At 36.3% G+C, this 139,283-nt stretch overlaps 5 protein-coding genes across 5 annotated transcripts in view; all 5 read right to left on the bottom strand.

Annotated features, from left to right (window-relative positions):
- Positions 1-3,487: 3,487 nt before the first annotated feature.
- LOC135155217 (uncharacterized) lies at positions 3,488-11,358 on the bottom strand. Its single transcript, XM_064104118.1, has 7 exons — positions 11,013-11,358; positions 10,356-10,433; positions 9,978-10,205; positions 9,215-9,415; positions 8,100-8,369; positions 6,603-6,863; positions 3,488-6,077 (listed from the first exon to the last, which is right to left on the bottom strand). The coding sequence occupies exons 1-7, from the start codon at positions 11,356-11,358 to the stop codon at positions 5,575-5,577; spliced, it is 1,887 nt and encodes a 628-aa protein (XP_063960188.1). The 3' UTR covers positions 3,488-5,574.
- Positions 11,359-41,605: 30,247 nt separating this feature from the next.
- On the bottom strand, positions 41,606-54,408 carry LOC135155216 (uncharacterized). The gene is made up of 4 exons (XM_064104117.1): positions 54,250-54,408; positions 52,802-53,152; positions 41,841-42,254; positions 41,606-41,625 (listed from the first exon to the last, which is right to left on the bottom strand). Exons 1-4 carry the CDS (start codon positions 54,317-54,319, stop codon positions 41,606-41,608), a joined length of 855 nt encoding a protein of 284 aa, XP_063960187.1. The 5' UTR covers positions 54,320-54,408.
- A 19,522-nt stretch (positions 54,409-73,930) lies between these two features.
- Positions 73,931-88,991, bottom strand: LOC129267154 (uncharacterized). Its single transcript, XM_064104116.1, has 12 exons — positions 88,940-88,991; positions 87,511-87,864; positions 86,262-86,675; positions 83,490-83,540; positions 82,581-82,823; positions 81,260-81,538; positions 80,887-80,964; positions 79,227-79,454; positions 78,209-78,409; positions 76,311-76,580; positions 75,405-75,665; positions 73,931-74,510 (listed from the first exon to the last, which is right to left on the bottom strand). Exons 1-12 carry the CDS (start codon positions 88,989-88,991, stop codon positions 74,014-74,016), a joined length of 2,928 nt encoding a protein of 975 aa, XP_063960186.1. The 3' UTR covers positions 73,931-74,013.
- An 18,055-nt stretch (positions 88,992-107,046) lies between these two features.
- Positions 107,047-117,362, bottom strand: LOC129267146 (uncharacterized). Its single transcript, XM_064103612.1, has 7 exons — positions 117,080-117,362; positions 116,675-116,752; positions 116,297-116,524; positions 115,540-115,740; positions 114,443-114,712; positions 112,492-112,752; positions 107,047-112,008 (listed from the first exon to the last, which is right to left on the bottom strand). The coding sequence occupies exons 1-7, from the start codon at positions 117,177-117,179 to the stop codon at positions 111,500-111,502; spliced, it is 1,647 nt and encodes a 548-aa protein (XP_063959682.1). The 5' UTR covers positions 117,180-117,362; the 3' UTR covers positions 107,047-111,499.
- A 16,519-nt stretch (positions 117,363-133,881) lies between these two features.
- The window catches only part of LOC129267152 (uncharacterized), an 18,093-nt gene continuing 12,691 nt past the window's right edge, over positions 133,882-139,283 (bottom strand). Inside the window, exons 6-7 of the mRNA XM_064104115.1 lie at positions 134,820-135,062; positions 133,882-134,332 (exon numbers count right to left, since the gene is read on the bottom strand). Of these exons, the coding sequence (XP_063960185.1) occupies positions 134,019-134,332; positions 134,820-135,062 (557 nt within the window). The 3' untranslated portion in view covers positions 133,882-134,018. The remainder of the gene's footprint in view (positions 134,333-134,819; positions 135,063-139,283) is intronic.

Raw genomic sequence — 139,283 nt, 5'->3', positions numbered from 1 at the left:
CGGGGGGGGGGGGAGATATCTCGTAAAAGAAATGAGAGCACGATGCGTTAATTGAATATTTTTGATATATTTACCTGAGTTACAATTCTATATATTTATTTTTCTTTGTGTTATTTCTTTCGACAAACTGTAATTGAAGTATTGAAGAGTATATAGGCTGTTATGCCTGCTGATCATGATAGAATGTGGATTATTTTGCTGATTCATTAGATCTTAACATGTGTTCTTTAAATTTGGTAATTTGGGTACATGTTAGAAACACAGGCATTGTGCATTCAGATGCACATTGTGGAAATGAGCTTCAGTATTCCTTGCAGCTAAGAAAGGTTTTGAATATGACACTACTCTCAATTACATGTATAGTTGCGAGTGTGTGAAAATGAAGGTGTTTGCAGTCATTTAAGTGTAGTTTTGGTTGGAAAACGTTAATTAAACTGTCGAGAACGTACAGTCTTCATGATTTCATTTATCTCATGTTCTGATCAGTAAATCGAATAAAAAAATGATAATGACAAGAACTTGTTAAGTTTATCCTTCTATTTCAATCCCATGAATAAACAGAAGTCGCGATATTCAGAAATAATAAGTCATACACCTCCCTTTTTTCCTCAAGCTCTCACTCACTCCCCCTCTTTCTCTCTCTCTCTCTCTCTCTCTTTCCCTCCATAACCCTTTTCACAATAATTTTTGTTTGATTTCCGCATAAGCAAAACGACGACGACAATGATATAATGATGGTGATGATGAAGATGCTGATAATGATGCTGATGATGATAATGGTGGTACAATGATAATGATAATAAGTACATGAACACACGTTTTCTTCTCATATAGTTCATTCTTGGAAAATACATAGGCGGCCTTATACATATGAAGGTATATCATTTATCATGTTTATATATAGAAGAAAATCTTGTTTGATTGATTTTTTTTATTTTTTGAAACTACGTGTAAAGTTATCCCCCATCAACAAATTGTTACTTACATTATAACATCATAATGAATATAATTCGACTATTGGCGGACCACTTTTAGATTTAGATTAAGATTTATTCATTTTCCGTTCACAAAGCACAACAAAATCAAAGTAACAATACATAGTCAAATTTAAAGTACAATATCAATCGGAATAATGCATAAGAATTAGAACGTATAAACAATGAGAACTAATGCGAACTAAAGTAACCTTGACTAATAACTATATAAAACAGAACATATGGATTTTATTTTTGGATTATTAAAAAAAAATTAATTATCCTTTTTCTATCAGTGAAGAAAACAATCATGATCAACATAAAACAAAAAAGCAACTCACTATTATATACAGTATTATCATAATCTAAAAACCTACGGTGTGTATGACATGATGTGGATGTGGAGACCAGACTGAGAGCACTGTGTGTACGAGAGGATATGGAAACCAGGGTGGAGGGGTGTGCCGAGAACAATTAAGGTGACACAACATGTAGCCTTTCACAAGTTGGTATTTTCTTGAATATTAATTTTTACTTACTGAATGTCTTGGTCATGTTTGTGTGGCACAAAATTTGCCGACAGTAAACATTTTGCGTGACTACAGTACAGGTTTTCGACAAAATAAGGTGGGGTATACCGTTGAATTTCACCTGGAGCAAATGTCTCCACTTCGGAGCATATTTCGCCAGTCTGAGCGATTTTGACACTAAGAATGGGGTATGTCTAATCTGTTTCTACTGTTATAACATGGAGCTATATGGTTATAATAATTACATGAAAACGCGTTTTTTTTCTTCATTTTAATCGCCAGGCACGCAATAAAACTTACACAAATGCTCCCCCCACAATGAATAAGCATTAAGAATATCTATCCCTCCTTTGTGCTTACCCCTTTTTTTTCTATTTCTTTCTATATGCATGTATCAGGGGCCGCGGAGCCGGGGGGCTTTAGCCCCCCAATTTTCCAAATCCGTGTACAAAAAACGTAAGAATGACCATATGATTGTGATTTTTAGCATAAACAGCCCCCCACTTTTGACTCAGCCCTCACTTTGAAAACCGTTCCGCGGCCCCTGTGTAAGACATGTAATATATCATGCAAGCATAGTTTAAGTTTACTTTGTAAATTCATGGAGCTATGCTCCATGGTAAATTGACGCCTACAGCCTGTGCTACAATTGTTATGCGTATGAAAGTACGAATAAAAAAATAAATAAATAATTGTCGCATTATCGGAGCAATTTACGGCGGAGCAGATGTCGGCGGAGCAATTATCGGCGGAGCAATTGTCGTATAATCGGAGCAGATGTCGGCGGAGCAAATATCGGCGGAGCAATTGTCGCGGAGCAATTGTCGTATAATCGGAGCAATTTTCGGCGGAGCAAATATCGGCGGAGCAATTTTCGGCGGAGCAATTTTCGGCGGAGCAGATGTCGGCGGAGCAGATGTCGGCGGAGCAACTATCGGCGGAGCAAATATCGGCGGAGCAAGTGTCGACGGAGCACATATCGGCGGAGCAAGTGTCGACGGAGCAACTGTCGGCGGAGCAACTGTCCGGAGCAATTGTCGGCGGAGCAGTTGTCGCATTTTGCGTAGCAATTGTCGGCGGAGCAAATGTCGGCGGAGCAATTGTCATGGAACCACTTGATTAACCTTATGTCCAAGTTTCATGAACTAGGTTCATACATTTTGTAAGTTATGATGACATTTCAAAAACTTAACCTTAGGTTAAGATTTTGATGTTGATTCCCCAAACATGGTCTAAGTTCATTGACCCTAAATGACCTTTGACTTTGGTCATGTGACATAAAACTCAGGCAGGATGTTCAGTAATACTTGATTAACCTTATGGCCAAGTTTCATGAACTAGGTCCATATACTTTTTAAGTTATGCTGTCATTTCAAAAACTTAACCTTAGGTTAAGATTTGGTGTTGACGCCCCCGCCGCCGTCGCCGCCGCCGTCGGAAAAGCGGCGCCTATAGTCTCACTCTGCTATGCAGGTGAGAAAAAAAACGGGAGGATGGCCCTACTCAGCAGCATCAATCATGGTGCTGCTGGTCTACCGAGGGCTCCTCATATAGCATAAAAGAAAATTACACAAAAGTAAATTATACACAATATAAAAATAACATACCAAAACAATAAGAAATAAAACTAATCGTTTATGACATCTAGCCCCCCACCCCCTACGTTAACACACCCTACAATTCAATGCATATGAATTGAGCAACAGGGAATAATGTACAGTCAGACCCAATATAAGATGTGGTTATCAACTACGTTATAAAATGAACTATAAGAAACAGAACATTTAGCATCACGTGGTAATTCATTAAAATATGTCGTACCCCTGTATGAAAACATTCTTCTACAGTATTCAGTCCGTGGTTTAGGAAGAAAAATATTTTTATCAGAACGGAGAGAATATTTATGAGTAGAAAACTGAAATATATTATTCAAGTAAGGCGCACTAAGACCATTCAGACTCTTATACACCATTAAAAGGGTATGCTTTATACGCCTTGATTTTAATGACTCCCAGTTTAAGAGTTGATGAACAGTATGGTTTGATATATATTTATAGGGATTAATTTTGAGTATTATTCTGCAAGCTCTATTTTGTATTTTGTGCAATTGTTGGGTACATTTCAGATTCGATGAATCAAAGACTACATATGGCAAAATTACTGAACGGTAAATTAATTTCAGACTATCCTCATTTAAAAATGAACGAAGCCGAACAAGGAAATTTACTTATTTTAGCACAAAGTTTATCAATGTGGCAATTCCATTTTAACTCTGGATCAATAAAGACCCCAAAATATTTCACAAATTCTTTAGACTGACTATATTTTCCTGAAATTCTGACATTAAGAGACTTGTGCACAGACAACATATGACTTGACCCAAATAACATACTTTCAGTTTTGTCGATATTAAGACTTAATTTACTTAAACACATCCATTCGTATATACGTTTTAGGTCAGCATTTAAATTGCTTTCAATGAGATTTACGTCATTATCAGAAAAATACAAAACAGAATCATCAGCGTATAGATGAATTTGACAGTGCTTAACTTGTTTAACTATGTCATCTATATATATAGTAAATAAAATAGGGCCCAATATTGAGCCTTGTGGTACTCCATAACTCACAAGCAAAGGATCAGATAACGTAGAGTTAATGAATGTACTGATTTGACGATTACTCAGATAACTTTCGAACCATATGAGACTATCATTAGATATTCCAATTGATTTAAGTTTCTTCAACAAAGTATGATGTTCGACCGTATCGAAAGCCTTTTTCATATCGATAAAAACGGCTCCAGTATATAAACCAGAGTCAGTGGCGCGTAGCCAATCATCCGTAACTCGAATAAGAGACATTATGGTCGAATGTTTTTTGTCCTAACACCAGACTGTTCCATTGAAAGTATATTATTAGTTCTTAGATACTTGGTTAACTGTTTTTGAACTACTTTCTCCATAATTTTGGAAACAGGAGAGAGTATAGCGATTGGACGATAATTTGAAGGGGATGATTTGTCACCCGATTTATGTAAGGGAATTAATTTAGCCTGTTTCCATCTTATTGGTACGACACCATCTGACAATGAGTTGTTTATAAGGTAAGAAAGAGAACGGACAATGATGGGGGCAGATAATTTGAGCATAATCATTGAGATACCATCGATTCCAACAGATTTCTTGTTTTTCAAGCCACATATGATATCAAATACCTCGTCTTCAGTTACAGTATGAAGCGAAAAAAAAAAATCGGTAGAATCACAATGAGAGGAATTATGGGGAACTGTTGGAGGTATATTAGCAGCTAGGTCAGCACCAATGTTTGCAAAATAGCTATTGAATATATTAGCTCTGGGTTTATCTTTCTGGTTGTATCAGTGGATTTCGATACGTGTTTAGGCATCACTGATTTAAGAATAATCCACACATCATTTTGTGTATTTGTCGACGATATTTTATTCAAAAAGAAGGATCGTTTACGTTTCCTAATCTTACTCGTGACCAAGTTCCGCGATTATATCGGGTCCACAGTTCACCGTACTTCCTCTCCAAAAATTTTCTTTGAGATTCCACCGTTTCCTTTAACAAATTATATTTAAGTTTCATAGCTTTTGCTTTACATCTGTCTCTCTCATTTATCAACTTTACAATATCAGGACACATCCAGGGAAGGAATTGTTTTAACACGTCTTTTACGGATTGGCATATGTTTGTTAATAACTTAAAAAACGGGATTCTCCCATACCTCCACAACTTCGCCAATATCATCTTTATCAGAGACAAGTTGCCAGGGTTGTAATTTTAATTTCTCAATATATGCGTTAGGATCAAAGTTTTTCATTTTTCTATACGTTATGGTGAGAGGTGCATAAATATTAATATAGTGCTTCCAAACCAGAAAAAAAATAGAATGGTCAGAAATACCAGAGTGTATAATACCATGAGATGCAACCATATCAAAACAATTAGTCAACATATGATCAATAAGACTGCACGAGTCTTTTGATATCCTTGTATATTCATCGATGTTAAACTGGGATAAAGAATAAATATTATGAATTTGGTTTAAGTGTTTAGTTGCGTATCTTCATTCTCATTGTTGCTTGGTGGGTCTTGACCATTCGTACTTGGGGGAAAAACAGTTGCCTCGTTACATTCCTCGATTGGTGGATTGTTCTTAGATTCATTTTGTTCAGATGCTTCTTGATTTTCACTTTCACAAGGTTCGTCTACAACTTGCTTGATGGGACGCAATCTAGAGACCTCAAGGAGCATTAGTTCTTCAGCAAATCTGACAAATCCTGCCTTGTGGAGATTGTCAATGTATCTTTTACGAGATTTCACCTCGTTTAAACACTTGTCCTTGAGGGATTCGAAAAATGATGAATTGTCAGACTTGCTGAACCATTCTGTTGCCCACTGGATAACAAGAGCTGAAGTTTCGACAGGGTTATCTCCTTTGGCGTTTAATCCAAGGTGTTCCGCAAGTCTTTCCAGTTGATCATGGCCCATTCCGTTGCATATGCTTTTCACCACATCGGGATTAACTGCCACCATGTCATAGCAACCTATCCCCGTCCACACAAAACGAAAGACACGGGAAAAGGAATATATATATCAAGACACATGCAATCAATGTGACACTCTGCTTAACCTTTTTTATGGTTGGAATGAAATGAATCTGAGTAATCCACACTTAGTGATATAGGTTCTATAATATGGACGTTATCTTTTTGCATGTTTAGTATAACATTAAGATATGAAAAATATAATGGCATTATGAGGTAGAAAAGGAATATGCCTACTTAAATGGTGGCCGCAAAGAGTGTGTATGCTGGGTACTGAGGGTGATATTGGTCACATTGTGGTGATTTTCTTTATTTTCTAAGACACTGATAATTTTTTTATCAATATATAGCAAGACCCTTGGATTCAACACGGTTCTTAAACTGGAACTAAGAACCAAATTACCTTTGCCCAATCGATCGCTTTTAAAACATATAACATAACAGAAATAGTAGAAGCAGTTCTTCAATGTAGCAAATCAATAAAAAGATTTTTTTTTTATCATAGTGTATAGTAGTAATGCGTACCTGCAATAATCTTTCTGGCAATCTCGGTTTTTCCAGCAGCACGCAGACCAAATGCTATTTTTAATCTGTAGTGGAATGGTTCTGAACTATGTTGTCTTTTCCAGATCTCCATGAGTCTGACGATGTCGTATTCTCCTGTTGATCCTTTACAGACTGAGAGAGCATCTCTATCTAATTCCAGATTGTCCATCAACTTCACAATTTCGTCTTCCAACAGCCCTGATACTATGTTGCACAGTTCACTAAGGCTTGTGTCATAACCTGTGTATAATCATATGCATCAAACTATTAAAAAAAAAATTACTTTAAGCAGGACGCGCAGTTTTCATTATGTTTGCGAACATTTTGCGAAGATTTTCAAGGACACGAATGTTGAAAAAAGATCAAACATTCGAACTTTATGCAACAGAAGGGCGCAGATTATGCAGAAGCTTTGCCAATAATTGTGCAATCGCTTAAGGTCGCCTTTCGTTCCCGAGTACTTTTAAATTTCTCCTCGAGTATATTTGGGATCACACACTGTAAAAACTGTGGTGTTAAAACTGACACCAATTGGTGTTAATAGAGGACCACACCCTGAGATGTGTAAAATAACACCCTAGATATTGAACATAACACCAAAGAGTGTAAATGTAACAACCATAGGTGTTGTAATAACACCTATAGGTGTAAAACTAATACCACCAATTTAACACCGGTGTAAAATAACTGTTGTGGTCCTCTATGCACATCGGTTAACACCACAGTTTTTGCTGTGCACGACCAGTGGATAGTGTAAAAAATGCACGGTCACCGTGCAATGGAAAATTAAAAAATGCATGCAGTAAAGAATGGACCAAATATTGAACACCTTTCAACCAATCAGATGGCAAGAATCTTCGTTTGAGTTATATAATCTCTGTTATCCTAGATAGATCCTTGTCATTTGATTGGTTGTTCGATATCGATTATTCAGCCCATTTTACAACGACGTCATCAACCGTGCAGTTTTGGATTCATTCATCGTGCAATTTTGGATCCATACGATTTTGTCCATTGCACGCGCGCACCGACGCATGTTGTATGTACGCGATAATCAACAGACCGAGCTCGTACTGCATAAGCATATTTTGCACATTTTGCATCGAAATTAATAAATTTCACATGAAAAGGAATCTATTTTAGGTGTCATGTAAACCAAGTAATTAATGTTCTTTTCATTCGGGCAATAGACAGAAGACTTCATTCGGTGAAAGATGAAATGAATGATGCATTCAACTCGGTTACGCCTGCCTCGTTGAATGGATCATTTCATCTTTCACCTCATGAAATATTCTGTCCATTGCACTCATAAACATTCATTATGTGTATACCAAACGCGACCCCGTAAATGTCACATTTTCCATTAATATGCGTCTGTACACCGTTACTTTGGAGAACAGTATTACTTATTTTCTGATTTTTTTTTCTTCTTTAAATATCGAAAATAGAGGTTTATACACTTTCAATATTCCTTACCAAAATATGCAGATCGTGCAATATCCAGACAGCCTAGGTTTCTAATGGCAATAGAGAAGTCACGACGACGAACTGAGTCAAAATTATGCGATTTCTTTAACAGTTGCAGAAACAATTTAGCAGTTCCTTTCAACTGGGAATCCCGTCTGTTGATATTCATGTTGAGTAAGTTCGCTAGTGGCAGAACGTCAGTTAAAAACATGCTCCAAGCTAATTGTAACATCTCAGGTTGGTAAACGTATTCTGAAGGAAGTTGTTGAACGATGCATCCTAGAAAAAGAAAACGAAAGGCAATTCATGAAAAACGTCTTTGAAATACGTGAAAAATAATAAGGTTTTTAAAATTAAGTGAGGTTTTAATTTTATTTAATCAATCCCTTTTGAATTCTATACATCCTAAAGGCACTGTAATACAACTTTGTAAAATATTAGTCAACTAATATATAGTATTAAGCAGTTACAAAACAATTTGAATTGAAAATGGTTAAACATGTAACTCCATTAAAAAATACCAAGTTAATACTCAAGATTGCAATGATTGCTCTGGTTAAACCATCTCAAACACTTTTTTCTTAATTTTCCCTTACACCTAATATCCATGTTCATTGTTCATTGTATATGCAGGTAAAAATTGGAGACCTGGTGGGTGTTTCATAAAGCTGTTCGTAAGAAACGAATGACTTTACGCACGACTGGTGATCCTTTATTGTGCTATGTGATATCCCTATGTAATTGAGTTATGACCTAAGAACATGTTCCAGTCGTGCGAAAAGTCGTTCGTAGCTTAATTAACGAACAGCTTTATGAAACACCCAACTGGAAAAATTTAAAAGATATCAATTTCTTGCCCCCCCCCCCCCCGCCCAGTATGCAGCCTTGGTGCTTGTAATCTAATAGCCAATATAATTCATACTTCATCCAAGCTTTAAAAAGTAAGGGAGCGAGGAAATAAAAAAAAGTGTAAAGCATTCCTACGAGGAGATCGCTTGAGTCTGCATCTCTAATGATTGTCGTAGTAATTCATTTCTAATAGCAAATACTTAATGCCAAGTAATAATTTCGTGATCAATAATGGCTTTCCTTGCAACATTGTATCTATATTTTGGTTAACAAACCTGATAATTCACTCGAAGTGAGCACTTTCCACAAAATGTCACGACGATTGTACTTCTTAGACCCATCCATCCAGTTTTTGAGGGTTTGTAGTGGTGGCCCCTCTGATTTTATCTTCAGCTTTGAGGCGAGTACTTCCATCTGCTTTGGAGAGGTCATGCTTGCAACTATGTTTTCCAGATCATCATCGTTCAAGGACAATACTTTGAAACAATTTGAAAAATCAAAATATTTTATACACAACTCTTGAAACATATGGTAAAATATATACATGTAATCAGATAATAAATTATCTTTTTATCATCCGGAATAATAATAGTAATGATAATAATAAATGATCTGATAACAGTACTCTTACGCATTTCATGTTGTGTATGTTAGCAAGAGAATTGCGATAAAATAGCATTGACAATTAAATATTCGGCTAAAAGCGAAAGAAGTACATTTTGGATAAAAAATGAATTAAAATGTAGGATATTAATTAATATATCACGCTTTACGTCAAGATTTTATAAGAATTAAAGCCACAAAGAATATCAAATTTTGACGAAACCCAGTGTAATTCTCTTTGGAAATGGGAAAACTATTCTCCTTTGCATTTCCGAGATCGGATTCTAATAGGTGACTATAGAATATTACCCCAAACATGGCATGAAGCAATATCTACTACGCATGATTAATTTCCTAAATTATTTCTTGAAAATAATTTGAACTCTCAGTTAAGACTCGATTCCGTCAGGTTTTACATCAGTTCTGATATAATACCGTAATTGGTATTTGTCTCCAGCAGGGTATCTATAAGGATTGCAGTTATTTCTTGTAGGGAACATCGTTTGGGTTTCCCCATCCTTTGATCTCTCCAGCATCGCAGTTTTTCTCCGACATCGTCGTCTCCTTGTAAAATCCCCAGCTTCTCGAGAAACATTGGTATCGCACCTGTTGGAAGATACCTCAGTAAAGATTCAATATCGTCATCAAAGATACTGTTGCAATCTGTGGATTACATAAGAAGAAAATGATGGAATGGAATAGAGGAATAGCAATTCTGGAAAGCATAGATCTTTTATTTTGCAAATGATTCTTTAATTAGGGGGAAAATCAGTCACCCTATGCAAATCAATACTGTCATGGAATTACACTTACCAAAATAATTTGCATGAGAATGTTCTCTCTTATGATCATCTCCTGATTGGGCTCTGCAGCTCGTTGTCCCAAATGAATCTGGTAGAGACGAAAAAAAAGTATATCTCAGAAAATTATATCCCAGCAATTCTTGCATATCGCTTTCGAAAGGTTTTTACATTGCAATAACGGCGACAAAATCATACAATAATTCAGTGGATCAAAACAGACCAACCAAATCGATTTCCATGCGGCAAAGATTTCAATGAAATTAAAAAGAAAACTGCCATGTATATTGTATTATAAAAGATATGATCCACAGTCGTGTGTAAAGCTATGTGTATCCCACAAACAGGGTGGTCCAGTGGTTAGAGCATTAGACTCATAATCGCAAGGTTGTGAGTTCGAATCCCCACTCTGCCATTGTCTCCACTTTGACAGAAAGACCCAAGAGTAATATCTGTCGTCTGTAATGTCAGCCATTATGTCTGATTAACCAAGACGTAAAAGTTTTCCTAGATAATTGGTTTATATACCGGCTTGGCGTTTACCAGCAAAACGCTGTCCTGCCGAGTTCACACTGGAGTTACCATCAACAGAAACAACAGATCTACGAAATAAAATAGCCCACTGGTTTAAAAAAGTTTTATTACATAAATATTGATGTGAATACGATACCTGTCAAATCATGGCGACCAATCTCAATGATGGCATCATCTAGTTTGCATCTCTTCTCATAGTTGCCGCATTGTTGTCCAATCAACCAATCATTAATCATCTGTTTAACGACCAACAGCGCATCCTTATTTTCATCGATAATGGTGGAGATTTGATTTGCATCCTTTATCTTAACAGCCGTAGCCAACCTCCTAACATGCCTTTCTGCGAGTCTGTAGACACACTTCTGGATCTCATCAGGGCTAATCTCTTGCTGAAGATATTTGGGCACTTCAAGATCTATAAGAAGAGAAGTCAATACACAATTTTCTGTACCACTGAGGATGGGAGGGGGTATATTAAACATACCTGGCAAAGGACAACATGATTGGCACTGACAAAATGGAAGGATAGACATCAAACCGCCTGACGATCGCATCTACGCGTGAACCCAAGGGTAGTGAAGCTTCCAAGCAGGATTGTGACAAAACTTTTTTATTAAAAAAAAAAATCCTTTTTGTCTCACGTGCGAAGCAGAGTGAGACTATAGGCGCCGCTTTTTCGACGGCGGCGGCGGCGTCAACACCAAATCTTAACCGAAGGTTTTTTTCTTATATTTCAATAGTATTTTATTGATACTTTCCAATAAAACATATGATATAGATCAATAAGGATACATTCATACTTTTTGTGTTTACACATAGTAATGCATATAACAATGTAAGTACAGGTTCGTTACATACACTTATTGCTTACGTAATATACAAGGTAAGTATAGAAAAAAGAAGTATAGAAAAAAGAGGTATAGACCTACAAAAAAAAATCAACATCTTTTTTAGCAATAATTGGAAGTAAATAGTGGCATAATACATTTCCACTTTCTTTGATGGAGAAACAACTTTCCCTTCCTTTTTGCGATGTACATTTCTTCTGTGTACGAAGAAAACAACATTCTTTTAAATTAGTCAATGCTTGGCTTATTGTTACCATTTATGCTTGTGTAAATACACCTCTTTGCTATAAGTCAGACATGATTCTTTATTTTAGCATCTTGTTGTTTATGTAAACATCCAACAATTATGGTCTGTTCGTCCAATGTTGAAAAATCCAACATCGGTAAATAAGCTTTAAATTCGTCCCAAAATATGTTTACATAGTTACAATGCCATAGTGCATGTTTGAAGGTTTCATAGTCTTTACAACCCATTTAGAGCATTCTGGTGAATCTTTTATTTTCATTTTATGCAACCTATAGTTAAAAAAACAAAATGTTGTTTAGGACTTTGAACTGAAATTCTCTTGTTTTTGTATCAATGGTCGTATTTATCATTATCTTTCGGCGTCAACACCAAATCCTAACCGAAGGTTAAGTTTTTGAAATGACAGCATAACTTAGAAAGTATATGGACCTACTTCATGAAACTTGGCCATAATGTTAATCAAGTATTACTGAACATCCTGTCTGAGTTTTGAGTCACATGACCAAGGTCAAAGGTCATGTAAGGTCAATGAACTTTGGCCAAGTTTTGGGGGGGTATTCGTTGAATTACCATCATAACTTTGAAAGTTTATTGGTCTAGTTCATAAAACTTGGACATAGAGTAATCAAGTATCACTGAACATCCTGTGCAAATTTCAGGTCACATGACCAACGTCAAAAGTCTATGAACTGGTGCCGGGTAAAAATGGCAGAGGTAATAATGGCAGAGGTAAAAATGGCAGAGGTAATAATGGCAGAGGTAAAAATGGCAGAGGTAAAAATGGCAGAGGTAAAAATGGCAGAGGTAAAAATGGCAGAGGTAAAAATGGCAGAGGTAAATATGGCAGAGGTAAAAATGGCAGAGGTAAAGATCATGATATGCTACATCAACAAGGAAAAAAACGGAACCTTTTCGGTTAATATCAATCATAGTTATTGAACTTGAATGGACTCCTCTCGACGAAAGGAGTATTATGAACTGATTAGATATTATATGGATTTTCTGTCATCATTTTAGGTCTATACTTTATCGTTGATATGATCAAACTCAAACTATTTCATGCCAAAATAATTTCAATTAGTGATTGATTGGCCAGTTCGTATAGTAGAACAGCACTTCATCCCATACATAACCAACAAATTTTAATGTAAAGACCAATGTGCGCTACAATTAACACACTGAAATAGACAAGTTCGGGATTTATTTGAACCACTGGCATAACTTGGATAACAGAAAAATAACAAAACGTTCTGTAATAAAAGCAATTTTCCATATTTCAACATCATAATGGATCAGAATAGATATTGATATGATACGTATATAGTTTAATGTAAATGATATAATGATAGCAACTAGTGTTCAGTTTTTCAGAGCAATACCTCATTGCACCTTGTCCAAGTGGATGTCAGGTTTCTAACCTAGTTTCTATGGTAACGGTTACCGCATTAATTTTGAAATGTGTAGCGAATTTAGGGATTTGAATTTTTAGGTGTTTCTTAGGTACCATTCTATCGACCTGTTTTGAAGGGGAAATTCACCCTGACAAATGGTTTACTGTAAAATTAGCAGAAAAATATATTGGTGAAAGTTTGCGGCAAGCCCATCAAAGATTAAGATAGTTATTAGAAGTTTGAGTTTTTATGATCTGTGACGTCATATACTAGCAACTGCCCCGTAGTTAATGCACCAAAATGTATACTTTTCAATATTTTGATCAGTGGTTCATGATTGCTAAAAAATATTTCAGGTGCGGATGTGAAATGATTTGTATGTTACAATAAAAGCCATTTTCATTTTTTTTTTGAAATTGACATTTCATTGATATTTTTATTACACCATATGCGGGAAAAACTGCTCGCAAATGACGTCACCGTTAAAATGTAAAATTCTAACAGCTTTTTAAATCTTTGATGGATTCCCTAAAACCCCCACCAGTATCATTTTAATTATTTTCTGCTATTTCTACAATAATCTTTATGTCAGTGTGAATTTCCCCTGTAATGAATGAAAGTGTGCTTCAAATTTGAATATTAGAAGAGCGATTTGACATGAGAAGACCGTGCATGTAAGTCCAGGAAAAAATAAGAAATACCAACTCAAGTGTTATCAATTTGTTGCAGAAGATCTACAGCATCATTTGAAAATGTTACCCTTTCCTTTAGTCAAACATTATAATTCCAAATTTCTTCTCAGAACCTTTCATATTTAATCTACTGTACATGGAGGGGCTTTTGGGTTTTTTGGCATGGGGGTTTAAAACTGACCATTTATACCTCTATCATTTTTACCTTTGCCATTATTACCTGTGCCATTTTTTCCTGTGCCATTTTTACCTTTGTCATTTTTTACCTCTGCCATTTTTACCTTTGCCATTTTTACCTCTGCCATTTTTACCTTTGCCATTTTTACCTCTGCCATTTTTACCTTTGCCATTTTCACCTTTGCCATTTTTACCTCTGCCATTTTTACCTTTGCCATTTTTACCTCTGCCATTTTTACACCGAGCTTATGAACTTTGGCCATGTGGGGAGTATCTGTTGAATTACCATCATAACTTTGAAAGTTTATGGATCTGAGTCATCAAACTTGGACATAAGAGTATAAGCAAGTATCACTGAACATCTTGTGCGAGTTTTAGGTCACATGATCAAGGTCAAATGTCAATGAACGTAGTATTGTATCATTATATATGAATGGTGTAGTTTGTGAATAATTATTTAAAAGTAGTTTTCAAAGTCAGCACTGCTGCTATATTGAATCGCGTAATGCAGGTGAGACCGCCAGAGGCATTCCACTTGTTAGACTTTTTCCCAATGAATGATGCAATTAAACTATGCAGTCTGATTTAATCTCTTGATGTTTTAAATACATTTTTGTAGTAATTAAGAGATGACTAAAATTTTTGTCACTGAATTTCCACAGAAAAAGTCATATTTCCCGAAGAATTACTAAATCATGGAAATTGAATGCCTAAATAACCCACTAAAGTTGCTATTTTATAAGTTTATTCCTCATACATGTACATATGCATGTAGTCCCGGGGTATTTTGAGTCTTGTTAATCTAGTGGGAGGGGGCGAGAAGAATTTGCACAATGGAAGAAAATGACATACTGCAATCTATGGGATTTCAAAGCTTAATTTCATTAAAACAAGAAATGCTTTATTTCATTTGAATCAATTATGCCAATTTTTTTAAATCTATAAATAAAGCCCTTGAACTGCTTATTTTCTTTCAATTGAGATATTATGATCAAATGCATATAAGAAAAAAAATCAGTACAAAATTTAGTTTACTTCTTTTTTTTTAATGGAAATTATTGGTAATAATTCTAATCAACAAAAAGTACAAATAATGATACAGATTTTGGAGAGAATTTACAATTGGCTTTATACAAGAAGCACGTTTTTGAGCGATTCGGGGTCTGACATGCACTTGTGTAATATCATAACCGCATACCCATGCATGCATCCCAAAATAGTCTTGAACGACATGGCGTGGCCCTGTCATGTTTATAGATTTATCATACAAATTTTGAGGGGGGGGGGGGGCATTGAGGTCCCCTGAGATTGTTAGAGTTAAGGTTTGCTAGCTGATTATCTTTATATACTGTTTAAAGTACCTTTCTTCATCCTTACAAAGTGCAAAGTTTCACCTGCTTTCGTGTGTAGCTCAAGAGTGCGCTGTCGGTTTTACTATTTGTAAAATATTATTATGCTTGTGCACCACTTCCATTTCATTCAAGTACTACTATGTATTTGAGCTCATTTAAAATAGTGTTTCTTTCCCTGTCCAAAGAGTGAGCACAACACTCAGATATGATTGCTGAAATGAGGATATTCTATTGGATTTATGTGCACAATTGAACTGGGAAGAAAGGAACGTGACAAAGAGATGGAGAAAGGGAAAATAAAGGGGGAAGAGAAAGATGAGAAAAGGGATGGTGCTGAGAAAGAGATTTGATTAGTTAGAAGGAAATAGTACAACATCTCAGAAATAAAAGTATGAAAAAAGAAATTCTTCTAAAATAACTTCCATGCAAATTTACAACACATAAGCCTATGCGGTGTTTTAATTCTAAATAGACTGGGCTATTTCGACGCCTAAGAAGACTGGGGTGGGGGGGGGCTGATTCAGCCCCCCTTCTGATCTCGGCCGTCGACCGCTCGATCGCGACGAGAATTGGCACGCGCGTTACCCATGGCATTATCTGCAAAACTATAACATCAAATTCTGCAAAAATCTCATTGCTCATTAATTATGCTAATTTATGCGTAAAATCATAAGTTTGCTCTAATTAATAAAATAATGCCCCTAAAATGCTAATTTTTGTTTCACATACTCTAGATAGGCATCTAATCAAATTCATTAAAAAAAAAAATTCAACATCACATTTATTTTCTTATGTATTCTATTGTTTTCTTAATTTCTTATGTATTTCTTTGTTTTTCGACTTTTTGTTTTTTTATTGTTTTTTCAATGGAAATTGTTGGGGACTTTATTTTGACCATAAAAAAGATAAAATAATTGATTTTAAGCAGTAAAAGGAAAAATAATGATACATGTATGAATTTCGGCTAAAAACACTATTTGCTTTGGATTTGTACACAAATTCACGTTTTTGAGTAATTTTGGGTCTGCATGCACTTACGAAATGTTGCGTAATTTCGGAACCGCGTACCCGGGGGTCACAATTTTGGTCTCAAAAGTTGCGCGAGACTTGAAAGTAAGAAGTCAGCGAGCGACGCGGTCAAAAAATTTTGCACGGTGGATTTATCGCGAAAAATGTCGAGGGGGGCTGAATCAGCCCCCCCAGTCTTTTTGTTAAAAAAAACCCGGGTGTTTTAAATCGTGTTTTAAAACACACGTTTTAGAACACATCGTTCAAAATGGGCCAACGCTGTTTCTAAGGTATGTTTTTGCATTTTATATATCAGGGGCCTCGGAAGCGGGGGAGGGGGGGGGGGCGATTTTGCTTGAGCCCCCTCACTTTTTCCAAAACCGTGTACAAAAACGTAAAAATTACCATTTGACTGTGATTTTTTGCATGGTCAGTCCCTCCCCCTTCCCTTTGAAAACCGTTTTGCGGCCACTGTATATATACAATGCGTCCCACAAAAAAACCGAACCTGATATTCATTAATGATTTATAACCTAACCCCCGAATAATATATAGGCCTATAAATGACCTATCATTATACAGCTTCGAGTTTCCTCTTTTATCTGAAATAACGTTATTCCTCATTCACGCATGAAATTGAAGAGAAGATACTAAGTACTCAGTTCGTGGAAGGTATCTGAGTTTCAAAAAAGAAAATCACATTTAAAAAAAGTTCAGCTCTACAATTTGACACCTAAATTGTAGAAAAAGGTCAAGAAATAACAAAGTCCTGTTTATTTGAAATGAGGTTTGAATTTCATAATTTCATAAAAATGAAGAAGTTGTACAGGATAGCTTTCACGCTTACTTGACACTCCGTTTTGTTGACGATTAGCCATGCATAAAGTATTTTGTTAACCGTATAATAGCTTTGGTGGAAAACCAATGAAACCATTTGTTTCATGAAATTATGAAAATACAAGCATTGTTTTGAAGAATTGACCTATAAAATTACGGAGCAGATATTGAGGTTTATAGGCATGTGATTTTCTTTCTGAGATTCTGATACCCTCGCCAAATGACTTTTTGATTTTGTTTCTTCATATTGTTTTTACTCACTAATGAATGGAATATCTTGTTTGTTATACCAGCCAAAAGAGAATGTACCAATTGTAGGTAATTTTTCTTTTGTACTTGTGGTTAAGTTATGATAAATCATCGCTATATATCATTTTTTTATGACGCACAGCATATATCAACCCCTCAAAAAAAGTTTGAGTTTGGCCATTAATTTCTCACAAGTTCCAATTTTACACAATGCATATTTGATATCATTCAAAACATCATTTCATTCTCTTTAAAATAATAATAATGGATATTTAGAGGCGCTAAAAACAAAAAATACCATAGCGCGTACAATGTATGAATAATAATTTAACATTTGCAATCTTAACCACAATTATTCAAGATAAAAAGGAAAATTAATTATTGAGGAAAAAGGTATGTCTTAAGTGAAGATTTGAAGCCAAGAATATTGGGAGTATTTCTTATTGGAAGAGGGATGGTATTCCAGGTCTTGGCAGCTGCTACAGCAAAACGTTTTTTGGCAGAGGAGAGTTTCGACAAGGGAATGCAAAGTCTGCATGTGTCAGTGATTGAACGACGATTACGAGAGGGTGTGTTGATGGTATTCAGGTGCCTATTGATTTAGACTTTGGTATAAACAGACTTTAAACTGAATATGTTGGAATAGAGGTAGCCAGTGGAGTTCCTTAAGTAGGGGTGTAGTATGAGTTTGGGATCCAAAGCAAAAAATAATCAAGCAACACGATTCTGAATAACCTAGAGTTTTCCGCTATCTCTAGCTGACAAAACAGTATATAAACTATATATTGCAGTAATCTAACAGAGAAAGAATAAGTGCTTGCACAGCATGGTGATATAAGATCAACGAATCTTCGAATTCTCCACAAATTGCTGAGATGATAATTACGGACAACCTGATTTACTTGAGGAGACAATGTAAACATGTTATCAATGCATACTCCAAGAACAGTAGTGTTAGTGGAGATAGGGATGCATTGACCATTAACATTATAAAGCTGGATATGTTATATTGATTGCAGATGGCGGGCAGAAGAACAGAGAGCTATGAATTCAGTTTTGATATAATTCAGCTGGAGATTAGATGACATCCACATACATGTACTTATTTCCGAAATACAAAGAGAGGTTTTCTCAAGTGTTTCATTGATATTTTCAAAAGAGCGCGGGTCAAAGGAACAATACAGTTGCATATCATCGACATAACAAATATACTGTAGACCATGTTTATTAATAATATTAGATGTGGAAGTGATATACAGACTAAACAGAATCGGCCCGTGAACTCACCAAAACTCAGTGACCCATGGGTCAGACAACTCTCCGGCTATGCTTACCCTAGATGACCAACCAGTCAGGTTAGACAAGACCAATATGGGGAGAACTTGAGTTCAAGGAGCATTTTGGGATAAAAGTTGGGAACCGGTCTATTTCACCTAATTTGAATGTGCTAAATCTGATAAGACCGGTTTCCAAGCCAATTTTTTATGTTTTGACCACCTAATTTGCATAAACAAAATGGCTGCCAAATTGACAATTTATAATCTTATTTCTACAATATTCTTTTATAATATTCGCTTTCACCGATATGGATACTGCAAAATCTTGCATACTTAACATGTACCATTCGGGAAAATTTGTTGTTTCTGTTTACGGCTAATTAATTATGCAAATTTATGCATATTTTGCAATATTATGCTTTAATTTGATAATTACACCTAAAATGTTTATTATTTTGGGTACAAATAGCATTTGTATCATTATGATAATTGTTTGGGCCTTAAATATAATACTCAAGTCAATTTTCATATGTATTTTATTGTTCTTTGATATTTCTTTTGTGTTCTTGTATTTTCTGCCATTTTCTTTGTATATGTTTGATATGAGATCTAAAAAAAAACTAATATCAATGGCAGACAAACATTAAGCTTCAATGATTGAATCATTTAATAAACTTCTTTTGCCACAACTGTTAATTATACTCAGGAACACATCCACACACATGCCTGTATATAGAAAGTAATATACTTGCAAGGTATAGTAGACACACCCAATATAAAAACATTGATGCTGATCCTATAATCATGACAATTATCAAATTCAATGAACCCGTAAGAAAATAAGAGTTTAGAAGTTGGAAAACCTGTAATCATGCTGAACTTAAATTTCTCGAAATAGATATATATAAAAATGTTTTATAACAGATCAAACAATCAATTAAACGTATGATTTACGCAGTGTAGTTTATCAATCGGATATAAGTATCAGTACATTGTTATTATCCTTGTAGCAAAATTATATCTTTGATTCAGCTCCATCAGAACTGCAATCATGGCAGTTAAAAAGAACAATTTGCAATAAATGCAAAGGGTCTGTATTACTGGATCACTTACTAGTTCTTTGGTCATTACTGATTTATTTATTCATTTGGCAACGATACATTTTCCCCAAGTCAACCATCAAAGTGATAACTGAAAACCACAGCTTTTATCCAATCCTTGCCTTGGAAGATTCTTTGACGAACGATACTGAATACATAAGAGGAAATGATAAAAACATGAAGCTAAACTCAGATTAGCTCCATGGTTAAAACATGGGCAAAACAAGAAGGTTTCCAACCCAGTCACTGCCCAATGCAGAACAAATTTTCACAGTGTGTCCTATGGTTAAAAAGTGCTAGAGATGCCTGTTGAAGGTAAACCAGCATGGAGACAGTTGCAGAATTCCAGTCTACATGGTCTAGAGGTTATCCGGTCATAGATGATATTTTCTGTACCACCTCATGTAAGACAATGTCTGATCTCAGCAATTCTGTGGAGCAGGTAATATGCAGATTGGCAGACATGTAATGTGTGTTTCTTCATGCTCATTGTTCTATCAAAGACTACGCCAAGAGATCTTGCCTTGCATACTGGAGATATATAACTTCCTCACCTATTAAGACTGGAGTTGTAGTCATAATAATTACGCATATTTGGAGATGACAGAACAAGATACTTCGCTTTTTATTGTTAAGCTCCAGGAAGTTGACCTTCATAAAACATCGAATCCTCAATGGCAGCACCAACAACAGCAGCTGCACAAACCTCTGTATCTTTACCTTTTGGATCAAAAGTGAGGTATATAGCTGGATATCATCGGCTTAGAAGTGTATACCAAGACCATGTTGCCACATTACAGAGCCAAGAGGAGTGATGTACAGTTTGAAGAACAAGGGACAAGGACATACTCCCAAGGAACGCCATATCAAAGGGTAGTCACAGGAGACTGCATGCCAGTGATGAATACAGCTTCATAGAGCTCTGTTGGCCAGGTAAGAGGAAACTGCCATTGGAGTGCAGAATCATCAATTTCAAAACAGACTGTCGGTCTCCCAAGAAAAATGACATGTTCACTGGTATCAAAACCGGTTAACAAGTCAAACATAACGAAGGCAACTGCTTTCCTCATAGAAAGAGAAATCCAGGCACTACAATCGAAGAAATTCTCGACCTAGACTTTGATGGTGATATCTCAGACTCCCATGTAGCCGATCAGAGCTGGGTAAGCTATTGGATGCTGTTGGGTTTAATACCGATCAAAATAAGTGGATTAATAATCACCTACAGGAACGCCGAACATGCCAGGAACCCACCATCCTCTGAAAGATACCTTCGTTATCAATATGAAATAGTCTATCTTATGAAGATATGAAGATGTGTGAATATAGAAGTTCGATACATGGCCTAGAAGACATTACACAATTCACTGCGGTATTGAAAAGGTGCACTCCGAGAATTTTAACACCTGAAACAAGATCTGGTTAGACAGCAGATTCTCTCTCAAGACAAAAGTTTAGGTTTTCTCTATGGATCTGTGACATGAGAATCGGACATATCTCAAGAACACAAACACGATGACTTCGATACGAACTGCCTCCGCAGAATACTTGTACTAAATTGGTTTGATTTCAACAATTAGAGATGACTTTTATAATATGAGGCTGCCCTATCAATCAAGCCATCAAATGGAACACCAAATCGATGATAACTGACATTGATCTTTCAACACCCCGAAGGTAAAGGTGTATATCAAGCTGGGGGAAGCTGGATGCCTCTAAGTTGGATGAAGCGGCAATCCTTGATAGGACAGGTGCAGTACTGCATTGGAAAATATATATTATGGAGATGCACATGTAATCCGTTAATGAAGTCCAATGACAAAAAATTGTTATTAAAAGGATATGCAGTGACATATTCGTTGTGGAACTTTAGAACATCACAGTCTGGCTTTTAAAACACGGAAAACGGTCCAATTGATAGGCAAAATGAGAAATTAGATGGATTATATGTGGGTTCAGTTCTTTGAATTTTATTTCAAAATTGGGACAATTTGACAAGCGTAATGGAGAAAAACACAGGACATCTCATTTTCAGCAGACTGTTTTCACTTCATTTTGCTGAAGAAAACACACTAAATATATATACATGTATGTGTGATCAGATTCTGTTGGTAGGAGTTGAGAATTACAGTACTGTTATTATTCAAATTTAATAACTCATCATCTAAAATTGTAAATATGAATGAATTGATTGATATCATAATTCAAGATACCATTTTATAATAAAAATATAAGCAATTAATAGTGACATTCGCTTGAATACAGATAGGTTCATGAAATTCGTTGGATCTCCACCAGTGTGCTTTTAAATGGGGAGGCCCTCCGTGCAGGAGTTTACCTTTGTATGCAGATGTGGGTGTGGGAGTGGGTGCATCTGCTTATGCCCATGGATATATGCGAATAAAAAAGTGATAACATAATTAAATCATTGAAGCTAATTATTTTCTGCCATTGATAATCAATAATTTGACAGATCCCATAACAAAACATGTACAAAACAAAAGGTACAAAATACAAAGAAATACATAAGAAATACATAAGAAATTCAAAAACAATAAAAATACATTATTATTCACTGTGATATTATATTTTAAGGGCCGTACAATTATTTATAATGATGTAAATGCTATTTGTACCAAAAATATAAACATTTGAGCTGAAATTATCAAATTATAGCATAATGATCCAAAATATGCATAAATTTGCATAATTAATTCGCCGCAAACAAAAATAACAAGTTTTCCCGAAAGGTACACGTATGTATGCAGGATTTTGCAGTATTCATGTCTGTGAAAGCTAATATAATTAAAGATTATTGTCGACATGATATTCTGAATTATCAATTTGGCAGCCATTTTGTTTATGCAAATTAGGTGGTCAAAACATGAGAAATTAGCTTGGGAACCGATCTTATCAGATTCAGCATATTTGAATTGTGTGAAATAGCCCAGTTTCCAACTTTTACCCCAAAATGCTTCTTAAAGTTTATATAGGCCTCCTTTTCCAGAATGGGTCTAGTCTAGGTAAGACTTATAAACCATTTAAGAGCTAGATCAGATTCTAAGCGATTCAGTAGTATGGTATGATCCACAGTATCAAAAGCTGCACTTAGGTCCAATGACCCTAAGAAAACACACTTATGCTGATCGAAAAATGACAGATCATTTTGCAATTTCAGAAGGGCTGTCTCAGTGCTGAAATAGGATCTATATGCTGACTGCATTGGATCGTATAAATGATACCATGCTTGTTATATGATCATGCCATCACAAAAAGCGTAGGATTCAAAAGTGTTGTATGAGGTCTAAATTGAAAAGCTGCAAAACGAGCAGAAATAGTCATGAAGGGTCAATAAAGAACATGAAACTTTTGTCTGTGACAATAGAGATGAAATATCCGTTCAAAATCAAGTCCCTGCTTAATTTTGATCATCACCACGGGTAACAGTGACTTTCAATATTGTGTCATTTTGCAACCTTTGAATTTTGACCTTGCCCTACATTTCAAGGCACTGCACCTCCATGTAAACCATAATCATACCACGTAGGGTATAATTTTTAAGAAAATTATACCAATCTTTTCATTGGTATCAATCACACATTGATATATACTAAAACCGGGGAAGGATTATCGATCAAAATCAGATTTCCTAACTTTTTTTGAGGACACACACACATATATATATGTGTGTGTGTGTGTGTGTGAGAGGGTGTGTACATGTGTGTATATTTGTAATCCTGTAATGTGTGTGTGCATGCATATATTCGCTTATCATTGTTATCCATTTTCACTGATTTCACGTCATATTTAAACAAAAGAATTAACAAATATAAAATATGACGCAATCAAACAGTTTTGCTACTCTAGCTTTCATCCATCAGCAGTTCATTAGAAGAAAAGGAGGTCCCTTTTTAACTCACCTTCAAAAAATGTTCTGTCTAATGGCTTGCAATTGGCTCTTTCTAGAGCTAAACTTAGTTGGACATTTTGGTTTACTTCATGTTCTTTGTCACACCATTTCCTCAGAAATGTCGTAGCATCCTTTATTCTATCACTTTCATTTCCGAACCATTCCAACGGAGTCTCTTGTGGGTCATGTAGAAGTTCACGAAAGAAACTTCGTACTTGTTTATCACCACCAACGTTCCATAAAATACGATTCAATGATTTGTCAGGAACACTCGTTGCTTCATATATCTTATCTGAAAAATAAAATCGCCATCATCATGATCATATCTATGACTCAAGTAATGCACTCTTCATATTCATCTTGCTTGACAAAATTAAGTTTTCAAATTATAAAACAAGAATTGCCTTACTGAACAAATATTATGCATAAGTCCATTTGGGCCTACATGGTGGTAATTCATCCGATTAATATAAGATGTTTGTCTAGTTGATTATAGGAAATTTTAGTGAAAAACAAAACAGAATAAGATATTTAATTAGGGTTTTATTTTTTGTTAATAATCAATGTTGATTAATTTATCTTTTTTAACACATATATATTATTATATCATTCAAGATTCTTTAAAGGTCGCAGATAATGATAGTAGTGGGCTATCAGATAACACCAATGTGAATTTTCTGGCAACGATTGCTGTCACTTTGATTGGATAATGTTCTCACTACTTCATATCCTCTTAATAACAATTAAAGGGGCAAATCGTAATTATAAGCTGTATCAAAACGAAATCTCACCGCACATTTTTTCCCATAATGGCTTAAGTGCATGTCCAGTTAATACATTTTTCAGCACCGTAGCTTCATTATCGTATGTATTGGTATCCTTCCATTGGCAAAGCAAATTATAGGCCTTGTCTGCAGTTAGTTCGTCTTCTGCCCGACATATATTCAGGCTGATGAGGGCCGCCCGTAGTGTTTCCGAGTATTTAGTTTCCATGTGATGTATCAAGTTCCATAATTCATAAAAAGAAACTTTCCCTACGGACAGAGTTTAAGTTTATATAATAATAATAACAATGTTATCAATATGTAAATGACGACGATGACGATTATAATAGTATTAGAGATAGTAGTAGTAATAATAATAATGATACTTAAAATAATAATAATAGAATACAACTAAAGTACTGCTTCATTAAACATTCTTCCTGCTGGAAAAAACATAGTGAAAACACTGTGACAATATTTTTACACGGTGAGTTCACATAGGCATTCCACTGTGATAAATTAAAACACATTTCCACACTGGTACCAAGGCCCTGTGAAAGATTTTTTTTACTGGGGGTGCTGATGCAAAAATTTGAAAAGAGTAACAAAAAAAAGAGAAAGGTTTTCATTAAAAAATGGAGGTCAAATTGTTTCCGAGGAATTTACAATTAAGCAACAAAAAATCAACCACAAAATGGAGGTCAAATTGGTCCAGGATAATTGGAAAAGAAAGAAAACTAAAAGGTTTTACTACAAAATGAAGGTAATTTTGGGTACGTTTACCCATTTTTATGCATCTTCAAGAATACCTGGGGATGTTCCCTATGGAAAATACACGCAGCACCACCAAGGAAACATTTTGGGGTGCTCCAGCACCCCCCTCCCCCTCCTTCACTGGGCCATGACTGGTACGCACTGTTGCAAAGCAGCAACGAACTAGCAGTCTTAATATAGCGCCACCTCAATACCTCAACTACTCACAGCTGGCCAGCATAATGTATTCGTAGCTGTGAAGTCTTGAGATATAGGCTCGCTTGAATGATAACATACGGATTCACCCCTCAATAGGTTCATACCACGGAGTGAAACGCGCACTTTCCTCTTAAAACATGTCAGTTTCTCAGATAAAAATGTAAGGGTAATTCATTCTATGTAGTCCTATTATCGATGGTTATCTCAAAGCATGGGCGGAAATCACAGGGGGACAGGGGGGGGGGGACGTGTCCCCCCTACCAAAAATAGTAGGGGGGGGGGGACACAATATCAAATGTTCCCCCTACTATTTTTGGTCCTTTATGATGGAAAAAATGCATCATTCACTTTCGAAATAATACATGTATTTTGGACTAAATGACCAATACATTTTGGGTGAAAACCTTTTTTTTTGTGCTTGTCAAATTTTCCAGAGTGAATAAAGTAAGATGAGGGGAAGACTTGGAAAATAAAAAGAATCTTTCGTGTCACTATATAAGATTTTCGGTCGCGCTTCGCGCTCGCATTGCCTGTTAGGTGATTGTTCAATATGGAGCTTAAATATCAAGTTTGGAAGTCAATATAAATTACACATTTCACATCGGAAATCGAGCTTTCATTATTTTGTGTGATTTACAAACTGATTTTTCAAAAGTGCTCTGTTAAAATGACAGCTTTATGGTCTGAATATTGACATTTTCTGCTAGCGCTGAGCGCTCGCAAATTTCGATTTATTAAGTACCTATTATTTTCGTGTATTCCATTTAGCTTGAAAAATATCCCTTTTCAAGTCTGATTGTCAAAACGTATCAGATAGCGCTATATACTCGCTCGCATTTTGATTGGCGAGTTATGTATGTCTCAATATTGATTTTCATGACAGTTTATCAAAGATTTTGGCTCTCGATTTGCGCTCGCATTAATGGTTAACAAATATTTCAACTGACGCATTCTATTCATAATTACAAAAGTGCTTGAAATGTCCAGTTTTCAGGCCATAATATCATCAGATATCTCGCCCTCATTAGGCATTAATAAATAAGATATCAATTTAATGATTAAATTGTCCCTTTTGTTTCATCTCGCGCTTAGCAAGAGGAATTGGAAGATAGTCATAATTTTCACATGATGACATGTCTTAAGATGTCCCGGTCCTATGTCAAAACTCAAATAATAATGAAAAAATATCAGCTTTTTATTAAGTGCGATCCACATCCACCTCACAATTTTGCTAGATAGTGCTTGAAATTAATAGCTGAAATTGACTCTCTATCATATAGTTTAAGCTCGCGCCTCGCGCTCGCTCTGATTTTTCATGTTAAAAGATGTGTAGAATGCCTTGATTCTAGGTCTAAATCTGAAACACGCGCATGTTCAGATATTCAACTTGTTCTTTATTTAAATCATTATCCAGTTTCAGATCACAATATCAAAAAATTTCTGCTCGCGCTTTGTGCTCGCATTATTAATGTAGTAAAATCCCCTATTACTCATCATTTTCATGACTTACAAAACATGAACAGAGTGTCCCGTTTTTAGGTCTAAATCTCGATTTTTTTTTCTGCTCGCGCTTCGCTTGCATCAATTTAGTTATATAGCTACCCTGTTCACGATTACAAAAAATTGATTAAAATTTTCGATTCTTTTAATTTGTAGAAATGTCAAATTTTTTGAGGTCACGATTCGCGCTAGCATTATTTGATTGTTGAAATAATTATGTAACGTCTTCATGGCTAAGTGCAAGCAGTCCTTAACAAGTACCTTTTCGATCATTTCAAATTAAGCGAATATAAACATTTTCTGGCTGCAATTTGCACTCGCATTATTAATTTAAGGAAGACCTCCAATTTCATGATTTACAGAACATGAGTAGAGTGTCTCGTTCTTATGTCTAAATCTCAAAATTTTCCGCTCGCGCTCCGCATCAATTGTTTAGTTATATACCTATTATGTTTAAGTTACAAAAAAGTACTTAGAATTTCTATTCTTTAGGTAAAAATTTCAACAAATTTCAGCTCGCGCTTCGCGCTCGCATTATTTGATTGTTGAAATATGTAATGTCTTCATTGCACTGTGTTGTTTATACAGTCTGAATGAAGACTAGTGCGAGGAGACCCGAGATAGGGTGCACAAGGAAATCGTGTAGTAAAATGGATGCCGATTATAGTAACGTTTGTGTTGGAATTTGCAGAGTGAATTCTTGTCTTATTTAGACCTCCACTGTAGTTATGGACTGGTATTGAACATTGGCGACGAGATGGCGAATTTGCAACCCCCGCCATACTTTTACCTTCTCCAGGCACTCCTGCTATGCCATGGAAACAATGGAAAGGACTGTTTGACGTGCCTTGCTACTCCACTGTCTCGGAGCGGAGGGCCAGCGGGTGTTTCATACATTACCATCTACCTCATCGGGGACCTCTCCTGCTGGGTCATCATCTACAGAAACCGGTGCTGGTGAGTCTTGTTCATATGCGGAAGCAATAGCCAGACTAGATAATCGTTTTCTACCAACGGTTAATGTTGTGGCAGAACGTTACCGTTTCCGACAGAGAGGCCAGATGCCAGACGAGCCTGTGGAAACATACATTTGTGCACTCCGGTCTCTGTCACTTACCTGTGCGTTTGGTGATCTTCGAGATGAGTTCATTCGGGATCAACTGGTGGAAAAAACCAACTCAGAGCGAATTCGGGAAAAGCTTCTGATCGAGCCGTCTCTTACTCTTCAGTCTGCTCTGATAAATGCACGTCAGATGGAATCTGCGCCACGAGAGACTCGAGCACTGAATACACCTGCAGATAGTGTGAACGCAGTGAAGTTTAAGCCCAAGCGTAGACAGAAACAGCCTGGCGCGTGGAAACAGTCAACTGCCAGTGTTAAAAATCCACCTGAACAGAAAACTGTGGCTTGTTACCGTTGCGGTGATAAGAGGCACAAAGCTAATGATGTCTCTTGTAAAGCTAGAGAATCAACTTGCAATTCATGCGGGAAAAAGGGACATTTTGCTAAAGTGTGTAGGTCCCGACAGCAAGCTGTTCATCAAATTTCTTCAGAACAGTCTCAACTACATAACGTTGAGGTTTTGACTATTCACCCATTAAAGGATGCAATCTTGTTTCCAGTTACGGTGAATGGATCAGTGAAGCTTGACTTGTTATTTGATACAGGGTCTCGCGTGTCAATCATTCCTCTTGACATTTTTGACAAACATTTTACTAGGAAAGCTCTTCTGCCACCACGAGCTGATTGTATTCTCACTACTTACCTCACAGATGAACAAATTCCAGTGGTTGGGATGTTCAAGGCCAATATTTCTCATGGTGACCTTACAGTCATGTGCGAATTCTTCGTTGCTACAAAAGGAAGCTGTCTCATGGGACGTGATCTCATGAAGTTGTTACACGTGCTACCACAGCTGCCAGACGAGGTTAATGCAGTGAACTCAGAGATTTGTGGTGAATTCAACGAGCTCTTCAGTGACCATGTTGACTTGCGAAAGGATACGTGCATCGTGTAAAGACGAAACAGGACGTGCCGCCAGTACAACAATAGCTGCGACGCCTACCTTTTGCAGTTAGAGACAACGTGTCGACAGAGTTACAGTGTTTGGTTAAAGCTGATATCATTGAACCAGTAGAATCAAGTGAATGGATTTCCTCATTAGTCGTCGTGAATAAGAAGAATGGGGACATCCGCCTGTGTGTCGATTTGCGAGATGTGAACAGAGCGATAGTTGAGGATAAATATCCATTGCCTCACATAGAAGAACTGTTGAATGAGATGCGAGGAGCAACTGTATTCAGCACTTTAGATCTCAAAAGTGCATACCATCAGCTTCTTCTTCATGGGGATTCGCGTCATCTCACAACTTTTATTACGCATGAAGGACTTTTTCAGTTCAAGCGTGTCTGCTTTGGACTTTCTTCGGCTCCTTCAGCATTCCAGAAGCTTATGTCGTCTATTCTAGCTGGACTTTCTGGTGTCCAGTGCTACCTTGACGACATCATCATCTACGGTGATACTCTATCAACCCATGACACAAACCTTCGGGCAGTTCTACAACGTCTACAGAGTGTAGGACTTACACTGAACTTACAGAAGTGCCAGTTCAACCTGAAGGAGATCAGTTATCTAGGGCATGTTATCTCTGCCAAAGGCCTTCAACCTAATGAAGATAACGTTGCTGCAATACGAGATGCTCCGGTTCCTGAGGATGCTGCAACACTCCGATCATTCTTGGGACTGGCTTCGTATTACGCAAAGTTCATTCCGAATTTCTCCAGCGTAACTGCACCACTACGAGAGTTGACCAAGAAGGACGTTCCGTTCGTGTGGTCTACTGCTGCTGCCGAATCATTTGCTACAGTCAAAGATCAGATCCTACATTGTTCAACGTTGCATCTTTTCGATCCAGATCTACCAGTAGTTATTTCAACTGACGCATCAGAATACGGGTTAGGAGCTGTCCTTATGCAGATGAAGGATGGAAAGGAGGTTCCTATCTCTTACGCTTCCCGTACGCTCACTAAAGCTGATAAAAACTATTCGGTGGGCGAGAAAGAAGCTCTAGCATGTGTATGGGCTTGTGAAAAGTGGTTCCAGTACGTGTGGGGCCGCCATTTTGTTCTCCGCACAGATCATCAATCTCTTACTACATTGTTGTCAACGAAGGGGACAGGACGTCAGTCTATGAGGATCGCTCGATGGGCTACGCGTTTGCTACGATTCAACTACACCGTCGAGTACATTCCAGGTCTACAGAATCATGCTGCTGATGCATTATCGCGATTACCACAGCCAACGCCTTCAGTCTTTGAAGATGATGATCATGAAGTTGTGATCCAGAGCATATTCGCGGAAGTTACAATATCAAAAGCCGAGTTACAACGTGCAACGGCTTCTGATTCAATTCTACAACGTGTGATTGAGAAGATTTCACATGGTTGGTCAAAAGAATCAAGCAAAGATAGTTCACTGAAAGCATATTACATGATTCGTAATGAGCTTACAATAATTGATTATTGCGTGTTTCGTGGTAATAGAGTTGTCATTCCCAAATCACTTCAAGCAATCTTGATTACAAATGCGCACTCAGCACACCAAGGAATAGTGCGTACCAAGCAACGCTTACGTGATATTTATTGGTGGTCATGTATGGATAGGATGGTAGAGGATGCTATTCATAATTGTAGTTTGTGTCAATCAAGTGATAAGGTTTCACACACTCGTAATACTCCCTTACAGAGTGTTCCTCTTCCTGATGGACCTTGGAAGAAAATAGGTATTGACATAACCGGTCCATTCAATACTACACAACCTTCATACAAATATGCCATTGTAGCCATAGATTATTACTCCAAATGGCCAGAGGTTGCTTTTGTTTCTGAAGTGACTACACATTCGGTCATTACATTCCTTACACAAGTGTTCGCTAGGGAAGGTATTCCTTCTGAAGTTGTTACTGACAATGGTGTTCAATTTGTATCTAGTGAATTTGAAGATTTCCTAAAGAAGCTAGGTATTTCACATTCCAAAGCATCACTGTACTACCCGCGTTCAAATGGTGAGGTTGAACGTTGGAATAGGGTGTTGAAGCAAACACTTCAAATTGCAACAATGCAAGGTAAACCATGGAAGGAAGCAGTCCTTGAATTGCTTATGGCATACCGCGCTACCCCTCATTAGACCACTGGTACAACTCCAGCAGAGTTGTTACATGGTCGACCCATGGTCACGCCATTACACATTCATGATGCTAATGATGGCAATAGGCGTGCCGGGGAGGATACTGAAATGCGAAGGCGTGTTGGTGCAAAGCAAAAGAAAGCACGCGAGTACGCTGACAAAACTAGGGGTGCTTCCATTCCAAAGTTTAGCATTGGTGATAAAGTTAGAGTGAAAAGAGTCAAGAAAAGAAACAATTCATGGTTTGAGGTACCACAGAAAATTGTAGCCAAAAAGGGTTTGTACACATTAGTCTTGGAAGACGGACGTATTTGGAATGCCTCAAAACTGACATTGTTCAGGGATAGTGGTCATGTTGATCTGAGAAAATCAAACACAGCTAGTGAACAGACTGGAAGTCATAATGAAAGACCTAAACGTGACAAAAAAGTACCAGTCTGGACATATGATTATGTTTCTCATTGAATCTTTGTAATAAGGCCTGAAAAGGAAATTATTTTCATGACAGAAAGGCGTAAATTGTTTTCAGGGTTCATTGATTAGAGAACAGGTATATTTTATGTTTGTTCAAATTATGCTTTAAGGGTAAAAAAAAAAAAAAAAAGGAAAGATATTGAACTTTATGGAAATTGTTATACATGTGAAAAAAAAAATGAAAAATCAACAATTTGTGTTATTTTCATTGCAAGTTGAAAGTGATTATTATGTGGTGTACTGTTAATTCATTTTATACAGGTAAAGAAATTTGCAACAGTTGTTTTTAAATTCCTTAATACAACTTATACAGGTTAAACACTCGCATATGCATATAAAAACAATATATTTGATAAAGTTACCAGGTAAAGAGAAGAAACTCATATTTGAAATAATTGCACTGTACACATCGGTTTTCAAGATACAAAATGTTTATTATGCAACCAGGATACATATGGAAATAATACAGAGTTATGGTTTGAAATACAATGTACATAATGTTACAAACTGATTTCAGTATAAGGTTATTTTTTTCTAAACACATGTATATGCTAGAAGGTATATTTATACTTCTATTTGTCATTGGTGTTATTTGATCATTTGAAAATTGATACGGTACCCTTTTTCAAGTAGAGGAGAGATGTTGTGTATACAGTCTGAATGAAGACTAGTGCGAGGAGACCCGAGATAGGGTGCACAAGGAAATCGTGTAGTACAATGGATGCCGATTAAAGTAACGTTTGTGTTGGAATTTGCAGAGTGAATTCTTGTCTTATTTAGACCTCTACTGTAGTTATGGACTGGTATTGAACACACTGCAAGCAGTCTTTATTAGGTACCTTTTCCATCATTTCATTTCTGCTCGCACTTCGCGTTCGGCTCGGTGTAAAAATGGCAGAGGTAAAAATGGCAGAGGTAAAAATGTCAAAGGTAAAAATGGCAGAGGTAAAAATGGCAGAGGTAAAAATGGTAGAGGTAAAAATGGCAAAGGTACAAATGGCAGAGGTAAAAATGGCAGAGGTAAAAATGGCAGAGGTTAAAAATGGCAGAGGTAAAAAAGGCAAAGATAAAATGGCAGAGGTAAAAATGGCAAAGGTAAAAAAAAAAAAATTCCCTCCATGCATACAGTAAATTAAATAAGAAAGATTTTGAGAAGAAAATTAGAATTATAATGTTTGACTAATGGAGAAGGTAATATTTTCAAATTATACTGTAAAACTTCTGCACCAAATTGAAAACACTTGAGCTGTTTTTTTTCCTGGACTTACATGCACGGCCTTCTCATGTCAAATCGTTCTTCTTACACTCAAATATGAAGCACAAGCACACTTTGGATCCCAAGTATTATCCTTCATTCATTACAGGGGAAATTTACACTGACAAAAAGTTTATTGTAGTAATAGCAGAAAATGATTAAAATGATATTGGTGGGGGTTTTAGGGAATTCATCAAAGATTTAAAAAGCTATTAGAATTTACATTTTAACGGTGACGTTATTTCCGAGCAGTTTTTCCCACATATGGTGTAATAAAAAATATAAATGAAATGTCATTTTCTTTAAAAAAATGAAAATGGTTTTTATTGTACCTTAAGCATATCAACATACAAATATTTCACATCATAAAATAATTTTATTGGCAATCATGAACCACTGATTAAAAAATTGAAAAGTACATATTTTGGTGCATAAAATACGGGGCAGCTGCTGACGTCACAGATCAAAAACTGAAACTTCTAATAACTTTCTTAATCTTTGATGGATTTTCCGCAAACCACCATTATTTTTTGCTAATTTTACAGTAGACCATTTGTCAGGGTGAATTTCCATTTAAAAAATCTATAAAAAACTCTAAATCCCTGATTCGCTACACATTTCAACATTCATGCGATAACTGTTACCATAGAAACTTGTTTAGGAACCTGACATCCACTTGGACTAGGTGCAATGAGGTATTGCTCTGAGAAACTGAACACTAGTTGCTATTACCTTATCATTTACATTAAACCGCATGCGTATCATATCAATATCTATTCGGATCCATTATGATGTTGAAATATAAAAATTACTTTTATTATCGAGCGTTTTGTTATTTTTCGGTTATCCAAGTAATGCAATTAGTTCAAAGAAATCCCGAACTTGCCTATTTCAGTGTGTTAATGGTAACGCACATTGGTGTTTACATTAAAATTTGTTGGGTATATGTATGGGATAAAGGGCTATTCTACTATACGAACTGGCCAAGATAAATCATTTCATCAATCTCTAATTGAAATCATTTTGGCATGAAAATGTTCGATTTCCATCATATCAACGATAAAGTATTGACCTAAAATGATGACAAAAAAAATATATAATATCTAATCAGTTCATAATACTCATTTCGTCGAGAGGGTCGAGTCCATTCAAGTTCAATAATTAGGACTGATATTAACCGAAAAGGCTCTGTCTTCTTTGTTGATGTAGCATGTCATGATCTTTACCTCTGCCATTATTGCCTCTGCCATTTTTACCTGTGCCATTTTTACCCGGCACCTCGCGTTCGTAGTATTTAGTTGCATACACATCTTTTTCAGGATAACAAACATTGCCAATAATGTTCAAATTTTAGGAAAAAATACATAAAACTCCCCCCAAAAAAAAATTTGCTCGCGCTTCGCGCTCGCATTATATAAATAAGGATTATGATATCATATTTTTATGTTGATTTATAAGAATAAAGCTAAGAAGTGACCATGAGGACTACCCCTTCAATGAAACAAACAAAAATCATTTTCGAGTGGCCGATCGGGGATTAACATATGGTAGGAAAAAAAATCGCCCCCCCCCCCCCGATGATTGGCGAAGGCTGGATCTGCCCCTGTGGTCCCCCCTACCTTTCGGGACGGATTTCCGCCCATGTCTCAAAGTATATTTTGTGGACTAGTTATTCTTAAAACACAGTCATAAGAGACAACACAAAGTTAGTGTTGGTCAGTGCTTTCCCCTGTAATACTGAATATTTTGATATAATAGTGAATGAACCATAACGTGAATATCACCAATATAGCTCATGGATTGTGGACAAAATGTATTGAGAACGAGTTACTAAAAAGTCCGAGATTTTTAAACAAGTTAGGGATAAGGAAATATCCATACGTAGTGATCATCAGTTTATGGAGTACCGAAGCGATGACCTCATTGTTGCCATGGTGTCATGGCGGCCTGGTTCTGAACAAATGAACCCTGAGCGTGTTCCCTATAGGATAAAATGGCTGCTATCGGAATTTTGTCGCTTGCAACCTCAGAATGTTAATAATTTTTGCAAATACAAATGTGTATAGACGATTGTCAGCTGCGACTCTGTTTAGAACAAGCCGCGTTCGTTGTCATGACAGTGACGTCACACTTCGGTACTCTATAAGCGTGGAATTTCTATCCATGTAGGTTTTCTTCACAGAGAGAAAAGGAGAGATCGGGAGGAAGAGAGAGAGAGAGAGAGAGAGAGACGGACAAGCAAATTGAAGCAAAAATTATAGTGAGCGATTAAATGATTTTTTTGAAAAGGCTGAAATTTGGAATAAGATAATATGAATGGGATAGACTTACCTTTGATGTCTTGGTTCAGGAGCAAAAGCGACGATTCCAAGTCCCCTTTCCCTGAAAAAAAAAAAAATAATAATGATAATAATAATGACTATAATAGTAATAATAGCAATACTAATCATGATAACAACTATGTGACCAGTAACACCAAAACGAACAACAGGTCGCCGGGGAAGGTTCCCTGTAAATAAAGCTAAGTTGAGAATTACTGGTAGGTCTTCTAAACTAAAAAAGAAAAAATTTGCCTTTCTCAAAGATATGAAAGTTTCTTTGACCTCATTTTTGGTAGACAACTTGCAAATTTTGCTGAGGTGAGCATATCTCATACTTGATCGAGCGAATCCAAAACTTCAATTAATGTTTTCTCCTTGATTTTCAAGCTCTACTGAATTTCTTCCACATTTGATCAAATGTATGTGTGGGTTTTTGTTGAGCAATTATTGACAAGTTGCACATCATTTTAGGTTAGGATGTGCTTTTGTAAGCTAGAGAAAGGAAAAACAATTTGGGTGACTTATTGCTGGATCTGGGATGGTCACAATATTACGATCACACTAGTAGACAGACTATGAATATGAAGTGTACACAGTGAAAATCTACACCTTTATGACTTGATATTTTATTGCTTACGCTTTTAATACTAATGTACTTTATTGATTTAATATAGTGACCCGGAAGTTTCCTATTTTCCAATTATTCCCCGCTCCATGGACAACGGATTTACGGTTTTTAGGTGATGTATCTGATCACGTACGTCAGGAGATGCCGATTTATTTAAAAAATGAGCCAGTCGAGGTTCCTTTTAGTGGTCAGGTATGGAAAGTCAGATATATACCCTATCAACTGGTCGTGGATATTCCACCCTCTAATTTCACCCTGTTTCATTGGTTTTTAAGTGTCAGTTTAATTTGCAAGTCTATAGTAAATGTTACGTGAGAGGCACCCATTATTTCTGAAAAATCGCAATTTTTTAATATAAAATCAATGTACTTCGATGCATTAAGCTGTTTGTGGTGGTTCTGTTCAAAAGATATACGATATTCCCTTGGATTATTCAGTCAAAGCATGTAGTGGTCAGTCATTGGAAATGTTCGCACCATTATTAACTTTAACTTTATCACAAATTATTTAGCTGATAAATAAATGTGGAAGATTCAATAATCATGATAGCTTTTCCTACAGAGAAGTCCCTACGCAAACCCAATAGGAATTACAGATTTTACTAGGTTGTGATGATTACCTGTTTTAATGGACAGTTAATTTTTTATTTACTGATTGCTTGTTATATTATCGATTTAGTCTTCATTAAAAAACGGCTACGACCTTAAACATGTCAAAAAGAACCATATTTTGCTTGTCATTTTGATTTTTTTATTAATTTCTAACTTATTCTCCTGTTGAGTGTTATTAAATATCCAAACAAATCATCTATGAAAGAATATAATTAGGTAATAATATACATACCGTGTTTCGATGCCCGTGTCTTCCTATACCACCAGATGAAGATGCAAACAAGAACCGCTAATAATATCAGAATTAGTGGTACAACTATATCACACAAAGATAGAGAAACAAAAACAAATGTAATGTTGAAAATCGGTTTCATGTGAATTATGTAATACTGCCATATGTAGACACCATGAACTTCGAAAATGTGCTTATGTTTCACCCATTGTATGAGTTGGAAAAATTAAACAGTTGAACTCATGAATGATTTCCGAATAAATGATGTATTGCAAACATGGCCAAACATGGCCCATTTGACATTAACACTCACTTTAAATTTCTTAGCAAATAAACATGAGAAAGAAGTCAGTATTTGGCCTACTTATTATGTTGTATTAAAAAGGAACCAAGCAATTTGATATCAAAGAATGCACGAGATCTAATCATACTTAGGGATCAAAATCAAGAGATATCGCAGCGAAAGCTCTTTAGGTTACAGAATAATCGCTAAAAAGTATTTTCAAGATCAAATCAATCCACCGTGCAGTGGCGTTGAATTTATACGAATATCCTTTCGTTTTAGCTATGTTATATTTTTCATTGCTGAAAAGTTTAATAATGCCCTCGATTCTGCTGGTTTCCTGCAGCATGTCAGCGTACCAACACGTAGAGCAGGGCATACACTGGACCTTCTTATTACAAGGAAAGTTGATCAGCTTATATTAGACCTAGAGTCAATCACAGGATTGTCGTCTGATCATGATGCGATCTTAACTTCCATGAACCTAGAACGGCCCGTGCCCAATGGCGTAGCTAGGATTTTTTTTCCTGGGGGGCACTGGGGGGTCCTTGCTTTTTCAGGGGGGGGGCAACATTTTTTTTCCGGTGTGGGTGTGTATGTGTCACAAGGGCGGATCCGACTTTCGCAAATAGCTAGGGACGGGGCCCGAAATTATCTTCACCTATATTTTCCCCGATCAGTCACTTCTTATAGTTTTATTCTTATAAAACAACATACACATGAAATAATCTCATAAGCCTTATAAAAAATGCGAGCGCGAAGCGCGAGCAATTCGTTTTTTAACTTTCATGTATTTTGTCCTGAAAATTTAATATTCTGGGCAATGTAATGTGTGATCCTGAACAAGATGCGTATGTAACTACATGATTACTTCGAAAGCCAAGCGCGAGCAGAAATTTTTAATAACTGTTCTAGCATGATCGAAAAGGGACCTGCTAAGGACTGCTTACATTTACCCACGAAGATGGTATATATTTAATAATGGGAGCGCGAAGCGCGAGCAAATTTGTTTTGACATTCCGACCTAAAACATGGTCATTCTAAGCACTTTTTGTATTCATAAATGGGATAGGTATGTAACTAAACAATTCTTGCGAGCGCGAAGCGCGAGAGGAAGAAAATTTATAATTTAGACCTAAAAGCGGGACACTCTATTCATATTTAGTAAATCATGAATAGGATATAGTTAATTGTGTATCGTTAATATAATGCGATCGTGAAGTGTGAGCAGACAATAATAATTTAAGTACATTTTAAATAAAGAACATGCAGGCTATCGCGCATGTTTTAGATTTAGTCCTAGAATCTGGACATTCTGAATAGTGCATGGAATTATGGAATACACGAAGACAATAGGAACTTGGCAAATCAAACAATGTGACCACGCAGCGTGAGCTTAAAATGTTGATATGTAGACCATAAAACAGACATTTTACAGAGCACTTAAATTTGTAAATGAAAAAAAATAATGAAAGCTCGATGTCCGAGCTAAAATATGTTTTGTATATTGACTTCAAAACTTGCTCCAATTCAGCCTATTGAGCAAGATATGAATCTCATCGAACAGGCAATTCTGGCGCAAAGCGCAAGCAAACATTTTATATAGTAACATGAAAGATTTTTTTTGCAAGTCTTCCCCTCACATTATTTCATTTACTCGTCTTCCTCCTCTTCTTTTTCTTCTGTCTTTCTCCTTCTTTTCCTTTTTTTCTTTTCTTTCTCCCTTTTTTTTGCGCTGCCAATTTTTTTTCAGGGGGGGCACCGGGGGGGCACACCAAATCTCAGGGGGGGGGGGGGCACGTGCCCCCTCCCCCCCAAGCCCCCCCCCCCCCGTAGCTACGCCACTGCCCGTGCCTTCGAAGAAAGTAGTAACGTGCAGAAAGTTACGTAGTATCAACTTAGAGAAATTTAGAGAAGACATCAAAAATTCTGTTCTCTCTAAATCATGTGCGTCTAACCCATCAGAAGCAGTTGATGAGTATAACAATGTTCTCCAGGATCTCCTTGACAAACACGCCCCCGCTAAGTTAATTCGTGTATCATTGAGGCCTAGAGCCCCATGGTACACGGAATCGGTCAGGAGATCCAAGCAGAAAAGGCGGCAAGCCGAACGGAAGATGGTGAAGACCGGACTTGAGATTCACAAGGAAATATATCGTGATGCGTGTAAACAACATGATGAAACCTTGAAGAAAGCAAAGACCGACCATCAGACCGCAGAAATAGCCGGATGTGACACTAAACAACTGTTCAGATTCGTCAGAAGATTTTCCAATCCAACTCGTGAATCGATCCTTCCAGATCATGATGATGACAAGGAGTTAGCTGATAGATTTGGAGAATTCTTCCACAACAAAATCCAAACGATAGTAAATGATGTACCTGGTTCTTTAGTGGAAGCTTCTATGACATCTACACTTATGCACAGCTTCACAGAGTTTGAGCCTGTCACTGAAAATCAGGTAAAGATGATCATCCACCAAAGCCCTTCAAAATATTGTGACCTTGATCCGGTACCAACGTGGCTTGTGAAAGCGTGTCTCGATGAACTGTTACCTCATGTAACTCGAATCATAAATTCATCCCTTGCATCGGGAATCATGCCTGATATGTTAAAGTCATCATTGGTTATGCCTCTCCTGAAGAAGCCAAAACTGGACCACAATGATCTGAAAAGCTACCGGCCTGTTGCGAACCTCATGTGCATTGCTAAGATCTTGGAGAAAGTCGTCTCGGTACAACTACGCGCCTACTTGCATGAACACGGGTTGTTCCCACTTATGCAGTCTGCATATAGACACTTCCATTCAACAGAGACCGCACTTGCCAAATTGATGGATGATCTCCTTCTCGCCGTTGACAGGGGCCAAGAAGCGATTCTTGTCCTACTGGACTACTCTGCATCATTTGAGACAATCAACCATGAACTACTCATTCACACACTGACTCATAGATCTGGCATTCAAGGAGTTGCACTGAAATGGTTAATATCCTACCTTGAGAATCGCCATCAGAGGATCAGAATTAATGGAACAAATTCTAAAATGTTTCCTCTCCCCTGGGGTGTCCCCCAAGGGTCAGTGGTTGACCCCCTGGAATTCATCTTGTACACAGGTCCGCTGACTTCTATCATTGCTGCTCATCAAGGGATTCATCATGTAGTATACGCTGATGACATTCAGATATACATTGTTGTTAAGCCTGGTGATCAAACGGACGCTGTGGGTAAACTACAGGGATGCTTGGATGATGTTCGACGGTGGTCCGTTGACAACCAGCTCATGCTGAACGGATGTAAAACTGAAATCCTCCATGTCACTTCACAGTTTAGGAAGATCACACCACTCTCCGGGCTGCGGATTGGTGACAATGGTACCTGTTCCACCTCTGAAACTGTGCGTGATCTGGGCGTCACACTGGATGACAAGCTGACTATGAGACAACGCATCAGAAACACGTGTCGGTCTGCAGGGTTTGGATTATCCAAAATAGGAAAGATAAGGAAGTATCTGGATAGTGCGAGTGCGGAAAGACTTGTACATGCTTTCGTCACAACACATCTTGATTACTGCAATAGCCTCCTGATCGGACTTCCCAAAACTCAAATAACTCCATTACAGCACATCCAAAACGCCGCCGCAAGGCTCATAACACGCTCAAGGAAATTTGAACACATCACCCCAATTCTCCAATCCTTGCACTGGCTTCCAATCCAACAAAGGCTACAATTCAAGATCCTTCTCCTCACCTTCAAGGCCAAGCACGGCATCACACCTGCATATCTCACTTCACTGATCACATCCAAAGCGACTACTGGTTCCCGTACACTTCGTTCTTCAGCACATGCACACCTAGATCTCGCACCTGGACCCCGCACATGCACGAGATACGGCGATCGCGCCTTCTCTTCAATTGCACCCACTCTCTGGAATAGACTTCCTCCCCAAATCTGTGATGCTCCTTCTGTGAATGCTTTCAAGAGCAGACTAAAGACATTTCTGTTTAATTCTTCCTTAATTTCTTAATATCTTTATTATGTGGTACTTAAGTTTTTTAAATTTCATTATTATTATGACTATATTATGATGCTTACATTTAAGCAATTTTTGTGTATTCAATGATAGGGCGTAACATGTTCACCTTAGCCCTACTTAAATGAATAGATTGAATTTGAATTGGTGTAATAATAATACCAGAACATGCTATCAGTAATGTATATAATTATGTTGAACTCAGATTTTTGTAAAGTATTATATACATGTATATTAATTTGTTATTGTAAAGCGCATTGAAATGTTAATGTAATGCGCTATATAAATGTAACTTTTATTTATTTATTATTATTCATTGCTCTCTCTCTCATTGTAGGTAAATGCTAGTTACTTTTCGAAAGTTTCGTATTCTTATCTTACTTTCTACAAATAAGGGGAATAACCTACCAAATACAAACAAATCGAAGTAGAAAAAAGACCCGACCCAGGCCCAACACACACACCCACACCCACACACACTGTGACACCCCTCCCACACACACACCCTCATGTACACCCGATGTCTTCTACGTTCTTTGTTGTGATGATCATCGCGACAAAGAACATAGAAGAGGTGATAGGCCTTTAATAACACAGGTCCACCAGGGACAATACTTACCAACTTTGGCTGCTCCATGTATCTGGTGAGGTGGAATCGTATGATTAGTTTGGGTTGTCGTCATGGCAACTGTTGACTCAATAGTATACACTGTTACACTAACTGTCCTTCGGGCTGGCGATCCAGGGATACGGGATGCCACGCACACATAGGGGGTTTCACTCGGCCTGGCGACGATGGAAACCGATTTGTTTTTAGTGCCGTCCACGTTTTTCTGTTCACCGATTTGCGAGTATGTTGCGTTCGTCGTAATAGATTCATGGAGGAAGAACAGATCGATTTCGGGAAAGTACTTCGATGCGGTACAGGTGATGGTGACACTGTCAGAAGCTGGAAGCCGGCAGGATTGCTTGACATTGTTGACGGGTTCCCCTTGGCATTCCTCAATACGTGGATACGGTTCAGAGGGAGGCGCTACAAAGTAAGAGAATAAGGAAATGAGAGAGGGTAAAATAAGTTTTTGCAGAAGTTAATTTATAAAGTTGTGAAAATTATGTCATCCATGTGGAATTTATTTATTTATTTATCAAAACATATTTATGCAGGATTACATGTTCAGATAAAACGCCCTGTTTGTCAACACGGTCCTTTTACATTAAAAAATATCAACACTAGAATGCGCACAAACTTAAGTTAACATATTGGGTATACTTTATTTACAAAAAGAAGTTACAAGGAAATAGACAGAACAGGATAGAATCTAAGGATGCAGAGTTCAGGAAAAATGAGACAGAGAGGTAAGATAGAGAGAGTGTGGTTAGTTTAGTATGTTTAGGATAGAAGAAGAGGGAGAGAGAAAGTGAGATATAGGAAAGAATGGAGTGCAACAACCATGACAACATAATAATTATGCAATAAAATATGGATAAAATATTAGTCTACTGTCAATGTCAAATACTTATTTTTGTACGACCGCTTGACGGGTAGGAGGCTTGAAATATTCTGGAGTTCATTTGGAGTTCCATGACTTGATTGCACTATGTTTTAAGGATTGCTTGAAGCATTCAATATTTGTTTTTTTCGTGTATTCATATCATGTCTATCGATAAATAGTTCAATTACATTACAATGTCTAATAGGTGCAAGGCAATATATACCTTGTTAAGCTAAAATACATTATAGATAATCCTTCCTTGTATATAAAAAAGTGTAATTTCAGTTTTTTCATTAAATCAGTAGGGGAAGGCGGGGTAAGTTGTGACACTTTTTGCATTTTGCATGTTAGAATTGATATGACTAGTAATATTGTAGAAATCAGTACCTTGCCTTTAAATTTGATTCTTGGGAAATATTTTTCACCTATATATAACTTTCTACCCCCACACTGAAAATCATTGTGACCTTTGAAAAAAATGATGTCAAATGGTTCAACTTGCCCCATCTGTGGGGTAAGTTGTGCCACCATCTGGGGTAAGTTGAGCCACAAAAACATGTACAAAATGTATGCGGGAGAACCAGGATGTCAATTTTTCATTTAAAGTCTTTTCACTTGCTAATTCTCTATAAATACAACATATTTTGAAAGTAAAAGAACTGTCATGTGAATTTGCTCCTTTCTGCCTGCATATCAATGGCTTTTTATGTTTTTAATTTTTTTTATTATTGTATATTACCATAAGAGTTACCATGGCTCAACTTGTCCCATGTTGGTTGGCTTAAATTAGCCCCGTCCGAACTTTTTGCGATATTTTCACATCCACACATTCCTTATGCATCCATCATGTAAAAGACTATGACAAGAGTGAGAATCCTACGAAGCCCCAAACCGGACATTTTTGACAACGAAAAAAAAAAAAATTACGTACGTACGTAGTATTATTACGTACGTACGCAGTATGTATTACGTACGTACGTAGTATTTATTACGTACGTACGTAGTATTTATAACGTACGTACGTAGTATTATTACGTACGTACGTAGTATTTATTACGTACGTACGTAGTATTATTACGTACGTACGTATTATTTTTACGTACGTACGTAGTATTATTACGTACGTACGTAGTATTTATTACGTACGTGCGTAGTATTTATTACGTACGTACGTAATAAGTACTGCGTCGAACCTGTCGGGGAACTTGTTTTGTCGGATTATAGAGTTTGGATTGATGGATGTCAAAATAATTTGTTCATTCATTTATTTCGATTTCCACGCCTTTTATGGTCTTTTATGACTCCGGGTTGTGAGTACATGTTCACATTACAGCACATATTAATGATCGCTATGTGATTTGCTGGACAATGTTTGGTGGGGGGGGGGGGGGGGCCTCCCCACCCCTCCCATATAATTTCATACACTGTACACTGCTGTACGTGCAAGCTTTAAAGTCAGTTTGTGGCGTGGCAAGAATATCAAAATTAACTATATTGTACTGTTAAAGAAACATTGTCATTATTTAAGAAATTAATGTTTTAAAAATACATGGGGCCAGCATCGCAGATCCAGGTGGTAAAGGGGCCGCCCTTCCCCCATTCGCGGCGCAAAAAAAAGGGGGAAAGAAAGAAAAAAAAAAAAGGAAGGGAAAGAAAAGGATTTTTAAAAGGAGGCAAATAAGAATAGGAAGACGAGTGAATGAAATAAGGTGAGGGGAAAACTTTGAAAATAAAAATTCATGTCACTACAGTATATAAATCTTTGCTCGTGCTCCCGCGCTCGCATTGCATGTTCGATGAGATCATGAGGCCTACATATCTTGCCCAACGCTCAAGACAGCTCAACAGGCTGAAATGGAGATTAAAATATCAAAATTAAGTCAAAATATAAACATATTCAGCTCGGACATCGAGCTTTTATTATTTTTGTGTGATTTCAAACTTTTTTCCGATCGCGCTTTGCGCTCGGATCAATCTGCCTATATCATGTTTATAATTATAAAAAGGGCTTAGAATATCCAGTTTTAGGTCCGAATATCATTTTTTTGCAGCTCGTACGTGCGATTTTAATCTCAAAGGGCACGAACAAAAGTTTAAGATTTAGAAACAATTAATTAATGAGAGCGGAAAAGTTTGAGACTGAGATCTAAAAACTGAATACTATATTTGTAATTATGAAAAGGATGGTTATCTTCCTTCATGAATAATGCGAGCGCGAAGGAATACAGATAATGCAACTAAACAATAATTGATGCGGCGCGCGCAAAGCGCGAGCGGAAAAAGTGTGAGATTTAAGAAAACGGGATACTCTATTTTGTATCTATATACCTAGGAACGGACATTCTAACCACATTTTGTCATCATATGAAAAGGATAACTATCATTAGTTCCTGTATCTATTAAGCTCGAGCTGAAAATATTGTTGATATTCCGATCTGAAAAAAGAGACAATAAGGATTATGAATTCTTAAAAAGGATTTTTTTCATTTATTAATAGGCCGAATGAGAACGCGAAATTTTGGAATTCATACAGAAGTATTCTCACTAACCAAAATGCGAGCGCGTAGTGCTACCTGATACATTTTTACAATCAGACCTGAACAAAAGGGATTTATTTAGTATTTAATTATTACGTACGTACGTAGTATTTATTACGTACGTACGTAGTATTATCACGTACGTACGTAGTATTATTACGTACGTACGTATTATTTATTACGTACGTACGTAATAAGCACTTCGTCGAACCTGTATTCTTAACAGAACAACAGTCGGACTATAGAGTTTGACTACTTTTGATGGATGTCAATCTTTCGATTTCCACACCTTTTGTGACTATAGATCTGCTGGACACTAGTTAAGGGGGGGGGGGTCACCCCTCCCATAATAGTGTTGGCATTATGATATTTATACATTATGTGATCGAGCTAAGTCATGTTTGTGGAGTAGCAAGAATATAAAAATTAGCATAATGTACGTTCATAGAAACATTGCTATTATCAACCACATCCTAAAATATTTTTTTAAGTGCAGGGGTCAGTAAAGGCGGAACCAAGAGAAAAGGACAGCGCCTCCACCTCCCCCTTCCTATTGGCGGCGCAATACAAAAAACTTCGGGAGAAAGAAAAAAAGGAAAGGAGAGAGTAAAAAGAAAATATGAAGACGGGTCACGAGTGAATAGAATGAGGGGGTCAATTTATAAAAGTTGATATGGAGCTTAAAATATTCAATTTTAAGTCAGTACACAAACATATTCCATTTCAGACATGGAGCTTTCATTATTTTGTCTGATGCGCACTCGCATTATTTGAAACGTGAACTATAGGTCTTTTTTCGTGTATTCCATATAGTTCTCAAGATGGTCTTTTGTTCAGGTCTGATTGTAAAATATTATCAACTAGCACTGCAAGATCGTGTTTTGGTTTGTGAGAATACTTCTGTATGAATTCAAAAATTTCGCGTTCTCATTCGGCCTGTTATTAAATGAAATAAATCCCTTTTTATGAATTCTAATCCTTGTCCCTTTTTTCAGATCGGAATATCAACAATATTTTCAGCTCGCCCTTAGGTAGAGGAACTAATAATAGTTATCCTTTTCATATGATGACAAAATGTGCTAAAAATGTCCCGTTTCTATGTTAAAATATATATATAGTTACAAAAAAAAGCATCCCGTTTTCTTAAATCTCACACTTTTTCCGCTCGCGCTGCGCGCTCGCCGCATCAATTATTGTTTAGTTGCAGTATTTGTATTTCTTCGCCCTCGCATTATTCATAAAGGAAGATAACCGTCCTCTTCGTAATTAAAAAATATAGTATATTCAGATTTTAGATCTCGATCTCAAAATTTTTCCGCTCGCATCAATAAATTGTTTAGTTATACTGCTATCTAATTCTAAATCTTAAACTTTTGTTGGTGCCCTTTTAAAATGCAAAAAAAAATCGATATTCGGACCTAAAAACTGGACATTCTAGGCACTTTTTTTAAAAAATAATTATGAACATGATATAGGCAGATTGATGCGAGCGCAAAGTTTGAAATTTGAATCCCCAAAACAGGATAGGCCTACTCTATTCATATTTTCATGAAAAGGATGGTTTTTTCCCCACATGAATAATGCGCGAGGGCGAAGCTCGAGCTGAGATATTTTGAGATGCAGACCATTAAACAAAATACAGAGCACTTAAAAAAATCAATTTGTAAATAACACAAAATAAATAAAAGCTCGATATCCGAGCTGAATATGTTTTGTCTATCTCCATTTTAGCCTGTTGAGCAAGATATGTAGGCCCATCTCATAACAGGCAATGAGAGCGCAGAGCAAGAACAAAAAAATTATGTACTGTAGCTGATCAAGAATTTTTTTACTTTCAAAGTTTTCCCCTCACCTTATTTACATTCACTCGTCTCCCTATCAGTCTTATTTGCCTCTTTTAAAAATCCTTTCCTTTTTTTTCTTTCCCCCTTTTTTCGCGTCGCCAATGAAGGAGGGGCGATCCCTTTACCACCTGGGGGCGTTTCATGAAAGGACTTGTCGGACGTTTTATCCGACAAGTCCCATTTTATCCGACAGTTACCATAGGAACAGTGCCTCTCAGCCAATCAAAATCATGGAAAGGTGTCAGATCTGTCAACTTGTCGGATGAAAATAATGATGAAACGCTCCCCTGGATCTGCCTATGCTGGCCCCTGGATTTTTATGGCGATGTTTCTTCGACCGTACAATATAGTTAATTTTGATTCTTGCCACGCCACAAACTGACTACAAAGCTCGATCACACGTACAGTGTATTATGGGAGAGGTGACCCCCGCCCCCCTCTCGTATCGTCCAGCAAATCACATAGCAATCATTCTATGTGCTGTAATGTGAATATGTAGTCACACCCCGGAGTCACAAAAGCCCTCAAAAGGCGGGGAAATCGAAATAGAATGAAAAAAAATTGACATCCATATCCCAGATCCATATATTAATCCAAACCCCATTATACAATGCGTCCCAGAAAAAGCGAAACCGAGATTTAGCGATGATTTATCATAATTTAATCACAAATACAATAGACAAATGACCTACCAATGTAAAGCTTAGAATCTCCTCTTTCATCTGATATTACTTAGATTATTCCTCATTCACGCATGAGTGAGCAAAAACAATTTGAAGAAAGGATACCAAAAACTCATTTGGCGGGGGGTATCTGAATTTTAAAAAGAAAACCACATGCCTAAAAAGTTCAATATCTGCTCTTTAATTTGATACCTTAATCACAAACAAGTGGAATGCCTCTGGCCGTCTCACCTGCATCACGCGATTCAATATAGCAGCAGTGCTGATTTTGAAAACTACTATAACTCGCACAAGATGTTCAGTGATACTTGGTTACTCTTATTTCCACGTTTTATGAACTAGACCAATACACTTATAGAGATATGATGGCAATTCAACAAATACCCCCAACGTGGCCAAAGTTCTTTGACCTTGATCATGTGACCTGAAACTCGCACAGGATGTTCAGTGATACTTGATTACTATTATGTCCAAGTTTTATGAACTAGACCAACACACTTTCAAATTTATGGCTGTAATTCAACAAATACCCCAATTTGGCCAAAGTTCATTGACCCTAAATGACCTTTGACCTTGATCATGTGACCTGAAACTTGCACAGGATGTTCAGTAATACTTGATTACTATTATGTCCAAGTTTCATGAATCAGATCCATAAACTTTCAAAGTTATGATGGTAATTCAACAGATACCCCCAATTCGGCCAAAGTTCATTGACCCTAAATGACCTTTGACCTTGGTCATGTGACGTGAAACTCATGCAGGATGTTCAGTGATACTTGATTAACCTTATGTATAAGTTTCATGAACTAGGTCCATATATTTTCTAAGTTATGATGACATTTCAAAAACTTAACCTTAGGTTAAGATTTTGATGTTGATTCCCCCAACATGGTCTAAGTTCATTGACCCTAAATGACCTTTGACCTTGGTCATGTGACATGAAACTCAGGCAGGATGTTCAGTAATACTTGATTAACCTTATGGCCAAGTTTCATGAACTAGGTCCATATACTTTCTAAGTTATGCTGTCATTTCAAAAACTTAACCTCAGGTTAAGATTTGGTGTTGACGCCGCCGCCGCCGTCGCCGTCGCCGTCGGAAAAGCGGCGCCTATAGTCTCACTCTGCTATGCAGGTGAGACAAAAATGGTCAAGAAGTAAAAAAGTTACGTTCCCTCGAAACAATGCTTGTATTTCCATAATTTCATTAAATAAACGTGTTTTCACCGGTTTCTCACAGAAGCTATCGCATGGTTAACAAAAGACTTCATGCATGGCTGATCGTCAACAAAACGGAGTGCCGAGTGAGTTTGAACGCTAGCCTGTAAAACCTCTTCATTTTATGAAATTATTGAAATTCAAGCCTTATTTCAAATAACCAGAACTTTCCTATTTCTTGACCATTTTCTGTAATTGAGGTATCAAATTAAAGAGCAGATATTTAACTTTTTAGAAATGTGGTTTTCTTTTTGAAACCCAGATACAGCCCGCCAAATTACTTTTTGGTATCCCCTCTTCAAATTGTTTTTGCTCACTCATGCGTGAATGAGGAATAATCTAAGTAATTTCGGATGAAAGAGGAGATTCTAAGCTTTACAATGGTAGGTCATTTGTCTATTGTATTTGTGACTAAGTTATGATAAATCATCGCTAAATCTCGGTTTCGTTTTTTCTGGGACGCACTGTACAGGTTCCCCGACAGGTTCGGCGAGGTGCTTATTACGTGCGTGCGTGGTATTATTACGTACGTACGTAATAATACTACTACGTACGTACGTAATAAATATTACGTACGTACGTAATAATACTACGTACGTACGTAATAATACTACGTACGTACGTAATAATACCACGTACGTACGTAATAATTTATTTTTTTTTCGTTGTCAAAAATGTCCGGTTTGGGGCTTCGTAGAATCCATACCTGGACTAACAATATTGTTCTTATTTCTATAATATATTTAAAGACGTGTGTGGTAAAAAGCACTTATCTATTTCACACCCTTTTTTACTTTTTTGGCTGAAATTTGTATTTTTCACTCTAAAAAAGTACTTTTTGTTTCAAAGTTGAAAACAATGTGGTGGGGTTGAAGGTTATGCAATGGGTCATCAATAAATGACACCACCACAATGTCTAACTCATTCATTATTAGCATGTGGGTGATGCCTCAACTTGCCCCTATGCTCAACTTATCCCGCCTTCCCCTACAACTTATAGAAATATCATATTCCTTCATTACATGATAAGTTCCTATGGCTTTAATAAACAATATTTCCAAACTGAACAAACATAATCATTACATGCCTGATTAGTTGTTATATAAAATGTCCAGTAAATATGTTTTCAGTGTTGAACTTAATTGCCTTAGAACATGTAACATAAATGATATTGATCTGCAGAGATGTTTGACATGAACATATTCCATATGACATTATTATCAACTTCAACGCCAGAATTACATCTTACAGAATTAACTTGTTTGAGTTGCTCGCCATAAAGAAATTTACATCAAGTTTTCTTTTTTTAATAACGGGTTGAAATAAGCATTATGTTTGTTTTATCAATAATAATCTTTAAACAATTTTATTACACCACTTATCAATTTCATGTAAACATATCTGTAAATCGCGTTGCATGTTACTTAACTTAGAGACAGTATTGTGCACAATAACATCCTCAGAAAAAATATATTACATACTGCTGCAGTCGAAATGCTTGGCACAATATAATTTATAGGTACTAAGAATTAATCCTGGCCTACTATTCCCCCTGTGGAATCCGACAGTTAAGTCAATATGGTTCGATTGTTTGCCATGATATCTTATTGAATGCTTCAGATTTGTCAAGTAACTTTCGAACCATAAGAGTTCAGTACAAGAAATCACATACTTTTCAAATTTAAATAACAACATTTCATGATTAACTGTGTCAAAGTACTTTGATATGTCTAAAGAAAACAGCGCCTTCTATTTCGTGATTATTAAGTGCATCGTACCAGTCATCTATAACACGATGGAGACTACCTACTGTATAGTGATGTTTTGAAAAAAGTAGACTGATCAGAAGTTATCAAATCATTGTAAATTGAATAAAAGTGAAAGCAATTTTTCCGTAATCATGGGAATTTTGTCAAGATGGCATAAAACTGAAACCAATCTATGAACTGAACATGAATCCCTGGATCCCTATTCTTTTTGGGTTTTACTCTTGAAAAATTACAGTCATAAGATACTATTCCATTTTTCAAAGAGTAAACGAAAATATAAACAGGTCAACGACGTAAGACAGATGATGATTTATTAAGGAGTTCACTATCAAATCTAAAATGTCTAAGTTGCTAATGCAACTTAGATTAGATAAAATCTTGAAAACCTTACTCTCGGATATAACTTTCATATCAATTTTGCCACACCCCATCGTTCCACTTCGCTTCCTTCTTTTATAATATTTTTGGGCGGAAGCATGTTTTTTATGTCAGAATTATTAGAGCAGATACCAACGACTTAAAGAACAAGTCTACCCACACAAATTTGATTTAATTTTAATAAAAAGGGGAAAATCCAACATTGTCATAAAAATTGGATGTACACTAGTGAGGTTATGAAATTATAAAGGTTCGCTTTTTTCAATAACCAGTTACATGCACATCCTGGTTGGTATGCAAATGATGACAGATGGCATCACTAACTCATTAATACTTTTGTATTTTATCACATGAAACATGAAAGATTCTAAAAAGATAATGATTTTTTATCCTCATTGTGTGAAACAATTTTTTTATTCCTCTCTGAATATGTGGAATTGCCATTGTTTTATCAGTTCAAGGTTGAATCAAGTTGGCCATTACTGTCAAATCTCTAGAAATTGAAATACTGTATAATTCAAACAAAAACAAAACAAATAGTGAGAGACTTCATAAACTTTCTCACTTGCATTTCAATGACTTGTGCAAAAAATCAGCGAAAAATTAAAATGTCAAAACTTTTGTCTTTTACATCCGAGTATGTTGAAAATTTCAGCACTATGCTTGTTTGATTTTTCTTTATTGATTCAAATCAACATTTGCCTGGGGTGGACTAAACCTATAGTTCTCAATTAATCAAATCTGGTCAGGTTCCTACTCCATAAAGCAACTCTAAATCGACACTTTAAATCAACATATCAATACCACAATAGTTGTGTTACCAAGTAGCAAAACAAGTGTTTTAATTCTTAAAAACAGTTTTGTTTATCTTTAAACAAATGAAATGATAAGCTAGGTTGATTTATTCCCCTGTCTTTCCAATAGTTATTCCAAAAGGTATATTTTAGGCGAGCTATTTAGAACACAAAAATGAGAGACTTCGCCTAGAATTTTTAACCGTTGATAATTCCCTATGCCTTCTGCCCATCTTGATTGATGACAATGACAACTCTGCAATTCGAGCCGTATTTCATTCTCGCCTTTTTCGTTTACAACCTTTTGAACAATATACAAATGTGACCAGCCATCCCAAACTTTTCAATAAGTTGCCAGGGAAGTTTCTATGTAAATACCACGAATGGTAATTTGGTGTTCAAAAAGCGGAAATCCGATCATTATCTGAAAAAATAATTCTTCTTCATACGGTAAAAAATTTAAGTTGTAACGCTGAATAGAAAATAAGATACACGATATTTTTTTGTAATTTTTTCAGAATGCTTGGAAGCTTCACCAAGATTGCACAGTGTTCTTCAGCATTCAATAAAGTGTGGCTTATTGTTAATAAATAAGTCATTTTAGAGCTTAGAATGACCTTTTTTCAACCTCAATAAAAATGGGCGACTTATTGTTGACTTAGAGGTGGCTGGTCGCAAATGTTGTTGCATTTTATCTGCATGCAAGAGAGTCATACAGATTGGTGAAGTGCATGTACAAAACAACTTGAAATCAAAATGAGAATTACACGTTTCATAATGACTGTTCAAGGATTTATAGAAAATTAGATATTAAAATCATCTGATCTCTTATATCACCGATAGTAGTGGTAAAATCACTTACAAAATACACGGATATCTGTAAAGTTGTGAATGAGGTTTCCCTGGTAGTTCGATACTCTGCAAATGTATCGACCTTCCTCTGCAATGCTGACTTCTTTAATGACCAAAGATCGATCTTCATTCATCTCCATGATCTCACATGGCCTTTGACCTTCACATTTACCCGTGACGTCATCCGTAGGAATCCATGATACAAGGTTTGGCGCACTTCTTGGGTCATCACCTTTCTTCCAGTAAACAGCATATGGTGTCCCTCGAAACCGACATGTAAGGACAACGCTGTCTCCCTTCCGTACCGTTTTCTGTCCATCAGTGTACACGGTATCGTCGGGTACATCCGAGGCTAATGTACCTATTTTATGGGAGCAATTACAAAGCTTTTATTGTAGAATTAATAATGTAACTGATATCAACTCTGACTGTAAATTTACTGCAATTAAAATGTCGGTGGGATGTGGCCATACCATAATGGCCCTAGCTAATAAGCGGACTTTTGGACGCACACATAGTTCTCGGACTGTCTGACCAAAGACCAAAATTATTGTTATTCATATTGAGAAAGGGAATAAACGAGCACATAAAATATGTTATCTAAAAATCTCCTGTTTACAGCCTACTTTTATTCCGATGGAGATGTGATTTGAAAGTCCGACTAGAGGAAAAACAACAATTACTTCATCCACGAATGTACCATTCTGTATATATAATTCAAATGACGCTGGTGATTTCGTTTCCATAAATGCATGATAAAAATGTTTATCCACGTTAAAGGTCAGGTCCATTCCAGAAAATATTGATTCAAGTCGATAGAGAAAAATCAAACAAAAGCTGTAAATTTCGTCACAATCGGTTGTAAAACAAAGGGTTTTTGTTGTTGTTGAAAGTTTAGCTTTTTCACAAAACAATATTGTAAAACTCAGTTACAAGCATTCAAATCAGAGAGCAGATGATGACCCTCACCCGCTATTTCTTTTTTGTTTTATTATTTGAATTAAATCATATTTTAATTTTCACAGATCTGACAATACGGACAAACTTGCCTAACCCATGAAATGCTACAACAACGAAAGTACATCATGTTCAGAGAGTAATAAAATTATGTTTCACGTGACAAAGCGGAGGGGAGAAAATTATAATATTTCACATTTCATATACTAAAAGCAACAAAAGTGGGTGACGTCATTAGTGCCCTCATAGGCACATTGAACATGATTTGCGGTGAGATCAAGCGGAACATAAAATATCAGTGATATCTTTCTTATTTTACACCTGACTTGTGTTCAAATGTCCAGTGTTATGCTTGTTGTGTTTCTCCTTGTTATTAAAATCAACTCTTTGTTGGGATGAACTTGAAAATACGATATTACCTTTAAAAGATATTGGCCTATATTTCGGAAATCTCCACGTTTCAGACAGTTTGCTCAAATTGGGAAAAGACGCTTTATTTACCTTGAATGAAGCAGGAGAATATAGATAGGACTCCTATCACAGTCAAACGTGAAACGTTTATCAGAGCCATTTCGAAATGTGCAAGAGATATCAGATTGGATGAGAAATGATACGTTATTGCACGCAAGTAGTACAAGGCACTCGATTCAATGCCAAATGTGCATAGCAAAGTACAATGGTATGACTACATTCTACAGGCATGTAGACTTTCAACACATCTGAATGTGCCATACAGAGCTTGATACAGACAAGGCACCATAGGTGATCAAATATAATACAAACTATCAATTTGCGTCATAAAAGCAGCACACGCATGAGTGAGCATATTTTGTAAAATAATTTTTTCTCTCAGGGAATTTTTCCCCTGCTATTTCGCGTTCAATGGAGCATATACCTGTGCACCACTTTGAACATGCGGAAAGTCTGATGATACAACCTTTGTTTATACAAAGACTTTCTTTCCCCTAAAATTATGAATGATCTAAATGAGTAGATTATTGAATGAGTAATAAACAAAACTTCCAAAAAGTGCATCATGTTATTATCCCCCAAATCAGCCCCATCAACGAACACCAAGGAATCAAGCGAGGGGACAGTGCAACAAAGATAATCATAAAGTTTGATGCTTGTTTTAAAACCTAAAATAAACTTCTTAGGTGTACACCATCCATAATCCATTTTATCCTTCAACCTTAATATTTCAGGGGAACGCGTCCCCCTGTCCCCAAGTGTGATGAACATGATGGTATATAATTTGTCTGTGAATAGCACAAGACTACTGCAGTTAATATGCATGTGTGTCAACAGGCTGTGGCCAGGGTGGGGGAGGGGTATGGGGTCTGTGCAAACACCTTGTTTTCAAACACAAAAAGAGGAGTGAAAAGGGAAGGAGAGGAGCAAACGAAGAAAAGGGATAGGTAAAGGAAGAAAATTGAATGAAACAATCGACTAATAATTGTTCTAAAATCAGGTCATTATCAAAATAATAATCGCTCATGCTTCGCGCTCACATTTCATTGAGTGAGACAATAATCTGCCCAAGAGGAAATTCCCCCGCAAGTCGAGTTTCAATCACCAGAGTCCACCCTCACCACACACACCCAAAGACAGAATAACTCGATCTAATGCATGAAATGACAATTCGAATTCCCAAATGGTAATATATATAATGTAGATAGAGAGAGAGAGAGAGAGATACAGACACACACCACCCCTCACACACTTTTTTTTCCTTGCTTTTTTAGCCTTTATTCAGATACTATTACATTTTTCATGTACAAGGGTAATAAATCAAATATATGTATGCAAATTAAAGTGAAGTACACTTATACAGCAATATAACAAATGAAATAATATACATCTTGATACAAATTTTTCGAACAAATATTATCATAACCCATAATACCAATAACAAAAACCTCGTAATTTCACATGTATTTACTGTATAATAATACCGTATTGTATGATGAAAAATCAAAAGTACAGACTTTTTTAAGTGAAGAGGTTATCCCATAATAAAAAAAAAAGTACTTATACATGTATATTCATTTCTCCAACTTTTGTAAGACAATACAGAAAAAAAAAGTCTCTATGTTTATTCTTAGAAAGTATACAATGATCTGAATAAAAATTTTATATATAAAGCACACACGAAAACAAAACAAAACACAACATCAACAAAATGAAACAAACAAAACCTTTTCCACACCCCAAACAAAATATTCTTTCTTTTTGGATCTACTCAAACATATATTTTGCTAACCATGGAGATAGGAAGACCCCCCCCCCCCCCCATCCCTGGCAGCAAGCACTCACATTCACACGCGGACATATACCATTGCACACTCGCATTCACACGCGGACATACCATTACATACTCACAGCACCAGCAGACGCTTCACACCTGTTTGCATTCACTGCCTCATTCACCTTCAGTTCTTCCCATTTCCTTACATGCAAAGATCAATTTGCCCGATTTTATAGCTAAGCATTTTTCTACCTCCCTACGTTCCGCAATATATTTTTGTATTTTATGGCAGGAAGGAACCTGACCATTAGTTCTGGATTGGAAAATGGCATATTTGATGAAAAAGATTATACAGTTTACACAATTATTTCTATTCGTACTTCCAGATAATCCCAAATGTATATCTCTCCATTCTAAATCTCTCAATTCAGACATACAGAAATATTTAATAAAAAATTCCCATAAAGGTTTTACCTTGGAACAATTTAGAAAAATATGAATGTATGATTCGGTTTCTCTGCCACAAAAAGAGCATAAACTGTCTTTAACATACCCAAATCTCAATAACTGTTCTTTGGTATAAATCGCCCCGTGTAAAAGTAAGAACTGGAATTCTCTTTGTTTCCTAATCAAAGTTATGCTCTTGGTTTGGGCAAGCCTATTACACATTTCAACATCTGTAAAATTCAAATTAATGTTTTTATATTTCAATGTTAAATTATAAGTTTCCCGTAAATTTTCAACAAAACAACTATAAATCGTTTTTGATTTAATCACCTCAAAAGTAGTTTCCAGCTTACTGATATTCAAATTAACATTGAAGTTCTCATCGTCAATCTTTATAAATTTAATAGAGCTATAGGCATTTTTCCAAGTAGTTGGAATAGCATGTACTATATCAATAATGTGGAGCAGTTCATCTGCGGTTACCCCAAGATTTTGAAAATAAGCCACAGGTCTCACAACCCCGTTATCAAAAATATGATCTACAGTGTATATTCCCTTATTATAAAGATCAATATCAAAAATCATTTTACCTCTTACACATACATTCTTATTATTAAATATAATCGGGTTTACTTCCTCTTTTGTATATCTATATTTTCTCATATCTTGCCAAGCCTTCAGCATTTCAGAATAAAATTGTGGCATTGTCTGTGTTAATTTGCAAATATCAAAATTGCATAGAAATAACAGTCTCCCACCGAGTGATCTAAAACAGAAATCAAAATACAATTTCCAACCAGCATTGCGTTCCCCGTATAATAGACGTTTCAGCCACATTAGACGTTGGGCCTTTATGAACAACTTAAAATTCATCATTCTTAACCCACCGTGTGAGTAATCCTGATACATAATGTTTCTCTTTATACGGTTTTTACCTGACCATAAAAACTCAAAAGTGATCCGTTCCACCTCAACGAACAACCAGTTAGGAACAACTAAAAGTGACGAGATGTAATTTAATTTTGATAATGCATAACTTTTCAACAAATGTATTTTACACATTAGGGTTAGATCCCTATGTTTCCACCATCCCAAGAGTCTTTTTTATTTTGCTAAGTATCTCTTTGAAGTTTAGATCTTCTTTTATTATTACATTTAGAGAGAAATAAACGCCTAAGATTTTAATTTGCTGAACCAAATTTCTAAATAGCGGAGTTTGAGTTCTGTCTTGATCTTTTCCCATCCAAAAAAAGTTTGTTTTCCCTTTGTTTATCTTCAGACCGCTCACTTTTTCGAATTCTTCCAAAAGATATTTAAGCCGTTTAACAGAATTGCTATTTTTAACAAACAGAGTGATATCATCGGCATACAATATTTGCTTAATTTCATGAGATCCAAACTGAATTCCTTCAACTAGAGCGTCTCTTCTTATTGCCAAAGCTAGTGTTTCTATACACAGCAAAAACATATAAGGAGAAAGGGGGTCCCCCTGTCTTACCCCTCGTTTTATATCAAAATAACCTCCATTCATAATACAACTAGTTATATCTGTATATAAAACACGAACTCAAGAACAGAAAGACTGGCCAAATCCAAATAATTTAAGAGTCTGAAAAAGAAAATCATGGGAAACAGAATCAAAAGCCTTTTCAAAGTCCACCGTGATCAAATATCCAATATTTCCAAAAGAGGACTGAAATAAAATATCATCGATTAATCTCACCCCATCTCCAATGTTCCTATTTTCAACATACCCTATTTGATCAATATGAATTATCTCATTCAGAACCTTTTTCAATCTTTTCGCTAATACCTTTGATAAAAAATCTTGTAATCAACATTTAAAAGCGTGATTGGTCTATAGTTTTGAATGTATAAAGGGTTTTTGCCTTCCTTTTCTAATAGTCTAATCACTCCCTGCCTTTGTGAAGTTGCTAATAATCCCCTATTATACACTTCATTTAACACTTCCACCAAAAGTCCCCCCAATAAATTCCAAAAGGTGTAATAAAATTCAACAGTAAAACCGTCGTTTCCAGGGGTTTTATTAAATTTCATTTCTTTCAAAACACTTAAACAATCCTGAATAGTGATTTAACCTTCACAAATATCTCGACTTTCTTTGGATAATTTAGGAATATCCTTCAGGAAAAAAGAGTTTTCATTTACAATCACTTCATTCAATGAATATAATTTTTCGTAAAATGACTTTATCTTCTTCAATATTTCACTCCTATCTTTTATAGTCTGTTCACCTTGATCATATATTTCTTTTATTACACTTTTCCGTTTATTTGATTTTAATAACTGTTCAAAATATTGTGTTTTTTGTTCTCCTTCCTCAAACCAAAAAGCTCTTGATCGGATTTTTACACCTTGTCGGCTATAATCAAACAATCTGTTCAATTTAGACTTTTTCTCCTCCATTTCATCAAGTATTTTCCTCGAAGGCTGAGTCGATAGGTGGATTTCCAAACTTCTTATATCTTCCTCTAATTTTTCAATTTCATGTTTCCTAAGCTTTGTTTTTTTCTTTGTGTACTTATTAATAATCTCCCTCATTTTCATTTTAAAAAAATCCCACAACAATAATTTATCCTCTATTTACGGGAGCCATTCTTTTTTTAATTCAACTATTTTATCTTTGAATAAATTCACGAATTCCTGATCTGCGCACAGACTATTGTTGAACTTCCAATATGAATTGCCTAAGTGTGGCTTGTCTACACTGCTTGTTAATTGAAGCATAACGCCCGAATGATCTGGCGTCATTGATGTTACAATATCACAACTATTAACTAAATGCTGAAAAGCAGAGGACCCGAACCAATAATCCAATCGACTTTGCATAATAGGACATTTTTGCCTGAATGTAAATTGTTTCTTTTCAGGATTCATCCTCCTCCATATATCTTCTAAACCGAATCTATCTAAAAATCCATCAAATTTCTTGTTAAATCACACACACACACCCTCACACACACACTCACACGCAAAAGAGACAAAGATATACTGTTTGTCGCTTTTGTCTCTCCATGTGTATCCAACAATATAATATCGTTACACATAATATATATGCATATTGATCTGCACTGGCATTGAGCACTCTTGGAAACCTTATAAACTTTTAAATTGATATAAAACGATAAATGTGTATTAAGTTCGTTTTAGAATAAAACAATCCAAATATGTTGTAAATAATGGACCTAATCATGAACTATAGAGGTCCACTTTCAATAATAGGACCCCTCCCCCCAACAATAAAAATAATAAAAGATTTTGAAAATAAATTAATGCTAGCCTGGTTTACACAATTTACGTGAATGTTGGAGACAGGATACGTCTTGTTATAGGGGGAGTTGGACCTATAACACACCTTTCCTAGCTACCGATACTGTCGGTTAACACGATTTCAAAATGGGAGTTAAAAACACATTCAAAACATTGTGCTTTGATACAAGTCGTCATGAACATTATACAAATAATGCACGTAATGGTGTGCATGCAGGGCCAAACAGGGGCGGATCCAACCTTCGTCAATAGGGGAGGGGGGGGGGGGGGGTGTCAGCCACATTTTCTCAGATCGGCCGCTCAAAGGTGATTTTTTTGTCTGTTTCTTTGAAGGGGTAGTCCTAATAGTCACTTCTAAGCTTCATTCTTATAAATCAACTTAAATATATAATAATCTCATAAGTCTTATTTAAACAGTGAGAGCGCGAAGTGCAAGATACTTTTTTGAATTTCACATATTCTTTCCTAAAATTTAAACATTCTTTGCAATTTTTGTGATCCTAAACGAAATATGTATCCAACCCAATAATTACTGCGAGCGCGAAGCGCGAGCAATAAAAAAAAAATGTTTTGATCTGATATAAAAAGGATCTGTCAACGGCTGCTTGCAGTTAACCATGGGGACGCTAAGTATTATTTCAACAATCATACAATGACACCGCGGAGCGCTAGCTAAAATGTTTTGCATTTTTACCAGAAGAATGGAAATGCTAATCACTTTTTGTAATCGTGAAGATGATAAGTATATAGATGCGAGCGCAAAGCGCGGGCGGAAATAGTATCTAGATTTACACCTAAACACTCTATTCATGTTTTGTAAATCATGAAAATGATGAGAAATTGGAAATCTTCCCACATAAATAATGCGAGCGAAAAGCGCGAGCAGAAAATTTTTGATATTGTGATCTGAAACTGGATAATGATTTCATTAGAGAACAAGCTGCGTATCTGAATAACCATGCGTGCGTGTGTTCCAGATTTCGACCTAGAACAGTAGAATCTAGGCATTCTACACTCCCTTTTTATGATGAAAGTCAATAAAGCGAGTGCGAAGCACGAACTTAAAATATTTGATATTCCGATCTGAAAAGGGGTAAATTTAAGCTCTGTATTTCAAGCACTTTGTAGGAGAATTGTGGGTTGGATATGGATCTGTTTCATTACTATTACTTTGAGTTTTGACATAAGACCGGGACATTCTAAGAACTTTATGTCATCATATGAAAATGATGACTATCTTCCTAGTTCTCTTCCTAAGCGCGAGATGAAACTTGTCGATATTCCATTCTAAAAAAAGAATGATTTGAATATTGAATTAATATCTCATTTATTAATCTAAGCCTAATGAGAGCGTGAAGTCTTTTAATATTATTGCCTGAAAACTGGACATTTGAAGCACTTTTGTAGTTATAATGAGTTAATATATTTTCAACAATCAACAATGCGAGCGCAAATCGCAAGCAGAAATTTTTGATCAACTGTCATTAGAGGGGATTTGTAGTAATTTAATATAGAATAAATAATGAGATATACATAACTCACCAATCAATATTCGAGCGTGCAGCGCTAGCTGGAACGTTATATAATATAATATCGTTACACATAATATATATGCATATTGATCTGCACTGGCATTGAGCACTCTTGGAAACCTTATAAACTTTTAAATTGATATAAAACGATAAATGTGTATTAAGTTCGTTTTAGAATAAAACAATCCAAATATGTTGTAAATAATGGACCTAATCATGAACTATAGAGGTCCACTTTCAATAATAGGACCCCTCCCCCCAACAATAAAAATAATAAAAGATTTTGAAAATAAATTAATGCTAGCCTGGTTTACACAATTTACGTGAATGTTGGAGACAGGATACGTCTTGTTATAGGGGGAGTTGGACCTATAACACACCTTTCCTAGCTACCGATACTGTCGGTTAACACGATTTCAAAATGGGAGTTAAAAACACATTCAAAACATTGTGCTTTGATACAAGTCGTCATGAACATTATACAAATAATGCACGTAATCGTGTGCATGCAGGGCCAAACAGGGGCGGATCCAACCTTCGCCAATAGGGGAGGGGGGGGGGGGGTGTCAGCCACATTTTCTCCGATCGGCCGCTCAAAGGTGATTTTTTTGTCTGTTTCTTTGAAGGGGTAGTCCTAATAGTCACTTCTAAGCTTCATTCTTATAAATCAACTTAAATATATAATAATCTCATAAGCCTTATTTAAACAGTGAGAGCGCGAAGTGCAAGAGACTTTTTTGAATTTCACATATTCTTTCCTAAAATTTAAACATTCTTTGCAATTTTTGTGATCCTAAACGAGATATGTATCCAACCCAATAATTACTGCGAGCGCGAAGCGCGAGCAATAAAAAAAAAATGTTTTGATCTGATATAAAAAGGATCTGTCAACGGCTGCTTGCAGTTAACCATGGGGACGCTAAGTATTATTTCAACAATCATACAATGACACCGCGGAGCGCTAGCTAAAATGTTTTGCATTTTTACCAGAAGAATGGAAATTCTAATCACTTTTTGTAATCGTGAAGATGATAAGTATATAGATGCGAGCGCAAAGCGCGGGCGGAAATAGTATCTAGATTTACACCTAAACACTCTATTCATGTTTTGTAAATCATGAAAATGATGAGAAATTGGAAATCTTCCCACATAAATAATGCGAGCGAAAAGCGCGAGCAGAAAATTTTTGATATTGTGATCTGAAACTGGATAATGATTTCATTAGAGAACAAGCTGCGTATCTGAATAACCATGCGTGCGTGTGTTCCAGATTTCGACCTAGAACAGTAGAATCTAGGCATTCTACACTCCCTTTTTATGATGAAAGTCAATAAAGCGAGTGCGAAGCACGAACTTAAAATATTTGATATTCCGATCTGAAAAGGGGTAAATTTAAGCTCTGTATTTCAAGCACTTTGTAGGAGAATTGTGGGTTGGATATGGATCTGTTTCATTACTATTACTTTGAGTTTTGACATAAGACCGGGACATTCTAAGAACTTTATGTCATCATATGAAAATGATGACTATCTTCCTAGTTCTCTTCCTAAGCGCGAGATGAAACTTGTCGATATTCCATTCTAAAAAAAGAATGATTTGAATATTGAATTAATATCTCATTTATTAATCTAAGCCTAATGAGAGCGTGAAGTCTTTTAATATTATTGCCTGAAAACTGGACATTTGTAGCACTTTTGTAGTTATAATGAGTTAATATATTTTCAACAATCAACAATGCGAGCGCAAATCGCAAGCAGAAATTTTTGATCAACTGTCATTAGAGGGGATTTGTAGTAATTTAATATAGAATAAATAATGAGATATACATAACTCACCAATCAATATTCGAGCGTGCAGCGCTAGCTGAAACGTTTTGACAATCTGACCTAAATAGGATTATTTGAGGACTTTATGGTATACAGGAAAATAGTAGATACCTGACAAATCAAATTTTGCGAGCGCACAGCGTGAGCAGAAAATGTTAATAATCAGACCATAAAACATATTTTTTTTTTTACAGAGCATTTTTAAACAAATCAATTTGTAAATCAAACAAAATAACGAAAGTTCGATTTCCGAGCTGAAACATGTTTTGTTTATTGACTCAAAAATGTTTTATTTTAAGCTCCATATTTGTAAATCACCTAGAAAGGCAATGCGAGCGCGAAGCGCGAGCGAACAAATTAAATAGTGACAGGAAAGATTTTAACAATTATTTTCCAAATCTTCCCCTAATCTTATTTTATTCACTCCTCTTCTTCCTCTTATGTTTCCTTTTCGTTTTTTCTTCTCTCCTTTCCCTTCACTTTTTTCTTCCCCTTTTTGGGCACCGTTAATACGGGGGGGGGGGGGGTCCCTCGCCCCCTGGATCCGCCTATAAGCGATGCGAGAGAAGAGCCAATGGATATACCGCACCGAGGTCCGCAACTGTAATCAAATGGTGATGCAGCAAAATTTTCTAGAAATAATCCTATCCTACATTTATTTCCATTTGGTAACAATATAACACTTCATGTTCTTTTCATAGTTATATTAAGTCTCGGGGAACTAAAACAAGTTTACACTTAGAAAAAATCCTGTATAATCATACATTTGTCATATTCTGAAGATTTTTCCACATTTTAACATTGGCACAGATCCATTTAAGCAAATGACGATATAATTGTCGAAAAATATTTCCACTTGAGTGAGCACCACTTACTTTTGAAAAGTTAGTGAAAAATGATTTGCGCATAACTTTGAAATAGTTATGCGAATAAAAGTAGACCATTAACATGAAGAACATATGGAATTTAGCTAGTAAAATTGATTTGAAGATATCTTCTACCTTTTTAATCTTGTTTCCTTTCCAAAAACACTTTGAAGAGTGTATTGTGCCCCACCCCACTCCCCCACACACCTAGGCTATCGAGACGATATTTGCTTTACACTGAGCTGTGATTTACATGAAATGGCTTAGGCTTGATTTTCATTTAGTTAATCATTGTCAAGCTTGGAAAAAGTGTGGGGAAACAAGTATTGAATAAAAAATGAAATGTAAACCCACCTTTAATTATAAAAAACATAGTAAAAAGATGCAGGAGATGTCTGATATAAACTTTTGTTCAGATTCAGTTATGTCCTCAGATCCAGCTGGCACAAAAAGGGTGAAGGTTGTGCTTACTAAGTGTTGAAATTTCAATTTGGGTGGCAAAATTGTTACAAAATGCTTGAATGTATCCGTTTTATTTCAGTTGACTAAAATTGCAAAGGTAATGTATTAGAAAAGTTGTGCAGGGTAAGTTTGATTTCGCCCTTTCCCCTTGACACGGTGTGAAAACGAGCATTTCTGCGCAAACAGATTTCTGCGAGCTATACAAAAACGGAGTGCTCACTCAAGTGTAACATTCTGTCAAAGCATTTTACTTTCATTGGATAGATGAGACCCAAACCCAAGATTATATGTGAACAAATTACCCACATGTTGTATCTTTTTTAATTCCCAGGGCTTTTTCAAAGTGTAAACTTTTTTTTGATACGCACTGTAAAATAGTTTTCCTCCGCGGCGACAAAAATATGAACCCTGAAGGAACTCAAATATTGCAAATAGCCGTAATTGGGAGGTGAAAAATATCCAACGTCATCTGTGGACTACTGTTTGCAGAGCAATCTGGGATGGTTTGAGTCGTTCCTCTGTTGCTCCATGTAGCTGCCGGGTTGATGGTAAGTGTATGTAGATCCGGGGAGCGTTTCATGAAAGGACGTGTCGGACGTTTTATCCGACAAGTCCCATTTTATCCGACAGTTGCCATAGGAGCAGTGCCTTTCAGCCAATCAACATGCAGGGAAAGATGTCAGATCTGACAACTTGTCGGATGAAAATTTTGATGAAACACTCCCCAGATGCCATGTTGGTCCGGCTCAATCCGTGCCACCGCCGTGTTAACCGTATGCCGGGACCACGAAACGGCTTTGAAAGTGGGGGGGGGGGGGTGATGAGGCCCACCCAGACCCCCTCCCCCCCCCCCATTTCTGTGGCCCGTTTTACATGTCTTGTATGCAGTCTACACGTCGACACTCAGTCCCGGACCTCCCCATATTTTTTTTTAAATGCCAATTCGTCCAATTACTAACTCGTCTATCATTTGGTCTACCTCAATCATGCCATTATCCACAGGGTATAATTGCCATCTCGTCCACTCACAATTCGTGTGATATCGGGTTGGTCCAATAGGTCAAATGGATTAAGTGTTAATTGTGCGAAATGAAATTGAAAATAAATGGGTATTAGACCAACTGGTTATGAAACAATGTCATAAACGAACCGGTGATTATTGGACCAAATGGTTATCAGACGAAATACTGATAGACGGAATGGCATTAGAATCAATGAACGTAGACCATGTAATGAGTGGGCGAGTTGGCAATAGACGAGTTTGTAATTTACCCCTAGCTCATTGTAGATTATGCCGGCTCGATCCGGGAATTGCTGTGTAGACCCTTCGGGATCCGTGTTTTTATTTGACTGGGACTTAATTGGCGTTCACTGAAACTTCCACGCCTGAAAATTTTTCGCTCATCGATGCACGACGGATTCAAGAACATTGAAAACGTATTGTCAAAGGCCCTTCATGACAATAAACAGCCAAGAAGTCTTTGTCGAAAATAGGTGAATTAAAACAGCAGTTTCGTCCTGAACTCTTGACAAACGACATATTTCAAATTTTTCCTCAACTGCGAAACTTAGGACGAAACTTCTGTTCCGGTTCATTAATCTTTGACAAAGACCTCCCAGCACGAGCACATCCAATACACTTACCGTATTCTTCAATCGCTAATTTGCCACATTTCGCAATCCTCACGGACGCTAATATTAGGGTCCCCTAACACAAAAGTTAACGCTTAATCATACACTTGATGTTTAAGATTGATTGTACATTATAGTCAATAGAAGCAAACGTAGAAAACTGCTCTACAATGAATGCTAAGCTTTGTGTTACAGGGGGGTTACAGGCCCTACATATCTCCTTTTCGTGTGCAAAATTCTTTCCCGCGACACCCGCACCATACATGCATGTACATTACGACTGATGTCTGGAGACATTCGAAATGCAGGACCTAAAATAGATTATGAGATGGATAAGAAAGTGGTTTTTCAAACAAATCGAGTACATATTGAGTGAGGAAAAAGTTACTGAATTAAGGCTTAGATATAGATCATTACAGTCAATCAATCGATATTGCATTCAATGTGGATTATTGGTGGATCTCTGGCAATTGATTCGATGGGTCAAATCACATCTCCAGCTGAAACCATTTCGCATGCGTTGATTATGTACACATCATGTATACGTCTGGACACGTACTTGCGTGTTTTTTCTTTTGTTTACTCCAAAAAAAACGATATGCCTCTATAGCACACAATGTAATGGGCATTATGTTTTACTTTCCCCAGAAATTGGGGATTAGATTCGAATTCCCGGGGGGACCACTTCCATTGATGAGTGGATACCAGGCACGACCATGCATGCGGTTTCGAAAAGCACCCTAAACAAGGGAAGCAAGGCTTTTCCAGATTATGAAAATGCATCTCTTCACAAGTATTTAGCTTGCGAAACCCTACAAGTATTGAAAACATATCCTCCTTTTCAGTATTTTTAACATCATTTTTGACACGTAACATAGGCCTATACGTAACGTACTTGCTCACTCTTTCCCTGTTTACGCGTGGTCGAGGCTGGTATCCACTCTTCAATGGAAGTGGGCTCCCCGGGCGGCCTCTCGAGCTCTGGGAGGCACCAAATGTGGCTTTGGAAAGTCGTCCTCGATCGGATATATCGCTGTTACCATAGTAGCAACCAGAATTTAGCACACGAAACGCAAATTGAATGTTTCCGTTCCAGATGCGAAACGAAAAAAATCTCATGTCACACAATTTGCATTGCAGTACAGAATTTTACGACCATGATGACGGGCCCAAAAGTCTCCTCCAAAATCAACTAACGTCGTAAATAAGCGTTCGCGTTCTTCCAACGAATGGTCGGGAATATCTCTAGGAGAAGGTATATGTACACAGAACGTTGTAACCAAAGGGAATATCCACAGGAATGTCGTCCGAATGGGAGGCACGTGGATGATGCATCCGAGCTAAATAATTTCTCATTGCACATAGTCACACAAAATGATATAAGCAATACAAACTTTAAAATACGCCTAATGTTTCTTTTTTATTCAGATACTTATAACTTCCACCAAATAACCTGATAGCTGTCCGACGCACCAACCTGATAAGATCGGGAATCATACACCAAACGAACCAAATTTTATGTTTACACATTGAATGTAATATATAATACTCACACCTGCTATATATATATATATATATATATATATATATATGTTTATTTACCATTTTCACAATGAATTTCAAATCACATGTTTATAACATATGTAAATAAGTTAATTCTCAATTACGGACATATTGAGATGATACCCCACAACAAAAACGATTCGTGTAAAAGAGACATTAGGCCTGTATATTGAAAGTGGACCGGATGCTATTTCATAAAGCTATTCGTAGGTTATGAGTGACGTAAGAACCGCTGGTGATTCTTTCTTGTGGTAAATGATATTCACCATAATGTGCATTGGTGATTATTTCGCGCGTAACGAAGGTTTACCACTCATTCTTAGAGTCGTCCTTAACTTATACGAACAACTTTATGAAACACCCACCGGGATAATAATAATCATTATAGTAACTAGGTATTATTATAAAAAAGGCTTTCTAATGACACACCTCAAACGTTGTGTACAAAGAGAAATTTCGCAAGAAAAATTATCGATTTGTCACATATGTCTACAATCATTTAACACTTGAACAAAAGACTACCATTCAACACACCTCTTCTGTTCAAGGGTGTACTCCGGCTGAAAAGAATTATATCTCAATAAATGGAGTGAAATTCAGAAAGCAAAATTCAAATAAGAAATAACGGGGACATTGAACTTGAAACTTAAAAAATATTTTGTGAAAATACTTATACATGTATGCACATCGTCATAAATACTTATTAGGTGGGCTAATAATGTCAAATCCCCACCTTCCCTTTTCTTGTATAACATGAAATCATAGTTATTTCATATTTTCATACATACTTTCATACATGTGTGTATGATATCATGCCTCCCTTATGAAATAAGTCGCCAAGCTTTTTTTTATTCTTGGAGGACAAAATAATAACATTAAAAAAAACAAGATGGGATGTGACATCAACAATTTGCTCGTGAATATTCATGAATAGCCTACGTGGATGGAACCGTATTTTCTTGTCCGATTTTGATCAAATTTTCAGTGTTTGGTCACATTTTTCTTCATTTGTTCAGTCATAATTCCATATAGCAATTCCATATAGGCTATTTCATTTATAATTCTACACTATGATCAGAAAAAAAGTTTTACTCGAAGATTTTTAAAAAAGGCAATCAAAAGCTACACTGGAGCCACCTTTAAAATAGGGAACTTTGCTCTGTTTGTAAGATACTGAACACCCCCGGTCCCTCCACTCTTCAATGGTACACACTTTAATGTCCGCCTATAAACACGATTTTACTTTCCGTTCTACATCATTTTGATTAAATAAAACACGTATTTTATTGATCGACATCCGAAATAAAAATAATCCCAAATTCATTTTTGCCCGATCGATCATGGGCCATGAGCAGCTACTGAGCAGCGCCTGATAGACGTTGCTCTTTCCTTTAAATCGATGGATGCCAAACAGTGCAGCAGAAACCCCATCTTTTAACGATTTTTTTTGTCTGACGCGGCCGGAGTTTGAACTCCCGACTTCCCTTTTGTGGGGCGGACGCTCTACCATCTGAGCTAACACACCGGTACTAGCTTAAATAACAGAATTCCTTTTATTTGTGTGTGTATTTATGTTACCGTACTGAATTCATTTAGTTTGCTTTTGATGCAGGTTTGTTTTGATTGTTTTGTGGCATGCTTTCATTATTTTCGATAATATTGCCTATTATTGATTGAGCCTTGAGCCTTGCTGTTCGACCAGCTAAAAGGTGGGAAGCTTGGCTATTATTAGACGGAGACTGAACCTACTTGCTACCTCCCACCACCTTTTTCTTTCACATTAGAGCAATAATAATTACAATCATAAGTCACGATTATTTTTTTTTCATGAAAGTATGGTGGTGTGACCTTAATTCGCGCGTTACCTAAATTTGCGCACGGACGAATATTTCTATATCTAATCAATACCTTGAAAAAACTGATATCACCAACAGAAAAAGCGACCCAAAATTAATCAGTATAGTAATTTTCTTGAGGGTATGAGGTCTCAGTCTGTGAAAATAATGGCAAAACATCGGCAAATTTTGTTACCTTTTGCGTCCGCTTCGAGAAAATCCGATCTTCTCAACAAGCACCAAGAAATTGCCAGTTTGCACTCAGATGTCTCCAAATGAGTAAGTAAATTGTGATACTAACCAAATTTATGGCATTTTAACCTCCATCTGATACAATTATCATACCTGTGTTTGCTTGATTTGGTTTCTGAGGCTCTGCACAACGATCGTGCGAAAATTAAGGTCACACTTTTTTATGACACTTTTTCAGCCAAGCGCGCGCGCTAGTCGATCGCCATGGAATTTTGAGATCGCGATACCAGCGAAACCTTTTACCTACTTTATAATTCCGTCAAGCGAAATTGACTTCGGGATCTTGCCTTTCGTCTGGTATTTACGATTTTGATTAATCTTTTATTGATAGTCAACTTCATGATAATTTTTAAAATGTGCGCAAATTATGGTCACCCCATCATAATATCAAGTTGACATATTTTAGAAAACGGCCAACAACCTATTTCCAAATTTTTCGCAGCTGAAAGTACTGGGGCAAATATTGCATTTTGTTATGTTCGAAACATGAATTAGTAATAGAAATGAATATAATTGATAGACAACAAATGCGAATGCATAAATAGTCAAATAAAAAAAAAAGTCAAAGTAAGACTTTTAAACGTACATGGATATTCAAGGGCGGTATTCTGAACATTTTTTTTCTTTGTTATATCTCTGAGAAAACTGAAATATCGAGAAAGAACAATGTTCCGAATACTGATTTGTAACATCATATTGTCACATCTCGAAGACAGTTAACAAAAATTAATGACAAAAATTATGAGTTGTCCAGAATACCACCCCTTGATATATAGAATTCAATGGTTTTACTGACATGGAAGGCATAATTTCAGACAAAAAGGCCTTATCAAAATACAATTTTATAAATATTAAACTGCGTGAAGGCTCGATCAATCTTGCACCCTACTCAACTGTTATTCTGTCAGTCGACTTACAGTGCGTCACAGAAAACCAAAATGTTAAAAAAAATGAATCCTGATAAAAATTTACTTTGAAAAAAAGGGAAAATCCTTGTTTTATCTGAACTAATTCACCATCATTTTCACAGCCGAGATATAACAGCTAACTCAGTGGTTTTATTCACATGTAATCCATTCTACTTCGACAGCTTTAATAACCCCTTCCCATAGGATAGATAACTATCTCAGCTGCATCTTTGTCACAGCAAATATTAAGATTTGAAAAAAAAGAGTTTCCAACTTACGGAGCTCTCCAAGAGTTCAGCGATACCCCTAAATTTGCGTATCTTCATTCTCAATGTTGTATAATGTGCCTTGAACACCCGAACTCGAATCCTCGGTACATGCTTCGCTTGGTGGATTGTTCTCAGATTGTGGACCCCGTGGAAGAACAGTATTGTCATGTCGACTAAACTAAATATGATCTATCCATCCGTTTTGCATTTTTTATACTGAAAATAAATACTTTACTATACTATTCAACTTGTTCAGATGTCTCTTGATTTCTGCGAAATCATCGGATAATAATCTCGGGACCCCAAGAAGCATTAGTTCTTCAGCAAGTCTGCCAAATCCTGCCTTGTAAGGGTTGTCGGTTTCTTATTTACAAGATTTCTCCTCGTTTGAGAACGTACCCTTGATAGATTCGAGAAGTGAAATATGCCAAACTTGCTGAACGACCCTGTTGCCTATTATTGTTTTTATATTTCTGTCTTAAGAGCCTTGCTGAAGACCCCCCCCCCCAAAAAAAAAAAAGGGTTGAAAGCTTGGTTATTAGAAGTTAAGTGTGAACCTACTTGCTACGTCCCACAACCTCTTTCTTTCACATTAGAGCAACAATGACAATGATGATGATAACAATGATACATAACAATGACTAATAATAAACATGATAATGACAATTATTCACTAAAATAAGTAAAACGACAGACCACACTACCTTCCTCCCAAAGGCAACAACAGCAAACAGGCAAGACACAACGAAACATGGTAACATCACGCCGCTACCATTACTCTTTTCAGCTCCTTTATGAATATTGTGATACACTCGACCCAGGTGAGTTGAATGGGTAGGTCCTACTTTGCAGGAACAAATGCCTTGAATACAATGAACGCCAGACATGTACGCGGCAGCTCGGGCTGAGACCGGAATGATAAAGTCGCACATTGTATCATTTGGAAAAGGCGCTCTATCAATTCAACTTTGAATAATAAGAAATATTTGATATACAGGTTCATAGCACTCTTCATGGAAATGATTTAAAAGCGAATTACAATGCACAAAATAAAAGAATAAGTGGAGCACCTCTGGCAGTCTCGCCTGCATTACGCAATTCAATATAGCAGCTGTGCTGACGTTCATAAGAGCTTAAAAGAGCTAAGTGTTCACAAAAAACACCACTCATATAGTAATATAATACTATGTTCATCGAGTCCTTGACCATGTGATACTTGATTACACCCATGTCCATATTTCATAAACTATAGACTTTCAAAGCTATGATGGCAATTCAACAATTACCCCCAACATGGCCAAAGCTCATTGACGTTAAATGACCTTTGAAATTTGTCATGTGACCTGAACCTCGCACAGGATGTTCAGAGATACCTGATTATGTCTAGGTTCATAAACGTTCAGAGTTATAATGGTGATTCGACAAACACCCCCAACATGGTCAAAAATTATTAACCTTAAATGACATTTGATACCCACAGATGGTGTTTGGTGATACTTGATTACTCCTATGATCAAGTTTTATGAACTAGAGCTATAAACTTTTTAAGTTATAATGAAATTTCAAAAAAATAACCTTAGGTTAAAATTTTAATGTTTATTCCCCCAACATGGTCTAAGTTCATTGACCCTAAATGACTTGTAACCTTAATCTAAAACTCAGGCAGAATCCTCAGTAATACTTGATTAACCTTATGTCCAAGTTTCATGTACTAGGTCTACATACTTGTTAAGTTATGATGTCATTTAAAAAACTTAACCTTCGGTAAGATTTTATGTTGACGCCGCCGCCGTCGGAAAAGCGGCGCCTATTGAGTCTCGCTTTGCTATGCAGGCGAGACCAAAACAACAATTAACTTCTGATAGTATTACCATTTTGTGCAAGCAAACGGTGAATTTTAAGGTGCTGTAATATTTTGTACTACATAAAAAAATAGCAAAAGGTGATATCAAAGCGGTGGGCTCTGACCTAAAAGGGCAGGTGGATTAGGAATTAATCCTATTTCAATATATCCTGGAATAAACACTGTAGTAATGTTATCCCTCAGCCTGGATCTCTTGTTAACTATTTAACCAGAACTAATCATTTCCGATTTCAAGCACTTAACCCTTGACTTTTATCGTTAAAGCATATATATATATACATATCTATTTTTTCAATAAGTCATGATTAAACACTTTAATAAAAGTAAAATGATTATATATATATATATTTAAACAACCTATTTCCATATTTTTCGCAGCTGAGAGTACAGGGGCAAATTATTGCAGTTCGTGAAATTTCAAAACATGAACTACTACTAGAAAAGGACATAATGGAAAGTCAATTAACGCGAATGTATTAATAAGTCATATTGAAAAAGTCAAGAAAGACTCTAATATATGCAGAAAATGAATATCTAATATAAAATTGTGAATTCATATACAACACGAAGAACACAGGGCATCAAAAATTACATAAAATGTCTTGTTATCATAACTCCCATGATTCTTTAGACATGACAACTTAGTGATGTCGATATTCTGAACATTGTCTTGTCTCGATATTCTATCTTTCTCAGAGATATGACAAAGAAAAAACATTGTTCAGAATACCGATTTGTGACAATCATAGCAGTGTCACATTTCGAAGACAGTTAAAAATTTAATGGCAAAAAAATAAGATTTTTCCAGAATACCGCACCTAGTTATGACGAATTCAATAGTTGTACTGACATTGTACACACAATTTCTGACCACTGGGCCTTCATCAAACAATTTTATGAATATAACTAACTGTTTGAAGGCTCTATCTATATAATTATATGCACACTACTCAACTATTATTCCATCAATCGAGTTACAGTGCGTCACAAAAAGAAAGATGTTAGAAAAAATGAATTCTTATTAAAACTGACTTTGAAAACGGGGGAAAATCCTTGTATAGTAGATACCTTTATAGTTCTATTTACAATTACCATATTCTCCTTCGGTAGCTATGACAACCTTTTCCCAACCCTTTCTCATTAATAACCATCTCAGCGGAGTCTTTGTTACTACAATTAGATTAATATTTTAAAAAGAAGTATCTTTCCAAAATGTATTTTCACTCCGGAAAACAACTTTAAGAAGCTCTCCAACAGGTCAGGCATATCCCTACAGTTGCGTATCTCCATTCTCATTGTTGCATGGTTGGTCTTGACCATCCGTACTTGGGGAAAAAACAGTTGCCTCGTAACATTCCTCGATTGGCGGATTGTTCTCAGATTCATTTTGTTCAGATGTTTCTTGATTTTCAATTTCACAAGGTTCGTCTACAACTTGCTTGATGGGACACAATCTAGAGACCTCAAGGAGCATTAGTTCTTCAGCAATTCCGACAAATCCTGCCTTGTAGAGATTATCAATGTATTCTTTACGAGATTTCACCTCATTTAAAAACTTGTCCTTGAGGGATTCGAAAAATGACGAATTGTCAATTTTGCTGAACCACCCTGTTGCCCACTGGATAACAAGGGCTAACGTATCGACAGTGTTATCTCCTTTGACGTTTAATCCAAGGTGGTCCACAAGCCTTTCCAGGTGACCATGGCCCATTCCGTTGCATATGCTTTTCAAGACATCAGGATTGACTGCCACCATGCCATAGCTACCTATCCACACAAAACGAAATACACAGGAAAATGAGTATAAATATCAAGACACATGCCATCAATGTGACACTCTGCTTAACCTTTTGTATGGATGAAATGAAATGAATGTAAGTAGTCCACACTTAGTGATATAGGTTCTATAATATGGACGTTATCTTTTAGCATGTTTAGTATGACATTAATATATGAAAAATAGAATGGCATTATGAGGTAGAAAAGGAATATGCCTACTTGAATGGTGGCCGCAAAGAGTGTGTATGCAGGGTGCTGAGGGTGAAATTGGTCACATTCTGGTGATTTTCTTTATTTTCTAAGACACTGATAATTTTTTTATCAATATATAGCAAGACCCTTGGATTTAAAACAGTTCTTAAAGTGGAACTAAAAAACAAATTACTTTTGCCCAATCGATCGCTTTTAAAACATATAACATAACATATAACATAACATAAATGGTGATACCAGCCTACTGCAATATCAAGTTTTTTCATGAATGAGGAAATCAACTCTTATTTAATATATATATATTTTTATTGATCTTTTATAGCTTACTTGTTTTTTTTGTTTTTATTATTCTTAATTTAACTTTTCCTCATTATCTTATGTACATGTATGTAAATGTTCATTTCCTAAGTATTCTTGCCTATACACATATTTCTCATGTCAGTTTTTACAAAGGTGTACTGCTTTTTAATGTTTGAAATATGTAATGAGTCTTTTAATTGTTTTTACTTTGTATACATGACCAATTCAGCCATTTGGCTGCGACTCATGTTTTTAATAAACCTTGAATTGAATTGAATTGAATTGAATAAATGATAGAAGCAATTCTTCAATGTAGCAAATCAATGAAAAGTTTTTTTTTATAATAGTGTATAGTAGTATAATGCATACCTGCAATAATCTTTCTGGCAATCTCGGTTTTTCCAGCAGCACGTAGACCAAATGCTAACTTTAATCTGTAGTGGAATGGTTCTAAACTATGTTGTCTTTTCCAGATCTCCATGGGTCTGACAATGTCGTATTCTCCTGTTGTTCCTTTACAGACTGACAGAATATCTTTCTCCAATTCCAGATTGTCCATCAACTTCAAAATTTCGTCTTTCGACAGCCCTGATACCATGTTGCACAGTTCGCTAAGGCTTGCGTCATAACCTATGTATAAACATATACATCAGACTTTAAATAAAAATAAAAAATTGAAACCTTAAACAAGATGATGAGGGATGCCTTAGGGGCCGTATTCAAGGGGCTTACAAAGGTTTTGCAAGAACGCGAATACAAAATGGGAGGAAATTAGGTATTTTAGGTGACAAACGTAAGCAACAAATTTCAGGAACCTTTGCCAATTGTTCACGGGATCGCTTTTCGATCAAGTGTAATTTCGAAAATTACCCATCTGTGGGTAAGTGCAAAGTGGAGAAAAATAGTTCAGTGGTGGAGCGAAAGGAAAAAAATTATAAAAGCTATACCATCTGGACTACTTCAATATCAGTGACGTAGGCCTACCTGGTAATCCACATTAGGAGGGGCACACTTTTCTGACCACTGAACTAAAATCCTACCATTTTTAAAGCACTTTCCCGTAAAAAAATAACCTAAAACATATCATCATAATTCTTTAAGGATACTCTGCCACCCAGAACCAAGGTTTTAAAAAATTCTCCATCAATCATAACCTTGGCCGAAAATGTCACATTTTTCATTAACTTAAGTCATGCCCCTCGATAGTTTGCTTAACAGTGTTATAATATTTAAATTGATTTACATGAAGGTGTAATCTCTGTCCACATTTCTTACCAATATATGCAGATCGTGCAACATCCAGATAGCCTAGGTTTCTGATGGCAACAGAGAAATCACGACGACAAACTGAGTCTAACGTCTTCGATTTCTCAAACAGTTTCCGCAACAAAGTAAGAGTTCCTTTCAATTTGGAATTCTTACTGTTGAAATTCATTTCGAGTAAGTTCGCTAATGGCAGGACGTCAATAAAAAACATGCTCCAAGCTAACCGTAATATCTCAGGTTTGTAAACGTGTTCTGAAGGAAGTTGTTGAACGATACATCCTAGAAAAAGAAAAGGCATTTCATGACAAGTGGAATGCCTCTGGCCGTCTCACCTGCATCACGCGATTCAATATAGCAGCAGTGCTGATTTTGAAAACTACTATAACTCGCACAAGATGTTCATTGATACTTGGTTACTCTTATTTCCACGTTTTATGAACTAGACCAATACACTTATAGAGATATGATGGCAATTCAACAAATACCCCCAACGTGGCCAAAGTTCTTTGACCTTACATGACCTTTGACCTTGATCATGTGACCTGAAACTCGCACAGGATGTTCAGTGATACTTGATTACTATTATGTCCAAGTTTTATGAACTAGACCAACACACTTTCAAATTTATGGCTGTAATTCAACAAATACCCCAATTTTGCCAAAGTTCATTGACCCTAAATGACCTTTGACCTTGATCATGTGACCTGAAACTTGCACAGGATGTTCAGTAATACTTGATTACTATTATGTCCAAGTTTCATGAATCAGATCCATAAACTTTCAAAGTTATGATGGTAATTCAACAGATACCCCCAATTCGGCCAAAGTTCATTGACCCTAAATGACCTTTGACCTTGGTCATGTGATGTGAAACTCATGCAGGATGTTCAGTGATACTTGATTAACCTTATGTATAAGTTTCATGAACTAGGTCCATATATTTTCTAAGTTATGATGACATTTCAAAAACTTAACCTTAGGTTAAGATTTTGATGTTGATTCCCCCAACATGGTCTAAGTTCATTGACCCTAAATGACCTTTGACCTTGGTCATGTGACATGAAACTCAAGCAGGATGTTCAGTAATACTTGATTAACCTTATGGCCAAGTTTCACGAACTAGGTCCATATACTTTCTAAGTTATGCTGTCATTTCAAAAACTTAACCTCAGGTTAAGATTTGGTGTTGACGCCGCCGTCGCCGCCGCCGCCGCCGCCGTCGCCGTCGGAAAAGCGGCGCCTATAGTCTCACTCTGCTATGCAGGTGAGACAAAAAGCGTCTTTGGAATATGTGAAAAATAATAAGGTTTTTGAAATAAAGTGAGGTTTTAATTTTATTTCATCCATCCCTGTTGAATTCTATACATCCTAATGGCAATGTAATACAACTTTGTAAAATATTAGTCAACAAATAGCACTATAGTATTCCGCAATTACAAACAATTTAAGATGAAAAATATTATATGTAATTCCATTAAAAAACGAATTCATACTCAAGATTGCAATGATTGCTCTGACTTAAACCATCTCTAACACTTTTTCTTAATTTTCCCTTACACCTGATATCCATGTTCATTGTTCATTGTATATGCAGGTAAAAATTAGAGACCTGGAAAAATTTCAGAGATGAATTTTTTGCCCCCCCCCCCCACCATTATGCAGCCTCGGTGCTTGTAATCTGATAGCCACTTTAATTCATACTTCATCCAACATGTCCAAGCTTTAAAAAGTAAGGGAGCGAGGAAATAAACAAGGTGTAAAGCATTTTTACTAGGTGATCGCTTGAGTTACGTGCATCGCTTATGATTGTCGTAGTATTTAATTTCCAATAGCAAATACTTAATACCGAGTAATGATCAATAATGGCTTTCCTTGCAACATTGTATCTCTATTTTGGTTTTACAAACCTGATAATTCACTCGAAGTGAGCGCTTTCCACAAAATGTGACGACGATTGTCCTTTTTAGACCCATCCATCCAGTCTTTGAGGGTTTGTAGTGGTGGTCCCTCCGGTTTTATCTTCAGCTTCGATGCGAGTACTTCCATCTGCTTTGGAGAGGTCATGCTTGCAACTATGTTTTCCAGATCATCATCGTTCAAGGACAACACTTTAAAACAATTTGAAAAATCAAAAGATTTTACACACTACTCCTAAAATATTTGGTAAAAATATATGATAATATAATTTTTTTTTTGGTATTCCGTTATAATGATAATATTGGTAATAATAAATGATCTGATAGCATGACTCTTACGACGGCAGCGACTCAGTTCATGTAGTTACAATGTAAATAAGAAATTGATAATGATCGTTAAACAAATGCAATGTTAATATATCATGGTCGTCTTAGCTGTTTCCCAAGCGCATAAGGTAAAATGGAAATTAGGAATGTGTAGTAAATACATTTACGGACTGTATGCTCTCAGAAGGAGAAATATTGTCATGGAAGGCCTTAGTTTAGAGAAGTAACCGCATCTGAGCGTAAAGTTGGTTTGACAAGTAGCTGGGAAGGTTCTGCCACCAAAACATATCCAAAATAAATGTGTATTCCTACTTTTCTTAACTAAAGAAGTGCATTTTGGAGAAAAAAAAGAATTCCAATATATATAGGATATCACTTATTTTGATATCACGTGTTTCATGCTTTTGGTCAAGATTTAATAAGAATTAAGGCCACTGAGAATATCCACTTTATACGGAATCCAGTGTAATTCTTTTCAGAAATGGGGGAAGTTGGGGAGGTTTTCTCCTTTGCATATCCGAGATCGGATTCTAATATGTGATAATGGAATAATATCCAAAAATGACTAGAAGCAATATTTACTACGCAAGATTTATTTCCTAATAATCTTGCAAAAAAGCAATTTGAACTCTCATTAAAGACTCGATTCCGTCAGGTTTTACATCAGTTCTGATTTAATTACCGTAATTGTTATTTGTCTCCTGCAGGGTTTCTATAAGGATTGTAGTTATTTTTTGCAGGGAACATCCCTTTGTTTTCCCAATCCTTCGATCTCTCCAGCATCGGAGCCTTTCTCCGACATCGTCGTCTCCTTGTGAAATCCCCAGTTTTTCGAGAAACATTGGTATCGCACCTGTTGGAAGATACCTGAGCAACGATTCAATGTCGTCATCAAATAAACTGCTGCAATCTGTGGGTCATATAAACACACAAAAAATAAAATAACGTTTTATTTACCCAGGGTAGCCACTTCAGTTAGGAAACTGTTCTACCAGCGGGCCCTGCAATTACCCTTCTCCAATCTAATTGCTGAGTGCCCAGCTCTAAGGTAGAAGGTCCCATTTTTAGAAGTCTTTGGTATGACTCGGCCGAGGATCGAACCCATGACCTCTGGTTCATGCGGTGGACGCTCTACCACCGAGCCACAATGCCTGGTATAATGGTATGAATAGTAAATCCTGAATCCTTAATCATTTATTAAACTGAAAATGCTTTCGATATGAAATAACATATCACCATATTCACATCAATAATCTCAGAAACCGTATTATTTTATTTGAAATTTCATGCATTTTGTCCTGAAAATGTAACATTCTGTGTAATGTTTGTGATCCTGAACAAGATGCGTATGTAACTAGACATCATTACTGCGTGCGCCAAGCGCGAGCAGAGATTTTTAATAAACGTTCTAGCCTGACCGAAGAGGGACCCAGTAAGGACTGTTTGCAGTTACCCATGAAGACGATACATAATTCTGCAATTATATAATGCGAGCGCGAAGCGCGAGGTGGAAACTTTTGATATTTGATAAAGTGTCACTCTGAGAACTTTTTGTAATTATGAAAGGGATAGGTATGTAACTGAAAATAAATGATGCGAGCGCGAAGCGCGAGCGGAAGAAAATTGATATTTTAGACTTAAAAACGGGACCCTCTATTCATGTTTTGTTGATCATGAACAGGATGGGTAATTGGGTATCTTCCTACATCAATAATGCGAGCATGAAGCGAGGGCAGAAAATTATTGATATTCTGATCTGAAACTGGATAATTTAAGCAAATTTTAGATAATGAACAAGCTGCGTATCTCTATAAACATGTGTACTTTAGATTTAGACCTAGAATCTGGGCATTCTGATTACATTGTTTTGATCCTGAAGATCAACAATGCGAGCTCGAAGCGCGAGATGAAAACATTTGATATTCCGATCTGAAAAAGGGTCAATTTAAGCACCATTCCAAGCTCTGTGTGGGAAAATTATATTCTAAGGATATTTTGTCATCAAATGTAAATGATGACTATCTTCCTTAATATTCCTAAGCACGATATGAAGCTTGTTCATATACCATCCAGAAAAGGGGCAAATTTAGTTATCAAGAATTCATGAAAGTGTTATTTTCTCTTAAATTTATCTAATATGCTTAAGGAAAGCGTGGAATTTGTTGATATTGACATCACTGTCAGATAAATATGTATAACACTTAATAGGCAAGAAATGTAAATCATGTTGTAACTTAGGCCCTACTAATTTTTTTCAGCGGAATATTTTTTCAGGGGGCACATCAAATCTCTGGGATGGCACGCCCCCCCCCCCCGTAGTTACTCCCCTGGATGACACTCACCGAAGTACTTTGCATAAGAATGTTCTGTCTCATGATCATCTCCTGATTGGGCTCTGTAGCTCGTTGTCCCAAATGAATCTGGTAGAGACGAATAGAAAAGTATATCCCAACAATTCTTAGAATATTGATTTCGAAAAGTTTTTACATATTAATAACGGGGACAAAATCATAAGATAAGATTCAATGAAACAACACTGACCAACCATATCGATTCTCAAGCGGCACCGATTTCGATGAAATTAAAGAAAGTAAACTGCCATGTACATTATCTGATACAAGACATGATCCACAGTCGTGTGTAAATCTATGTATATCTCACAACCCACTGGTTTTAATAAGTTTTATAACTAGAATATTGATGTGAATACGACACCTGTCAAATCATGGCGACCAATCTCAATGATGGCATCATCCAGTTTACATCTCTTCTCATAGTTGCCACATTCTTGTCCAATCAACCAGTCATTTATCATCTGTTCAACGATCAACAGCACTTCCTTATTTTCATCGATGGTGGTGGTTATTTGATTTTCATCCTTTATCTTAACAGACGTAGCCAACCTCCTAACATGCCTTTCTGCGAGTCTGTAGACACACTTCCGAATCTCATCAGGGGATATCTCTTGGTGAAGATATTCGGGCACTACAAGATCTACACGAAAAAAAAAGCAAAAACAAAAATCAACAACCCAGATTGGTTGTATTTTAAATAAAATATACATGACTTAAATTAGGGATTTGGGAGGTGCCAATTTTTTCTTTACACGGTATATATGTACACCAAAATTATATACATATATGCAAGTATGCGCGGGCGTATGGATGTATTTGCTGATCATTTAAATACAACAATTACCAAACCAAATAGAAATGACACAGGGGACCAGTTTTGATGCATTAGTTTTCATCTATCAGGACTTCATTAGACAAAGATGGGTCTCCTTTTTAACTCACCTTCGAAAAATGATCTGTCTAAAGGCTTGAAATTGGCTCTTTCTAGAGCTAAACTTCATGTTCTTTGTCACACCATTGCCTCAAGAAATTCGTAGCATCCTTTATTCCATCACTTTCATTTCCATGCCATTGCAACTGAGCCTCAGGGGTGCCGTGTAGAAGTTCACGAAGAAAAGTTATAATGTCTTTTTCACCACCAACGTTCCATAAAATACGATTCAACGTTTTGTCAGGGACATACGTTGTGTCATATCTCCTATCTGAAAAATAAAACCATTATCATATCTATATGAATCTATTCATGCACTACATTCAGCATACATATTCATATATTCACCTAGATAGACATCACTTTTATAACAACAAGTTGCCTTATTGCAGAAAAAGTATGCATTCTAATAATTACAATTATCTGGTGGTATTTGATTCGATTAATATAACTTGTTTGCCTAGTTGATTATATGTCATTTTGATTTATTATCTGTGAATATTTAATGTCCATCCATTTACTTATTTTTTCACTTTTTAGTATATCTAGATTATTTATTGCATTCAGGATTCTGTAAAAACAAATGTCATAGACAATGAGGACACTTGGCTATCACATTGCATAATATTTATACATGCTTCTATTCTGAAAATCTTGATTGGATATCGGTCTAAGTTCTTTTTTTCTTCAAATATTCTAAGTAACTATTAAAGGAGCAACTTATATAAGCTGTATCTAGACGAAAACTCACCACACAATCCTTTCCAAGATCGCTCAAATCCATGTCCAATTAATGCATTTTTCAACATTGTAGCTTCATCATCGTATGTATTTGTATCCTTCCACTGGCAAAGGAAATTATATGCATTGTCTGCAGTTAGTTCGTCTCCTGCAGGACAGATCTTCAGGTAGATGAAGGCCTCCCGTAGTTTATCCGAGTATTTAGTTTCCACGTGATGTATCAAGTGCCATAATTCATAAAAGGATACTTTCCCTGTTGAACATTAATATAATAGTAATAATAATAATAAAAATGATAATAATAATAATACTAATACTACAACTAATGATAATAATAATGAAAATAATAATAATATTGATAACATTAAAAATAATTTTGAAATAATAACGGTGATGATAATACCAATAGTTATAACAAAAAATACAACTGGTGTTTTGCTCTAAGAAACATTCTTCCTGCTGGAAAGAACGCTAAGTCACAGCACTGTATTTAAAACATACTGTTGTCACATAGTGTGAGAACACTGTGGTTTAGAGTATTTTCACATAGTCATTCCACTGTGATAAATTGGAACAGGTCTGTGGTACACCCTGTGTTTACACTGCATAATGTGACAAAGTTAATTAACCACAACGTGAGTACAGCTCATGAATTGCCGGGCAATGTAATTAAGAACGACCAGAGAATCCGCGATATTCATACCATTTACTAGCAAGAAATATGGACATATCCTCATACGAATGTGATTATCACCGCTTAATATGTGTGAAAATTCTATGCATGTAGGTTTTTGTTACAGCGAGAAAAACAGAGACAGAGAGAGAGAGAGTGACAGATAGATAAGCGAAGAGAAGGAAAGATGATAATGTGCGATTAAATTATTTTGTTTGAAACAGCTCAAATATGGGATAGACTTACCTTTGATATCTTGCATCGGACGCAAAGGCGCTGATTCCGAGTCTCCTGTCCCTGAAATAATAATGATAACAATAGTATTAATATACTACGACTATAAAAAAATAATATAAATAATATAAACATGTGACCAGCCACCCCAAAATTAACAATACATGTAAGTCACCAGGGAAGGTTCTCTGAAAATAGCCAAAATTAAAATAAAGTCCTCAAAAATTACGAATTATTAAATTAGCCTTTCAAAAAGGGTAATTCTTCTTCATACTGTAAAAATTTGAAATTGTAAAGCTGATTAAAATACCAAATACAAGATACTGAGTTTCTTTGACACCATGTTTTGGCAGACTACTTGGAGGTTTCATAGTTGAATACATGTCGGGCCTCAGTAAACCCGTAATTCTAAACCTTGTTTTCCCCGAAGTTGTGTTTTAAAGCTCTCTTTGAATTTCTTCCGCATTCAATAAATTGCTTGTATGTATTTATATTAAACACTCTGGAAAATTCTCATATAATTGTGAAATTTAGGATGTGCTCTCAAGTTGAAAAAGGGTCTCAAGATTCATTTTGGGTGACTTAGTGTTGGTTTTGGGGTGGTCTTATTACTAATATCATACTAGACAGATTATTAAAGGGGAATCCAGCCTTGGCCATAAAATGTTGTGTTAGGAAGGAGAAAAATGAATTAAACAGAATGGTGAAAGTTTGAAAGAAATCGGACAAGCAATAAGAAAGTTATAGCTGCTTTAAAATTGAGATCACCAATACTATGTAGATTTCAAATTGGCAACTGGGTAAGTAAATTATGACAAGGGGCAAGGACAACTTTCCCATAGGCCATGTACTTTATTATCAGTGATTTGCGGTTTTCTCCTAAGTTCCCATTCCCCTGGGGCAGTAATCTAAATATAACCCAGGTAGTATATTGTTTTATGTCCTCATGGAAGAAAAATATAATTTGAAATAAAACTTTTGGGGAAAATGACATTTTAGCCATAACTTTTAAAAATTCATAACTTTCTTGTTGTTTGTCCAATTTTGTTCAAACTTTCACCTATTAACTTGTCTGATTTTTCTTTTCCTTATAAAAATAAGTTTTTATTTGGCTTGGATTCCCCTTTAATATCATTGTACACATTAAAAATCTACATCTTTATTATTTTGGTCAATAGAGCGACGGTTTTGAATTTTGTCCTGTACACTTTTCAATAAAGAGACGTTTATCATTTTTACACAGTGACCAAGAGGTTTTTACTTCCCAATTATTCCCTTCTCCTTATCCCATTCAGTAATCCTCCCATATTTCTTTTTTCAGGATAGACCATTGATCTGATTTTGGAGGTCAAAAATGCATCCATAAATTAATCACAAATAATTTAGCTGATACATGAATGTGGGAATTTGAATGATCGTGATAGCTTGCTCTATCTGTTGACTACTATACACCCGAGGAGTCCTTGAAAATAGTCAGCTATTTAGTTTCTTTATTCATTGATTGATTTATCAATTTGTTAAGTCTTTATTCAAGAGGGTTGTAAAATTAATAAAAGTAAAGAAAACGACTTGCAGCTCGTTCACACTGTTGCGCATCCGTTATGATTGATATTTAGTATAGCTGATCGGAAAAAGTTTTAAGCCGTCCTAATTGTTCCTTTACAATCACAACGATTGCCATGACAGAAATCAAGATATGGTAAGATCTACCACGATCAATACGATTATCCAAGGATTTGACAGCAGGATGTAGCTATTAAGGTTAAATATTTCTCCCTTAAGGTCGACGACCTTAAAAAAGACTCGTTTTAATGTTACTTTTAAATGTTTAATTCATTCTCTTATTGCATATTACTGAGTTATACACAACTTATTCAAATTTGGATGATTAGATAATTAGGTGATGATATACATACCGTACTTTGATGTCCGTCTCTTCCTATACCACCAGATGAAAACGCAAACAAGAACTGCCACCAATGTTATCAGAATAATTGGTACAACTAATACACACAGAGGTAAAGAATCAAATGTAATGTTGACAATTAGTTAGTGTCAAGTATGTAATACTACATTATGTAGCGATCATAAGTTTCGAAAATCTACTACCATTTCATTCATTGGATGAGAAGGAAACATTAAACAGTTGAATACATAAATGTTTTCCTGATAAATGCTTTATCGTAAACATGTGCTTTAAAAAAACACTTTTTGAATTGTAAGGAAATATACATTTATAAAATGGTATTATGCCTACTTATTCCATTCCACAATTAATTGCTTTCACAATTTGTTATGGATTTGTTTTTCTTCTGTTTCTGTCCCTTTCCCTGACTGGTTTTAGATGGAAATCGTCGGTAACACTACTGCGACGCTAAGCAACATGAATTGCCTTTGATAAGAGAAAGTATAAATAATCAAACATCAATGTTTTATGACAGATGGTTCCCTTTCAAAATTTTGTATAATATACATTAATTGGTACTGCATACATATTCCCAACACATGAGGGGCACAACCTCTAACACATACAAGAAAAAACACAGTATAAACAAAAGGGACTGACCCGCCCCCAACACACACACACCCACACCCATTCACAAACACACACACGTACACACAATGTATCATAATAGCAGGGCCCACTGGGAGAACAGTTTTCGGAACTGAAGTGGCTACCCTGGGTAAATATGCCGTTATTATTATTATTATTATATTCATCATAGCACAAGAACATAGTAGAGGCCTATATTAAACCAGGTCTCACAAAGATACAATGCTTACCAACTTTGGCTGCTCCATGTCTCTGGTGAGGTGGAGTCGTTTGATTAGTTTGGGTTGTCGTCATGGCAACTGTTGACTCAATAGTATAAACTGTTACACTAACTGTCCTTCGGTCTTGCGATCCAGGGATACGGGACGCCACGCACACATAGGGGTTTTCACTCGGCCTGGCGACGATTGAAACCGATTTGTTTTTAGTGCCATCCACGTTTGTCTCTTCGACGATATGCGAGTATGTTGCGTTCGTCGTAATAACTTCGTGGAGGAAGGACAGATCGATGTCGGGAAAGTAATTCGATGCGGTGCAGGTGATGGTGACACTGTCAGAAGCCGGGAGGCTGCAAGATTGCGAAGCATTGTTGACGGGTTCCCCTGGGCATTTCTCAATACGTGGATACGGTTCAGAGGGAGGCGCTACAAAATAAGAGGACAAGGAAATGAGAGAGGGTAAATAAATCTTTGCAGAAGTCAAATGAAGAAATGATTGTAAAAATTATTTGATCACAGCCCCGTCGTTCCGTTTCATTATGATGTTTTAAGGCGAAAACATGTAGGACCTTTATCATGTCAGGATTATTGAAGCAGATACGACCCACTTAAATGACAAGTTCACCCTAACAAAGAGTTGATTTGAGTAAAAAAGAGCAAAATCCAATAAGCCTAACACTGAAAATGTCATAAAACTCGGATGTAATATTAGGTTGTGACATGACTATTGATCACTTTTATTTCAATATGAACGATTCTAAACCTAATAAGAGTACTTTTGGGTAAGGACTTATTATTTACAAAATTAATTGTGACCGTTCATGTAGACACGAATGAATCAGCACCCTCAAATTACTAGTACATAGGCCTTAGATCTACATGTATATCTAGATCCAATTCTTAAACACTTTTCAGATTGCCATTAATGACAAGACAAAAGATATATGGGATAGGCTAGCCTAATCAATGTCATGACTCATGGTTAACTTAGAACTGGATAATTCCGAACTTAACGTTTGCTTACGTACGTTAGGCCAAAGAGTTTGGTAGTCTCTTATTCCGAAGACTCAAGTCATTAATATTCATATCATGTAGACATGGGGTCCGGAAGTGCGGTGGGGAAAATAATTGCGCGTCCGTGGCATGTGCCCCCTTTTCCCTCCCTAGATACGCCACTGTGTATATTATACAAATCTGTTCTCTTTAATGGTAATGGTTACAACGTATCAATATCAGCATTGATAAAATATGCACGACTTACAAAATACACGGATATCCGTAAAGTTGTGGATGAAGTCTCCCTTGTAGTCCGATACTCTGCAGATGTATCGACCCTCCTCTGCAATGCTGACTTCTTTGATGACCAAAGAACGATTCTCATTCATCTCCATGATCTCACATAGGCTTTGATCTTCACATGATTCACGAGTGTCGTCATCATCAATAATCCATGATACAAGGTTTGGTGCGGTTCTTGGGTCATCACCTTTCTTCCAGTAGACAGCCAATGGTGAGCCTCGAAACCGACATGTAAGGACAACACTGTCGCCCATCCGTACCGTTTTCTGTCCATCAGTGTACACGGTATCGTCGGGTACGTCGGAAGTTAATGTGCCTATTTTATGGGAACAATTACAAAGTAGAATTAATAGTAGAATTAATAGTGTAACTGATATCAACTCTGATTGTAAATTTACTGCAATTAAAATTTCAGTGGGATGTGACCATACCAAAATAATAATAATAATAATAATATAGGGTATTTATATTGCGCACATATCCACCTTGTTAGGTGTTCAAAGCGCTCCTATATTACCCGGCTAAGCAAGGCGTTCAGAGCGTACACAGTTTCTTAAGGAATTACTTCCTACCGGTACCCATTTACCTCACCTGGGTTGAGTGCAGCACATTGTGGATCAGTTTCTTGCTGAAGGGATTTACGCCATGTCTGGGATTTGAACCCACGACCCTCTGTTTCAAAGTCCGAAGACTAATCCACTGGGGCACAACGCTCCACGTTGGCCCTAGCTAATAGGCAAAAGGTCGGGCAGGGTCCTGTTGTAGGCCTAAGTTCTGATTTAAAATTAAGTCTAAATTCAGTGTTTAAAAGTTAGGTCCACCCATAAAAAGTTGATTTCAATAAAAACAGAAAAATCAAGCAGGCTTTAAGTCGGATGTAAAATAACAAAATTACACATAACAGGCACGTCCTGGTCGGTACGAAAATTAGGGGACTAATTATAATATGAAACAATTTGTATTCCTCCCTGAGCATGTGGAATCAACATTGTTTTAATGCATGGTTCAATCAAGAGCTTTTATTGCAAAATCTGTTAAAGACCCAGACTGGAGCTATGAAAGATATTAAAAATGGGAGTTATTAAAGACCTTAATAATGCAATATAATTTTCTATCCATATTCAAATATGGACAGCACGGCATTTTGCTTATAAGAATTATTAATGGGTATCGATGGTAGGCCCTCGTAAGGTTTTCACCGGCTTGCACTGCTCTCTTCCAGTAGTTTCCAGGCCAAATATTGATACATGATTTGTCAATATCATTTCGGAGTTCGATCTTTAAATTTGAATATTTTTTTAACAAACCAAGTGCACACCTAGTTACCAATCATGCATATACCATTTCCATTTATTTGAAAGCAGGATAAAAGAGCATTATAGATTCAATACCTTGCTCACGGACTGAAGTGCCGCTGCCGGGATCGAACCCAGGACTTTCCATGTATAGACATGCGCCTTAGACCACTCGGCCACGGTACCTCCACTAGTTGAATATTGTATAGACTTATGTACAGGTTTATGCAATAAACACATATTTTTTATGGAATTTATACAAAATAATATTAACATGTACTAAAAAATACTCGAAAACTTATAACTCCTGCATGTAAATTTGATTATTGACCAAAATAGAAACTTTATGGCATAATATCTATTATTAAGTGTATTTCCTGACTGGGAGATGTATATATATATATATCCACATGGTATGGGGTTGGTTGAGGTTTCCAAATCTAGAGAGAAGCATAGCTATAGGAGCATCATGGTCAAGGTAAAGTACCACCGGTACCTTTTATATTTTATTTTTTGTATTTAATTTTACATGTAACTGGCGTTGTTATAACTATTATTTTACTTATTTATTTATTCCTGGAATAAGACTACACAATTACTCAAAATCGGCTCTCGCTCCGCAGAGTACGCAGTAGGTCAATGCACGTACGTATAGTGGCTGTTCTAATAAGCGACCACAACCCCACATCAATCGCTCTGCGTGGAACATTACAATGACAAATCTAGACTCATTATTTTGTTATTAAGGCATTATAATTAATACAGGAAACGCAAATAGAGATGAATAACCAAGCAATAACTCAAACCAGTTGAACAGTTATCAAGAAAACAGACAACATATTAGAAAAATCAACTGAAAGAAACTGCAATCGTGATATAGCACTCCGTTGCCGCCCGCAGTACACTCTCTGAGCTCGAAAAAAGTATAAGTCCTGAACATGACTCTGAGTAAATTGACTTCAAGTCGGTTGACTCAGGGTCAACTTTCAGGTGTGTATCTCCATTGCTGCATATATATATATATATATATAAACGTTGAAAATATATGTAATTGGATACGGTTGTGTCAATATCCATTTTAATAGAGTTATTACTCATAGACCTTCTTCCTATTTTTTATGTTGACTTTTTTTATATACGTAGCAGCATTTTGACAACATCCTTGAAAATAATGGTTTTGGCCAGGGACATCACAATTTATCGCCCAATATGAACTATAATGGTGTCATATTGATGGAGACAATAAACGGCTTATTATAATCACTCGGGCCGCGTTCGCGTTCGAAATCACTCGGGTCGCGTTCGAAATCACTCGGGTTTTAGAATTTTGACGATTTTTTTTTAATTTGGATGCGATTTTTTTTCTAACGGTGTCTTCAATGGGACAAACACGCTGGGAAAATAAAATGAAATTGAAATTCTAGTTTCGTTTTAAGCCGGCAAGTGCCTCAAATAAAATGCACTCGCCTACTGCTTAACATAACAAATAAGCAAATCAGCCATGTGGTTCAACTATCCTAGAATACATCCTGACTTCTACTGCTTTCATACGAGGACTCCGAGTCGGAACTTGCTATATCTGCCACATCGATATTAAATCGTCATTCCCATGTGCGGACATGCATGCCTGCATGCAATGGCCCCAAGGCGGGTCCCGGCCACGGTCGGACACGGCGTGCATCGGTAGCATGGAGCAAGGTAACGTGAGTCGAGCCGAGTTAGATCCCACGTTACAGTGCCAGTCAGTCCGCAGCTCGTCCTAAAGTATTTAATTCAGCGGTATGCATAGCCAGCCATCCGTGGTTTAATGCATATATACGTAATTAGACCAAAAGCTTCGGTCTCTGTAATGTTCGTTGTTCCGCTGAACTCCGTTAGCTCCACTCACCAATACAGAGACCGAAATTCTAGCTCGATCTGCACAGGGACTCAATGGCCATATGTTTATGTATTAAGTTCCAATAAAACGGGGAAGTGAAGTTGCGCGACAGCCGAAGCAATTAGTTACTGTTGTTTCCCCTTTTATTTTTATTTTCCCTTTTTTGGTGCATTTTAGGACAAAACGGAATAATAATCTTTATTTGATACAGTTCTTTTCATATATTTTTATGAAATAAAGACAAAAATCGATGAGCGCCGTCTGGGGGATTTTGCATTGTTAACCCCGTAATGATGGTTGCACCATAGCGAGCCGTCTGTGTACGAGGAGAAATAAAAATGTTAAAAAAATCGAAACAGACGGCTGCCAGCTGTCTAATACGTAATGAGCTTTGAGGACGATCTTTCATATAGGCGTTTTAAAATTCTGCTCTTAATTATTGTCCATTTCTCATAAAATTTGTCTTATTTTATAGATAAAATGGCCATATCATGTTTTAAGTAACTGGAGACCTAAAAAAAATCCCTACCTAAATTCTCGAAACATTGCATTAGGTGATGTGCCAAATGGGGGGGGGGGGTCTTTTTAACTTTTTAGGCGAGCGCGAAGCATGAGCGAAAACTTTACATACTGACATAAAAAAATAATGGTTTTCGAAGTCTTTCCCTCATCTTATTTATTCAATCGTTTCCCTCCTCCTATGTTTTTTTTCCTCCTCTCTTTTCCCTTCTTTTTTGTCTTTCTTTTCCCCTATTTTTGCTCCGCCAATAGAAGGAGGAGGGAGGGGGCGGGCCCCTCGGCCCCCCCCCCCTGATCCAACTCTGGAACAATCTACCAGAAAGTATTAAACAAGCATATTCAAGAGAGAAATTCAAATCCATGTTCAAACTTTTTTTTTGGTTAACTAGCCTTTTCCTCCGCATGTGAAGCCCTTCTATTGTTTACAGCCTACTGTGAACTGTGCAACTATATTAATTTTTTGTGAAATTCCTTCTCTCTTTCTGTTTTTTCCTTAGCGTTTAGATACATATTTTGTGCGTCACTTGTAAGTGGTATACAAATAATGTAAATTACTATTAATGGCGTGAGTTTCCCGATCTCCTTATCGATATCAATATCAATGAGAGAGCACAATATTGTTCTCGCTCTTATGGAGGGGGGAGGGGGGGGGGTCAGTGTTCTATCAAGCAAAAGACGTAGGCCTATATGTGCATAAGTTCATATCATTGGTGTAATGATAAAGAACCTAATGAATTCTGTTTTTGTATGTCGACGTTATTATAAAGTTAATACAAATGACAATCAAAATGATTCAGGCGTACACCGCTTTAACTGCATGGTAACATGCATCCAGAAATCGAAATATCTGATGAATTAAAAACGTACGTAGCAGGAATGGCATGCAGTTCGGATGTTACAGCACTCTAAAATTAGAACGATCTCGTATTACAAATGTCAATTTTGCTAAAAATGCACACAAACTCATAACTTGATAGACTCTGGGGGATGATGTCGTTGATAAAAAAATCGTATCGACCTCGATATGCAATCATTTTTTATACTGCATCGGACTTGACAACCCGCAACATTTTTTTTTCCAAAATTCTTTCTCTTTTTAATCTAAATAATATAATCTATGTATTTCAGGATCATGATATGAAAACCCTTTTATAACAAACATGATAAAGGAAAAACGCGTCTCAAGTTATACATGGTTCATTGCCGCAAAATATACCAATCATCTTCATTTGTTAATAATCATCAACATTATCACTGATATTATTATTCGTATTATGTCCGTTAATATCACTTCAAAATTATGATTATCACTATCATCATCACAGTTATCATCATCATCATTCATTCATTATCTATTTCCAATCGTTCTCCAGTATCAATTTTATATTTTATATAATTAAAAATATATGAAAGATAATAGTAATGATTATGGTACGGTGATGCTGGTAATCATGACCATTAGATCCGTTATGTGAGATAATTTATGCGATTTTGCACGCTAATCGCTACTTGATGATGGTGAAAGAAATCGTTTAAATAGCACAAAAGAAGTCGGGACGGTACATGTAGTTAGTGCATACACGTACTTTAATACACTATATTATTACAAAAGATTCCCCATCAGACTGGCCAACGGTCTTTTGAAGTAGGTTCATCTATTGAAATTACGACAATAATCACAACAGCGGATATGGGGAATTAAAGTCTGTGAGCGTCTCTCCCATTGTTTTCTGTGGCGAACCCACTGAGCACGCTATTGTCAATGATTCTCGACTATACGGGTGAGTGATCTTGCTTTTTCATGATCATAGGCCTGGGCATTGACAAAGAACAGTTCGATGAGTATCAATGCCAAGCAATCCTGAAAGGTCAAGAATGTTAAATTATCTTGATGGAGAAGACCATATCATGGCCCTATTTGCTTTTGCTTTTAGGCCAGTAAGTGTACTAACTACTAAAAATGATAAATAATAGTTACATTTCATCTATTTTAGAGTAATGATCTAATGTTAATATTATTCTACATATCTCCCTGCAGCTTACGGCCCCATAACCTTCACCCGTGAAGTACTGAATTTTGAAGCTTAAATTATTGAACATCATGGCACCTTCTTCTTTTTCCTCCTTTCCCTTTTTCCTCCTTTCCCTTTTTCCTTTCTTTTCTTCTCTTCCTTTTCACTCCTCTCTTTTTTTCTCTTCTTTCCCCCTTTTCTTCTCCCTTTGTTCTTTGTCTTTCCTTTCTCCCTTTTTCTTCTCTTTTTTTCTTCTCTTCCTTTCTCCCTCTCTCCCTCTTTTCTATTCTCTTCTTTTCCCATCTTCCTCTTTCTCTTTTTATTCTCTCCCTTTTTCCCTCTCCCCCCTTTTTTTGAGCTGGGGTTGAGGCAGTTCCCCCTCGGCCCCCCCCCCTCCCCATGGATCCGCACCTGATAGAACTCCATGGTCTCGTATCATTTGACCTTTGGACCTCTCGATGACATTGATATATCTGATCATAATTTTACACACACTGCGGACTATCGGACCCGCGGTCTATCGGGATGTCCCCGATGTAAGAGGCCCAGAGGGTTTCCTATTTGCAATTCTCCCTATCCATTTTTGTCACCTATCTTTCTTTTTAATCTTTTCACCTCCTCATTTCTTTATCCCTTCTCCTTGTCATGTTTCCTTGCATTAATTCTTCTTCCTTTTATCTTTAAATCTTTAATCCATTTTTTTGCCGCAAATAGGAGCCCGCTTCAACCCATATAATAATTTTGGTTTTGTTTTCTTTTCTTTCCTGATAATTACTGTTGTGGTATAAGTGCTTTAGGTTCCTACATGAACAATTCGATAACTATATTTCTTCGGAACACGATTTTCCCTTTCTCTTCCTCATGTTTTTTCTTAAATATTTAATTATTTATTTCGTTTTCTCTCAATTTCTTTTCACTCATTTTCCTTCTATCTTTCCTTTTTCATTCACTTATTTGGCTCTGTATATCTTTTCATGAAATATTGCTCGAAGGGGTTCGGAATCAGATTAAAGTTGCGGCCAATTTAATTCCGAGCTTTTAGGTTTCATTTTTTATTCATTCTCTTCTTGTTACCTGAATGAACAATGAACAAAGAATAAACAACCGTTTCAGCATGGCCACTGCATGTCTTCCCCTCTGTTCCCCTTTCACCCCCCCCTTTATTTCTCCCCCATCGTCCACCAGCTCTCTCTTCTTCTTTCCCCTTATTTTCTGTCTCTATTTATTTCCATATTCCAATTTGTCCCCTTTCTCCCGTTGATTCTCGATCCTAAATTTCTTCCCCTCTCAAATTTCCTATTTTTTTTCTCTTTCAACTGTTTTTCCTCCATATTTTTTTCACCCTTCATCTTCTTACATCCCAATATTATTTTCTTATTTTCTCTCTGTTTCCCCTTCCTTTTCTCTCCCTATGACTTCTTAGTTTTATTCTTCCTCTTTTCACCTTCCCTTTGGTCCCGCTTCTTTAAAACAAGGAGATAAAGAAAATTAAGAGACAATATGTTATCCTGGGGAAATGGTTGCCCGACCAAAAATTGAACAAACTATTCAAAACAGTTTTTAATAAATCTTTGATCTATCTATGCCTAATAGTGCCAAGCTGTTCCGGTCATATTTATTTTATCATTCTATTTCCTTCTCTTTTTATTGGGGGGGGGGGAGGGCTCCCGAAACTTGTTTCAGATGCGAGTAATAATGAATATTCCAAGTTGACGTGAATTCTACGAATGGCTTGGGCCTACGAAACGAAAATGTGTGGAATCTTATTTTCCCACCTAAAACATCATGAATTGACTCTCTTCCAATTGCAAAAAAAGAGGTTTTCATCGTTATTGCAGCAAATTCGAAAGATCAGTAACGATTTATGACACGTGCGTAATTTTTTATTAAGCTACCGTGGCTTTATGAATGCACCCGAACTTCCATTATAGATGCGAACCACAGTTCAGAACAGTGATCCGAACTCTCCGATCCGACAGTCAATATGAAGGCACGCATTTGTTTTGGTCGTAGAGGGAGCTATTTAGAATAGATTCTTCGGTCTTTCGACAGAAATTAAGACTTGCAGGAAAGACGAACAAAAGAACGGTGGCATCAGTGGGCCTATGATGGCGGCCGTTCCTTTGAAGACAAGGGAACGTTGGGCGGGAAAGCCGAAGCGAAAACCCGGATGCGGTAAGAACGGTAAAGAACGATGCATGGACTTTTGACAAGCTCCCTAATTGATCTTCTTTGTGCTCGCGTGCCAAACGTATACGTTGAGCTGAACGGGGATCAGTCTTTCTCTCTCTCTCTCCTACCTTTCCGAAATTAAAACGGTCCCTCGATCGGACATAGTTATTTAGACGCAGGACAAATAATACTCTGACAACCAAACTAAGTTTTCGTCAGCATCAGCAGAAATATTTGAATGGGCTTTTAAAAACTAATACTAAAACTGATCTAAAATTGATCTTAGATCGATTTTAAAATTGATTTTGGAAATCGATTTTAGATTAATTTTAAAATCGTAATTGTACCTGTTCTAATTAACCGATTTTTAAATCGGCTCCCGATTTTACCCGATTTTACCACAATCGGCGATCACCTGCCAATCTTCGATCATGCCCCTTGAAGGAAAAATCGGATATAAAATATCGGCGTAGATCTAGTTACAGTGCGTGATCGTTCAGAACATATTTCAAGATTTTTTTTGAGGTGCTAGCTATTTAGAGGTCGCATTAATCAGGGAGAAAGACGCGGTATTATCTCTGACGATGTTTGCGAGGATAGATATCTTCTCTTCAACCTCGTGGTGATAGCAGACGCCGCCGTGAACTTTTAAAGGTCGTATTACCGACGGACATCACTGCACTACTCTCTTACCTCCTTTATGACGATAGACACTTCTCTTCAACATCGTGGTGATAGCGGACCCCGCTTCTTTTATATTTCTTCTTGGTTATCAAAAGTTAATTTCTGAAGATAGTAATAAATTGATTAGAAAACGCTAGCTCCCCAAAGCATTTTTAATAACATGTTCCGAATCATCGCGCATGCTTGCGACTTCTACTACATTTTAATTACGATGCGTTGTATGAGATCAAGAGATCATTCCAATAATTCTAAATCGCTAGCACCTAAAAATACTTACAAATGATGTCCCGCCGATCGTTCATTAACCTGTGATCTATGAGAATTATTTTCATGTTATTTTCCTTTGCGACTTTGCTCGGAAGATGCGTCTTTATTTTTCTAATAAAAATCACTCGGTTTATTTCAAAGCAGTAACACCTCAACACCCTTTTAAAACATGTTCCAAATGATCGCGCATGTTGGCGACTTCCATTCCAATGCATTCGTCTTTGTGACTTTGTCAGGAAGATGCACGCGACCGCGAACAAAATTTTGATGTATTCCTTTGTTTTTAAACATCGCCGATTCGATTTTCGATTCGATTTCGATTTTAGAAACTTAACTGCCGATCCGATTTTCGATCTGATTTTTGATCCGATTTACAACATTACACGGTAATGTTGTAAATCGGATATGTTCTGAACGATCACGCACTGTAACTAGATCTACGCCGATATTTTATATCCGATTTTTTCCTTCAAGGGGCATGATCGAAGATTGGCAGGTGATCGCCGATTGTGGTAAAATCGGGTAAAATCGGGAGCCGATTTAAAAATCGGTTAATTAGAACAGGTACAATTACGATTTTAAAATTAATTTAAAATCAATTTTAAAATCGATCTAAGATCAATTTTAGATCAGTTTTAGTATTAGTTTTTAAAAGCCCATTCACATTTTAACTGATGCTGACGGAAAGTTAGTTTGGTTGTCAGAGCATTATTTGTCCTGCTTCTAAGTAACTATGTCCGATCGAGGGACCGTTTTAATTTCGGAAAGGTAGGAGAGACAGAGAGAGAGAGAAAGACTGATCCCCGTTCAGCTCAACGTATACGTTTGGCACGCGAGCACAAAGAAGATCAATTAAGCACATCACCTAATGCAATGTTTCGAGAATTTAGGTAGGGATTTGTTTAGGTCTCCAGTTACTTAAAACATGATATGGCCATTTTATCTATAAAATAAGACAATTTTATGAGAAATGGACAATAATTAAGAGCAGAATTTTAAAACGCCTATATGAAAGATCGTCATCAAAGCTCATTACGTATTAGACAGCTGGCAGCCGTCTGTTTCGATTTTTTTAACATTTTTATTTCTCCTCGTACACAGACGGCTCGCTATGGTGCAACCATCATTACGGGGTTAACAATGCAAAATCCCCCAGACGGCGCTCATCGATTTTTGTCTTTATTTCATAAAAATATATGAAAAGAACTGTATCAAATAAAGATTATTATTCCGTTTTGTCCTAAAATGCACCAAAAAAGGGGAAATAAACATAAAAGGGGAAACAACAGTAACTACTTGCTTCGGCTGTCGCGCAACTTCACTTCCCCGTTTTATTGGAACTTGATACATAAACATATGACCATTGAGTCCCTGTGCAGATCGAGCTAGAACTTCGGTCTCTGTATTGGTGAGTGAAGCTAACGGAGTTCAGCGGAACAACGAACATTACAGAGACCGAAGCTTTTGGTCTAATTACGTATATATGCATTAAACCACGGATGGCTGGCTATGCATACCGCTGAATTAAATACTTTCGGACGAGCTGCGGACTGACTGGCACTGTAACGTGGGATCTAACTCGGCTCGACTCACGTTACCTTGCTCCATGCTACCGATGCACGCCGTGTCCGACCGTGGCCGGGTCCCGCCTTGGGGCCATTGCATGCAGGCATGCATGCCTGCACATGGGAATGACGATGTAATATCGATGTGGCAGATATGGCAAGTTCCGACTCGGAGTCCTCGCATGAAAACAGTAGAAGTCTGGATGTATTCTAGGATAGTTGAGCCACATGGCTGATTTGCTTATTTGTTATGTTAAGCAGTAGGCGAGTGCATTTTATTTGAGGCACTTGCCGGCTTAAAACGAAACTAGAATTTCAATTTCATTTTATTTTCCCAGCGTGTTTGTCCCATTGAAGACACCGTTAGAAAAAAAATCGCATCCAAATAAAAAAATCGCCAAAAATCCAAAACCCGAGTGATTTCGAACGCGACCCGAGTGATTATAATAAGCCCAATAAACTACTTCAAATGGGATATCATGTTACATGTGAGTTTGAAACATATTCTACGAAACATAAATCATATGCAAAGTTCTACAGAAAAATATGTCTTTTGGTCAAATATTGTATCAAGGGTTTTTAATCATCGTTTACTCTTACTGCATGCATAAATGGAATTCTGGCACCTGAAACATAGATAAGGATATATACAAAAACATTTCCATAAGACAAAAACTTTAATTTTGGGGGAAATAGCGGATTTTTGGACGCACATATAGTTCTCGGACTGTCGGACCAAAGACCGAAATTATTGTCATTTCATGTTGAGAAAGGGAATAAGGGAGCACATAAAATCTGTTTCCTAAAAAAAACACCTGTATTCCGCCTACGTTTAGTCCGATAAAGATGTGATATGAAAGTCCGACCAGAGGAAAAAGAACAATTATTTCATCCACGTATGTACCATTTTGTATAATTCAAATGAGGCTGTGGATTTCGTTTCCATAAAGGCATCATTAAAATGTATATCCACGTTAAAGGTCAAGTCCATTCCAGGAAATATTGATTCAATTCGGTTGTAAAACAAATGTGTTGTTTTTGTTGTTGAAAGTTTATCTATCATTCACAAAACAGTCATATGCAAAACTTAGAGAGCAGATGATGCCCCTCACACGCTATTCTAGTTTTATTGTTTGAATTAAACAATATTTTATTTTCACAGATCTGACAATACGGATTAACTTGCCTAATCCATGAAATGTTACAACAAAGAAAATACAACATGTTTAGTGAGGAATGAAATTTTGTTTCACGTACGTGACAATGAGAGGAGAAAATTAGAATATAGGCACATTTCATATAATAAAAAGAAAAAAAAGTGACGTCATTAGTCCCCTCATTTGCATATCGAAAATGATTTGCCGTGAAATCAACAACCTGCATGACCTGACTTGTGTTGAAATGTCCTGTGTTATGCTTGTTTTCCCCCTTGTTATTAACATCAATTTTTGTTGGGATGAACTTGAAAAAAGATACTGACGTTAAAGATATTGGCCTATATTTCGGAAATTTCCACGTATCAAATAGCTGGCACAAAGTGGGGGAAAGACGTTTTATTTACCTTGAAAGAAACAGGAGAATGTAAATGCGACTCCTACGACAGTCAAAATTGAAACGTTTCTCAGAGCCATTTCGAAATGTTCATGAGATATCAGATTGGATGAGAAATGAAGTTGTACGCAAGAAGTACAAGGCACTCGATTCAATGCGAAATGCGCATAGCACGATGCAATAATGTCTACGCTGTACAAGCAATATAGACTTTCAACCTCTGAAATCAATGTGCCATACAGACTTTGATCACAATGGTGATAAAGCACAAGGTGATAAGATATCATACAAAAATCAAATTTCATCATAAAGCAGCGCATATCTGTGTGAGCACACATTGTAAAATAATGTTTCTGTCAAGTCATTTTTCCCCTGCTGTTTCCCATTCCATGGATCACAACCGAGGAGGATCACAACCGATGAATCGCCTTCAAAGTTTGAGTATACAACCGTTCAAAAAAAAAGTTTCTACAAATAATGAGTTCTCTAAATGAGTAAACTATTGATTGACTAGCTCAATGTACGCGACCAAATCAAGCAAGAGGCCGGTGCAACAAAGATGAACACTAGCTATGAGGATTGATTTAAATTGAAAATAAACTCCTCTAGCGTACCTACGGTGGGGGCAGTCTGCCTCCCCTGACGAGCCACAACCCATGCAAAGGACTTATCCCTCCCCCCTGATGAGCTTGAAAGACCTTTTTTGCCCCCCCCCCCCCCCTGACGGACCTATATTTATTGCCCCCTGACGAGCTTGAAGACCTTTTTTTTGGCTTGTCTTTTTTTCTGGTACGAAATCCTTTATTTGTGATTGACGACCTTTTTTTATTTATTTTGTTGCTTGTCGAAACCTTGGGCGGACGGTTTTGCCCCCCCCCCCCTCTGTGGAAAATCCTAGGTACGCCACTTACTTTTTATTCATTTTATTTATTTATTTCATTTTCATTTTCAACTGAAGAACAAAATAATGTAATCAAAATAGTTACAGTGAACTTATACAGATAAAATAAATTCAGGCATATACAGTATATGATATTTATTTATAAGTAGAAGTAAAACAAAACAGAATATTATATATAAGCAAATATCACAACCATTATAAAATACAATTCTGAGAAAATGGAGGGATCCACTAAAAAGCAGTGCTTGTATTGTGTGGACCCCTCTAAATAATTATTTTAGAATTGCCTACGAAGACAGACAAGGTGACAAAACAGAGAACAGCAGAACAAAAAAACAAAGAACAAGAAACAATAAAACAATTGAAGCACACACAAAGGGTATGAAAATAAAAATGGAAAAGAGATAAAGAAAGATAATTGTGGGTGAACCCACACCCAGCGGGTGTGGGTGCACCCACATTATAATATAATGTATAATATATGTATTATTCATTATATTATATATAATGTATAATATATAATATCATATATTATGTATATAATATAATATATATTATATTATATACATATATATCATACATTATATTATACATTATATAATACATATATTATTATACATATAATTATACATACATTATACATACATATATATATATATATATATATATATATATATATATATATATATATATATATATATATATATAATGGGATGAGGCGAGGCCAACTCAACAGATGACGCAGGACACCATGATCTGCGTCATCTGTTGAGTTGGCCTCGCCTCATCTCATTATGTTTAATATTCACAGCTCAAAAGCGATTGGATGAAGTAAACTTATCATCACACTATATGTATATATATATAAATATATATATATACATATATTTAAATACGTGTATATATATTTTTTAAAAGGCGAATCTTCATTATAGTTATATAATTAATTAATTACAGGTGATGATTTATTTTTTCAAATGACAATAATCCTTTCATAACGTCAGCCATTTTACGAACTGGCTCAAACCTCGGCTGGTCTCCAAAACATGATCTCGAGATAATCGCGTTTAAAGTTGGAATGTTTTTCAAACGCTCATAACTTCACGCTTTGAAAGAAAACAGATCAAGTATTCTTACCAGTAAAAGCATGCATTCTATTCTTTTATAATATGCGATACTAAATCCAAAATTTAATAGTAAAGATTCTTCTTCGGTTGACATTGCTTCATTTTATGAACACTCTCAGGACGTTCCACAGTTAAAATGAAGTCCATGTCATTTTCACAAAATTTTGCAGAGAGTTACATGTATCTATGCATTATCAAAATGCAAACAAAATAATATAGGTTCATGTGCTCTTTTTTTTTCTACGGGACTTTAACGTCGCCGTATTTGAATGATATGAAATGATGTTCTCGAAGTTGTTGACACTGGGTGCATTTACTAATTCATTACTAGACTATTCCAAGGTTTCCTCATTCTTATGCAAAAGGGATTCTTACGCTCCTCAGTTACTGACCTTGGACCTTAGGCAGGCCCATGCACCTGACCCAAATCTGGCACCACCTCCTGGTAATACCTGTGAAATAACTTGTATGTTTCGATCATATCTCCTCGCTCGCGGCGATATGCTAACGTAGGAAGTTTTAGTTGAACCAATCTGTGTTCATATGAAAGTTTCTTTACCTCAGGTACCAACTTAGTGGCCCATCTTTGTACATTTTCTAGTGCTTATATGTTTCTTTAGACTCCATACTGCATGAGCATATTCCAAATGAGGTTTAACCAATGCTTTGTATAGGAGTAAAAAGTTCTCCCTGTGAAGATAAACAAACGTTCTTCTAATTAGATTCATTCGCCTATTGGCTTTATTTATCATTGACTGAAAGTGCTGGTCAAAACTAACCTATGTGTCAACTATCACTCCTAAATCTTTACTAGTTTCAACTTGTGATGGATTATGTGTGGCATTATCATGTGTCATTGTATAGTCGTTAAATTCATCAATCTTTTTACCATTTGTAAGTACACACCATTTATCCGGGTTGAACTTTAATAGCCACTTGTCAGACAATGAAACAAAGACGACCTGCTGCTTGTATTAACTCAGCATCATTGACATTTTTCACATGATTTATATCTTGGTGTCGTCCGCAAACAAATAAACAGTATTCCGCTGGTTACATCAGCCCAGTCAGCGAATACATCATTTAAACAAACACAGTGCAGCTATCGACCGACAAGAAATGACCCACTCACATATGTGCTAAGATATGCCAAATCCCTCCACTTTGGCTAAAGGTCTCTGGTGTGGGACCTTATCTAAGGCCTTCATGAAGTCTAGGTTGATGACATCAAATGCACCACCAACCTGCATTTGTCCAATCATCTAGAACATTGAGTAATTGCAACATTGTTGCTCGACCTGATACAAATCCAAATTGTTTTGTACTGAGAATGTTGTTGCTCCTCACATGCTCATTATATTTCATCCATCAGGATAGACTCCATGATTTTTTAAACAATACATGTAAAATTTATTGGTGTGTAGTTCGAAGGGAGTTTACGATCACCCTTTTTTTAACACGGCACTGACATTAGCTTTCTTCCACACATCTGGTATTACGCCCGATGCAAGAGAGTTTGAGTAAATAATACTCAAAGGTTTTGGAAGAACAGGTGCCAGTCCACGCAAGACACGGGGATGCAACCCATCTGGACCTGGTGATTTCGATATATTCAAATTCTCTAAATTTTTTTATACACATTCTTCAGTAATAACAACTTAGTCTAAAATATGAACATCATGATCTTGAACAAATGGAGAGGTCCGTCAGGCTCATTAGTAAAGGGGGGATGGGCTCCCTACGCCACTGAAATGAAATTGGTTTGGATATATATCGCCAGTAAACAAGCAAATTCATATTGAGTTATGCTGCGTTGGACCCCAAAATATTGGCACTATAAGATTAGCCCATCTGCCCATAGAGTAGTTAAAGCATATCTGAAAATTAATGTTTAAAATTTTAATTTTGTGATAAATAATGCGCATTTCATTTCAGTGTAGTTTCAAAGAGCGCCACGTGTTTAAACACACAAAATGACTTTATCGTCTCGATTTTTTCATATCTACTTGAGATGGAAATTGAACTTGGCCCGAATGTATTACTATTTTGAATGCTTGATATCTAAATTTCCCTTTTAAATGTTGTAACGTTAAAGCTATCCCCAAGCAACAGTTCGATACATTTATGATGCTGTACATACAAGCGGAGATATGGTTAAGTACATTCACATTCCCTTTAAAGTTTCTTTTAATTTGTGTTGCTTTTTTACATCGCTCTTTAAATTCGACTGCAGAAAATAGGTGATACCACAGTTTAAGGGTACAACCTACCTAGCAGTGATCTAGAGGGCCCATAAACTACCTATGGTGTAAATCCTTTTCAGTGGTGTGGTAGGTGATTTATTTTTGCCCCTCGCTCAACAAGTAGTAGGCCTGCTACTAATTCAGGACTTGGGGCCCGTTTCATATGGACTTGCAACTGCTGTAACTTTGCCACTTCGGCAACTACCATGGTAACCTTGATTTTGATTGGCTACTGAGCCATGTTACCATGACAGTTGCCGTAATGGCAAAGTAACAGCCCGTAACAGTCCATATAAAACGGGCCCCAGACCCAAAATCTACCGTCTCAAAAGTTAAGTTCTTGTATCAGCAGCACACGTAAAAGATCTAAGTACCATCAGCTGCAGGGGCTTGGGGTATTATTCATGTCCCTCACTCACCTACTATATACTAGTCCAGGGCAATTAGGACCAAAAAACAATTAAACTATTAAACCATTTTTTGAGGATTTTTAAAACGGATATTGCAACTGTAATCAATTGGTGAGGCAGCAAAATTTTCTAGAACAAGCCTATCCTACCTATGTTTCCCTTGGGTAACTATATAACACTTTATTTTCTTTTCATAGTTATATTTGCGTCTCGGGGAAAAATAGTTTTCCTCCGAGGCGACACAAATATTAACCCTGAAGGAACTCAAATGTTGCAAATAGCCGTAATTGGGAGGTGAAAAAAATATCCAACGTCATCTGTGAACTACCGTGTGTGCAAAGCAATCTGGGATGGTTTGAGTCGTACCCCTGTTGCTCCATGTAGCTGTCGTGTTGCCTCGTGTAGCTGCCGTGTTGGTCCGTGTAGCTGCCGGGTTATTCCGTACTGACGGCCTGATGGTCAGTGTATGTAGATCCGATGCCGTGTTGGTCCGGCTAAATCCGTGCCATCGCCGTGTTAACCGTATGTAGTGACCACGGAACGGTTTTTAAAGTGTGTAGGGGGGGGGGCTGAGTAAAAAGTAGCTGGGTTCCCGTGCAAAACTCAGAGGGTCATTTTTTACGTTTTTGTACTCGGTTTTGGAAGAAAAAGTGGGAGGGGGGTGATGAGGCCCGCCCAGACCCCCCCCCTATTTCTGTGGCCCGTGGTACATGTCTGCAGTCAACACGTCGACGCTCAGTCCCGGACGTCCCCAGATTTTTCTGTTTAAAATGCCCATTCGTCCAATTACCAACTAGTCTACTATTATTTGGTCTACCATCAATCACACCATTATCCACAGGATATAATTGCCATCTCGTCCACTCCCCTTTTACTTCCAGTTGGTCCAATAGGTCATTCGGGTTAAGTGTTAATTGGGCGAAATGAAATTGAAAAGAAATGGGTATTAGACCAACTGGTTATGAAACAAAGACGAACCGGTGAATATTGGGCCAAATGGTTATCAAACGAAATGCTGATGTACGGAATGTTAGTAGACTATATGAACGTAGCCCATGTAATGACTGGGTGAGTTGGCAATAGAATTTGCAATTTACCCCCAGATTATGGTGGCTCGATCCAGGGAATGCTGTGTAGACCCTTCGGGATCCGTGTTCATATTTGACTGGGACTCAATAACTGTTCACTGAAATTTCCACGCCTGTGAAGTTTTCGTTCATCGACGCATAACGGATTCAAGAACATGGAAAACGTATTGTCAAATGCCCTTCATGACAATAAACAGCCAAGAAGTCTTTGTCGAAAATTAGTGAATTAAAACAGCAGTTCCGTCCTGGTGTGTGTTTCGTAAAAATGTTCGTAAGAACGACTGGTGATCCTTTCTTGTGGAAAATGGTATATTCATTGACGATGGTTAAGGTTCATCAATCATTCTTAAAGTCGCTCTTAACTTACGAACAGCTTTATGATACGGCCACTCGGACTCTTAACAAACGGCATATTTCCAACTTTTCGTCAGCTGCATGCAAGACTTAGGAAGAAACTTCTGTTCCGGTTCATCAATCTTCGACAAATACCTCCCAGCTCGAGCACACTCAATACACTTACTGTGTTCTTGAATCGCTAATTGCAACCTTTCGCAAACCTCAGGGACGGTAACTTAGGGTCCCCTAACACAAAAATTAGCAATTAATCGTACATTCGATTTTTTCACGATTAATTGTACATTATAATCAATGGAATCAATCATAGAAAACTGTTCTACATTCATTGCTAAGCTTTGTGATACAGGCCCTATAGATCTGCTGCTGCGAGAATAAATCCCGTTTTCATGCATGTACGTCTGGTCATCATCGTATATATGCCCCCTGAGCTGGCTGCGAGCCACTATACTATGACAGGTGGCTGGAGATATTCCAAATGCAGGCCCACAGCAGATTATGACATGGATAAGAAAGTGGTTTTTCAAACAAATCGAGTACATATTGAGTGAGGAAAAACTTACTGAATTAGGGCTTCGATATAGATCATTACAGTCAATCGAATCGATATTGCATTTAATGTGGATTATTGGTGGATCACTGCCAATTGATTCCATGGATCAGACCACCTCTCCAGCCGAAACCATTTCGCATGCGTTGATATGTACACAGCATATGCAATAGGCCTATACATTGTGTGCTAGAGGCATATCGTTTGTGTTTATGAAGGAGTAAACAAAAGAAAAAAAACCCTCAAAATCGGCTGAAGTTCAGATGTATTTGCGGATTTTTTTGTTTTTGTTTACTCCTTATACACAAACGATATGCCTCTAGCACACAATGTAATGGGCATTATGTTTTACTTTCCCCAGAAATGTGGGATTAGATTCAAATTCCCGGGGGACCATTTCCATTGATGAGTGGATACCAGACACGACTATGGGGTTTCGAAAAGCACCCTAAACAGGGGAAGCAAGTCTTTTCCAGATTATGAAAATGCATCTCTTAACAAGTATTTTGCTTGTGAAATCCTCCAAGTATTGTTAATACTAAATATCCCTTTTTTCAGTATTTTGAACATCGTCTTTGACACCCTTATAACGTTACATAGGCCTATACGTAACTTACTGTCCCCTTTTACGCGTGGTCTCGCCTGGTATCCACTCGTCAATGGAAGTGACCACCCCCCCCCCCCCCCGTAAATAAGCGTTCGCGTTCTCCAATGAAAGATTGGGAATATATCTGGGAGGTTTGTACACAGAACGTTCTAACCAAAGGGAATATCCACAAGAACGTCGTTCGAATGGGATGTGGATGATCATGATGCATCCGAGCTAATTTCACACTGTTCATAGTCACAAAAAAATGATATAAGCAATACAAACTTTGAAATAAGCCTAATGGATATTTTTTATTCAGATATTTATTGTCTCCATCAATTAAACTGATAGCTGTCCGACGCACCAACCTGATTAGAATGAGAAGCATTCACCAAAGAAACAAAATTTCATGTTTACACATTGAATGTAATATATAATACACCTAGTACTATAATTATTTTTCCCATTTTCACCATGAATTTCAAATCACATGTTTATAACATATGTAAAGAAGTTCACGGCCATATTGTACTGATTCCCCACAACAGCACCAATTCGTGTAAAAGGGACAATATACAGTGCGTCCCACCAAAAAAAAAAAGAAAAGAAACGGAGATTTTGCGTTGATTTATCATAACTTAATCACAAATACAATAGACAAATGACCTACCATTGTAAAGCTTATAATTTCCTCTTTCATCTGAAATTACTTAGATTATTTGTCATTCACGCATGAAATTTTCATTAAATTTGTATATATAAAAAAGAAAATTGCAAATTATTTGATCATTACTTCTAATGCTACATACCTCAAATTCCTTATCCTCAAAATGATCAATTTTTTTAAATTCAGGATTGGTAATCTTAAACGATTAAACAGGAACAATTCTTTGTGTGAATGCGATGCCATGGACTGTATCTCATAAGACATGTGGGAGAAAAGCTTGCGCACAATAATTGGTCTATATCTACCCTAGATAACGGGTTGAATGGCGCAGTCAATCGTAGCCAATCATGACTTATTGCCAAATAAAAACAATGAATGGAATGGCAGCGCACGTGTACTTTGCAAGTCGATGGTATGCAATGTACCATTTAGGGTTCACAGAACAACTTGGAATCCATTGTCTTGATTGTTTGAATGAAACCGACAAAAGGCGTTCCTTAGTTCATTTCATACATTAGGTATACCAAGTTTGAATTATTCAATTTACTTCAATAATATCTAAATAGCTGTAAAAGCGTTTTGTGATTTTTTTTTCAAACGTATCTTCTCAAAAAAGTGTAAGGGGGCTGCAGTCCCCCCGGTTCCGCAGCCCCTGCTGGATATCATTAATTCAAATGGGTCTACTGACATTGAACGCATAATTTCAGAAAATTAGGCCTTATCAAATTACAATTTTATGAATATAACTAACTGCTTGAGTGCTCGATCAATCTTATATGCACGCTACTCAACTATTATTCTGTCAGTCGGTTACAGTGCGTCACAGAAAACCAAAGTTGTTACAAAAATGAATCCTGATTAAAATTTACTTACCGTCAATTTCACAGCCAAGATATAACAGCTACCTCAGTGGTTAAATTCACATGTAGTTCATTCTACTTCGGCAGCTTTAATAACCTCTTCCTATAGTATAGATAACTATCTCAGCTGCGTCTTTGTCACAGCAAAGATTAAGATTTGAAAAAAAAAGAGTTTCCAACTTAAGGAGCTCTCCGAGAGTTCAGGCATATCCCTATATTTGCGTATTTTCATTCTCAACGTTGTATCATGGAGCTATTAATAGCTCTATGGTTGTATGATGTCCCTTGAACACCTGAACTTGAATCCTCGGGACATGCTTCGCTTGGTGGATTTTTCTCAGATTGTGGACCCCATGGAAGAAGAGCATTGTCATGTTGACTAAACTAAATATGGGCTATCCATCCGTTTTGAATTTTTATACTGAAAATGAATACTTTACTATACTACTCAACTTGTTCAGATGTCTCTTGATTTCTATCATTGGATAATGGCATCTCCCCTTGCTTCGCGGAACGTAATCTAGATACCTCAAGAAGCATTTTTACGAGATTTCTCCTCGTTTGAGAACATTCCCTTGATGGATTCGAGAAGTGAAAAACTGTAAAACTTTCTGAACCACCCTGTTGCCCATTATTTATTTTATAATTGTGCCCCCCCTAAAGGTTGAAAGCTTGATTATTTGAAGAAGTGTGAGCCTACTTCCTGCATCCAACAGCCTCTTTCTTTCACATTAAAGCAATAATAAAAATGATGATGGCAAAATAGAAACAACAATAAATTGCTAATAATATCATGATAATGACAATCATTCACTAAAATAATTAAAACAGACCAAAACACACTGCCCTCATTCCAAAGGCAACAACAGCAAACAGGCAAGATACAACGAAACACGGTAATATCACGTCATTGCTCTTTTGAGCTCCATTATCAACATTGTGCTGCACTCGACCCAGGTGAGTTGAATGGTAAGGCCCTATTTGGCAGGAACAAATGCATTGAATACAATGAACGCCAAACCTGTAAGCGGCAGCTCGGGCCGAGACCAAGATGAAAATAGTCGCACTTTGTATAATTTGGAAAAGTCACTCTACCAATTCAACTTTGAATAATAAGAAATGTATGATATACATGTCCATAGCACTCTTCATCTCTTCATGGAAATGATTTAAAAGGGAATTACAATGTACAAAATAAAAGAGCAAGTGGAGCGCTTCTGGCAGTCTCGCCAGCATTACACAATTCAATATAGCAGCAGTGCTGACGTTGAAAAGAGCAAGTAATATAATATAATAATTTGTTCGAGTCCTTGATCATGCGATACTCGATTACGCCTATGTCCATATATTTCATAAACTTTCAAAGTTATGATGGCATTTAACCATTACCCCAACATGGCCAAAGCTCATTGACCTTATGACCTTTGACCTTGGGCATGTGACTTGAAAGTCGCACAGGGTGTTCAGTGATACTTGATTACTCTTATGTCCAAGTTTAAAGAACTAGGCCAGTACACTTTCAGAGTTATGATGGTAATTCAACAAATACCCCAAACTTGGCCAAAGTTAATTGACCTTAAATGACCTTTGACCTTGGTCATGTGACATGAACCTCGCACAGGATGTTCAGAGATACCTGATTAATTTTATGTCTAAATTTTATGTTCACGTTTGATGAACTAGGTTCATAAACCTTTTAAGTTATGATGAAATTTCAAAAACTTAACCTTAGGGTTAGTCTACGTTCATCGACCTTAAATGGCTTTTGACCTTAGTCATGTGACCTGAAACTCAGACAGAATGCTCAGTAATACTTTAATAAACATGTGTTCAAGTTTCAAGAACTAGGTCCATATTCTTTCTAAGTTGTGATGTCATTTAAAAAACTTTCGGTTAAGATTTAATGTTGACACCGCGTCGGAAAAGCGGCGCCACAAAAGAACAATTAACTTCCGATATTATTACCATATTGTGCGAGCAAACGGTGAGATTTAAGGTGCTGTACTATTTTGTACTACATACAAACAAATAGCAAAAGGTGGTATCAAAGCGGTGGGCTCTGACTTAAAATGACAGGTGGGTTAGGAATTAATCCTATTTCAATATAACCTGGAATAAATATTGTAGTAACGGTATCCTTCAGCCTGGATCTCTTGTAAACCATTTATCGTCAAAGGATATATATATATATCTACAAATATTTTTTTTATACGTTATGATTAAACATTTTAATAAAAGTTAATTGAACATATATATTTTAAAAAACAACCAAAAGCCTATTTCCATATTTTGTCCAGCTGAAAGTACCGGGGCACTATATTGCAGTTCTTGTGATTTCCCAACATGGACTGCTTCTAGAAAAGGATATAATGGAAAGTCATTTAACGCGAATGTATAAATAAGTCAAATTGAAAATAAAAGTCAAGAAAGACTCTAATATACATGTATGCAAAAAATTAATATCTTACATAGAAATAGTGAATTCATATACAACATGAATAACAGAGAGCATCAAAAATGACGTGAAATGTCTTGTTATCATAACTCCAATAATTCTTCAGACATGAAAACTTGATATTCAGGGACGGTATTCTGAACATTGTCTTTTCTCGATATTCTATCTTTCTCAGAGACATGACAAAGAAAAAACACTGTTCAGAATACTGATTTGTGACAATCATAGCAGTGTCACATTTCGAAGACAGTTAAAATTTAATGGCAAAAAATATGACGAATTCAATAGTTGTACTGCCATTGGAGACACAATATCTGACCACTGGGCCTTCATCAAACAATTATATGAATATAACTAACTGTTTGAAGGCTCTATCTATATAATTATATGCACACTACTCAACGATTATTCCGTCAATCGAGTTACAGTGCGTCACAAAAAAACAAAGATGTTACAAAAATGAATTCTTATTAAAACTGACTTTGAAAACGGGGGGAAATCCTTGTATCATTTGAACTAATTCACCATAGAGTCTCATAGCCATGGTATAATAGATACCTTCATGGTTCTATTTACATTTGTTATATTCTCCTTCGGTAGCTATGATAGCCCATTTCCATAGGATTAATAACCATCTCAGCGGCGTCTTTGTCACTACAATCAGATTAATATTTGAAGAAAAAAAAAATATCCCCAAAAATTTCTTTTCACTCCTGGAAACAACTTTAAGGAGCTCTCCGACAGTTCAAGCATATCCCTACAGTTACGTATCTTCATTCTCGTTGTTGCATGATGTTCCTTGAACACCCGTACTTGAGTCCTCGGAACATGCTCCGCTTGGTAGATTGTTCTCAGATTCCATTTGTTCAGGTGTCTCTTGATTTTTACTTTCGCAAGGTTCATCTACGAAATCATCGGATAATGTCATCTGCCCCTGCTTGATGATACGTAGTCTAGATACCTCGAGGAGCATTAGTTCTTCAGCAAGTCTGCCAAATCCTGCCTTGAAAAGATTGTCGATTTCTTTTTTACGAGATTTCTCCTCGTTGGTGAACGTACCCTTGAAGGATTCGAATAGTGAAGAACGGTCAGCCTTGCTGAACCACTCTGTTGCCCACTGGATAACAAGAGCTGAAGTATCGACTTGGTTATCTCCTTTGGCATTTAATCCCAGGTGTTCCGCAAGCCTTCCCAATTGACCATTGCCAATTCCGTCGCATATCCTTTTCACCACATCGGGATTGACTGTCACCATGTCAGAGATACCTATCCCTACAAAACGAAAGACACAGGACAAGAGGTATAAGTAACAAGACACAAGCCATCAATGTGGGGACATTCTGTTTAACATTATAGAATAAGTAATACATTAGGATACACAAAAGGTTCAGTAGTCAGCACATTCGGATATCTTCTTTTATCATGTGGTATGACAGTATGGATGCATTAGGTTAAAAAGATAGACCTACTTGAATTGCGGCCTCGAAGTGGGTGTCTGTGTGTGTGTGGGGGGTGAATTTGCAGACTGAAACATGGGTCATACATTAGGTGATTTCCTTTATTTTGTAAGACACCGATTATGATTTTACTTTTTGGTTATCATGACAATATATAGCAAAACTTTTGCCCTATTTATTTCTTTTAAAAAATTAAGTAAATTAAACAGAAAAAAGTTATTCATTATGAAAACAAGTTCTTCCCTACATATCAAATGCTTTATTTGCTAATAGTATATATGATCATATAGTTGCGTACCTGCAATAATCTTCCTGGCAACCTCGGTTTTTCCAGCAGCACGTAGACCTAAAGCTAACTTTAATCTGTAGTCGAATGGTCCTGAACTGTGTCGTCCTTTCCAGATCTCCATGAGTCTGACGATGTCGTATTCTCCTGTTGTTCCTTTACAGACTGAGAGAGCATCTCTCTCTAATTCCAGATTGTCCATCAACTTCACAATCTCGTCTTCCAACAGCCCTGATACCATGTTGCACAGTTCACTAAGACTTGCGTCATAACCTGTAAACGATGGTATACATTAAGATGTAAATAAATTATGTTATACTTTAAACATGATTTCACAGGATTCGCAAATCAATCTGCCAAGGTTTGCAAGGACAAGAATATATATACATGTATACATTTTAACTTCACAATTTCGTCTACCAACAGCCCTGATACCATATTGCACAGTTCACTAAGGCTTGCGTCATAACCTGTGTATAATCATATACATCAAACTATATATATATAAAAAAAAACTTTTACTTTAAGCAGGACGATCAGAAGACACGCGCAGTTTACACTGTGTTTGCGAACATCTTGCGAAGATTTTCAAGGACACGAATGTTGAAAAAAGGATCAAACATTCGAACTTTATGCGACAGAAGGGCGCAAAAGATTATGCAGAAGCTTTGCCAATAATCGTGCGATCGCTTGAGGTCGCCTTTTGTTTCCGAGTACTTTTACATTTCTCCTAGAGTATATTTGGGGATCACACGACCAGTGAATAAGTTTAGTGTGAAGGGTTAGCTTTCAGTGAATGGAACGCAAAGTGTGGATGAGTCATCTGGACTACCTCAATATCTTCTTCAAGAGAGGCACAATTTTCTGACCTCCCAATTAAGATCCTACCGTTTAAAAGGCAATTTCCCGCAAAAACTAACAGAATTCTTTTAGGGAACTTTCTACTATTCTGATCCTCATGCACAGCACTATAGATAGGGTTCGATATATTCTCTGTTATCCTAGATAGATCCTTGTTATTTGATTGGTTGTTCGATATCGATCATTCAGCACATTTTACAACGACGTCATCAACAGTGCAATTTTGGATCCATACGATTTTGTCCATTGCACGCGCGCACCGAGCCACCGATGCATGTTGTATGTACGCGATAAACAACAGACCGAGCTCGCACTGCATAAGCATATTTTGCACATTTTGCATAATTTCACATGAAAAAGAATTTATTTTAGTCACTGTCATATAAACCATAGGTCCATGTCAGTGGCGTACCTAGGATTTTCCACAGGGGGGGCAAAACCGTCCGCCCAAAAATTTGACAAGCAAAAAAAAAAAAAAAAAAAAAAGGTCTTCGATCACAAATAAAGGATTTCGTACCCAAAAAAATTTGACAAGCCAAAAAAAAAAAAAAAAAAAAAAAAAAGGGTCTTCGATCACAAATAGAGGATTTCGTTCCAGAAAAAAAATTGACAAGCAAAAAAAATAAATAAAAAAAAATAAATAAAAAAATAAAAAAGGTCTTCAAGCTCGTCAGGGGGGGGGGGGGGCAAAAAAGTTGTTTGCATGGGTTATGACTCGTCAGGGGGGCAGAGTGCCCCCCCTGCCCCCCCCCCCCCCCGTAGGTACGCTAGTGGTCCATGTATAAACCAAGTAATGAATGTTCTTTTCATTCGGGCAATAGACAGAAGACTTCATTCGTTGAAAGATGAAATGATCCATTCAACTCGGCTACGCCTGCCTCGTTGAATGGATCATTTCATCTTTCACCTCATGAAGTATTCTGTCCATTGCACTCATAAACATTTATTATGTGTAAACCAAACGCGACCCCGTAAATGTCACATTTTCCATTAATATGCGTCTGTACACCGTTACGTTGGAGAACAGTATTACTTATTTTCTGATTTTTTTTTCTTCTTTGAATATCGACATAGAGGTTTATACACGTTCAATATTCCTTACCAAAATATACAGATCGTGCAATATCCAGACAGCCTAGGTTTCTAATGGCAATAGAGAAATCACGACGACGAACTGAGTCTAAAGTATGCGATTTCTTTAACAGTTGCAGAAACAATTCAGCAGTTCCTTTCAACTGAGAATCCCGTTTGTTGATATTCATGTTGAGTAAGTTCGCTAGTGGCAGAACGTCAGTTAAAAACGTGCTCCAAGCTAAATGTAACATCTCAGGTTGGTAAACGTATTCTGAAGGAAGTCGTTGAACGATGCATCCTAGAAAAAGAAAACGGAAGGCAATTCATGAAAAACGTCTTTGAAATACGTGAAAATAATAAGGTTTTTAAAATTAAATGAGGTTTTAATTTTATTTAATCCATCCCTTTTGAATTCTATACATCCTAAAGGCACTGTAATACAACTTTGTAAAATATTAGTCAACTAATATATAGTATTTAGCAGTTACAGAACAATTGAATTGAAAATTGTTAAACATGTAACTCCATTAAAAAATACCAAGTTAATACTCAAGATTGCAATGATTGATCTGGTTAAACCATCTCAAACACTTCTTTCTTAATTTTCCCTTACACCTAATATCCATGTTTATTGTTCACTATATGCAGGTAAAAATTGGAGACCTGGTGGGTGTTTCATAAAGCTGTTCGTAAGATACGAATGACGCACGACTGGTGATCCTTTCTTGTGCTATGTGATATCCATATGTAATTGAGTTATGACCTAAGAACATGTTCCAGTCGTGCGAAAAGTCGTTCGTAGCTTAACGAACAGCATTATGAAACACCCAACTGGAAGAATTTAAAAGAGATCAATTTCCTGCCCCTCCCACCCCCCCCCCCGCCCAGTATGCAGCCTTTGTGCTTGTAATCTAATAGCCAATTTAATTCATACTTCATCCAAGCTTTAAAAAGGGAGCGAGGAAATAAAAAAAGCATTCCTACGAGGAGATTCGCTTGAGTCTGCATCTCTTATGATTGTCGTAGTAATTCATTTCTAATAGCAAATACTTAATGCCAAGTAATACTTTCGTGATCAATAATGGCTTTCCTTGCAACATTGTATGTCTATTTTGGTTAACAAACCTGATAATTCACTCGAAGTGAGCGCTTTCCACAAAATGTCACGACGATTGTCCTTCTTAGACCCATCCATCCAGTTTTTTAGGGTTTGTAGTGGTGGCCCCTCTGGTTTTATCTTCAGCTTCGATGCAAGAACTTCCATCTGCTTTGGAGAGGTCATGCTTGCAACTATGTTTTCCAGATCATCATCGGTCAAGGACAACACTTTGAAACAATTTGAAAAATCAAAATATTTTATACACGACTCTTGAACATATGGTAAAATATATACATGTAATCAGATAATAAATTATCTTTTTTTCATCCGTAATAATAATAATATATGATCTGATAACAGTACTCTTACGCATTTCATGATGTTTATCTTCGCAATAGAATTGCGATAAAACAACATTGACAATTAAAACATTCGGCTATAAGCGAAAGAAGTACATTTTGGAGAAAGAAATGAATTAAAATGTAGGATATCAATTTTGATATCACACTTTTCGTCAAGATCTTATAAGAAATAAAGCCACAAAGAATATCAAATTTTGACGAAATCCAGTGTAATTCCTTTCAGAAATGGGGGAGCTATTCTCCTTTGCATATCCGAGATCGGACTCTAATAGGTGACTATGGAATAACATCCCCCAAAATGGCATGAAGCAATATCTACTACGCATGATTAATTTCCTAAATTATTTCTTGAAAATAATTTGAACTCTCTGTTAAGACTCGATTCCGTTAGGTTTTACACACTCAGTTCTAACAGAATTACCGTAATTGTTGTTTGTCTCCTGCAGGGTTTCTATAAGGATTGCAGTTGTTTCTTGTAGGGAACATCCTTTGTGTTTCCCTATCCTTTGATCTCGCCAGCATCGCAGCCTTACTCCGACATCGTCGTCTCCTCGTAAAATCCCAATTTTTTCGAGAAACATTGGCATTGCACCAGAAGGAAGATACCTCAGCAAAGATTCAATATCGTCGTCAAATAAACTGCTGCAATCTGTGGGTAAAATAAGAAGATAATGATGGAATGGAATGGGGGAATATCAATTCTGGAAAGCATAAATCTTTTATTTTGCAAATGATTCTTTAATTAGGGGAAAAATCAGTCACCCTATTCAAATCAAGACTGTCATGGAATTACACTCACCGAAATAGTTTGCATAAGAATGTTCTCTCTTATGATCATTCCCTGATTGGACTCTGTAGCTCGTTGTCCCAAATGAATCTGGTAGAGACGAATAGAAAAGTATATCCCAGCGATTCTTAAATAATGCTTTCGAAAAATGTTAACATTATAATTATGGGGACTTTACGTCACAGACGTGAAGAACGCGATAAGATTCACTGAAACAAAACTGACCAACCAAATCGATTTCCATGCAGCACCGATTTCAATTAAATTATAGAACTTAAACTGTTATGTACAAAACATGATCCACAGTCGTGTGTAAAGCTATGTCTATCTCACAAACAGCTTTACGAAATGAAATAACCCACTGGTCTTAATACGTTCTATTAAATATGTATTTATATATTGATATCAATACGATACCGGTCACATCATGGCGACCAATCTCAATGATGGCATCATCCAGCTTGCATCTCTTTTCATAGTTGCCACATTCTTGTCCAATCAACCAATCATTTATCATCTGTTCAACGATCAACAGCACATCCTTATTTTCACCGATGATGGTGGAGATTTGATTTTCATCCTTTATCTTAGCAGCCACAGCCAACCTCCTAAAATGCCTTTTTGCGAGTCTGTGGGCACACTTCTGAATCTCAGCAGGAGATATATTTTGCTGAAGATATTGAGGCACTTCAAGATCTATAAAAAAAAAATATAAAAAAATCAATAAATCATTGCTCTATAACACTGAGGATCGGGTGGGTTTTTTCAGATTAAATATACCTGGAAACGGAAAACGATCTTATTTATGCATTCAGGCGCGAATCCGACCCCCCTTTTGAGAAGCAAAATTAAAAGTTTGTTAAGTAAAAATGCCATTAAAACGGAGGTGTGCCCCCTCTTTTGAAATTGAACTGAAGACCCTTTTTTTTTTTTGCTTGTCAATTTATTTCGGGAATGAAATATCCTTTATTTGTGGTTGAAAACCTTTTTTTTTGCTTGTCAAATTTTTCCGGATACGAAATATCCTTATTATTTTTTTTTTTTTGGGGGGGGCTTGTCAAAAATTTTCTCTGAGAAATTTGTTCCCCCCCTTTTGGAAAATCCTGGATCCGCCCCTGTGCATTGACACTGAACAAATGTACACCTCTGACGGTTACACTTCGTAATTCCGAAGGTTCTTTATTCCGAAGGTTCGTAATTCCGAAACACGCAAATTGCCTATACCTCGATGTTCGTTAATCCGAAAACGTAAAAGGGTTCGTTAATCCGAATATTTGTGGCGTTATTCCGAAGGTTCGTTATTCCGATGGTTCGATAATCCGAAAACGAAATAAGGTTCGATGTTCCGAATGTTCGTTAATCCGAAAACGAAATAAGGTTCATTGTTCCGAAGGTTCGTTAATCCGAAAACGAAATAAGGTTCGTTGTTCAGATGGTTCGTTAGTCCGAAAACGAAATAAGGTTAGTTAATCATTTAGTTTTCGGACTAACGAATCTTCGGAATTACGAACCTCATTTCTTTTTCGGATTAACCAACCTTCGGAATTACGAACCTCACTTCGTTTTCGGACTTACGAGCCTTCGGAATTACGAACCTCATTTCGTTTTCGGACTAACGAACCTTCGGAAACACGAACCTTCGGAATAACGAACCTTCGGAATATCCGAACCTTCGGAATAACGAAGCTTCGGAATTACGAATGTATGCGCCTGTGACATGTCTGATACAAAAGAAAGGCAGGATAGACATGTATATTAAATACATTTATACACAGTGTATAGTAAACAAATATATCAGGCTTTGAGAAAGTATAGTGGAATTATTTATCCGAGGTTGGTCGGGCTATTACTATTACTAATAGTTTTGCCAGTTCTACCGAAGATTAATGATTCCCACTATGCTTTCGAATGAAACGCCTGATATATTTGTTTTATATCCTACTTTTAATAATTTATAACCAAAATCTATGCGCTGAGCTTGCAAATTTCGGTTACTTGCTTTGAATTACCTACTTTTCTCCGAGCCACCGCGCTCAGCGGAACGCAGATTAGTGCCTGCGCCGACGCATCGCGGGACTTGCCCGGGAGAGAGAGCTCGCGGGCCGCTGCGCACGAGAGTCTAGCTAAATATCCAGTTTTCTGAAATAATGACGTCAGAATATTGGTATAGCGAAAAATATATCGAGGTCTGACGTCACGCAACATCATAGTTGAAATATATTCCGTCACATGATGCTATTTGAACCAATCACTATACAGGATTTAATCTATGTAGGATATAATATGTTTTGTCCACAGGGGCAATATACGTAACATAATACGTATACGTAATAAGGGGCAATATACCTCCAATATAGTGGAGGTGCCGTGGCCGAGTGGTCTAAGGCGCCTGGCTATACATGAAAAAGTTAGGGGTTCGATCCTCGGCCGCAGCAGCTATGCCCGTGAGCAAGGCATTTAATCTACAATGCTCTTTTATCCTGCTTTAAAATAAATGGAAATGCTATATGCATTATTGGTAACTAGGTGTGAACTTGTTTAAAAAAAAAATATATATATATATATACGTAACGTCTGTTAAGGCACCCGTTGCATGAAACCTTTGCTATTAAAAAACTCTGGCAAAAAAAAGTGCCAGAGTTTTTTATGGCAAAGGCTTTAAACAATGGGTTCCAGGTCTTCAAGTACCATTTAAATGTAAGGGGTGGCGGAGCAGTAGTATCTGGAGGATGATGAGGAGGAGGATGATGATAAGATTCCATCTCGGCCACAGAAAGCACCAAAAATTTGCACAGTGGTAGTGCAACATGTAATCTACATGGCGACATGGTTAATTTTTCCAAAATATATATTTTTAATTATTTAAGATAATTTAATGATAAAATTCAATGAATTTAATGATGAAATTTTGAAATTGCTTGAATCTAAAAATTGCTCTAGGTAACTAAATAAGGACCCCGAATCGCTCATTTTAAATTCATAGACTCTGTGTAGGATTCTGATCAAACGTACTCACAAAAAAATTCCTCATGTATTCTATTGTTTTTAAAATTTCTTATGCATTTCCTTGTTTTTCGATTTATTGTTTTTAATTGTTTTTTCTATGGAAATCGTTGCTGAATTTATTCTGATTTACAAACAAACATTACAAATTCATTGAGTTGAATCAGTAAAAGTAGAAATAATGAAAAACTTGTGAATTATGGCCAAAAACACAATTTGCATTGGATTTGGACATGAATTGTACATGAATGTGACCAAAATTACGGTAATTAATCTAATGTCATTGTCATGTGAATAACATTCTCTTCTTATTTATAATCAGGTTCACTATGTTCATATTTGGGCTTTCGCCTGATTTTTTTGGAGAAATTGAAAAATATACATTCTTAGAAAGGTTATTGCATGAGGATTCAGAATAAAAATGTTTCCATTTGCACCGTGGCCTATATGGCCGCCATCTTGGATTTTTCAAAATAGCCACCCCAAAACATGGTTTTTGACAATATCTCAGCTTCCAAGTAACCTAGGATTCATGATTTTGACACTTATAAACCGCCATTTCTGAGGTCAAGGAATCTATTGTTATCAAAATAATAAGTTATTCAAGAAATTAAAGAATTGTCATGATATTTTTTGTCGTTTTTTATGTATTTCCAGACTCAAACTCATGTTGAATTCCAATTTAACTATTCCAAATTGTTTCAGGTTACATGATCAAGGTCAAAGGTAACTTAGGATCACTGAACTTTGACCATGTTTGGGTAAATCTTAACCAAGGCAAAATTTTTGAAAGGTCATAATAACCTAGAGAGCATATGGGTAATAAAGTATCATACATCATCTTGCATGAGTTTCAAGTCACATGATCAAAGTCAAGGGTCATTTAGGGTTAATGCACTTTGACCATGTTGTGATTTCACTACCCAAAACTTAACATTGCTAAGAATTTGATTTTTGAAGCTAGGCTTAATTTTTGCAATTCCCTATTCTATAAAAACTTCCATATAATGTTCATCAAGTATCAGCAAATGGATAAATGACTTTCAGTTCTCAATGTGAAGGTCAGTGGTCAATAGGGGGTCAAAATTGATAAAAAAATAAAAGAGAAATTAGATTAGATTATAGATTTTCGACGAATTTGAGATTATCGATCAGTATTGAGTTAAAGATGTATATGATTAACTGGAATTCAATTACTATGATTTCAGGTTACTGGTTCAAGGTCAAGGGTCATTCAAGATCTATTGATTTGGATAAGAATGTATATTTTTTTCGTAATATTTAAATACTTCATCACAGTAAATGAAACTTTTATAAGATCTTTTTTGGATCACAAATGTTTCTCCATAAAAATCCGGCAAAAGTACATAGTGAAACTGACTATGAGGAGAAATACATTATTTTTATGAACACACCCTCCACAGGAGCTAATCACAAATTGCAGACACTCAGGACCAGTTGACCGAAAAAAGTTACTTGGACACATCGCCTGACGATCGCATCTAAGCGTGAACAGAAGCGAAGCTCCCAAAGTGCGTTTATGTATATGTATATGTATATGTATATGTATATGTATATGTATATGTATATATATATATATATATATATATATATATATATATATATATATATATATATATATATATATATAAATGTGTGAAGTTATACATGTACAACAGCTTTGGCAACTCTTTTTATTTTAAATATTGTAAAGAAATGAATGAAGAGAACAATGGTAGGCGTAGCTTAAATCAAGGTTTCCCAGAGCTATCTACCCTTTGGAAAAATTGGTGATGCCGAAAAAAATGTCCCTGCCGGGAATCGAACCCGGGCCCCGAGCTTTGAACGCCGGTGCCTTAACCACTAGACCACAGAGACGGGTTAGTGGCTAGGGCGACCCCGATCCGATTGACCGTCAGATAGACAGATTTTCGACACTATACCAATTATAATTTCCTTTGTCGGGTGAAGGTGGGTTTTATATATATATATACACACACAACAAAAAAGGAAGTCCCCCTTAATCAAATTGCTGTAACTTTTGAACAGAATTATTTTGAGATATGATATTTCGTAGGTGGTTTTCTACACTCATTAAGCAACTCCTGGGGAAAAAAATTGATCGGTTGAGTCATGCATTAGTAATTAAAGATGTATGTATTCTATTGTTTTTAAAATTTCTTATGCATTTCCTTGTTTTTCGATTTATTGTTTTTAATTGTTTTTTCTATGGAAATCGTTGCTGAATTTATTCTGATTTACAAACAAACATTACAAATTCATTGAGTTGAATCAGTAAAAGTAGAAATAATGAAAAACTTGTGAATTATGGCCAAAAACACAATTTGCATTGGATTTGGACATGAATTGTACATGAATGTGACCAAAATTACGGTAATTAATCTAATGTCATTGTCATGTGAATAACATTCTCTTCTTATTTATAATCAGGTTCACTATGTTCATATTTGGGCTTTCGCCTGATTTTTTTGGAGAAATTGAAAAATATACATTCTTAGAAAGGTTATTGCATGAGGATTCAGAATAAAAATGTTTCCATTTGCACCGTGGCCTATATGGCCGCCATCTTGGATTTTTCAAAATAGCCACCCCAAAACATGGTTTTTGACAATATCTCAGCTTCCAAGTAACCTAGGATTCATGATTTTGACACTTATAAACCGCCATTTCTGAGGTCAAGGAATCTATTGTTATCAAAATAATAAGTTATTCAAGAAATTAAAGAATTGTCATGATATTTTTTGTCGTTTTTTATGTATTTCCAGACTCAAACTCATGTTGAATTCCAATTTAACTATTCCAAATTGTTTCAGGTTACATGATCAAGGTCAAAGGTAACTTAGGATCACTGAACTTTGACCATGTTTGGGTAAATCTTAACCAAGGCAAAATTTTTGAAAGGTCATAATAACCTAGAGAGCATATGGGTAATAAAGTATCATACATCATCTTGCATGAGTTTCAAGTCACATGATCAAAGTCAAGGGTCATTTAGGGTTAATGCACTTTGACCATGTTGTGATTTCACTACCCAAAACTTAACATTGCTAAGAATTTGATTTTTGAAGCTAGGCTTAATTTTTGCAATTCCCTATTCTATAAAAACTTCCATATAATGTTCATCAAGTATCAGCAAATGGATAAATGACTTTCAGTTCTCAATGTGAAGGTCAGTGGTCAATAGGGGGTCAAAATTGATAAAAAAATAAAAGAGAAATTAGATTAGATTATAGATTTTCGACGAATTTGAGATTATCGATCAGTATTGAGTTAAAGATGTATATGATTAACTGGAATTCAATTACTATGATTTCAGGTTACTGGTTCAAGGTCAAGGGTCATTCAAGATCTATTGATTTGGATAAGAATGTATATTTTTTTCGTAATATTTAAATACTTCATCACAGTAAATGAAACTTTTATAAGATCTTTTTTGGATCACAAATGTTTCTCCATAAAAATCCGGCAAAAGTACATAGTGAAACTGACTATGAGGAGAAATACATTATTTTTATGAACACACCCTCCACAGGAGCTAATCACAAATTGCAGACACTCAGGACCAGTTGACCGAAAAAAGTTACTTGGACACATCGCCTGACGATCGCATCTAAGCGTGAACAGAAGCGAAGCTCCCAAAGTGCGTTTATGTATATGTATATGTATATGTATATGTATATGTATATGTATATGTATATATATATATATATATATATATATATATATATATATATATATATATATATATATATATAAATGTGTGAAGTTATACATGTACAACAGCTTTGGCAACTCTTTTTATTTTAAATATTGTAAAGAAATGAATGAAGAGAACAATGGTAGGCGTAGCTTAAATCAAGGTTTCCCAGAGCTATCTACCCTTTGGAAAAATTGGTGATGCCGAAAAAAATGTCCCTGCCGGGAATCGAACCCGGGCCCCCAGCTTTGAACGCCGGTGCCTTAACCACTAGACCACAGAGACGGGTTAGTGGCTAGGGCGACCCCGATCCGATTGACCGTCAGATAGACAGATTTTCGACACTATACCAATTATAATTTCCTTTGTCGGGTGAAGGTGGGTTTTATATATATATATACACACACAACAAAAAAGGAAGTCCCCCTTAATCAAATTGCTGTAACTTTTGAACAGAATTATTTTGAGATATGATATTTCGTAGGTGGTTTTCTACACTCATTAAGCAACTCCTGGGGAAAAAAATTGATCGGTTGAGTCATGCATTAGTAATTAAAGATGTATGTATTCTATTGTTTTTAAAATTTCTTATGCATTTCCTTGTTTTTCGATTTATTGTTTTTAATTGTTTTTTCTATGGAAATCGTTGCTGAATTTATTCTGATTTACAAACAAACATTACAAATTCATTGAGTTGAATCAGTAAAAGTAGAAATAATGAAAAACTTGTGAATTATGGCCAAAAACACAATTTGCATTGGATTTGGACATGAATTGTACATGAATGTGACCAAAATTACGGTAATTAATCTAATGTCATTGTCATGTGAATAACATTCTCTTCTTATTTATAATCAGGTTCACTATGTTCATATTTGGGCTTTCGCCTGATTTTTTTGGAGAAATTGAAAAATATACATTCTTAGAAAGGTTATTGCATGAGGATTCAGAATAAAAATGTTTCCATTTGCACCGTGGCCTATATGGCCGCCATCTTGGATTTTTCAAAATAGCCACCCCAAAACATGGTTTTTGACAATATCTCAGCTTCCAAGTAACCTAGGATTCATGATTTTGACACTTATAAACCGCCATTTCTGAGGTCAAGGAATCTATTGTTATCAAAATAATAAGTTATTCAAGAAATTAAAGAATTGTCATGATATTTTTTGTCGTTTTTTATGTATTTCCAGACTCAAACTCATGTTGAATTCCAATTTAACTATTCCAAATTGTTTCAGGTTACATGATCAAGGTCAAAGGTAACTTAGGATCACTGAACTTTGACCATGTTTGGGTAAATCTTAACCAAGGCAAAATTTTTGAAAGGTCATAATAACCTAGAGAGCATATGGGTAATAAAGTATCATACATCATCTTGCATGAGTTTCAAGTCACATGATCAAAGTCAAGGGTCATTTAGGGTTAATGCACTTTGACCATGTTGTGATTTCACTACCCAAAACTTAACATTGCTAAGAATTTGATTTTTGAAGCTAGGCTTAGCTATCTACCCTTTGGAAAAATTGGTGATGCCGAAAAAAATGTCCCTGCCGGGAATCGAACCCGGGCCCCCAGCTTTGAACGCCGGTGCCTTAACCACTAGACCACAGAGACGGGTTAGTGGCTAGGGCGACCCCGATCCGATTGACCGTCAGATAGACAGATTTTCGACACTATACCAATTATAATTTCCTTTGTCGGGTGAAGGTGGGTTTTATATATATATATACACACACAACAAAAAAGGAAGTCCCCCTTAATCAAATTGCTGTAACTTTTGAACAGAATTATTTTGAGATATGATATTTCGTAGGTGGTTTTCTACACTCATTAAGCAACTCCTGGGGAAAAAAATTGATCGGTTGAGTCATGCATTAGTAATTAAAGATTGAATTAAAAATGACAATTTTTTAAAGTCACAAGAGTCGTTTTTCAGATTGTGTAAATACAAAGTTGGGCAAAAAATTGTTTTTAGGTGAATTTTATGGTGTTAATGCCGTTTTACTATCCATCATTTAGCCACTCCACACACAATTTTGATATCGTATGTTTATGGTTGAGTGAGCACAATGTATTGAGACGATAGGGGTTTATGGTAGTATCCTCTACAACTTGCAAGAACATTTTTGAAAAAGTTGGTGGCTCCCTAGATTATAGGCCCCTCCCCCATTCTAGAATTCTGGATCCACCACTGATTTGTCCATAAATTCAACTGATCCTGAGAAATTGTTAGGAAAATATTTAATACATTTATGCAGTATAAAGAGTATTCATTCCTAAGTTTTCGGATGTGCTCGCTCAACCATGAAAATGTCAACAGTTCGGAAAGTGTGTGGTGATAGAAATGATGGATGATAAAAACAACAGCAATTAATTCATATTTGAAACCGAATTTGCCCCCAATATTTACTTTATCACCCTTTAAAATGAGTCTGTGACATTGAAAATACCCCTTTTCCCACTTTGATGCGTGCTCACTCATCCATAAATAAACAAATCGATTTTATTTTTGCACAGAATTCTGCCCATACGTTGATAAACATTAATGCCAAATGACATTGCTAAAGACAGCCTTGAAAAAAAGTTCCACCATATTGGATAAGGGGTTCCTTATTCTTAAACATATGCACCCATAATGTACACAAGTCTATGAGAGAGGAAGTCAACATTTTAACAAATATGAAATGAGGGTTTGTTTCATGGACGGTTTTTGTTACTTTTGCCAACAGTTATTTCATGAAACTTCGCACATGGCTTCAGAGTAACACTATCCAAAAGGCGCGCACACCAAAATAACCATTCGATACGACACAGAGTGGGGCCAAGGCCTTGAACTCTCTTCTCATTTGCATAATTTTCGAATATTGTGCGCTCACTGATGCATTAAACATCGGGATTTTCATAAAAATCAAATCAAATGAACCATGCAAGGAGGTTTGTGACAGATATCCATAGTTACAAATTGCATTTTTTCCAATAACGTAAAAAAGAGCTAATCACATTCCACATGTTCATTCAAGCGTGAATGTTTATTTAAACGCCTTTGAATCATTGAAGAATGTTAATTGGTCATGAACAAAAAGTTGAGAAAAGATCATTTTCAGTTACCGAAATGAAACAATACTTGACTATGATATTTAAAATTCGTATTTTTTGTTTTCAATAAATGTTCATTGAACCGTGAAACGATGAATATTGTTAAAGATACTCTTCCCAAAAATAACTGTCATCATATTCTATCATTTTTATTGATACAAATGTGTAAAAATCAAATTATAGCAAATTTGGAATTGTGTTTATTCAACCGTAAAATTTTGCCAAAAAGTTGTATCGTCTTTTAGAAAGTACCTTTTACAAGCCTTCTGACTATTTTTCATGATGAGAATGTGGAATTAGTTCCAATAAAATGGAATCAAAGTCATGATATTTGGCTTGTGACATTTGAAAAGTGACATTTTTGCCTTTTGACGGTGCTCACTGTAACATGACATAAAATACGTCCATAACATTTACTCAGAGGATAGCTTATAAAATTACCTACACGCTCATGTAAAAGTATATTTAAAAAACTCGCATTGGTTCGGAAATTATGGATGTTTGTTTAACTCTTACCCTGCCAGGCCCAATACCCCTCTACTGCCAGGGATATTCGAGGGAACCCTAAATTGACCAAAATGTGAGCAGCGACTGATTTTAAAACGGTCATAATTCTTTACCCGTACGTTGTATAATAAAACCTTCTACACATGAAATGATGCATGGTTCATGGGCTTTATGGTCGTGTTATTATCTTTCATATTTGCGTTTGGAAAAATGGAGAAAAGATGTAATATTTTACATCGTTTTTTTTCAATAAGTAAAACCTAGAAAATTATGATTTCATGAACATTTTAAAAAGTAAATAACCTGAGGAATTGTAGAGATACCAACAAATTAAGAAGATAAAATGAAAGTTCAATGTTTACCCTTTCAAATGACGCATCTATTAATGAAATTGAACAAAAAGAAATAACGAAAAATAATGCTCTTTTGAATAAAATACTATTTTGCTATTCAAGTTATTTCCTCTGAAGTACGATAAAGCGACCTGTTCCAAAAAAGGGCAATGTCGCCGATCAAGTGACCAATCACAGCACAGCTGCGATCCCCACGCAAACACACACAATAATATATTAGAGCCATGTACCTTCAAAGTGCGGCCAACCGTACCCTTTCATTCGTGTAGTCTTCAAAATAAGACTCTGTAATTTTTTTATTTGTAGTGTAACAAACAAAGTTATTGCCAGTCAGAAGGAGACAAAATATAAAAGAACTTAAGATGATATATTGAAATAAAGATAAAGAGGGGTCGGACAGTTTCAATACTTACAAGTTTGGGGTATAAAATCCCACAAAATAATATGGGCGTTCTTGGCAAAGTGCACAGACGAGAAAAAGAAAAAAAAAATTATTTTTCGTGAATCAAAGAAGAGGGAATGCAAATCAGTTACAAACAAAAAAATCAATACAAATTTTCAAAAAGAAAATAGGCCTATTTGTTCTGTATTACTGGTCTGACCAAAGTAGCCACCTGTTAACATTCTACGTGACTACATTATTTTGGTCATGCCACCAAGTCATGAACAATAGATGCCCAGACTCTCTTTCATGAGGAATCTCTAATCCGCGCTCCCTTCTGACCTATTATCTAGGAGAGTAATTTAGCACAGGATGTTCATAGAAATCGGGGCTCACGCGCGTCTTTTGATTTGACATTTGAATACTTTCAAAGGTTCCGGTATTGATTTCTTATGGGTGACCCAGGTAAAGAGAAAACAATTTGCCCCCCTACAGAAAAATCCTGCATCCGCCCAGGGCCTCCCCAGCTCGTAGCACTATCCGTGGTAAAAGAAATTTATTTGTTCAGATAACATAGTGTACAATAATATGCGTGGTATAAAGAAATGTAATATTCAACCCGTTATCATCGTTATAATTTTCATTTCTACTCTCTAAAGTCGTTTTGAAATCCCTTTGATAGTGACGTCAATGATGCAGCAACTAACAGGTCGGTCTGATCGGTTTTGTTAATGTATCCCTTTTTTTCTTTTCCTCAAAACATCTTGAGACGAATAAAGCGGTATTATCGGCCGTTTTAATTATCACATGTATTTGTTTTGCTTCTTCCTATTTGATTCGAGGAGAATATTGGAACGATTCATATTTTTGTGAGAAGTTTGAATATGATATTGATAAGCATAACAATGTCAATCATTCTTTTTTTATGGTTTGGGCTATAAAAACACAAACGAATATGAACCGTTATTTACCTGATCTTAAGTTTATGAAGAGAGAGTTTGGCTGCAGAAGGAATGCAATTGATATGATTACAACAATTATTTTTTAATAATAATCATAATGATGATGATGATGATTCTGATGGCAATAACATTAATAATAAGAAGGTAAAGGAGAATAATAATGATAATAATAGCAATAACAATAATGATAATAATGATTACGATAATAGTAATACTAATAATGATAATAATAATAATAATAAATGAATAAATAAATAATGAGTGTGATGATTGCAGTGCGATGAGAGTTGGAAATGACAGCCTTCTTTACTCATATATTTATAACGAGAACAATTTTGTGAGAATGCTAAAAAAACAAAGTATAAGACCTTTCCCCCACCCCCCCCCCTACCCCCAAAAAATCTCCCCCAAACCGTGCACATTTGCAGGCAGAAAAAAGCCTTGACACAAGAATACTACCATACCGGCCTGCAGAAGAGCCGATCGATAGCTCATGAATATTCATAAAACAATAGCGAATGGGCGAGTAGCGTTGGGTGAGAGACATCGTACCGCTCTGTCATTGGTCAATTCTGAGCTGAATGCCTTCGCACACTCGCCTTTGCTCTGCCCGTAGAAGTACGTGTATTGCTACACACAATCTTTATATCACACGTGTCTATAGGGGAAATTTTGATTCAGATCGCGGCAATATCCGAAATCAACTCTTCAAAATAATGATGCAAAAATGCCATTTTACTCAAAAAATGTCTATGTAAACCACTATTCATTATATAACAAAATCAATTGTGAATTCCTTGCCAATATAACAACATAAAAAACACAGAATATAGTGTTGATTTTCTGGCTGTAAAATTGGTTAAACAAAAAAAAGTTAGTTGGGCAACTATAGCTGCCAGTGGCACTAGAGGGCTATGGGCAACTATAGCTGTCAATGGCTCTTAAAGAGTTAAGGGAGGACTTACTTTTTTGTTGTGTATATATACAGTGCGTCCCAGAAAAAACGAAACTGAGATTTAGCGATGATTTATCACAACTTAATCACAAATACAATAGACAAATGACCTACCAATGTAAAGCTTAGAATCTCTTCTTTCATCTGATATTACTTAGATTATTCCTCATTCACGCATGAGTGAGCAAAAGCAATTTGAAGAAAGGATACCAAAAACTCATTTGGCGGGGGGTATCTGAATTTTAAAAAGTAAATCACGTGCCTAAAAAGTTCAATATCTGCTCTTTAATTTGATACCTTAATCACAAAAAATGGTCAAGAAGTAAAAAAGTTACGTTCCCTCGAAACAATGCTTGTATTTCCATAATTTCATTAAATAAACGTGTTTTCACCGGTTTCCCACAGAAGCTATCGCATAGTTAACAAAAGACTTCATGCATGGCTGATCGTCAACAAAACGGAGTGTCGAGTGAGTTTGAACGCTAGCCTGTAAAACCTCTTCATTTAATGAAATTATTGAAATTCAAGCCTTATTTCAAATAACCATAACTTTCTTATTTCTAGACCATTTTCTGTAATTGAGGTATCAAATTAAAGAGCAGACATTGAACTTTTTAGAAATGTGGTTTTCTTTTTGAAACCCAGAAACAGCCCGCCAAATGACTTTTTGGTATACCCTCTTCAAATTGGTTTTGCTCACTCATGCGTGAATGAGAATAAATCTAAGTAATTTCAGATGAAAGAAGAGATTCTAAGCTTTACAATGGTAGGTCATTTGTCTATTGCATTTGTGATTAAGTTATGATAAATCATCGATAAATATCGGTTTCGTTTTTTTTTGTGGGACGCACTGTATATATATATATATATATATATGTATATATATGTATATATATATATATATATATACACACACACACAACAAAAAAAGTAAGTCCCCCCTTAAACAAACATCGATAATTTCCGAACCACTGGGAGTTTTTATTATATTTTTACATGAACCTGTAGGGAATTTTATAAGCTACCCTCTTTGTGAATGTTACAGACGTGTTTTATGTCATACTTCAGTGAGCACCGGAAAAATGCAAAATTGTCACTTTTTAAAAGTCACAAGCAAAATATCATGACTTTGATTCCAGTTTATTGGAACGAATTCCACATTCTCATCATGAAAAATAGTCAGAAGGCATGTAAAATGTACTTTCTAAAAGTCGATACAACTTTTTTGGCTAAGTTTCACGGTTGAATAAACACAGTAAAAATTTGCTATTATTGGAATTTTTACACATTTCTATCGATGAAAATGATGGAATATGATGACAATTATTTTTGGGAACAGTATCTTTAACAATATTCATCATTTCACGGCTCAATGAACATTTAATGAAAACAAAAAATACGATTTTCAAATATCATTGGCAAGTAATGTTTCAAGTTGGTAACTGAAATTATCTTTTCTCAACCTTTTTCAATATGTTCATGACCAATTAACATGCTTCAATGATTCAAAGGCATTTAATTAAACATTCACGCTTGAATGAACATGTGGAATGTGATTAGCTCTTTTTTGCGTTATTGGCAAAATGCAATTGCTAACTATGGATATCTGTCACAAACCTTCTTGAATAGTTAATTTGATTGGATTTTTATGAAAATCCCGATATCTAATGCCTCAGTGAGCACACAATATTCGAAAATTATGCAAATGAGAAGAAAGTTCAAGGCCTTGGCCCCACTCTGTGCCGTATCGAATGGTAATTTGAGTGTGCGGGCCCTTTGGATATTGTTACTCTGAAGCCATGTGTGAAGTTTCATGAGAAAACTATTGGCAGAAGAAACTAAACCGACTATGAAACAAACCCTTATTTCACTTATGTTAAAATTTTGACTTCCTCTCTCATAGACATTGTGTACACGATGGGTGCATATGTTTGAGAATAAGTAACCCCCTATTCAATGTGGTGGAACTTTTTTTCAAAGCTGTCTTTAGCAGTATCATTTGGCAGTAATGTTCATCAACTTATGGGCAAAATTCTATGCAAAAATAAAATTGATTTGTTTTTTATGGATGAGTGAGCACGCCTTAAAGGGGAAAAGGGGCATTTTCAATGTCACAGACTCATTTTGATGGGTTATAAAGTGAATAATGGGGGCAAATTCGGTTTCAAATGTAACTTAATTGGTGTTGTTTTTATCATCAATCATTTTTATCACCACACACTTTCCGAACTTTCTACATTGTCATGGCTGAGCGAGCACACTCGAAAACTTAGGTATTAATACTCTTTTTACTGCATAAATGTATTCTTTTCCTAATAATTTCTCAGTATCAGTTGAATTTATGTACAAATCAGTGGTGGATCCAGAATTTGAAAGTGGGGAGGTGCCGAGAAATTTGGGGAGGGGAGCCACTAACATTTTCCAATTTTAACATGTTTTAACAAGTTACATAAACCCCCTATGAGATGATACCTCACAAAAAATGTGCTCACCCAAGCATGAACATACGTTATCAAAATTTTGTGTGGAGTGTCTCAATGATGAATAGTAAAACAACTTTAACATCTTAAAATTCACCAAAAATCAACCTTTGCCAAACTTTGTATTTACACAATCTGAAAAACGACTCTTGTGACTTTCAAAAATTGTCATTTTTAATTCAATCTTTGATTACTCATGCATGACCCAACCGATCAATCTCATTTCCCCCCATGAGTTGCTTAGTGAGTGTAGAAAACCACCTACGAAATGTTATATCTCAAAATTATTCCGTTCAGAAGTTATAGCATTTTGATTTAGGGGGGACTTACTTTTTTTGTTGTGTATATATATATATATATATATATTGTAAAGAAATGGATGAAGAGAACAATGGTAGGCGTAGCTTAAATCAAGGTTCCCCAGAGCTATATCTACCCTTCGGAAAGATTGGTGATGCCGAAAAAATGTCTCTGCCGGGAATCGAACCCGGGCCCCCAGCTTTGAACGTCGGTGCCGGTTAGTGGCTAGGGCGACCCCGATCCGATTGACCGTCAGATTGACGGTCCGATTGACCGGGTTCGATTCCCGGCAGAGACATTTTTTCGGCATCACCAATTTTTCCAAAGGGTAGATAGCTCTGGGGAACCTTGATTTAAGCTACGCCTCCCATTGTTCTCTTCATCCATTTTTTTCACACAGTATTTAAATAAAAGAGTTGCCAAGGCTGTTGTACATGTATAACTTCACACATTTATATACATATATATATATATATATATATATACAGTGCGTATAAAACAAAAATTTACACTTTGAAAAAGCCCTGGGAATTAAAATGTCCAGAACATGTGTGTAATTTTTACATATATAATCTTGGGTTTGGGTCTCATCTATCCAATGAAAGTAAAAGTTTTGACAGAATGCTACACTTGAGTGAGCACTGTCCATTTTTGTAAAACTCGCAGAAATCTGTTTGCGCAGAAATGCTTGTTTTTACGCTGTGTCAGGGGAAAAGGGCGAAATCAAACTTACCCTGCGAAACATTTCTCATACATTTCCCTTGCACTTTTAGTCAATTGAAATAAAACGGATACATTCAAGCATTTTGTAACAATTTGGCCACCCAAATTGAAATTTCAACACCCAGTAAGCACAACCTTTACCCTTTTTTGTGCCAGCTGGATCTGAGGGCATAACTGAATCTGAACAAAAGTTTATATCAGACATCTCCAGCATTTTTCACTAAGTTCATATAATTTAAAGTGGGTTTACATTTCATTTTTAATTCAATACTTGTTTCTCCACACTTTTCTCAAGCTTGACAATGATTAACAAAATGAAAATCAAGCCTAAGCCATTTCATGTAAATCACAGCTCTGTGTAAAGCAAATATCGTCACAATGGCCTCGGTGTGTGGGGAGCGGGGTGGGGCACAATGCACTCTTCGAAGTGTTTTGAGCGAGGAAACAAGTTAAAAAAGGTGAAAGATATCTTCAAATCAATTTTACTAGCTAGATTTTACATGTTCTTCATGAGTAAGGTCTACTTTTATTTGCATAACTATTTCAAAGTTCTGCGCAAATCATTTTTCACTAACTTTTCTAAAGTAAGTGGTGCTCACTCAAGCGGAAATATTTTTCGACAGTTATATCGTCATTTGCTTAAATAGATCTGTACCAATGTTAAAATGTGGAAAAATCTTCAGGATATTACAAATGTATAATTTTACAGGATTTTTTCTAAGTGTAAACTTTTTTTTGATACGCACTGTATATATGTGTGTGTGTGTGCATATAAATACATATATATATAATATTTAGATGTGTGTGTTTTTGCTGTATGTATATATTCGCCGTTGTGAATTTGTTGCTTTAGCTTTCATCTATCAGCAGTTCATTAGAAGAAAAAGATGTCTTTTTTTAACTCACCTTCGAAAAATTGTCTGTCTAATGACTTAAATTTGGCTCTTTCTAGAGCTAAACTTAGTTGGACTATTTGGTTTTCTTTGTGTTCTTTGTCACACCATTGCCTCAAGAAATTCGTAGCATCCTTTATTACATCACTATCATTTCTAAACCATTCCAATTGAGGCTCCTGCGTGTCGCGTAGAAGTTCACGAGAGAAACTTCGAATTTGTTTTTCACCACCGATGTTCCACAAAATACGATTCAATGTTTTGTCAGGAACTTCCGTTGCTTCATATCTCTCATCTGAAAAAAAAGAATCGCCATCAGATCTATATGACTCTAGTAATGCACTATTCATATTCATCTTACTTGACAAAATAAAGTTTTCAACTTATAAAACAACAACAATTTGCCATGCTGCAGAAATATTATGCATATGAAAACATTTACCAGATGGTATTTCATCCGATTTTTGTTCAGTTGATTATATGAAATTTTAGTGAAAAAAAAACAGAATTAGATATTTAATTAGGGTTTTATTTTTTTGTGAATAATCAATTTGATTAATTTATCTTTTTTAACACATATAGATTATTGTATCATTCAAGATTCTTTAAAAATAAAGGTCGCATATAATGATAGTAGTGGGCTATCAGATAACACCCATGTGAATTTTCTAGCCACGATTGCTGTCACTTTGATTGGATAATGTTCTCACTACTTCATATCCTCTTAATATTAATTAAAGGAGTAACTCATAATTATAAGCTCTATCAAGACGAAATCTCACCACTCAATTTTTTCCATAATCGCTCAAGTCCATGTCCAACTAATGCATTTTTCAGCACCGTAGCTTCATCATCGTATGTATTTGTATCCTTCCATTGGCAAAGCAAATTATAGGCATTGTCTGCAGTTAGTTCGTCTTCTGCCCGACAGATTTTCAGGTAGATGAGAACCTCACGTAGTTTTTCCGAGTATTTAGTGTCCATGTGATGTATCAAGCTCCATAATTCATAAAAAGAAACCTTCCCTACGGAGAGAGTTGAAAGTTGATATAACGATAATAATCATAGTACTAATAATAGTAACAACAATAATGATAATATTAACAATGTGTAAATGAAGAGCTCACTTGCCAAAGGGGTTAGGTCCATTTTCATCAAATTTGATTTTTATGTCTTTACGTATAGATTTTTAGGAGCTCTTTAAGATGATACCAAAGAAAAGTTGAAATTCCTATTAAAAAGTGAACTAAAATGGCCAAGAAAAATCCCTTTTTTTCAAAAGGGGTTAGGTCCATTTCAGTTTAGTTGCAAAAGGGGTTAGGTCCACACATAGTTTTTTTTTAAGAATATCTTAAAACATATGAAGACAGGTAGATTTCTCTTATACCCAAGTTTATGTTCTCATGGAAGGGTATCATGAAAATTCAGTTTCGCATAAGAATGTTGCAATATGGGAGAATGAAACAAATGATTTTCTTGGAGTGGACCTAACCCCTTTTACTACTAAAATCTTCTGAAAAACTCATTTGTCAAAAGGGGTTAGGTCCATTTTTCATTAATTTTATTGTTTTCTGTCTCTAAACCTCTAAATTTTTAGTCACTCTGATGATACAAAAGACAAATTCAAATTCAAATGAAAACGTTAATGAAAGTAACAAAGAAAAATCACTTTTTAATCAAAAGAGACTGGATTCATTTCAGTTTACTTGCAAAAGGGGTTAGATCCACAATGATAATTTTTTTTTTAAATTTTGAAGACAGGTAGATTTCTTTTATACACAATTTTGTGTTCACATGATAGGGTAGTACATCATGAAAATTTAGTTTCTCATAAGAATATTGCAATAAGTGAGAATAAAAAACAGGGTTTTTCACGGAATGGTCCAAAGTGGACCTAACCCCTTTTGCAACTAAACTCTTCAAATGATGATAATAATAATAATATAAGTAGTAGTAATACTAATACTACTGCTACTAATAATAATAATAATGTTACGATACTGCAACAAATAACAATGAAAAAAATAGATTTAAATTTGATTTCCTTCTTTTTTATTACAGGAAATATAACAATCATAAACTGACAAAACATAAATAAATATTGATCTTACATGTACATCTCTTGAAGTGACAGATGTGCAATCCAAAGTGATGATACTATATACAAATAAAAATCCAAGTTGGTTGGCGAAGATTCCGCTCAAAGTATTCTTTCAACATGTTTACATGACAAACTCTTTGGGACTTTCTTCAAACAGGGGTACTGATCACATAGTTGACATCATTCAATCTCTTTTTGACTAAGTAGGGACTACTAAACCTAGCTTTCAAGGGCTCACCTCGCAAAGGCAACAACACTAACACTTTGTCTCCAGGCTTGAAACTTCGCTCTTTTGCATTTTTGTCAGCTTGAGCTTTCATTTTTCCCTGCGACACTTTCAAGTGTTCCTTAGCCACATCACAAGCTTTTGAGAGCGTTTCTCTAAACTTTGACACATAGTCTAGAAGGTCTACATCATCGTGAAGCATAAACCTCTCTTTGATAAGCTTTAGGGGGCCCCTAACCTCATGACCATAGACCACTTCAAATGGACTAAAACCTGTGGACTCATTATGGGAATCCCTAGTTGCAAACAGTAGGAATGAGATCCCTTTATCCCAGTCATCGGGATAGTCTTCACAATAAGCCCTAATCATGGTCTTCAGGGTCTGATGATAGCGTTCTGACGCTCCTTGGGACTGTGGGTGATAAGCAGAGGACTTGTTCTGCTTTATTCCCAACTCCTTCATAACTTGCTGAAATATTCCTGATATGAAATTTGACCCTTGGTCAGACTGAATTTCCTTAGGCAGACCATACCGAGTGAAAAACTGCACTAACGCCTGTACCACTGTCTTTGCAGTGATACTCCTCAAAGGTATCGCCTCTTGAAAATGTTCAGACAAGTCCATAATCGTCAGGAGAAATCTGTGACCCGACCTTGTTCTGGGTAAGGGTCCAACACAATCAACAAGAATCCTAGTAAAAGGTTCATCAAATGCAGGAATGGGTATCAATGGAGCAGGCTTGATAGAAGGCTGTGCCTTACCAATAATCTGACATGTATGACATGTCTTACAGAAATGCACCACATCCTTGTGAAACTTAGGCCAATAGAAATACCTCATAATTCTATATTCTGTCTTCTGAATACCAACATGACCTGCTATAGGTAACTCATGAGCCATTTTCATAATCTCTGTGCTGTAACAGGGAGGAACTACTACGTCAGCTCATCAGCTGGTCTCCGGGGAGGTATCCACTTCCTCATCAAAATGTCATCTTTGACATAAAAACACTTATCAGCCTCAGAACATGCTTTCTGTGACAAGCTTTTCAATTCTGGGTCTGCCTGTTGTGCCTGTACAAGGGAGGATTTACTAAACAAACTATCATCGTAAGCAACAGAGCCTTCAACAATATCCCCATTCAAGTCCTTGATAAAGGTTTCAGCTAACCAGACATCAGTACTCTCCTCTACATCAGCAGATTCCGCATAATCCTTTTCTCTACGAGTCTGAGACCTAGTAACAACACAATCCGGGAAAATCCCTGGAAAATCTTCCTGCAACAATTCAGTTTCAGCTACCTCAACCGGCTTCTCCGAAACCACAGGAGATGCAACAACTCTAACAAGAAATCAACACCTTCCATGTGAAATTCTGGAACGCCACCAACAGTCACAGGACCACTAACTAGGTCACACCTTAAGTCGACCTTATGCAAAGGAACCGACATAAAAATTTGGGCCAATACCTTGAATTAAGACTTCGGCATTCTCTGAACTCTCCGGAGGAAGAGCCAAATCCCCTGGCACCATCAGGGACTGTGCAGCCCCTGTATCTCTAAGGATCACCACTGACCTACCAGCAGCACCAGTCGAACAGGGGGATACTTCACCATCATACAAAAAGCTTCTAAAGTTTTCATCAACCTGCTTGACTTTATCAGCAAATACCAGATAAACACTCTCAGCATCTCGAATTGGCTCTGATGGGACAAACTCCATTGAGGGAACACTTGTTGGCTTGACAAAACCCATGTCTTTCTTAGTTTTGGTTGGCATTCCAACCAATTTCCAACATGATTCTTTCAAATGTCCCGGTTTATGACAATGAGGACAAACTACGACTCTCAGACCTGTTGGTTGATTCTGTGCCCCCACTAGCCTGATTCTTGTTAGTGTCTTTGTTCTTGCTAGCATATTTTCCCTCACCAGGTTTATTCTGGGATTCAAATGACCCTTTACCTTTCTTTTTCAAATAATTTTTGAAAGGGGGCCTATCTCCACTACCCTTATGTGTGACCTCAAATTCATCAGCTACTTTGGCTGCTTTACTGACTTTAGTAACACTCTATAGTCATCTAAGTGAGATTTAATGCCAAAAGGAAGACTCTTTTTGAATTCTTCTAGGACAACTTCCCTAAGGTGAACAAAATCTTTGTCAACTTTCAGTGATCTATACCACTTATCGAACATCATTTCTTGTTCCCTAGCCAATTCAACATACGTCTGGCCTGATTGTATTTGCATGTTCCTAAATTTATGTCTGTACGCTTCTGGTACCAACTAATATGCATTGAGAATTGTTTCTTTCACTGTAGCATAGTCACATGATTGCATTTCATAGAGTGAAGAATAGACTTTTGCAGCCTTTCCAACAAAAACACTTTGGAGGAGAAGAGTCCAGTATTCCTCAGGCCAATTCAGTCTCTTGGCCAATTTTTCAAATGACACAAAATATGTATCAACTCCCTCTTCATCAAAGTTTGGCACAAGGCGAATGTTCCTCGCCACATCAAAGCCTTGGGGAGATTTATCTTTAGCAGAGTTAGTATTTGCATGAGCTAGCTCCATTTCTTTCAACTTTAACTGGTACTCCAATCTCATTTTCTCCATTTCGATGTTTTCTCTCATTTTTATTTCCTCCTTTTCAAGGTTTTCTTTGATTCTTTCCTTTTCAACCTTCTCTTTCATTTTCATTTCCATTTCAAACTTTGCCAGTTGAATCCAAGCATCGTCTGATACAATGACAGAAGCTTCAGACTCCTCTGTAAGCTTCATGTGACTAGCTAACAAGTCAATTATCTCTGCCTTCTTTAAACTTGGGGCTAGAGATACATCCAAATGACAACAAACTGTTATCAAATCATCTTTTTTCAGTGATTTCAAATGATCATATGACAATTCTGTCATTGCAAGAAA

This window comes from Lytechinus pictus, chromosome 8, assembly GCF_037042905.1.
Source record: "Lytechinus pictus isolate F3 Inbred chromosome 8, Lp3.0, whole genome shotgun sequence".
NCBI lineage: Eukaryota > Metazoa > Echinodermata > Echinoidea > Temnopleuroida > Toxopneustidae > Lytechinus > Lytechinus pictus.
Note: the sequence above shows the minus strand (reverse complement) of the source record. Positions and strands in the feature narration are given on the sequence as shown.

Excerpts from the sequence above, each read along its gene's own strand:
- LOC129267146 (XM_064103612.1), bottom strand. The coding sequence starts at position 117,179 with ATGATAAATGATTGGTTGATTGGACAAGAATGTGGCAACTATGAAAAG. Across the intron at positions 116,753-117,079 it reads TGGTCGCCATGATGTGACCG|ATTCATTTGGGACAACGAGC; the intron begins GTATCGTATTGA and ends CGTCTCTACCAG. Across the intron at positions 116,525-116,674 it reads TTCTTATGCAAACTATTTCG|ATTGCAGCAGTTTATTTGAC; the intron begins GTGAGTGTAATT and ends TTTTACCCACAG.
- LOC135155216 (XM_064104117.1), bottom strand. The coding sequence starts at position 54,319 with ATGGCTCTGATAAACGTTTCACGTTTGACTGTGATAGGAGTCCTATCT. Across the intron at positions 53,153-54,249 it reads ATTCTCCTGCTTCATTCAAG|GTACATTAGCCTCGGATGTA; the intron begins GTAAATAAAGCG and ends CCCATAAAATAG. Across the intron at positions 41,626-41,840 it reads ACATGGAGCAGCCAAAGTTG|GTTATTCCCCTTATTTGTAG; the intron begins GTAAGTATTGTC and ends TGTATTTGGTAG.
- LOC135155217 (XM_064104118.1), bottom strand. The coding sequence starts at position 11,358 with ATGTTTAATATACCCCCTCCCATCCTCAGTGGTACAGAAAATTGTGTA. Across the intron at positions 9,416-9,977 it reads GGAGACAAATACCAATTACG|TATTGTCCTTGAACGATGAT; the intron begins GTATTATATCAG and ends ATTGTTTCAAAG. Across the intron at positions 8,370-9,214 it reads CACTTCGAGTGAATTATCAG|GATGCATCGTTCAACAACTT; the intron begins GTTTGTTAACCA and ends TTCTTTTTCTAG.
- LOC129267154 (XM_064104116.1), bottom strand. The coding sequence starts at position 88,991 with ATGGAAAGTCCTGGGTTCGATCCCGGCAGCGGCACTTCAGTCCGTGAG. Across the intron at positions 86,676-87,510 it reads TACGGATATCCGTGTATTTT|CGCCTCCCTCTGAACCGTAT; the intron begins GTAAGTCGTGCA and ends CTTATTTTGTAG. Across the intron at positions 82,824-83,489 it reads TCCGATGCAAGATATCAAAG|GGAAAGTATCCTTTTATGAA; the intron begins GTAAGTCTATCC and ends AATGTTCAACAG.